This window comes from Schistocerca nitens, unplaced genomic scaffold, assembly GCF_023898315.1.
Source record: "Schistocerca nitens isolate TAMUIC-IGC-003100 unplaced genomic scaffold, iqSchNite1.1 HiC_scaffold_363, whole genome shotgun sequence".
Taxonomy (NCBI): domain Eukaryota; kingdom Metazoa; phylum Arthropoda; class Insecta; order Orthoptera; family Acrididae; genus Schistocerca; species Schistocerca nitens.
In genome coordinates this window covers 254,693-398,871 of record NW_026045897.1, presented here as the reverse complement: position 1 = coordinate 398,871, position 144,179 = coordinate 254,693, and the positions used below count along the sequence as shown (strand labels likewise).

At 44.3% G+C, this 144,179-nt stretch overlaps 1 protein-coding gene across 1 annotated transcript; it reads left to right on the top strand.

The window, feature by feature from the left end:
* The first annotated feature begins 29,463 nt into the window (after nucleotides 1-29,463).
* On the top strand, nucleotides 29,464-132,964 carry LOC126228329 (uncharacterized). The gene is made up of 4 exons (XM_049942283.1): nucleotides 29,464-29,481; nucleotides 101,610-101,729; nucleotides 119,067-119,186; nucleotides 132,813-132,964. Exons 2-4 carry the CDS (start codon nucleotides 101,671-101,673, stop codon nucleotides 132,940-132,942), a joined length of 309 nt encoding a protein of 102 aa, XP_049798240.1. The 5' UTR covers nucleotides 29,464-29,481; nucleotides 101,610-101,670; the 3' UTR covers nucleotides 132,943-132,964.
* Nucleotides 132,965-144,179: the final 11,215 nt, after the last annotated feature.

The following is a 144,179-nucleotide window of genomic DNA, read 5'->3' as shown; positions in this document are numbered from 1 at the left end:
AGTTCAGGTATACATGCCGACGTCGCAAGCTGAAGATGAACAGATAGAGAAAGTGTATGAGGATATTGAAAGGATAATGCAGTATGTAAAGGGGGACGAAAATCTAATAGTCATGGGCGACTGGAATGCAGTTGTAGGGGAAGGAGTAGAAGAAAAGGTTACAGGAGAATATGGGCTTGGGACAAGGAATGAAAGAGGAGAATAATTGAATTCTGTAACAAGTTTCAGCTAGTAATAGCGAATATCCTGTTCAAGAATCACAAGAGGAGGAGGTATACTTGGAAAAGGCCGGGAGATACGGGAAGATTTCAATTAGATTACATCATGGTCAGACAGAGATTCCGAAATCAGATACTGGATTGTAAGGCGTACCCAGGAGCAGATATAGACTCAGATCACAATACAGTAGTGATGAAGAGTAGGCTGAAGTTCAAGACATTAGTCAGGAAGAATCAATACGCAAAGATTTGGGATACGAAAGTACTAAGGAATGACGAGATACGTTTGAAGTTCTCTAACGCTATAGATACAGCAATAAGGAATAGCGCAGTAGGCAGTACAGTTGAAGAGGAATGGACATCTCTAAAAAGGGCCATCCAGAAGTTGGTAAGGAAAACATAGGTACAAAGAAGGTAGCTGCGAAGAAACCATGGGCAACAGAAGAAATACTTGAGTTGATTGATGAAAGGAGGAAGCACAAACATTTTCCGGGAAAATCAGGAATACAGAAATACAAGTCGCTGAGGAATGAAGTAAATAGGAAGTGCAGGGAAGCTAAGACGAAATGGCTGCAGGAAAAATGTGAAGACATCGAAAAAGATATGATTGTCGGAAGGACAGACTCAGCATACAGGAAAGTCAAAACAACCTTTGGTGACATTAAAAGCAACGGTGGTAACATTAAGAGTGCAACGGGAATTCCACTGCTAAATGCAGAGGAGAGAGCAGATAGATGGAAAGAATACATTGAAAGCCTCTATGAGGGTGAAGATTTGTCTGATGTGATAGAAGAAGAAACAGGAGTCGATTTAGAAGAGATAGGGGATCCAGTATTAGAATCGGAATTTAAAAGAGCTTTGGAGGACTTACGGTCAAATAAGGCAGAAGGGATAGATAACATTCCATCAGAATTTCTAAAATCATTGGGGGAAGTGGCAACAAAACGACTATTCACGTTGGTGTGTAGAATATATGAGTCTGGCGACATACCATCTGACTTTCGGAAAAGCATCATCCACACAATTCCGAAGACGGCAAGAGCTGACAAGTGCGAGAATTATCGCACAATCAGCTTAACAGCTCATGCCTCGAAGCTGCTTACAAGAATAATATACAGAAGAATGGAAAAGAAAATTGAGAATGTGCTAGGTGACGATCAGTTTAGCTTTTGGAAAAGTATAGGGACGAGAGAGGCAATTCTGACGTTACGGCTAATAATGGAAGCAAGGCTAAAGAAAAATCAAGACACTTTCATAGGATTTGTCGACCTGGAAAAAGCGTTTGACAATATAAAATGGTGCAAGCTGTTCGAGATTCTGAAAAAAGTAGGGGTAAGCTATAGGGAGAGCCGGGTCATATACAATATGTACAACAACCAAGAGGGAATAATATGAGTGGACGATCAAGAACGAAGTGCTCGTATTAAGAAGGGTGTAAGACAAGGCTGTAGCCTTTCGCCCCTACTCTTCAATCTGTACATCGAGGAAGCAATGATGGAAGTAAAAGAAATGTTCAGGAGTGGAATTAAAATACAAGGTGAAAGGATATCAATGATACGACCGTAGTGGTCACGCGGTTCCAGACCTAAGCACCTAGAACCGCTCGGCCACAAAGGGCGGCTACTACGGTGTTCCGCGCAGTTCTGTTAGTCGCAGTGCCAGTGTGGCGCAGCGGTTACCGCATTTGCCTAGTGACTAGAAGACCCGGGTTTGAACCCCAGGCTTGATACAAATTTTAATGCAGTGCTTCACTGTATATTCATTATCACCGTTCAACGATTCTGGCCCTACGACATGGACAGTGGGAAGATATTATTTTCTTGGAGAAAGACGTCAAGCAAGATTGGATTCAAGTGATCGGCAAAAATGTACATGTAATCCACAGCTGTCACGATGTCCTTCATTACTAATACAGGTACCATGGAGGCCCAAATGAATCTCTCTCATAGTATAATATTGCACTCGCCAGCTTGCATCTGTGGCACGATGCACGTTGAAATCAGTGATTCGTGTGCCTTACACGTATGTGGACACCATAATCGACGTGTGCAAAGCGGATTCATTCGACTTGGAGACAAGTCTGCAATGAGCCACGGTCAAATCTGGATGACACTTTGATCACTGTAATCGTTACTGACAGTGTCGTGGGAACACGCTGGGGCACATTTTCAACAATGTGTGTAGAACGGTGTGTTCACAGACACTTGCTCTGTAGTCCGCCGTGAGCTCTTCCACAGATTCCGCCTATCCTACTCTACACAGAGGGTAAGTCTGACGTCCACGTTCTGTGTTGAGGCCTGGACCTCCAAAACCCTGTCACTTCCTCATCGTGCCACCGCCCGGCAATTACTTTCCACACATGCTCACGACAGTACGAACAACCGATTAGTTTCAAAATTCAGCTTTAAGCGATGAAAGTACTAATTTTCCACAACCTTGTGCGTATCATCCCCGTAAGGATCGCGAGGACAAGGCAGGACTGATTAAAGCGGACAGCGACGTTTAAGTAATCGTTCTTCCTGCGCTCCACACTTGAATGCAACGGGAAGAAGCCTTAGTAGTTACCACTGGAGGTACCTCTCCGACACATTTCACGCAGCTCTGAGATCACGAAAGTAGGTGCTGATGTACACGTTATTTTTGTGTATACCTGCTGCGATGCTTCAGCAATAAATTAAAAAAAATCCGAACTTGAGAAGCAAGATGTCGTCTGCAGTCATATCACTCAACTAGTTTATCGAAAACTTTATCCATCGATAATTGAGAAAACTATTCGAGCACTAATAGTGATTTTTGAGTGAGCAGACAGGAAGTTGGCGTGTCGAGGATGAGTAGGGGAAGGCTTCAGCGGTCTACTAGAAGCTAGAGGGTTGTCAGTGCCGCAGTCAACTGTTAACCCTAGGAGCACAAAGTTATTTTCGGTCACACGGACGACTAACCAAGGGAAAAAGTTGCCCTTGTTACAATCATATAATACCCTATTTAAGTGATTGTGTTTCCAGTGTGAGATCTGTGTAGAAGCGCTCAAGAACATTATAACTAAAAGCGTAATGTTTGGAACATGTTGTGCATCCAAAAATGTATAAGCTAGTATACATTTTTCCCAGATGAAGGGTATAACAAGCAATAGTGGTCAGAGCTTGGACAGTGAAAATTTACATAAACTAGAAACAAAGTCCGCACCTGAATATTGAAGTTGTGCAAAATTTCTATTCCCTCTTTGATCTAAAAAATAATTCATTTTTGTCCTTGACGAAAAGTTTCGAAAACAGATGTAAATCACTTGCATAACTATATTTTACTGTGTACTGGAAACTTTCAAGAAACACGTTTCAGCCGGCCGTAGTGGCCGAGCGGTTCTAGGCGCTACAGTCTGGAACCGCGCGACCGCTACGGTCGCAGGGTCGAATCCTGCCTCGGGCAAGGATGTGTGTGATGTCCTTAGTTAGTTAGGTCTAATTAGTTCTAAGTTCTAGGGGACGGATGACCTCAGAAGACAAGTCCCATAGTGCTCAGAGACATTTTTTGAAACACGCTTCAGTTGGAAAGCACAGTGTCATTTACAGACGATATTTGCTCCCTGCACACAATGTGGTTGATTCTGAATGACTCTTACACAGATGGCGACAAACTACACGTCCGCAACAATTTGTGCATATGAGTAAGCAAATGGAGAGAGTACATAAAGGTAATACAGAAGAAACCCTCCCTTTACATTAAGAAACAGCAATTTTCTGAATTAATTAAGGTAGTTATTACATGTCAAGATTGCCAAGTGAAAATTAGACGCAGTTTCAGTTTTGGTCACATGTATTACCAACCCAGGGCAAAAAATGAACTTCAGCACAAAATTTGTATTTTTATTTCAAATTTTTAAAAGTTTTATCCATATGAATGTACACTATAGTACCTCATAAGGTGAAAGAGAAAAAGAGAAGGGCTCATAAACGTAGACAGACATTTGTTATGATATTTTAATAAAAGAAAATTGTAGGATATACTTTCGACCGTGCTTGGCGGTTCTGTGGCTAACTGTAGTGCAGGAGTAAGACTCTGTCCCGTGGTTGGATAAGGAGCGGAGTTTTCACACGCCACAGGCTGGTCGGAAACTGCCACGCCGCGTTTGGCGGACAAAGCACCCGCTTCCACGCACCGCCGAGACAATGCGTTTGTAGCGCGACCTCAGCACCGCCCTGCGCTCCGACGATCCGAGTGCAAAGCCGCGTCCTCGACTGTCCGAGTTGGAAGGACCGCGGCAGCACTACACCGGACACTGGCCAGACCAACTTCAGCCCGTACAGCAGCGAGAGTGCGCGTTCAGTGTCCCGAGCTAGCTCAGTACGTCCAGCACTCGAGGAAGGGGCAGACTTCTGCATTTAGTCAGCTGCAGTGTAATCCGTGACTATTAGACTTGGATCCGGTTTGGTGTATGGGGGTGAAACCAGGAAGCCTCATATTTTGTTTCTTTACCATTGCGCCACGAAGGCAGCCTGCAGCTTCAGTATCGCCACAAGGCTTGGCAGTGTCGGACACGTTGTTGGAAAAATTAATTTGTTACATTTTTGTGGTTGTGTATCTTAGTTGGTGATATTTTGTGTTCAATAACGAACTTATTCCGTCGTATTGTAAGATTGAACTAATGAAACAATGAGTAATGCTTTCAACAGGGTTTATCAAAATATGCCATGTTAAACGATTCTTCACCTTCCTTCTCGTGCAGAAGGCATTTTATACATAAGGTACATTTGGGGTAAAAACGAGAAAAAGCAATGGGGTAAAACCGGAACTACCTGTGAGAGGCACCCACATGCCTTGCTCATACTGTGGCATCAAGAAGTCAGGCCTGCAAGATGAGTGGTCTGCCAAGCGAGTGGATTCATTCTTATTTATCGAGTAACATGAACTCTCGTACTCACAATTAAGTTACAAATTATCCTCCTGTATGAATAATACGACACGGAAACGCACATCAGTGATTTACAGAACTCTGTTCACTACGCACTGGCAATACCACATTTTCTTTTTGTCTTTTATTTAACGGCTTTTATCAACACGTGGCCACCGCACTGAATATGAATGGCGCACACATTATAAATTCGGGACATCATGACAACATACAATTCGAAGGAAAAGTCCACCAATCTTTTTCTTTTCAGTATCTTATTTATTCCGATAAATTCTATAACCTAAACACACAAATTCTATAACCTACAACAATAACGCATGAGAAATTCCGCCCAGTGGGCATGGCTTTACATTGGTGATTCTCTACCTTATGGTCTCGTAATTATTTAACGCTACAGTGCACTTTCTGGATAGGATGGTGGATCTTTTATTATATCTCACACTTCGACTCTCACAATCATCATCACGAAACTTTCCTCCAGATCGAGCGGTACAGAAGGAACAAGCATAACCCACTAATCTTTTGAAACTACCTTGCTACTCTCCCATGCAAACCACACATACCCAAATTACATGACATACACCAAACCAAAACATGGAATACAATACAATAAATAGTCACAACACTATCACTTTCAGCTTTCCCACTTCAATTAGTATTTATCCCAGTTTCACACGACACTGCCCCACTACGTAATTCTACTTTCCTACTATGAACTCTGGAGATATATGCACGTCTTCCTGTGCAATGCAAGCCAAGTGGCGTTGCTGGATAGACGGCCGACTCACCTTGCTTCTCTCTCAGAGTTTGAATCTAGCGTCACACGGAATCATATCACGCAAAGTAATATTAAGAACATATTCATCACACACGCGAGTCCTCAACTGATACCATGGACGAGTACTTCTCTTTATCCTTTGTCTCATACACAGATTGAGACTCACACAGTACTCACCACGTGGAAGTACTCGTCTCTAATTTCAAGTCCTGCACACGCCATTTCTTAAATATTTCAACTTATGGTACACACACTATTTCTTAAATATTTCAGCTTATTGTACACACGCTAGTAATTCAACTTAACTTAAGCACACGGAAGTATTTCAACTTATTGCTACACGTGGTTTCATTGTCACCGTTGGCCACTTCCGAAGATTACTACGATCCCATTAATACACTCCTGGAAATTGAAATAAGAACACCGTGAATTCATTGTCCCAGGAAGGGGAAACTTTATTGACACATTCCTGGGGTCAGATACATCACATGATCACACTGACAGAACCACAGGTACATAGACACAGGCAACAGAGCATGCACAATGTCGGCACTAGTACAGTATATATCCACCTTTCGCAGCAATGCAGGCTGCTATTCTCCCATGGAGACGATCGCAGAGATGCTGGATGTAGTCCTGTGGAACGGCTTGCCATGCCATTTCCACCTGGCGCCTCAGTTGGACCAGCGTTCGTGCTGGACGTGCAGACCGCGTGAGACGACGCTTCATCCAGTCCCAAACATGCTCAATGGGGGACAGATCCGGAGATCTTGCTGGCCAGGGTAGTTGACTTACACCTTGTAGAGCACGTTGGGTGGCACGGGATACATGCGGACGTGCATTGTCCTGTTGGAACAGCAAGTTCCCTTGCCGGTCTAGGAATGGTAGAACGATGGGTTCGATGACGGTTTGGATGTACCGTGCACTATTCAGTGTCCCCTCGACGATCACCAGTGGTGTACGGCCAGTGTAGGAGATCGCTCCCCACACCATGATGCCGGGTGTTGGCCCTGTGTGCCTCGGTCGTATGCAGTCCTGATTGTGGCGCTCACCTGCACGGCGCCAAACACGCATACGACCATCATTGGCACCAAGGCAGAAGCGACTCTCATCGCTGAAGACGACACGTCTCCATTCGTCCCTCCATTCACGCCTGTCGCGACACCACTGGAGGCGGGCTGCACGATGTTGGGGCGTGAGCGGAAGACGGCCTAACGGTGTGCGGGACCGTAGCCCAGCTTCATGGAGACGGTTGCGAATGGTCCTCGCCGATACCCCAGGAGCAACAGTGTCCCTAATTTGCTGGGAAGTGGCGGTGCGGTCCCCTACGGCACTGCGTAGGATCCTACGGTCTTGGCGTGCATCCGTGCGTCGCTGCGGTCCGGTCCCAGGTCGACGGGCACGTGCACCTTCCGCCGACCACTGGCGACAACATCGATGTACTGTGGAGACCTCACGCCCCACGTGTTGAGCAATTCGGCGGTACGTCCACCCGGCCTCCCGCATGCCCACTATACGCCCTCGCTCAAAGTCCGTCAACTGCACATACGGTTCACGTCCACGCTGTCGCGGCATGCTACCAGTGTTAAAGACTGCGATGGAGCTCCGTATGCCACGGCAAACTGGCTGACACTGACGGCGGCGGTGCACAAATGCTGCGCAGCTAGCGCCATTTGACGGCCAACACCGCGGTTCCTGGTGTGTCCGCTGTGCCGTGCGTGTGATCATTGCTTGTACAGCCCTCTCGCAGTGTCCGGAGCAAGTATGGTGGGTCTGACACACCGGTGTCAATGTGTTCTTTTTTCCATTTCGAGGAGTTTATTACCTGCCTGACATTTAATTCTCCCCTCAAAAGTTCCTGAAATAGAGAACTTATTATTTCAAACTACTCTTAAATATTCCACATGCATACCATGTCTCCACTCTTTTGTCTTTACGGAGCACACCTATACAGGTCTTAACAACACGAGATAGCGGCAGAGTGCTGAAACATTGCCGTTCTTCAGGTCCTCTCGCCCCTCTGCTGAAGTGGGGGAGCACCTTGCTACCGTATTGGTCAGCCACATTTCAGGCACTCAAAGCTCAGGTAAATTTCATCTCTTTGGTCCCACCAAAGGTGGCCAAAGGATCCTCTCAAAGATGATCATATATTCACATTCACTATCTGCGGTTAGCAGACGACCATACATTGATTCATTTCACAGATCTCACCAAACTGGATGTAGGGATTTATTTTGTGGGAGTGCACATGAGTTCAATTAAATAAATAAATTGTCATTCTTTCCCACACTGGTATCCGGCTTCGCTGTATTAATTGAAATTGAGTTATTTTACAAAAAAAATGTGTTGTTCTGACAAAAATAATGAATGTTGTACCTATTTTCAATGTCGGGCGGTACTGTACCCTTTCACCTGATATTACCCCATCACCTCGCTGCACGTAACTTATATGTGTGAATTAAGAAGCTATCCTCTTAACGGCTGCTTGTGTGTAGAAGTTTCAGTAACTAACATTTGAAAACGTATATTTTAGTGTGGGATGGAACCATTAAGCTCATTACACAATCAGGGAATTAAGACTTGGCTTGGCAGCTATTCGGGAAGAGTGTCAACCTAGAAACAAGTACCTCAGTTGTTCCCACTTGCATATACTAGAACAGTAAGAATGCAAAATGACCTGTCTGCGTTTGAAAATACAGATATTTGCCCGCTTGATACAAAAGCATTATGCGAAGCGAAATTTGCACCATCAGATACAACAGCAAGAATAATGCCAGATTCCCAGAACACAACAGAGTCAGTTACTATCTCTTCTCCACGTCCTGGTCCATCGACTGATGTGTAAACACAGCCTCTATTCACTGTATCACCAGAAAGTGTGAAGCCAGTTCCTCATTACCGTCATAAACTAGGTGGAGAGGAGAATGCGCCGTGATCACGGAGCTCCGCTGCATAACTAAACTCAAGACAACAAAAGCATCTTCCCGGCGTATTAAAAAAAAATCTTGTACGACTCCGGGTCTAGACCACGAAAAAGAATGAGAAGGGTCTGAAGACGTGTGAGGCAAACAACCCTTGTGAAGAAGAGAATCAAACTTCTTTGCAAAGAGACGTACTCGTCTCATGAATAAAGTCAGGTGACTGGGTAAAGTATTTAAAGTGCGAGAAGTGGTCCCGTGAGATTTGTACACGTTTGACTCAAGATAACTTGCATGAGTATCGATGTGTCCCACGGTTCAGACGGAAAATGTAACACCGCCGTCTTGTGCCCCACGGGGTACCTGCTTTTACCCCAAGGAATGCGGATATAACCACGCATTGCACAGTGATGAATATACTAAATATAGAATAAAATTTTCATTCTGCAGCGGAGAGTGCGCTGATATGAAACTTTCCTGGCAGATTAAAACTGTGTGCCGGCTCGAGATTCGAAGTCAGGACCTTTGCCTTTCTTGGGCAAGAGGTCCACCGACTGTGCTATTCGAGCACGACTCACGACCCGCCCTCACAGCCTCTGTAAAGTCTGGACGCGGTACTGGTCGAGCTGAAGTAGTGTGAGCGGGTCGTGAGCCGTGCTTCTGTAGCTCGGTCTGTAGAGCACTTGCACGCCAGAGGCCAAGGTCCCGGGTTCGAATCTCGGTCCGGCACACAGTTTCATATTAAATGTAAAGTAAAGCATCAAACATAACTCCTCATAGTTCACCTAAGTTGTTCATCGCTTGTTTACATTTCACTGAAATGAATTTGAAATTCTAACAATAAAAATTGTCATTGTTTTCTAGCTTCCAACTTCCCCTATACAGATATTATAATGCCTACAACGACAGCAGTAATTATGTTTTCGTTAGTTTACCATACACTTCTCGTAATTAGCGTTGAACAAGATCTCCTTAGACAAAATTTCAGATGTTGTTAAATGATATTTACTAAGTATTTTCGTGTAAGGAACCTGTGGCCTCCGGTGCTCCGTTACAGTGTAGTACTGTAATTATGACTTGCTCGGATTTGTTACCAGAATTATCTTTGTGTAAGTGATATGCGCAGTCCTCAAAACGCAGGAACACGAAAGGAGGTGGTGATTCGCGGGCGCCTGTGTGGCAGATGTCAAAGTGCCGTGACGCGGGATCAGCCGTGCACGGCGCCGCCGCCGCCCCGCTCTCCCAGGGCCTGCAGTGGACCCACGCCCGAGGGGGGCATCAGTTCGTTCCGTCCCGCTCTTTATCATTGTTAACCCACAACTAAAACTGTCGGTAAAGAGCACCACTGAATGCAGGTTTGAGGGCAAATAGTAATGGAGGCATTACCGTCGTCAACAGCAGGTAGAGCGAGTGAATGGACAAGTTTGTTTGACTGTTGTGCAGATATGGTCAGTCTAGTAACTACTCTGCAAGAAGGCACCGGACCTCAGAGGTTCGTTATACCAAAACATTCGTAAAATATCTCTCAACAACCTTCGGTATTTCGTCTGTGGATTTCTGGCTCCTCCCCCTGTCCCCCTGTAGCCAGTATGTTCTATGCTTGAGTTATGCAAGTAGACTCGGGGGGCGGGGGGGGGGGGCGGGGCTGGAGTCTGTGGGCAAGGGAATAAACCCACATTTATAATAAAGCATTAACCGCCTACTTTTTTGATCAACTTGTAACACCAACACTTCATACCAGTCGTAATTTTCACTTCGTTGTAAATAACGTTTTACCTGATTTTTTCATGTTTACTTTATTACTATCTATGTTAATTTTGGTTCTGTATTGAACATAAACCTTTTTATACGTGTAGTGTAAATTGTAAAATATTACACAGGGTGTCCCAGAAAATCACCGACAACGCTTAGTATGTCGTGCGGGAAGGCACACTGATCGGTTTTCAAGAAGGAACCCACATGTGGAAACGCTCTGCTTGGGCGCTGGAAAGCGTCCGAGTTTCCACATTGCGCCCATAAACCCGGAATGAGTAGCTCATCGCGCTGTCTACACTGCAAACTGCGTGCCTCCTACGTCAGTACACAGCCTACATCAGCGGTTCTGAGCCTCACGCACATGAGCGGTTGTCTTTGATGTATTTCACCAGCTCCGTGTACTGGACCAATAATTTCCTCCTCTGACGTTACAGGAGTGCCTTACACTATACTCTTCATACGATGCCACAGAAAACAACTGAGAAGTGTATTGTCTGGCGACCGTGCCGGTCATGAATCTGGACCACAACTACCAATCCATCTGAGAAATGCGGCATTCAGGTTAGTCCGCACATCGATATCAAAGTCGTGTTGCAGCCACATGTCCAACCGAACATTTAGTGGCACTGCACCCAATACGGTAGACAAAACATCTCCAACAAATATGACGTAGATCGGTCCAATTAGTCTGTTTGGCAGTAGATATGGCCGAATGATATGGTCAGCAGTTATCCCGCCCCAGATGTTAATGCTGACCGTGTGTTGGTGGTTTTGAATCACCTGCGCTCGCGAATTTTCGTCCGCCTAAACGTGCATGTCGCCCAAGTGTGGTATGTCGTCTCTAGTAAACGTGTATTGATCCGCGAATAGTGCCAGGCTCGGAAATTGTGGCTGGAGTATGCCAGTGCGCAGGTTGTACCTGTCGTGGTAGTCCCCCCCCCCCCCCTCGTAATCCCATGACTTTCTGCAGACGGCATGGACGGAGTCGCTCTTCGTGGACACGCGGCACGACACTTTTACCCGCGTGCAGCGCCTCTGTCACTTCTACATCTACATCTACATTTATACTCCGCAAGCCACTCAAGGGTGTGTGGCGGAGGGCACTTTACGTACCACTGTCATTACCTCCCTTTCCTGTTCCAGGCACGTGTGGTTCGCGGGAAGAACGACTGCCGGAAAGCCTCCGTGCGCGCTCGAATCTCTCTAATTTTACATTCGTGATCTCCTCGGGAGGTATAAGTAGGGGGAAGCAATATATTCGATACCTCATCCAGAAACGCAACCTCTCGAAACCTGTACAGCAAGCTACACCGCGATGTAGAGCGCCTCTCTTGCAGAGTCTGCCACTTGAGTTTGCTAAACATCTCCGTAACGCTATCACGGTTACCAACGCGCCGCTCTTCTTTGGATCTTTTCTATCTCCTCTGTCAACCCGACCTGATACGGATCTCACACTGAAGAGCAATACTCAAGTATAGGTCGAACGAGTGTTTAGTAAGCCACCTCCTTCGTTGATGGACTACAGTTTCTAAGGACTCTCCCAATGAATCTCAACCTGGCACCCGCCTTACCAACAATTAATTTTATATGATCATTACACTTCAAAACGTTCCGTACGCATACTGCCAGATATTTTACAGAAGTAACTGCTACCAGTGTTTGTTCCGCTATCATATAATCATACAATAAAGGATCCTTCTTTCTATGTATTCGCAATTCATTACATTTGTCTATGTCAAGGGTCAGTTGCCACTCCCTGCACCAAGTGCCTATCAGCTGCAGATCTTCCTGCATTTCGCTAAAATTTTCTAATGCTGCAACTTCTCTGTGTACTACATCATCGTCCGCGAAAAGCCGCATGGAACTTCCGACACTATCTACTAGGTCATTTATATATATTGTGAAAAGCAATGGTGCCATAACACTCCCTATGGCACGCCAGAGGTTACTTCAACGTCTGTAGAAGTCTCTCCGTTAAGAACAAAATGCTGTGTTCTGTTTGCTAAAACCTCTTCAATCCAGCCACACAGCTGGTCTGATATTCCGTAGGCTCTTACTTTGTTTATCAGGCGATGTACCTGCGAGCCTGTATCTAACATTTTCTGGGTCTCATGAACAAATAAAGCAAGTTGGGTCTCACACAATCTCTGTTTCCGGAATCCGATTCCTACAGAGTAGATTCTGGGTTTCCAGAAATGACATGATACGCGAGCAAACAACATGTTCTAAAATTCTACAACAGATCGATGTCAGAGACACCGGCCTACAATTTTGCGCATCTGCTCGACGACCCTTCTTGAAAACTGGAACTACCTGTGCTCTTTTCCAATCATTTGGAACCTTCCGTTCCTCTAGAGACTCGTGGTACACGGCTGTTAGAAGGGGGGCAAGACCTTTCGCGTACTCTGTGTAGAATCGAATTGGTATCCCGTCATGTCCAGTGGTCTTTCCGCTGTTGAGTGATTTCAGTTGCTTTTCTATTCCTTGGACACTTATTTCGATGTCAGCCAGTTTTTCGTTTGTGCGAGGATTTAGAGAAGGAACTGCAGTGCGGTCTTCTTCTGTGAAACAGCTTTGGAAAAATGTGTTTAGTATTTCAGCTTTACGCGTGTCATCCTCTGTTTCAATGCCATTATCATCCCAGAGTGTCTGGATATGCTGTTTCGATCCACTTACTGATTTAACGTAAGACCAGAACTTCCTAGGATTTTCTGTCAAGTCGGTACATAGAATTATACTTTCGAATTCACTGAACGCTTCACGCATAGCCCCCCTTAACGCTAACTTTGACACCGTTTAGCTTCTGTTTGTCTGAGAGGTTTTGGCTGCGTTTAAATTTGCAATGAAGCTCTCTTTGCTTTCGCCGTAGTTTCCTAACATTCTTGTTGAACCACGGTGGGTTTTTCCCGTCCGTCAGTTTTACTCGGCACGTACTGTCTAAAACGCATTTTACTATTGGTTTCAACTTTACACATAAATACTCAACATTGTCAGCGTCGGAACAGAAATTTTCGTTTTGATCTGTTTGGTAGTCTGAAATCTGCCTCCTGCCTGCCACCTGCCGAGTGCTGGTGGCTGGCTCCCCTTCCCACGTCCTGCTCCAGCTGTACGAGCAGAGTACGGATGACCGCATCACGTTTCGGTAGCTGCCAGAGAACAAACGTTACACTAGTGATAGTATTCGCAAATACCAAACAGAAAATGCTGCTACTTTACTGCATTATGGACACATCTCTGGTAGAAAACATCTATGTGCAACTTTCCGGCTTCCCTGAGGCGTCTCTCGATCGCTGCGAATGTGGAGTGATGTTTCGAAAACGTTCCGCTTGAAGTGCGCTTTACTGTGTGCAAGCACCATCTCGGTCATTTCCACTGGTACATGTTGCACTGATGTCACAACGGTACTGTACCGGCAGACCACACAAGGTCCGCAGCAGTACACGCACAAGGGCTTTATGGAGGGCTGAGAGCATGCGCGGGAATTTTATTAGCTCCTGGTCGTTCACCCGTAGTACACAGATGCCTAAAGTGTTGCGTGCCTCCCCTATTCAGACACCAAAACGAATCGGAACACAAACCCTCACAACCGTTTGTTCCCGGATTTCGGCGCTCTCCAGCGCCCAAGTTGCGCGTTTCCGTATGGGTTTCCTTCTTGAAAACCGACCAGTTTGCCTTCCAGCACAACATACTAAGCGTTAGTTGTGTCGTTTTTTCTTTTGGACGGGTGACGATGGGGGGGGGGGGGGGGGGAGGGGGGGGCGGGGGGCACCCTGTGTAGTTTACTCGTTGATGTATAAGTGAATAGAATTGTAACGATAGAACAGGAGAAGCTGCAGGGAACTCGCTCTGTGTCAGTGAGGAAAAAGCGTGCCGATGGAAAACGTAGCGAATAAGGCAGCAGTGGGCGGTTACCCATCAAGCTATGATGCATTTTCCGGCCAGTGGATGCGAGGCTAAAATATCTACAGTTAATAGGAAATGGAGGCTCGGATGGACGTTGGTCATGCATGTGAGGATGTGAAATGATTCCTATGTTGCTGCATGGTTACTGGTAATTAGAAAAAGAGCCATGCGTGACCAACGTAAATACTGGGATTACAATTATGCAACACTCACCGACGCCATCTCGTATAGTATAGCCTTCAGGCAAAGTACCGTTTGCTTTAGTACTGTAAAAAACACTTGGGTCGGTATTTATAGTGTGTTCTTTTGTGAACATGGTGGAAAAATTTAATTTACGTGTGCATCCAGAATGTTATTGACCTAAGTAATGATACCTGTGATACGATCTCGGTTTGAATACTAAAATATATCTTGGCGTAATAATTGTAACGAAAAACTGTCACATTTTCTTAATAAACACTGTCAGAGGATAACATTTGCTTGAAAAACAATTTGCCGATTGAGTAAAGCTGAAAAAGTTACCAATTAAGATGTTGCGCTAAGTTGGAATAGAATATGAATTGGCCATTAGTTTGAAAAATATACGAGTAACTTGATTCTGGCAGTACGATTTGAACAAACATGTAACATAAAGATTTAAATTTTGTTTAGCATCTGACAGTCTTGAAAGTGAGGCAAGCATATATTCGTCTATGTGAATTTGTGCTAATGGAATATCTTTGTAATGAATGTAGGTGTGCAGGTTGATTTCCATGATAAGTCCTGATGTTGTTTTATTCGGATCCATGCAGGTTATTTTTGTAATCGTTAATGTGAGACCGTGATTTTCTTGTTAGTATCCAACTCTAAAGCGTAAAATCAATACCATAGTATAAAGTTGATTCCGTGAAATAGATTTCTCACGAAACACTCAGTGAAGAACTTTATTTACTTCATGAAGTTACGGGTTTAATTATTGCAATTTCCTTGCTTCCGATGTATACTGGCGACCGTAATATTACCTTGGTGCAGCTCGTAACAACCGTTTTGTCTGACCTAACAGAAATGCATTTTGTTGCATCCTCATTATGCTGTGCTTCGGACACGAATAAATCGGTGTTGAGTCCGACTGCGTAAACAAACTGTCCTAGACTCGATCACGGTCAAAATTTAGTAAAATTACAGGAGATGCGTCTTACTCAGTTCTGAGGTGGTATTACTGTTCGTATAAGGGAACAGATTTTGAAACTAGTCAATCCCTCCCTTCAACAAGTGATGGACATATTGGAGCGACAGGACACACTTGACTTTGCTCAGGAATCATTTGAAACTTTGCCACCCGTGTGTCAGGTTAACCGGCCCGCCGGGAGAGCTGCACGGAACAGTAAACAGTCCTCGCGCCCGGCCGCGCCAAAGCTGCCTGGCTGTCAGCCACGTGTCCCGCGCCAGCAAGCAAATGAAGTGAAATCACGCCCGCGGTGTGCTACTAGACATTCGCGTGAGAATTGCTCATCACGCCAAGCTATTTGCTTTTTCTGTAATAAAACAGGACATGTTCAAAGTGTTTGCCAGAAAAAGCTCCGATCGGAAGCTCAAAACCATTCCAGGCCCTTTGCTTCGCGCCGGAATCGGAATCGAACCAAGAATATTCAGGCTTGTGACACTTCGCCCATGGAAATTCATGTAGTTCATTCCACTCCGCTCAGTGCCACTCTCTCTAACAGTGCGTCCCACAAATAGTGTGCGTCGACATCGCTGGAAATCCCGTCAAGTCGCAAGTGATTCTGTACCAGTGTCAGTTCACGTTGCACGAGACAGTCGCTCTTGTCGTCAGCAGGACAATAAACTTTTTGTAGACTTGGACATTAATGGCAACGTGATCCCATTCCGGGTCGATAGCAGAGCTGCAGTTTCACTGATCAATCAAGAATCATACAAACAGCTGGGCACGCCTCCGTTGCGTGCCGCAAATGTTAAGCTAACTACATATTCAGGTCACGGGCTCCCTGTGTTAGGACAGTGCAGCCTTCTTGCAACATACAAGGGACAAACAAAACTTGTGTCATTTTACGTCCTTCGTTCTTCTTCTGCTGAGAACTTGTTTGGTTTCGATTTATTTCAGTTGTTTAACTTGTCTATAGTAAATCAGGTCCTCTCACTGAACCAGACTGTGCCTTCAGACAGTGTTTCTCGTCTCTGTGAAGAATTTGCAGACATTTTTGCACCGGGCCTCGGTTGCGCTAAGAACTATAAAGCACATTTGGAACTGAAAGTAAACGCGCAACCGAAATTTTTCAGAGCCCGCAATGTTCCCCACGCATTGCGTAATGAGGTCGCAAAAACATTACACGATTTGGAATCACAAGATGTGATTGAACGTGTGCAGGCTTCTCTCTGGGCATCACCATTAGTAATTTTGCCAAAACCTTCCGGAAAATTGAGACTTTGTGTGGACTTGAAGGCAACGGTGAATCCACAACTAGTGATTGCAACTTTTCCTTTACCCTGCCTGGAAGATCTTTTTGACAAACTGTGCCCGGGTAAATATTTTTCGAAGTTGGACCTCGCAGATGCGTACTTGCAAATACCGGTGGACGAAGAATCCCAGCGCGTTTTGGTGGTTAACACGCATCTTGGTTTGTATCGATTCAAAAGACTGCCATTCGGGTGTGCATCCGCCCCTGCATTAATTCAGCAATGTTTACAAACTGTTTGTGCGTCGGTCCCTACTGCAGCAAACTATCTGGACGATATTGTGATCTCCGGAAAGACGGAAGAAGAACATTTAGCCAATCTCAGAACATTATTTCAGGTCTTGCGACAAAATGGTCTTCGCTTGCGGAAGGACAAATGTGTGTTTTTTGCTCGTGACTTACCCTATCTGGGACATGTCCTCAATGCCCAAGGCATACATCCCAGTCCCGAGCACCTCCGTACCATACAAGACTTGCCTCCGCCGCAGAATTTGGGGCAGCTACAGAGTGTGCTGGGAAAAATCAATTATTATCATCGCCATGTGCGCCACGCCTCTTCCATTTCAGCTCCGTTTCATCGCTTACGCCGTAAAGGTGTTCCGTTCGTCTGGACGACGGAATGCGAACGTGCCTTTCGCCAGTTGAAATCGGCGTTGCTTTCCAATACTTGCCTTACGCCATTCGATCCCCAGAAACCCCTTTTGTTGATGGTAGATGCATCGGATTTCGGGATTGGTGCTGTGCTTGCGCACAAAGATGGTTCGCACGATCGCACTATTGCCTTTGCGTCCAAATTGCTGTCTGCGAAACGAAATTATTCACAGATCGAGAAAGAAGCTTTGGCTCTCGTATTTGGTGTTATTAAGTTTCATGATTTCTTGTATGGTCGTCACTTTACCATCATCACAGACCACAAACCTTTGACGTCGCTTTTTCATCCGAACAAGCCTGTACCTCCACGTACAGCGCAGAAATTCATCCGCTGGTCTACTTTCCTCTCGCAGTACCGCTACGATATCTTGTATCGGTCCACTGATAAGCACGGAAACGCCGATGCGTTGTCCCGTTTGCCTGTTGCTGAGGATAGAGCATTCGATTCCTCCGGACTTGCTTGCATGTTCATTGATTCGGAAACCGATGACGTTGTCGAATCGTTTCCGGTTGATTTTCGTCGTGTAGCTACAGCCACAGCTGCTGACCCTGTCCTTGCTACCGTTTTGCGTTTTGTTGCCACGCAATGGCCCTTGTAAAAGTCACGGATCGAGGATCCGTTGGTTCGCCGATTTTTTGCTCACAAGGAGAGACTTTTTGTACGACGTGGTGTTTTGCTGTTGCGTTCTGATAATGATCAGTCCAGAGTCGTGGTCCTACGTTCGTTACAGTCCTCTGTCTTACGGCTTCTCCACCAAGGACATTGGGGTATAGTGCGAACGAAACAACTTGCTCGACAGCACTGTACTTGGTTCGGAATCGATGCTGCGATTACGAATATGTGCTCTTCTTGCATGGCGTGTGCCGAACAACAATCCGCACCACCACGGAAATTCTTTGCATGGCCGAAAGCCACTTCCCCTTGGCAACGCTTACACATCGATTTTGCTGGTCCATTCTGGAATGCTCGATGGTTGGTTCTGGTAGATTCATTCAGTAATTTTCCTTTTGTTGTCCGGATGTCTTCCACGACGTCTTCTGCCACCATCCAAGCGTTATCTGCTATCTTTTGCATTGAAGGTCTTCCGCAGACTATTGTTTCCGACAATGGCCCACAATTCATGTCCGCAGAATTTCAGTCATTCTGCAAGGCAATGGTATTCAACATCTGACGTCCGCGCCGTTTTCGCCACAGTCAAACGGTGCCGCTGAACGATTGGTCAGGACTTTCAAGTCCCAGATGTTGAAGTTGAAAGAGTCGCATTCTCGGGAGGACGCGTTATTGCTCTTTTTGTCGTATCGCTCTCAGCCCCGAGATGGTCGCTCGCCGGCTGAGTTGCTCCACGGTCGTCCTCACCGAACCTTGCTGTCTTTGCTACATCCGCCGCATCAGGTTCCTGTGCAGCGGCAGACACCTGCTTTTGCTCCAGGCGACGTTGTCTACTATCGTCACTTTCACGGTTCACGGCGTTGGCTCGCAGGGCGCATTCTTCGCTGCCTCGGCCGCGCTATGTATCTTGGTTTGGGGGCCTCTGGTGAGTTGCGCCGGCATCTCAATCAGCTGCGCCTCTGTCGTCGCCTGGGTTCTGCCGCTCCCCGTCTGCTATCAGCGATGGTGCCGTCCGGTCAGCGCCCTGGGGACCCATCTACTGGCTCGCCTCAGCCCCAGGTGTTACCGACTCTGCCTTCCATTTTGCCCCATGGCGACGCGCCGCCGCCGCCGCCGCCTGTTCTCCCGCCGGCGACGCCCGAAGTGGACGCGTCGCTGCAACCGCCGGGCGCCTCCCTGGGTCACGCGCCGCCGATCGCTTCCCGTGACCAGTTGTCCTCCGCCATGGAACTCTTGCCCGCTCCGGACCACATGGCGTCTTCGCCCGTCAGGTGCCCCGACCCGATGGAGGTCGACCCTTCGGCCCCTCCTGTCTCTATACGGGCGCATACACCGCATGTTGGCGTGCACCCTGGAGTAGGTTTTCAGGCGTTTCCTAGCTCCCCTCGGACCGAATGGCAGGGTGCGGGTGGCACAGCCTCGCCTGTTGTTAGGCTCCCCACCTCGTCGCATACGTCAACATGGGGTCCTCCCCACGGCGTGCGGAAGCCTTATAACACAACCGTACGCCGATTTGCGGGGGAGGAATGTGGTGTCACCGCCAGACACCACACTTGCTAGGTGGTAGCCTTTAAATCGGCCGCGGTCCGGTAGTATACGTCGGACCCGCGTGCCGCCACTATCAGTGATTGCAGACCGAGCGCCGCCACACGGCAGGTCTAGAGAGACTTCCTAGCACTCGCCCCAGTTGTACAGCCGACTTTGCTAGCGATGGTTCACTGACAAATACGCTCTCATTTGCCGAGACGATAGTTAGCATAGCCTTCAGCTACGTCATTTGCTACGACCTAGCAAGGCGCCTTTATCATTTGCTATTTATCTTGTGATGCATGTACCGTCAAGAGCGATGTTCACCAATTATGGATTAAAGTTAAGTATTCCAGAAGCTACGTACCTTTTTTACTACTCTCATTTCCGTGTTCTGTTCCAGACCTCACGCCGGCCTGCGTGAGCTTAACGTGTGCCTTTCGGCTACCGGTCATTGTGGATTGGCTGTCTGGCCAGTCCACAACAATTATAAGCACTGTAACCTCACTGAGATCTATTTTGTTAAACGGCTCAGCTGCAAATCGACTTTCTAACGGTTTCGAGAGACAACAAAAATTTAATTTTGAGTATTTTATATAATTCCTGACGGGATTTGAAACGTTCTCAAAGTTTAACACACTAAGTTAAGTACTGAAGATTATTAGAAACTGTGTACATGTCTCGAAGCAGCATTAACTCCCGGAATTCATATTACCCAGACTATATTCATCCAATATTTGTGTGTGAGGCCTTTTAGCTATTGCGAACAAACTTCACATACAATTTCAAACATTTTATAAACATTTTCCTCTTGACCCCTTCCTCCACCCCCCCCCCCCACCCCCCCCCCCCATCCCCCGGAAATCAACGAAAGGAAAAACGGGAAGAACGTTTTCCCTTTTCCCGCCTACTGCGTTTGTGCTGTTCATGCAGTAAAGCCTCAGGATCAGGGGTGACGTTTTAATTTATTACTTTCATATTAGAAATGTTTGCGGTACATTTTGTAGGCAGTATCGATATATCCCACTAAACGTATCTGGAAAACTCTATTATTTTACAAGACGTAGTTGATGAGAGATGACGTCATAAAGTTTGGCTACTAGCTTTTCTTTAAATGGAACAAAAATTACCCACAATATGCTTACTGGTGTTTGATAATGAGAGCACACAGAGGCTTCTGACAATATTTAAAGAAGATTTGAAACTTTTTCTAAGCTTTTCATCGGTTATAGACCCACAAAGAAATGGAAAGGAAAGAGTTTATCGCCTAGTAAATGTTGGTTGTTAATACGGTAAAACTTAAGCAGCTGGCATGACGTTTCAATTTATTACTTCTGTGCAACTAAGTCTATTCGGAACAGAGTTTTTGGGCTGCATCCACGTGTACCGCTGGATTTACCTGCAAAGTTTTATCACTTCAGGACACGTAGTTGAGAAGATACGACATCGTCAACATTGACACACGTGAAGAACTTGCTTTTCTTAAAAAAGAGCGAAAACTGCACAAACTATACTTATCTTGCATCTATGGATGAATAATCCGTAACTAGTAAAAGCAACGTAGTTAGGATCGTGTGTCTTCAGATACAAAGGTTTAGTATGTGCAACGTCAAACATCTGCTACATTAACTCACTTGTAAGGTATTTAGGTAATCAGGTTATTAGACGTTTGAAACTGGTTTATAGATGGGACTTGGATTATGTAAATAATCTCTACTCTCTATCTGTAGATGTATTACGACAAGGAAAGATTGCTACTCAGCATGTAGAGGAGGCGCTGGGGCCTAGACAGACGCAATAAAAACATTGTCATTCATGTTGAGCTTTCGGCGAAAAGGCCTTTTTCTAAAGTAAACGACATAAATCCATTCACGCAAGTCAACCTCCCCCTCCCCCCGCCCGACACACACATCCATACACACACATACCCATTTTCCTGTCGGTGGCGCTTCGGCATTCTGGTAGTTGGCACTTTGGTTAGGGGGAATTGGAGGCAGGTTGTTGACGGACGGCGAGCCATTGAGACAGAGAAACGTGTGACGAACGGTGAGCGTGTGGTTACGGGGCCTGGTCGGCGGTCGCTCGTTCAAGTGCGCCGTCTTGGTGTGTAGAGCGGGGCTCTACACTGTTGCGCGCGATTGGCTATCTGGGTTTGGGGAGTGACCGTCTGCTGACGTGGGCGTCTTGATCACGTTGACTTTCCCCGTTAACCGCCCGTCATATCCTATGTTTGGTTAAGGTACTCCCGTTATTGGATTCTGGCGCATGTGCTCCGGTGTTGGACTAGCTCCCGTTACGTTGGTTTCCCCGTTATGAACCGTCACTCCGTACTCAAGCTACTGTATTCGCCCACCTCTCTGTGTAAACTCCTTTTATGGGCTGTATTTGAGCGTATTTACACTGTGTTTTCCTTTTTATTGTACTTTGTTCAGCATTTCGGTGATCTTTGTCGTTATTGATTTGTTTGTAATACGTTCTAGGGCATCACATATATTAGTGACCATTGAGGTCGAATATCGAGCCTGACCTTTGAGGTGGCAAGTTCGCGCTTGGCCGACTTGTGCACGAATTGCAAATCATTCGCGGTCGTGATAAGCAAATGCCAGCGGCCCGATAAATGCTGGCTCGTTATCTGTACTCATGTCAGCAGATCTCGGTGAGATCCAGCACTACTCTTAAAAGAAGAAATTTATTTTTCAGTGTTATATATTTTATTACCTCTATATTTTCGTGTTTAGGTATTAGCTCTCACGCATTGTTTGCTACACCTTAAGTTTACTTGAGTAAACTTGCTTTTTGGTGGTATTGTTAACAGTGGACTGCTTAATAAAACTGTTATGTTTGGTCGTTACTGTTAAACGATTAACCGGTTAATTACCTTTGTTTTATCTATGCAATCATTGTAGCACTTACATTTTGGTCGGGTTTGCATTTTGCGTTCCTCTAAGCGGTCTTGAGAAATTACTTATTTTTGATCTTCAGTCTTGCAAGAATTACGTGCCTTTCTGCTTGCTCTCGGCCTCCCCGAGTTGTTGGTAGCGTTGGAACCGATGGCCCCAGCACATCATCCACCACCCGCGCGGCTAGCATGTTTCGCCCCGAGTCACGCGGTAGCCACTGAGGTTCTCCTCACTTCCTACGGGTTTCGGACTTTACTTTAAATCAAAGTGTCCACTACCCTAAACCATCCTAGTCAAGCCTTGCCTCCGTCAGCACAGCCTTGTCTTGTTATTTCTGCCTTAAGATTTGCTTTGATTCGAAGATCTTTTAATTGTGGATTGCTGAACATGTAAATTTTCAAGTCCTTCGGTTTCTAATCTGCTAGCACCAGAAGCGCCTTCAAGCTTTTTAATCGTAATCCTGAACTCGTAATTTTTTTTCTAAATTTTATAAATAAGGACCACATCTCTTATTTGAAGTTTACTGTCTAGTGAGTGGTTCTCAAATTTTTATAGTAATGGTCTTTCTGTAATTCTAGAGAACTCACATTTGGCCGGTAGAGATTATACGAGTGACTAAAGGGCTCTACAGCTACTATTGATGTTTATTTTATTGATGCTTTAAGTACATCTTGTTAAATAAAGAACTACCAACTACCGTGAAGCAACAAACAGCTTTCAGCTTTCAGTAAACACAGCCCGCATCTTTCTCCTGCCCGTTTAGTTTTTGTCGTATCCTAGGGCCTCCACTGAGATCTCACGTATGTGTGTGTGTGTGTGTGTGTGTGTGTGTGTGTGTGTGTGTGTGTGTGTGTGTGTGTGTGTGTGTGTGTGTGTGCGCCGGCCGGAGTGGCCGAGTGGTTCTAGGCGCTACAGTCTAGAACCGTGCTACCGCTACGGTCGCAGGTTCGAATCCTGCCTCGGGCATGGATGTGTGTGATGTCCTTAGGTTTGTTAGGTTTAAGTAGTTTTAAGTTATAGGGGACTGATGACCTTAGAAGTTAAGTCCCATAGTGCTTAGAGCCATTTGAACCATTTTGTGTGTGTGTGTGTGTGTGTGTGTGTGTGTGTGTGTGTGTGCGCGCGCGCGCGCGCGTGTTCTGGACTGTGATAGCGCTCTACCAAAACTTCGGTTTGGTAGTTTTGATACGCTTCATAAAGTAACTTAGAAGTAGGATTACCGGTAGTATTAATGGCATTTGTAGGGAGAGGAATATAAATGAGTGTGGAAGACAGCTAATGCGCGCCCACGATTCCTCTTTGTTTCTTGTTTGTTTATCATTCAGTGTTAATCCTCTGTGTATTTTATATTCTTACTGTAAGTTTAAAAGTAATAAAATTGTTTATCACCTATCTTTATCGGTCTTATGTAACCAGAGCAATTACTTCTGATGCAAGTACATTTTACATGCACAAATGAAAAATATGTATATAATTATTTTTGTTATTTTTCAATCTATAGAACGTTTTTCATCATGATCAAACGCAAGAGTTTCCTGTTATTTTTAATAAATGCGAAAGTTGTTAATGAATAACAGAAACATATTTTGTATAAGTTCGACGAAATATCGAAGCGATATTACATACGTTTTTTGTTTCCAATTCGTTTTTTTCATATTACCTTTCTTGCTAAGGAAATTGCGTTTTCTAGAGCTATAAGATGAATCTGTACTGTTTTATTTATTTTCACAACAACATCTCTCTGTTTCACGTCACAGATCAACCATTTTCGAACAAAACCGGAATTAAACCACTGACAATTTCAATTTTGCTGCAGATTTTTATTTTTACGCAGCAGACAGGAGGTTAAGTAAGTAGCACAAAAGCGTTCAGTAGGTTAAGCCAAAACAGAACCGCCAATCCACCGAATGGCGTAATTATGGGTCGCCGCGAATTCGAAAGTGCGTCGCATCCCCAGTGCGGTGAAAGTTACGGTGCTTCTCGTGTACGACTGTGATGGTATTATCCAATAGCATTACGTTCCTCCTCTTGCGGTAGCGTTGTCGCTTCCCACGCCCGGGTTCCCGGGTTCGATTCCCGGCGGGGTCAGGGATTTTCTCTGCCTCGTGATGGCTGGGTGTTGTGTGTTGTCCTTAGGTTAGTTAGGTTTAAGTAGTTCTAAGTTCTAGGGGACTGATGACCATAGATGTTAAGTCCCATAGTGCTCAGAGCCATTTGAACCATTTTTGAACCATTACGTTCCTCCGGGGCAGACCGTCGATGCACAGTATTACTGTTCGTTTTTGGAGCATCACCTGCCACCACCTTTGCGAAAGAAGCGGGGACATTTCCTGCGCAAGCCACCCATCATTTTGCACGACAATGCACGGGGCATACAGCGCAAGCTGTGGCTGCTCTGTTCGGTCGATGGGACTGGGAAGTACTGTACCATCCACCACATTCTCCGGACTTAAGTCTTTGTGACTTTGATTTGATTCCGAAGATGAAGGAACTACTTCGTGGTATTCTCTTCAGAAGTGTTCCAGAGATTCGACAGGTAGTAGACCGCTCCATTCGCACCATCAACAGAACAGGCTCTGCTAACGGTATACTTCGCCTTCCACATCGCTAGCAACAGGTTCTACACATCGCTGGTGACTACTTTGAAGGACAGTAATAGGTGCAAACATCTAGCTCTTTTGTATTGGTTGTGAATAAATAGTTGCCACTATTCAAGTTCTAACCCTCGTATATCCACACTCAATTTCTAGACGGCTCACCGCTTCCGATTTTTAGGGGACTCTAATAAGACACTGGTCGCAGTCGTAAAAGAAATTATCGTTATGAGGAAACGTCCGATAGGTATGCAACACACCTAACGTACAGATAACGCAGGTACGACCTTAAGTGACCAAACCGATAGTGAGAGCTACCGTACTTTACGCTTACTTGTGGTATCCTACGGCAGTTTTACAAGTATAGCTTGCATGAATGTGTGTGTGCTGTCTACTTTAGAAAAAGGTCTTTTGGCAGAAACATGTACGGTGGTCCTATTGTTATTTCTCTCTCTGACTCAAGATCTCTTCTATATCGTAGCAGTCTTTGCATAATACAGTCGTTATTCCACACTAGCTTCTTCATTGAAAGGTGTCCACGCGAGTAGTGAATGCATCAAACTTGCTTGCCATAGTGTAATTTTCACTTATATAGCATTTCGATTGTATTTAAACGTTTCAAATAGTTGCTACTTTCGTCCTTAACTTCTTCCCGCTTTTATAGGTGGCACTAATCAGAATACGAAAGGAAATGAACGAACCTGAAATGCCTTTGGAGGTTTTTGACTGGGATTATTCAGATGCTTCTGGTGAGAATGCACAACCGGATGGGTATGTGAATAAATTCCCAATTCCGTTTTACAAAGAGTGCCCTACTGCATTGGCCCCTTGCTTATCTTACATTTATCGCGAGTATCTCGCCTAGCGCTATGTCCGAAGCAACTGGAAAAAGCGCAGGTAACCCTTGTATATACGAAGGGTAACAGAACGACCCGCAAAATTAGTGACCAGTATCCTTAACGTTGCTTTGCTGCGGAATCCTCGAACGTATTCTCAGTTCGAATATAACAAATTTCGTTCACAGAGAAAAGCTTCTGTCCAAATACACTCCTGGAAATGGAAAAAAGAACACATTGACACCGGTGTGTCAGACCCACCATACTTGCTCCGGACACTGCGAGAGGGCTGTACAAGCAATGATCACACGCACGGCACAGCGGACACACCAGGAACCGCGGTGTTGGCCGTCGAATGGCGCTAGCTGCGCAGCATTTGTGCACCGCCGCCGTCAGTGTCAGCCAGTTTGCCGTGGCATACGGAGCTCCATCGCAGTCTTTAACACTGGTAGCATGCCGCGACAGCGTGGACGTGAACCGTATGTGCAGTTGACGGACTTTGAGCGAGGGCGTATAGTGGGCATGCGGGAGGCCGGGTGGACGTACCGCCGAATTGCTCAACACGAGGGGCATGAGGTCTCCACAGTACATCGATGTTGTCGCAAGTGGTCGGCGGAAGGTGCACGTGCCCGTCGACCTGGGACCGGACCGCAGCGACGCACGGATGCACGCCAAGACCGTAGGATCCTACGCAGTGCCGTAGGGGACCGTACCGCCACTTCCCAGCAAATTAGGGACACTGTTGCTCCTGGGGTATCGGCGAGGACCATTCGCAACCGTCTCCATGAAGCTGGGCTTCGGTCCCGCACACCGTTAGGCCGTCTTCCGCTCACGCCCCATCATCGTGCAGCCCGCCTCCAGTGGTGTCGCGACAGGCGTGAATGGAGGGACGAATGGAGACGTGTCGTCTTCAGCGATGAGAGTCGCTTCTGCCTTGGTGCCAATGATGGTCGTATGCGTGTTTGGCGCCGTGCAGGTGAGCGCCACAATCAGGACTGCATACGACCGAGGCACACAGGGCCAACACCCGGCATCATGGTGTGGGGAGCGATCTCCTACACTGGCCGTACACCACTGGTGATCGTCGAGGGGACACTGAATAGTGCACGGTACATCCAAACCGTCATCGAACCCATCGTTCTACCATTCCTAGACCGGCAAGGGAACTTGCTGTTCCAACAGGACAATGCACGTCCGCATGTATCCCGTGCCACCCAACGTGCTCTAGAAGGTGTAAGTCAACTACCCTGGCCAGCAAGATCTCCGGATCTGTCCCCCATTGAGCATGTTTGGGACTGGATGAAGCGTCGTCTCACGCGGTCTGTACGTTCAGCACGAACGCTGGTCCAACTGAGGCGCCAGGTGGAAATGGCATGGCAAGCCGTTCCACAGGACTACATCCAGCATCTCTACGATCGTCTCCATGGGAGAATAGCAGCCTGCATTGCTGCGAAAGGTGGTTATACACTGTACTAGTGCCGACATTGTGCATGCTCTGTTGCCTGTGTCTATGTGCCTGTGGTTCTGTCAGTGTGATCATGTGATGTATCTGACCCCAGGAATGTGTCAATAAAGTTTCCCCTTCCTGGGACAATGAATTCACGGTGTTCTTATTTCAATTTCCAGGAGTGTATTAGCACGGTTTTAGAAAGCGTCACTGGTGCGTATCTCATCTTGCCCTTTCATTACATGATATCCTCCGAACTATGGATGAAGCGCAACAGGAAGATTTGATATACTTAGATTTCCGTATAGCATTTGACAAACTGCCACACTGCCGACTGTTAACGAAGCAACGAACTTGGCGAATATGTTCCCAGATATGTGAGTGGCTTGAAGTCTTGTTAAGTAGCAGAACCGAGTGTGTTGCGCTCGATGGAGAGTGTTCATCAGGCACAAGGGTATCGTGAGGAGTGCCTCAGAACAGTGTGACGGGACGGTTGTTATTTTCTGTATGCGTAAATGATGTGGCGGACAGGCTGGGCAGCGGCCTGCTGACGATGCTGTGGAGTACGGGCAGGTGCCGTCGCTGAGTTGCTGTACGGGGCGACAGTCTGGCTCAGACGAAATTTCTAGCTGTTGTAGTAAGTTGCATCTAACTCTAAATGTAGCAAAATGTGAGTTAATTCAGATGAACAGGAGAAGCAAACCCACAATGTTCGAATAGAGCGTTATTAGTGTCCTGGCTGGCACAGTCACGTCGTTTAGATATCTAGGCGTAACGTTGCAAAGTGATATGAAGTGGGATGAGCACTCGAGGACTGTCGCACGGAAGGCGAATGGTCGACTTCTGCGTATTGGGTGAATTTTAGGAAGGTGTGGTTCATTTGTAAAGGAGACGGTATAAAAGGCGCTACCTATTCTGGAGTACTGTTCTGGAGTACTGTTCCAGTGTTTGGAATCTGCACCAGTTTGCGTTAAAGGGAGACAACGATGCAATTGAGAGGCGGGCTGCTAGATTTGTTACCAATAGATTCGAACAACACGCAAGTGTAATGGAGATGTTTCGGAAATCCAATTGAGAGTCCCTGGATAAAAGATCAGGTACATTTCGAGGAGCACTACTGAGACGAAGAAGAAGCCTTTGAGGCTGACTGCAGGACGGTTCTACTGTCGCACCGTACATTTCGCGTAAGGACGACGCAGATGAGACTAGGGAGATTAGGGCTCGAACGAAGCCATATAGACAGGTGTTTTTTCCTCGATCTATTTGCGAGGTATTGACTACTAGCGGCAGAAGGTACTCTCCGCCACGCGCCACACCAAGTATGTATGTATGTAGATGTTTATGTAGATATAGAATATTTTCATACTTCTGAGAACGATTCCTCTGACAGTGACATCATAGATCCGTAAAGAGGTGTAATGTGGCACCGATTTCAAGTGATTGCGACAATAAGGATGAAAGTGATTCTGTTCCGGTGAATGATTCGTTTTATATCAATGTTAGTATCACTTAACATAGCCACGCGGCAACCCGTCACAGATGGCAGGTGTTGTAGTGTGAATTGCTCCTGCTCACAGCCGAATGAGCTGCGCTACAGAAGTCGGAATAAAGTGCCGGAGCTGTGTGTTAGTACGGAGCACCTGCGACATTAACCCACGTCGAGCCATTCGTAACCGCGCAACTGACAGCGAAAGAACGATCCCCAGACTAGGCGAGAGTGTACGCAGGCCCGCAGAGCTAATCACGTAGAGAGCTTCCGTCGCCTGCCCCTCGTCTGGCAAATTGTGGTGGCGGTGACAGGCGGGTGGGTGGCGTCAGCCGGCGCCCCGGCTGCCGGTATATAAGGGGAGCTGGCGGCGGCACAGTGCACAGTGGTTCGGCCCTGGTTCCGCCCTGCCAGCCATGACCGCCGCCGGCCGCGCCCTGCCAGTCGCCGCCCTGCTGCTGCTGCTGCTGCTGGTAGCCGCCAGCCGCGCCTCCGCCAGGTAGGAGGGAGGAGCGTCTCTGGTTCCTGAACACTGGACACTCCTGGCGGACGAATCCCTCTCGACAGTCCCAGACTTTTCAGCCAGGCGGACCCTTAGCGTCACAAGCCTCACAGAGCTACACAAGCCAGAATCACGACTCGTGGAATGGATTTATTCAGGCTTCCAATACACCATGTTATTCTCGACTCTTCTGGCTACAAAATCGTATTTCTCTACATATTCTCCGTTCAACGGTACGGGGTTACAAAGGCCTGTATTAGAACGGATGCTAAAGTATCGATATAAATATGTATCAATATGTCTCAGAGAATCGATATGTTTCCGACGCGTATAGCGATCTATCGATATCAGAAAGGCAACATTGAGTGCCAATATTTTTATTTTGTATTACATTTTTCCACGATTTACGCCACATATTTGAAGTTGTTCTTTTGAAATCGTAGTAGAACATAATTTTACTTTCACTGTGTGAAGGAGTCTTGCTAATTCTTAAGCTCTCATAACGTTCAGTCTTTTTCTTTGACTGTGTGAAGCAAGTATATGTGCCCAAAAGAACAAGTCCGATTGAACTGGGTGGGGGGAGGATAGGGGGGGGGGGGTGCAGGTGTGAATGGAATAACAAGATTTCCGATGTGGAGAAATAGCACACCAACCACAACTTTCAACTCAACTAGTGCGCTATCTCTTGCCGTCGGCATTCTTCAGGAACAGTTGCTGGAAGTTATGAACAAAACTCTAAATGGCCAGATTGGTCTTTGCGATGGGCGGAGACGTGTGAGGGGAATGCTGACGTAATCGGTGCCTCTTTCAGCAATTTTAGTCTTTCAAGTTTCGGAAGAAAGCTTCTGTGAAATTTGGAGAGTAGCAGATCAGGTATTGCCGGAATTAAAGCTGTGAGAACGGGTCGTCAGTCGTGCTTGGGTAGCTCAGTCGGTAGAGCACATGCCGGCGAAAAGCAAAGGTCCGGAATTGGAGCTTCGGTCCAACACACAGTCTGAACCTGCCTGAAAGTTTCTTACCTCTTCTACTGCAGTCTCTTTGGTTTCCATATTTTTGGAGAAGGTAGTACATACCAAAAGAAGACAAACTTGTCTTGTAAACATTGGCTCTAAAATGCGTACCTTACGAGCTACGAGCACTTGTGAAGAGTTGTCTTCACAGTAGCGAAGATGAACAATTGCTCGTAGGTCGTAAGGTATGTATATTAGAGCCCTAGATTATTGCACCTTTTTGCTTCTAGTATCATGTTCAATCAACTGCATACTTTTACGCCTTTAACTATGATACGACCTGTATATACAGGGCGTCGCTCCTAAGATTAGTCAGGAGCGTTTTCTCTGGTGTTTTGGCAAATATTTGCAACTTCATTTTCAAACTGTGTGGATGGAGACTGCTCAAACAAATACAGCTCTTGACACCTTTCACGTGACGTCCAGTGTCGGCGGAAAGCGCCTGTTTGTTTTCTCCGTTACAAATGAAATGATTTCTAAAGCTGAATTTTAACCGCCCATTCGATAGAGCGGTTCTCAATTAGTCTCAAGCAATATTCATTTTGTCGATATGTATTAAGAGCGACAGTATAACCGGAAGAGTAACTGGTACTCCAGCAGCGACTGAGCAGCGCGCCTGCATGGCGGTAGCAGGTAGCACGGGACAGGGCGAAGGTGTCGCTGTTGTACTGGTTTGTTTTTCGTGTGTTACTGTCCATGTTAATACATATCGATAAAATAAATGCCGTACTAGGATGTTCTGTGACCACTCTATCCAATGGGCCCACAAAAATACGCTTTAAAAATCATTTATTTGTAACGGAAAACCAACGGACGGGAGAGCGCTAAAACACAGTTTCCATGGCATTTTTTTCTGTCTCTCTTTTTCTTTGTTCCCAAATACCTTTCACATATTCACTGCATTTGTTCTTCCTCTCTTATGTCCACTTCTTTCCTGTTTTTTTTTCTCTTTGAAAGTTTACTGAAATTTCTGTTTTCTGATTTTTTTCTCTGTATTTTTTCCTGTTCTCGTATCTTCTGTGAAGATTTCAATTCCCTTCGGACAGTTGATTTCCGCGGTATTACTTGTCACTATGTTAAAAATCTTCTTGGTCAGTCTATTTTCGTTCATCCTATGTATGTGTCTGAAGAAATATGCCGTTCTTTTCCTGATGATAATACATAAATGACCTTGTGAATGACATCGGAAGTTCACTGAGGCTTTTTGCAGATGATGCTGTGGTGTATCGAGAAGTTGTAACAATGGAAAATTGTACTGAAATGCAGGAGGATCTGCAGCGAATTGACGCATGGTGCAGGGAATGGCAATTGAATCTCAATGTAGACAAGTGTAATGTGCTGCGAATACATAGAAAGATAGATCCCTTATCATTTAGCTACAAAATAGCAGGTCAACAACTGGAAGCAGTTAATTCCATAAATTATCTGGGAGTTCGCATTAGGAGTGATTTAAAATAGAATGATCATATAAAGTTGATCGTCGGTAAAGCAGATGCCAGACTGAGATTTGTTGGAAGAATCCTAAGGAAATGCAATCCGAAAACAAAGGAAGTAGGTTACAGTACGCTTGTTCGCCCACTGCTTGAATACTGCTCAGCAGTGTGGGATCCGTACCAGATAGGGTTGATAGAAGAGATAGAGAAGGTCCAACGGAGAGCAGCGCCCTTCGTTACAGGATCATTTAGTAATCGCGAAAGCGTTACGGAGATGATAGATAAACTCCAGTGGAAGACTCTGCAGGAGAGACGCTCAGTAGCTCCGTACGGGCTTTTGGTGGAGTTTCGAGAACATACCTTCACCGAGGAGTCAAGCAGTATATTCCTCCCTCCTACGTATATCTCGCGAAGAGACCATGAGGATAAAATCAGAGAGATTAGAGCCCACACAGAAGCATACTGACAATCCTTCTTTGCACGAACAATACGAGACTGGAATGGAAGGGAGAACCGATAGAGGTACTCGGGGTACCCTCCGCCACACACCGTCAGGTGGCTTGCGGAGTATGGATGTAGATGTAGATGTAGATGATTGTAATCGTCTCTGTCTGTTCGTAGAGTTCTTTCGACGGTTTCTTTATCCAGGTCACATCTTTCTGAACCCACCCGTGGACCTTTCTAGTATTTTCCTGTCTTGGTTTTCTATTTCCTTGAATTTCGTTCTTCACTTCCAAAACAGGTGGATCCAGCAACGCATACATTCCGAAATAAACACGTATTTATAGGAAGGCGTGCGTGACGCTTGGCTGCAAATATTAGCACAGTCGTTGCATGGGCGATCCGTAAAATGTGTCGGCAGGGTATTATGATGTCTTACTCACAGTACTCTACCAACCGTTATGTGATCTGCAGTCACTTGTGTGGTTCTGGTCGTTAGTTTTCGTCATGTTTGTGTGCATTATTCTACTGTACTGTCAAATCTGGGTGCATTATTATGGTGTTTTACCTTCTTTCAGACGCGGATTCACTTACGTGTTAACTGTTACTGCGCTGTTTGTAAGTACAAATGGTGTACTATATTTACATTTTCTATCTTCCGCCACTTGTTAGCAATGGAAGCCTACTATTCGACAAGTGCAATGGTGGATACGATATTCTGCTATGGTTTAGCAAATGGACTTAGCCTGCCATTCCATGTCCCATACACTGAAAAATATCCAGAGTGCCCTCTGATAAGCTGTTCGAGACTTTTCCAGCGTCTGAGGGCTACAGGTACCATTGCATCTCGGAATACCGGCAGTGGAAGGCCAAGCACAGTCCGCAAAAACCCTGGTACCAGTGTGCCACTATTAGTAACAGAAGAAGGTGAGTGGTTCTTCGTAAACAATTGCTGTAGCCATGTCATCTACAGCGCGTTCAGGCCCTTAGGCCACAGGATCATCATGGCAGTCGGCGCTTCTGCCAACGGCTGTTGCAGAAGTGTGCCGCAAAACCACTGTTCCCATAAAAGATTTTATTTACCCATGAGGCAGGTTTCACAAGAGATAATATTGCGAATTTCCATAACCAGCATGAATGGACAGATTGGCCAGGCGGTTCTAGGCGCTACAGTCTAGAACCACGCGATCGCTACGGTCGCAGGTTCGAATCCTGCCTCGGGCATCGATGTGTGTGATGTCCTTAGGTTAGGTTTAAGTAGTTCTAGGGGACTGATGACCTCAGAAGTTAAGTCCCATAGTGCTCAGAGCCAATGGACACATGTAAACCCCAAGCAGCTCTGTAAAGAGGCATCAACACCGATTCTCAATCAACGTAAGGACAGGCGTACTTGGTGATAGATTAATAGGGCGATACGTAGTGCCTCAAAGGTTAACTGGGGCGCATTATCTGGACTTTATCATTAATGTACTGCATATCGTGCTGGAGATTGTGCCATTGCAGCAACGAATACAAATGTGGTTCATGCACGATGGTGTCCCAGCACACTTATATGACAGTGTGCAAAAATATCTGACACACACATTTGAGGACCACAAGTTGGCTTGCTCGTTCCCCAGACCTAAATCCCCTACACTTTTGGTTATGGGGACACGTGAAGGAAATGATCTACGCCACGCCAATCAACGATATGCGGACACCACAGGGTGGCATCTTCAATGCGTGCCAACCGATGTAACAACAACCCGGTATACTTCAAAGGGTGCACCATTCCTTACGCCGGAGCGCAGAGGGGCGCACTGTCATGAATGGACTTTACACTGACCACCTCCCCTAAGCATGTATTTGTCTCAGAAAGTATGCATTTCAGGACTCATGTTTACTGGACTTAGTTTTCATGCTTCGATGATACTACCACCTCTTCAGCGGTCTTCGAAAAAGCAGTGTCTAAATTCGATTACAAAAGAGAGAGAATCCAAATTCTGGGAAAAAGATGAGTAACCTAAGGTTCTACTTGAAAGTAATATGGAATAACTTATAATGTTTGTTAGTGATCTTGGGTTAGTCTGCTCTGAAGTTGGCCTGAAACAAACCACGACAAAAGAAAGATCGTGATGAACCAATGGACACCGGAGGGAAGTACGTTTGCTGGAGATGTACAACTGCAAAGGGCCACAGGATACGTCTATGTCGGTCAACTGTCGAATATAAAAGGAGACTCAAAATAAGAAATATTTCAACGTATTATATTAGTTTGGAAAGCTTATGGAAGACACTCTTCAGTTTTGAAGTCTAAGTTGTTAGCCGAGCTCAAGAAAACAGCTTTTGACCAATGTATACTGCCAGTAATAACTTATGGCCGTGAGACATGAAGATTAAATGAATTTATAGTTAGTGAAGATTAGATGGGTAGATCATATAACTAATGAGGAGGTATTGAGTAGGATTGGGTAGAAGTTTGTGGCACAATTTGACTAGAAGAAGGGATCGGTTGGTAGGACATGTTCTGAGGCATCGAGGGATCACCAATTTAGTATTGGAGGGCAGCGTGGAGGGTAAAAATCTTAGAGAGAGACCAAGAGATGAATATACTAAGCAGATTCAGAAGGATGTAGGTTGTAGTAGGTACTGGGAGATGAAGACGCTTGCACAGGATAGAGTAGCATGGAGAGCTGCATCAAACCAGTCTCAGGACGGAAGACCACAACAACAACAACAGTTAGTAAACTTAGCCCAGGGATGAATGGGAAGATCAATACTGGGCTACACAAAGGAAGACAGAAAGAACGCAACTGATATCAGACAAAGTACAGAGGTCAGTGGCATGATGGAAAGAGTGAATACATTGAAATGGCGGTTGGCAGGTCACGTCGCTGGAAAGAAAGGCGGTCAAAACAAGTACTAGACTGGAGCACAATCTACCAAAAAAGACCAAGGCGAAGACTACCGGATAGATACGACAGAGAACTGAGAAAGACAGTCGGACTGAACTGGCAACGGGAAGCTCAAGATAGGCAGAAATGGAAGAACCTGCAGGGATCAAAGGCAATAAACTTAACCAAACGAAGAGTTGTTACGAAATGGAGTCAATGATTTTCAATTTACAATTTAATCACGCCGGTGGCATTGAATAACGCAACTCTTGCAAATGTTTTTCACTTCAACATTGTCAGCTTTTCAGTCCACAGAAAATAAAGTACAACAGCTATGTTAAATTAAATGGCGCTACCTATTTCTTTCTTGGCAAACTCATTCATTTCATTAATTTACATTGCACTTGTGAATCGCAACATAAGAATGTTGAAAGCAAATAGATCTCTGGCACCAGCTACCGGCTAGAAATCGCTCACTCTGCGCACTGAACAAAGCCCTGCCGCTTGTTGTTTCACCGACGCTGCGAAGAGGAAACTCTGGGCCGCGTCAACGTACACCACACAGCGTGCCCTGACATCTGGCGGCTGTAGCGGAGCGGAGCGAGTGACGAACAGACGGAGCGCGCAAATGTTTAAACGCTCTACTTTCCGTGGGTCATAACTGCGTACTACCTATCAGTCTACCGCACCAAGATGTTCCAAAAAGCCGAGCGCGTAAACACGATTTTTCAGGGAATTATACCTCGGGTTTATGGATCACACAGTTAAGGGATCATCTGTTTTGGATAGCTCTTGGTGTAGCTATTATTTTTACACTCGTCGAAAGAACGGGCATACTGTAGCTACCCTAAAGTTTAGGGTACAAATTTAAGGGGTCTGTTGGCTGTAGAGCAGCGTAGTAAGCTGCTGCCAGCCCGCCCCCTTCGGGGGCAATTGAAAATCAATAAAGAAAAAAAAAAAAACAAATTTAAATACTTCCTCCAGCCCTTGCAAAGAGAGCAAGCATTAGGTATGGTCTACGGCGGACCATAGGCGGCTTATAAAACCAACATTTGTTCGTGGGAGGTTCCTGGGGATGGACACGTCTGTAATTCCTATTCATGGCAGATCGTCTAAATTTTTATTCTTAAGATGATATTCTCGGGAAACTTCGAAAGATTTTTCGGTATTATTATCTGTTACCGACTTCTAGAGGATAATATCGGCGTTCTTATGCAGAAAACCATCCAGATCAAGTTTTAACCGTCGTTGGTATCGCCTGTCGGAACGGTCACTTCTATCATTTTTATTCGTTGAAAATATTCGAAATTTGTATCTTTTTAAGCTGATGTTCTCAGGGAACTTTGAAACTCTTTTCGATATCATAAGCTCTACCGAGATCCGCAGGTTCGAAGTTATAGTACTAATGCAAATAAAATAAGCGTGTAATATTCCGGTCTGAGGCGTAAATGTAGTTTCCTGACGTATTGAGGATATGACAAGCCTTGCAGGGCCATAGCTAGAGTTCTGAGGTCACCAAACTATTTTTTTAAGTCAGCGTTTTCTCACCAATAAAACTTTATGACGCGCTGTCTCTGTACAACGGGTGCTTCACCCTTATAGAAATATGCCCAAAGAACCGCTGCAGTAACAAAAAGTGGACTAAAATGTTCTTTACATGCCTGAAAAGAGATGAAAATGACTCCCAAAAATTATGTAAAACTGGAAAGACTACAAATTCAGTAAAACTTTTCTAGTAACATTTTTAGTCTTTTAAGATATAAATCACAAGTCGTGCGTATTATATGACCCAAAAATAAAAATAAATAAAAACCCGAAACAAAAAGAACATACGTAAGTCAAATAAGGGAAAATCACCCAACAGCTAAAAAAGTAGTGCATTTAAAACAGGAGAGAAATAAAAAAGCAAATAATAGACATATACTAATGAGAGAGTGAAACAAACGAATTTGTGTTAACCTTACATTTTTGTACGTCTTTGTTGTTTATACATACCAAAGTATACAAATAAACTGTCGAAACATTACTTCCTATAGAATTATAAGCAGCACACCAGGGTGCTGCAGGAATAAGAAGGGAACTAACGGAAAAATGTCCACGTCGGAGCATAAACAAGGCGAATATGTTCCCCTTTAAAAGACTCTGACAGAAAAGTGGGCAACCAACTGCCTCAGTTCCTATTTCCGGACCAAAAATTTTGGCTTACGGTCACACTCTTGCTTTTTGTGTTAAAAGAGAGTAGTAGAAAGACAGTGTCGTGGAAGAGAGACAAGATAATGCCAGAAGAAGAAAAAGATGGAGGAGAGGTCGATTATGGGAGAGAGAAAGTGGCAGTGAAAAAGAAAGAGAGACGAAGGCAATACTAGTGGAATCCAAAGAGAGATTTCGATGGTCAGTGACAGACAACAGCAGTAGGAGAGAAAGAGATAGAAGCAGTGGAAGTAAAGTAGAGAGAAGACGATGTAAATGAAAAACACATATGAGTGAAAACAGTAGATAGGTTTGGGGATCCGGATCGTCCAATACTGCCGAACTTTTAACACGTAGCAAGAGAGGAGTGTGCATTTAGAACCGGAATTCTAATCAAGTGGGTATAGGGGAAAAAATAGGTTGTATCCTCCAGAATTTGTGAGCTGCTGTGGTTTGGTGGAGACGGAGGCTGTGGGAAAGAAAGGCAAAGCGAGACAGTAAAGTGAGTGAGGACAAAAATGGCAGTGGGATACATTTTAAAACAATGAGAGAAAAAGGAGATAGATTTTTAGGTGGAATGAGGGTTGTGACTGCTCTTTCCGCACTATTCTGCCAGAGACTTTTAAAGAGGAACGTATTCGCCTTATTTGTGCTCCAACGGATGACTTTTTCCACTAGTTTTGTTCGGGTTGATAGCTTGCATTTTTTTTTTCTCCTTAAAATTTTACGTCCAGTTGGTGATGTTTCCTTGTTGGACCACTGTTCAGTCCCTCACATCGGTTTTCTGGGAAACTGCATTCCTGGAGCGCGAAACCAGCTAGCAGTTCGCATGCTATTAGACATGAATATGAAACAAATCTTGTTCGAAAAATTATTAATGAAAGGGATTTTCCCGCCTGCTTTCTGAGGAATAGACTATTCCTTGTGTTTTAATGTTCCTGCTGATACACATCGTTCAACCAAATAACGCACTAGAGTCACGGTGGCACAGTCTGTCGAATGTGGTCATAAATTTCCACTTACAACATTACAGTAAGATCTTTGCCTTCCAGTAGACTGTAACCCTAGGTACTCTGAAGGTCTCTAACATATTGTAACGTCCTGGCAGATTAAAACTGTGCTTGACGGGAGTCAAACATGGAACTTCTGCCGTTCTTAGAAAAGTGTTGTGAGGACTGAGCGATCAGCGTACGACTCACGGCCCGCCCCCACGGCTTTACTTCCGCCAGTAGCTCTTCTCTTACCTTCCAAACTTCACACATGGTCTCCCGATTATCTTGTGAGACTAGGCCAGGAAGAAAGGTTGCTGAAGAGAAATCGCTTAACTACAGCCTAGGCCAATGTTTCCGGAATTAGTCTGTCTCTCTGTGGCTCAATGGATATGTCACTTGGCAGACCAGTTCCCCACGAAAGGCGAAATCCGAGCTTCGAGTGCCACTCTGGCACGCAGTTTTACTCTGTCAGGAAGGTTCGAGTTAGCACAAACTCTGCTGCAGAGCGATCGAGCGAGGAAGCGTAGTGATTCGCATACTGGACTCGCATTCGGGAGGACGACGGTTCAAACACGCGTCCGGCCATCCTGATTTAGGTTTTCCGTGATTTCCCTAAATCTCTTAAGGTAAATGCCGGGATGGTTCCTTTGAAAGGGCAGGGCCGCTCTCCTTCTCTGTCCTTCCATAATCCGAGCTTGTGCCCCGTCTAATGACCTCGTTGTTGACGGGACGTTAAACACTAATCTCCTCCTCCTCAATCCTCCTCCTCCTGCGACAGCAGAGTGAGAATCTGTTCTCAAAGATATTAGTCATCCGTATCAGCTGTCTCCACCCGATGTGCTGAGGACTTAATCATTCCGAGTGTAACCACATCCATGCGTCATACATTATGGAGAATATTCGCCTGTGGGTAGAACAGAGATATTGTACTTTATGTTACAATAAAGAAGTCATAGAGTTCCAGAATTTGTGAAATCTGACTACTCTTTGTAATTTTGAAGTGAATTACTTCCGGTCTTGTAACAGTGATTTTGAATGGACTGGAAGCTTCCAGACCATGGACTTCCCACTGGTAGTACTCTTGACATGCAGCTACGATAGCAATACAGTAACGTAGTTGTTTTTAATGCGATTATTTTTTGTTCAGGTAGCTTCAAGGACTTCAAAAAAGGCATGAAAAAACCTGACAACTGGCACGAAACATTGCATTATAATTGCTGCATAGTTAGTTAACATAGTGATATATGTATACTATTACTGCATGCATATCATATGTAGTTAACTAGCAGTTGTAGTATAACTAATTAGATGACCAAATTTTAATCTTTCTTCTGGGTCTAATAACCGCCTATTGACATTGATGGCCACGTAAATGTGACTTTTTACTTTCATTTGCGCAACATTGTTAATATAACGTATCATGTAATGCGACTGCGAAAGGAAATGTTAGTGAAAGAGAGTGCAAATGCAATGTTTATACTTGAACACTGACCCCCATAGTCATTATGTTAAAAGTCTGTTGTGATGCATATGTCGATGCAAGAAAAAGATGCTTCCTGGAGTGTGACAGTAATATGCTTTCTTTTATCTTCAGTATTGCGGCGAGCTCTGATTGTGTTGTTCCTAGAACAGAACATTCTGTGGTAAAAGGTTAAATGAGACAAAAACCTACAGTCATTCCTTTTGACTTGTAAATTATCATCTTTCTCTTCGTTTGTTGGCACCAACTACTAATATTCACTGAGCAGACAAACGTCATGGGACAGCGATATGCAGATATACAGACAGATGGCGGTATTATCGTGTACACAATGTATAAAAGGGCAGTGCGTTGACGGAGTTGTCATTTGTATTCAGGTGAGTCTTGTGAGAAGGTGTCCGACGTGATTATGCCCGCACAATGGCAACTAAAATACTCTGAACGGGGAATGGTAGTTTGTGTGAAACGTATGGAACACTCCATTTCTGAAATCGTTAGGAAATTCAATATTCCGCGCTTTGCAGTATCAAGAGTGTGCCAGGAATACCAAATTTTAGGCATTAGCTCTCACCACAGACAAGGCAGTGGCCGGTGGTCCTCACTTAACGACTGAGAGCAGCGGCGTTTGCGTAGAATTGTCAGTGCTAACAAACAAGCAACAGTGCGTGAAATAACGGCAGAAACCGATGTGGGGCGTACGACTATCGTATCCGTTAGGAGAGTGGGGCGAGATCTGGCTCTAATGGGGTGTGGTAGCAGAGGATCGACGCGAGTGCCTTTGCTAACAGCACAACATCGTCTGCAGCGTCTCTCCTGGTTTCGTGATCACATCAGTTGTAGTCTAGACGACTGAAAAACCTTACCCTGGTCGGATGGGTCCCGATTTCAGTTGGTAAGAGGTGCTGGTAGGGTTGGAGTGTGGTGCAGGGCCCACGACGCTATGGATCTTAGTTGTCAACAAGGCACTGTGCGAGCCGGTGGTGGCTCCGTAATGGTGGGGACTGTGCTTATACGGAATAGACTGGGTATTCCGGTTCAACAGGACCGATCATTGACTGACAATGGCTACGTTCGGCTACTTGGGAACCACTTGCCGCCACTCACGGACTTTGTGTTTCCAATCAAGGATGGAATTTTTACGGATGAATATGAGCCGTGTCATCAGGCTACAACTGTTCATGATTGGTTTGATGAACATCCCGGACACTGCGAGCGAATGATCTGGCCACCCAGATCGCCTCGCATGAGTTTCATCGAACATTTATGGGACATAAACGAGAGGTCAGTTTGTGCACAGCACCCTGCACTGGCAACACTTTCGCAGTTATGGACTGCTATTGTTTCTGCAGAGGACTTCCACGGGCTTGTTGAGTCCGTGGCACGTCGAGCTGCTGCACTACGTTGGGCAAAAGGTTGGTTGGTTGGTTGTTTGGGGAAGGAGACCAGACAGCGAGGTCATCGGTCTCATCGGATTAGGGAAGGACGGGGAAGGAAGTCGGCCGTGCCCTTTGAAAGGAACCATCCCGGCATTTGCCTGGAGCGATTTAGGGAAATCACGGAAAACCTAAATCAGGATGGCCGGACGCGGGATTGAACCGTCGTCCTCCCGAATGCGAGTCCAGTGTCTAACCACTGCGCCACCTCGCTCGGTGAGCAAAAGGACGTCCGGCACGATATTATGAGGTAGCTCATGACTTTTGTCACCTCTGTGTATAAAACAAGTCCTGACTGCATCACTTTGGTTAATAATGCAAGACACTTTGTCAAATACAACTGTTTCTAGTTTGTCGATTCTTTGTGTCAGCATATGGCACGAATTTGGTGTGGCACTGTGGAAAGGTCAGAGTGAGAAACAAGACACTAACGATACGACGGCCCATGCACAGTGACTAGTTTTTATCTGAAGCACTGGGAGAGTTCATTCGTTTGTTTCGAAGATGAGGCCAATATTATCTGCCAACATTCGGCTGGTCGGTGACTAGCTGAGATGACACAATCGAGGCGCACGTCCTGTAACCTATTTCAAATGATTTTACAGAAACTATTTCGTAAAAAACTTATAACTTTGTATGTCAGCTTCATCATGACTTACTCGTCATTTCCTTAACGATCATAGTTATTGTGATATTTGCATTTACTTGAGAAACTGCGCAATATTCGAAACGTTTGTGCGATGAAAAATTGGAGTCGCTATCATTTTACTTTTGGTGTATTTTACATAATATGGTGCTGCTTCCTCCCTCCATGAACCATGGACCTTCCCGTTGGTAGGGAGGCTTGCGTGCCTCAACGAAACAGATAGCCGTACCGTAGGTGCAACCACAACGGAGGGGTATCTGTTGAGAGGCCAGACAAACGTGTGGTTCCTGAAGAGGGGCAGCAGCCTTTTCAGTAATTGCAGGGGCAACAGTCTGGATGATTGACTGATCTGGCCTTGTGACACTAACCAAAACGGCCTTGCTGTGCTGGTACTGCGAACGGCTGAAAGCAAGGGGAAACTACAGCCGTAATTTTTCCCGAGGGCATGCAGCTTTACTGTATGGTTAAATGATGATGGCGTCCTCTTGGGTAAAATATTCCGGAGGTAAAATAGTCCCCCATTCGGATCTCCGGGCGGGGACTACTCAAGAGGACGTCGTTATCAGGAGAAAGAAAACTGGCGTTTTACGGATCGGAGCGTGGAATGTCAGATCCCTTAATCGGGCAGGTAGGTTAGAAAATTTAAAAAGGGAAATGGATAGGTTAAAGTTAGATATAGTGGGAATTAGTGAAGTTCGGTGGCAGGAGGAACAAGACTTCTGGTCAGTTGAATACAGGGTTATGAATACAAAATCAAATAGGGGTAATGCAGGAGTAGGTTTAATAATGAATAAAAAAAATAGGAGTGCGGGTAAGCTACTACAAACAGCATAGTGAACGTATTATAGTGGCCAAGATAGACATGAAGCCCGTGCCTACTACAGTAGTACAAGTTTATATGCCAACTAGCTCTGTAGATGACGAAGAAATTGAAGAAATGTATGATGAGATAAAAGAAATTATTCAGGTAGTGAAGGGAGACGAAAATTTAATGGTCATGGGTGACTAGAATTCGACAGTAGGAAAAGGGAGAGAAGGAAACATAGTAGGTGAATATGGATTGGGGCTAAGAAATGAAAGAGGAAGCCGTCTGGTAGAATTTTGCACAGAGCATAACTTAATCATAGCTAACACTTGGTTCAAGAATCATAAAAGAAGGTTGTATACCTGGAAGAATCCTGGAGATACTAAAAGGTATCAGATAGATTATATAATGGTAAGACAAAGATTTAGGAACCAGGTTTTAAATTGTAGGACATTTCCAGGGGCAGATGTGGACTCTGACCACAATCTATTGGTTATGAACTGTAGATTAAAACTGAAGAAATTGCAAAAAGGTGGGAATTTAAGGAGATGGGACCTGGATAAACTGACTAAACCAGAGGTTGTACAGAGTTTCAGGGAGAGCATAAGGGAACTATTGACGGGAATGGGGGAAAGAAATACAGCAGAAGACGAATGGGCAGCTCTGACGGATGAAGTAGTGAAGGCAGCAGAGGATCAAGTAGGTAAAAAGACGAGGGCTAGTAGAGATCCTTGGGTAACAAAAGAAATATTGAATTTAATTGATGAAAGGAGAAAATGTAAAAATGCAGTAAATGAAGCAGGCAAAAAGGAATACAAACGTCTCAAAAATGCGATCGACAGGAAGTGCAAAATGGCTAAGCAGGCATGGCTAGAGGACAAATGTAAGGATGTAGAGGCTTATCTCACTAGGGGTAAGATAGATACAGCCTACAGGAAAATTAAAGAGACCTTTGGAGAAAAGAGAACCACTTGTATGAATATCAAGAGCTCAGATGGAAACCCAATTCTAAGCAAAGAGGGGAAAGCAGAAAGGTGGAAGGAGTATATAGAGGGTCTATACAAGGGCGATGTACTTGAGGACAATATCATGGAAATGTAAGAGGATGTAGATGAAAATGAAATGGGAGATACGATACTGCGTGAAGAGTTTGACAGAGCACTGAAAGACCTGAATCGAAACAAGGCCCCGGGAGTAGACAACATTCTATTAGAACTACTGACGGCCTTGGTAGAGCCAGTCCTGACAAAACTCTACAATCTGGTGAGCAAGATGTACGAGACAGGCGAAATACCCTCAGACATCAAGAAGAATATAGTAATTCCAATCCCAAAGAAAGCAGGTGTTGACAGATGTGAAAATTACCGAACTATCAGTTTAATAAGCCACAGCTGCAAAATACTAACGCGAATTATTTACAGACGAATGGAAAAACTGGTAGAAGCGGACCTCGGGGAGGATCAGTTTGGATTCCGTAGAAACACTGGAACACGTGAGGCAATACTGACCTTACGACTTATAAGAATAAAGATTAAGGAAAGGCAAACCTACGTTTCTAGCATTTGTAGACTTAGAGAAAGGTTATGACAATGTTGACTGGAATAATCTCTTTCAAATTCTAAAGGTGGCAGGGGTAAAATACATGGAGCGAAAGGCTATTTACAATTTGTACAGAAACCAGATGGCAGTTATAAGAGTCGAAGGGCATGAAAGGGAAGCAGTGGTTGGGAAAGGAGTGAGACAGGGTTGTAGGCTCTCCCCGATGTTATTCAATCTGTATATTGAGCAAGCAGTAAAGGAAACAAAAGAAAAAATTGGAGTAGGTATTAAAACCCAGGGAGAAGAAATAAAAACTTTGAGGTTCGCCGATGACATTGTAATTCTGTCAGAGACAAAAAAAAATGGTTCAAATGGCTTTGAGCACTATGGGACTCAACTGCTGTGGTCATAAGTCCCCTAGAACTTAGAACTACTTAAACCTAACTAACGTAAGGACAGCACACAACACCCAGCCATCACGAGGCAGAGAAAATCCCTGACCCCGCCGGGAATCGAACCCGGGAACCCGGGCGTGGGAAGCGAGAACGCTACCGCACGACCACGAGATGCGGGCTGTCAGAGACAGCAAAGGACTTGGAAGAGCAGTTGAACGGAATGGACAGTGTCTTGAAAGGATGATATAAGATGAACATCATCAAAAGCAAAACGAGGGTAATGGAATGTAGTCGAATTGAGTCGGGTGATTCTGAGGGAATTATATTAGGAAATGAGATACTTAAAGTAGCAAAGGAGTTTTGCTATTTGGGGATCAAAATAACTGATGATGGTCGAAGTAGAGAGGATATAAAATGTAGACTGGCAATGGCAAGGAAAGCGTTTCTGAAGAAGAGAAATTTGTTAACATCGAGTATAGATTTAAGTGTCAGGAAGTCGTTTCTGAAAGTATTTGTATGGAGTGTAGCCATGTATGGAAGTTAAACATGGACGATAAATTGTTTGGACAAGAAGAGAATAGAAGCTTTCGAAATGTGGTGCTACAGAAAAATGTTGAAGATTAGGTGGGTAGATCACGTAGCTAATGAGGAGGTATTGAATAGGATTGGGGAGAAGAGAAGTTTGTGGCACAACTTGACTAGAAGAAGGGATCGGTTGGTAGGATATGTCCTGAGGCATCAAGGGATCACAAATTTAGCATTGGAGGGCAGCGTGGAGGGTAAAAATCGTAGAGGGAGACCAAGAGATGAATACACTAAGCAGATTCAGAAGGATGTAGGTTGCAGAAGGTACTGGGAGGTGAAGGAGCTTGCACAGGATAGAGTAGCATGGAGAGCTGCATCAAACCAGTCTCAGGACTGAAGACCACAACAACAACGGTGCTTCTTATGAACTTCAGCTAACGTACTGAATTTTTCTTTAGATATGGAGGTATCTGTGACCAATCTCAGAAAAACTGATCTCTTACCACTTTCATTTGTGATTGCATCCACCAGCGAAAAAGCCAGAATGGAATATCCGTAACATTCCTCACATCTCATCAACGATTTGAGATACAGAAATCCGTTTTTGGCGAATACAAAGAGGAGAGTGTTTTGCCATATGGTTATTATGTGGAACTTCATTATCTGCTGTGTTATTACACTAACTACAGACTTCTTCGATGGAAGAATATAATTTTTAAGGACCATCTATAGCTGCTGGAAAAGTGCTGAAAGCTTTGGGACAACATAAGGAAAAATATTACACATTTATTTTTGTAGCAAGGGTGTGCTTTTTTATAAACTATTAACCGTCCTTGTCCTCAGTTCCTTACTTCATAAACTTAATGAACCACTGTTTCAGAATTATCTCACAACTACGTTTGCCCAACATATTAGTAAGGTGAGGCAAAAGAAGCAAATTTTAACATTGGAAGAAGAGAAATGTAGGTATTCTTCAAAATTCGCCACTCATGACGTTTTTCTAAAAGCAACAAATGGTTAGCAATTCAGGCGAAAATAAATCGCTGCTTTTCTCCCTTTCTCAGTGGTATTCTTTTTACATACTAAGAAAAACAGAGGTAAAAGTAGATCTTTTTGGATGGAAACCATGCAAGTGTGGGCGTGGAGGGGATCCACTTAATATTAAGAGATCCGAGTATAGGCTTTCGTTTAGAATGGCGCTGCCCCCCTCCCCAACGTTTGACATCTCCCCTACAGCGCCTGCCCGCAGCACCCACCACTAACACCCTCCCCACACTTGCTGTACTTACTGCGCACAGTCTAGTGGATGAATTTTAGCATTAAGCCTGGGAAACAACTGCTGATGGCCAGAGTACAGATGATACAAAATGCACACTGGCTACAACAACAAAAGCAACTCTGGATGAAACAAATTTGTTAATATCGAACATAAATTTAAATGTTCGAAATTCTTTTCCGAAGGTGTTTGTCCGGAATGTAGCCTTGTACTATAGTGAAACGTGGACAATGAACATTTCAGACGAGAAGATTCCGAAACGTGGAGTTACATAAAGATTAAATGAATAGGTTGGATAACTAAAAAGTACATCGAAATTTATGTCACAAACGTGACTAAGAGAAGTGATAGTTTCATATGACATCCTGAGGCATCAATGCTTGGTAAAAGAGGGATGTGTAGGGGGTATAGACTGTGGAGGGAGAGAAAGGGATGAATACAGCAAGGAGATTCAAAGGATGTAGATTGTAGTAGTTACGCAGAAATGAAGAGATTTGCACAGGGTTATCATTGTGAGCTCCATCAAATCAGTCTTAACAGTGAAAGCCACAATAAAAAACCATAATAACAACAAATTCTGACTAGATTATATATGAGAAAACTAAGGCAAGTCAACCAAAATACATGAAGAACGTGGTCCTGTTATCGTCACGTTAGAGTGGGCAACGTAGAAAATTTTCTGAAGCGGATAAGTTTTTTTTTTTTTGTTGTTTACAGCAGCCGAACTATGGAATCAATTTGTCTGGCATTCGAAAGAATTTTAGAAGAGGATTTCAATGACATAGCTCGGTTGGAACTTCATGAAATAGTAACAAGCGCCGCAAATCAGTGCGCTGCCGCCAGGAGAAAAGGGGACGCAGATGTGTGCGACTATCTGTAGAACACAGGCTGACTACTTTAGTGCAGTTAAAAGAGGAACATCACGTAAGTGTTACATACCAGTGTTCGGCTTCATCTTCAACAAGGGGGACGCTCACGTGGATGTCGTTACAGAACAGCGTCCCTATGACCCGGAGTAGGAAGTATTAATGACAGAATACACATTTTCATTATGGAATTTTGTAATATTGAAAGAGATGATTATACCTTTTTACAAATAAATGTGTTTGTTCCCAAAACCCGCCCAGTAAGGAAACTGGAACATGGAAAGAATAGGACATGGACTTTCAGATGCTGTAGTGCCGTATGGTGATATTACGTCGACGCGACTCCTCCGCCATTATTACTTCCTCTGCCATTTCTCTTCATGACCCCTAGGGGAACTGAGACGATCCGCGCGCTTCCAGTTTCAGGTACACTTTTGTCTCATCTTCCTGTTTCGTTTTTCTGCAAACAGTAATAGGTTCGAAGCACACAATGCTCCTGTAACGTTTAATATCAAACACAGCTCCGGCAAGGAAAATTTCAGTTGGAGGTGGATGGTTTCGTATGCGTGTATACTAAAAAAAAAAATTGCCCGCATCTCGTGGTCGTGCGGTAGCGTTCTCGCTTCCCACGCCCGGGTTCCCGGGTTCGATTCCCGGCGGGGTCAGGGATTTTCTCTGCCTCGTGGTGGCTGGGTGTTGTGTGCTGTCCTTAGGTTAGTTACGTTTAAGTAGTTCTAAGTTCTAGGGGACTGATGACCATAGATGTTAAGTCCCATACTGCTCAGAGCCATTTGAACTAAAAAATTCTGAACTTGTTGTTGTTGGTGAGGGGATGATGATGATGCAGCTCTTCATGCAACTCTACCCTTGTGCAAGATGCGTAACAACTGCAACCTACATCCCATTGGACCTTGTTTCTATAATCAAGCCCCGGTCTGCTAACAATTTTCAACCGCACACTTCTGTCCATTACCAAGCTGACGATTCTTCGATGCAATAGGATCAACAGACCACTGCTTTTAGTCAACATGTGCCACAAAATTATTTTCTCTTCCTTTCGACTTAGTACCACTTTATTTGTTATCCACTCAACTCATCTGATCCTCAGCGTTCTTCAGTAGCACGACATTTTGAAAGCTTCTGTTCTCTTCTTATCGGAACTGTTTCTTGTGCACGTTTCATTTCTGTACAAGGCTACACGCCATACGAATAACTTCTGAAAATTATTTCTAACAGTTAAGTTTATATCGATGTTAACAAAATTAACTCTTTCAGAAATTCTTTTCTTCTTGTTGCCAATCTCCGTTTTATATCTTCTCTGCTTCCGCCATTATCAGTCATTTTGCTGCCTGGGTAGCAAAACTCGTCGACTACATTCAGCGTCCCATTTTTTCATCTAGTTCATCCTTCAACCTCTTTCAAAGACCCTGTCCATTTCATTCAACTGCTCTTTCTAGTCCTTTGCCGTCTCTGACAGAATCGCAATCCCGCTGCCAAACAGCAAAGTTTTCATTTCTTCTCCATTTAGAAAATTCTCCTTGGTTTCCATCACAGCTTGCTCAGTGTACGAAGTAAATAACAGCGGCTATAGACTAGAACCCTGTCTGGCTCCTTTCTCAGCTAATGCGTCTCGTGCCCTTCTACTCTTTATGACTACAGGATGGTTTCTGTACAAGTTGAAGATAAATTTTCACTCCTTATTTATTGTTCCTGCTACCTTCGTAATTTCAAAGAGGTTATTCGAGTCAACATTGCACAAATCTTTCTCTTTCCAATTTAGGTAATTTGTAATTGTAGTCCCAAAGTATTTCGTTGAATTTACAGCCTTCATATTTGTGTGACTTCTCGCGTAATCGAAATTTAGCGGACTTCTTTTAGTACTCACGTGAATAACTTCACACTTTCCTTTATTCAAGGCCAATTGCCACTTTCCGCACCATACAGGTATCTTATCTAACTCATTTTGCAATTCGTTTTGGTCATCTGATGACTTTACAAGATGGTAAATAACAGCATCATCTGCATACAATCTAAGACGGCTGCTCAGATGGTCTCCTATATCGTTAATATAGACCAGGAACAATAGAGGGCCTATAACACTTCCTTGAGGAACACCGGATATTACACCTGTTTTACTCGATGACTTTCCGTCTATTACTACGAACTGTGACCTTTCTGACAGGAAATCGCGAATCCAGTCGCACAACTGAAGCCATATTCCATGGGCACACAGTTTGGTTTCAAGACGCTTGTGAGGAACTGTGTCGAAAGCCTTCTGGATATCTAAAATCGTTTTGTCGACAGCACCCATTACTTCATGAGTTGTGTTTCGCAAGAACAATATTTTCTGAATCCGTCCTGCTTATGTATCAATAAATCGTTTTCTTCGAGGTACTTCATAATGTTCGAATTTATTATATGTTCTAAAACCATACTGCAGATCGACTTTAGTGATATGGGCCTGTAATTCAGAGGATTACTCCTGCTTCCCTTTTTGGATATTTGTGTGGCCGGCCACGGTGGCCGAGCGGTTCTAGGCGCTACAGTCCCGAAACGCGCGACTGCTACGGTCGCAGGTTCAAATCCTGCCTCGGGCATGGATGTGTGTGATGTCTTTAGGTTAGTTAGGTTTAAGCAGTTCTAAGTTCTAGGGGACTGATGACCTCAGATATTAAGTCCCATAGTGCTCACAGCCATTTGAACCATTTGATATTGGTGTGACTTGAGCAGGTTTCCAGTCTTTAGGTACAGATCTTTCTGTGAGCGAGCGGTTGTATATAATTACTAAATATGGAGGTATTGTATCAGCATACTCTGAAAGGAACCTGACCAGTATAGAAATTGGACCGGAGGCCTTGGTTTTACTAAGTGATTTAAGCTGCTTTGTTACACCAAGGATATCTACTTCTGTGTTTCTCATCTTGGGAGTTGTTCTTGTTTGGGATTCGTTTTCTTTGGTGAAGGAGTTTCGGAAAACCGTGTTTAAAATCTTTGCTTTAGTGGCACTGTCATCCGTGACTTCACCGTTGTTATCGAGCAGTGAAGTGTGGCGTTCGCTGTGTTATTCAGTGGTTTGGTATTTAACTAATTTGTAAATGGAAATGATAATCTTATTTTATTACATTGAGTAATTACTAAATAATTTTCCTCCCGGCTAAAGATTTGATCAAGTTGCTAAAGAACTCCAAGTTAACGTCGTGTTAAAGTGTTGTCTGTAAGTTGTGTAAGTGTCACTAAATCACAGTTCATACAACAGATTCTATACAACTACTGATTAAGATGGAAGCAGTTATCTTCAGCAAAATGATCATTAAAACCACCGAGTATCAGCCGCGCACAACACTGACGTACGTTACCTGAAACAATATTCTTCGCAACTCGTGCGTAATTAATTTCGGCTCCATACATCAGCTAGAAAAGTTTGTTTTAACGATCGTGCTATGAGCACTGTTTTTAAAGAACCAATCTGATTCGAATTATTTTCATTAAAATGAGTTCGGGGCCACCGGTGCACATTTATTTTTACACATTTTTATTACGTTCAGCATTTATGTCTGCAGAGTTGCGTACTTTGAATTTGCCGCTGAGACAATTGTTAAGATGGCGGCAGACAATTGATAGACTTTTTATTGTTAGACCAAATAAGTATTTTAACTGCTTATTAAACTTTACAGAAGCTCTACTTTCGTATTGTGCACTATTTAGACGTCATCAAGCAAACATTTGATCTGTTTCTAAGGAAAACACAGACAAAAACGCGATACAAATCGCTATCATCAATGGCTGCGCTCCTTGCAGCGGAAAGAAATAATTAACACAGATAATGCTTACTGAGAGAGGAATTAAAGTTACAAATAATTATTCATTCATATTTATAATGATAATGAACTCTGTTTTCAAGTAATAATTAATAAATAATTACAATTTCTTAACAGACCTCAGTTTGATATGCGTCCGAAACCTACAAAAGCCAACCAACAAAAGGTAAAAACAAAGGAAGACAAACGCAGATCATAAAAGGAATTTACAATTATCATTTGTATAATACACATCGATATGTCCAATTACTTCATAGAATATTATGTAAATAATTAATATTTATAAGTTTTCACTGTTTTTTCATACGTCGAATAGATAATGTTTATAACTGTTGGAGGCATAGATTTCCTCTCGTCGCACTGTAGCCAAAAATTTATCTCGTGGATGTTACAGAAGGTACTGATTGCGTCTTGCCACAGGTGTTCTTTGTGTATGACCAGAAACTCTTTGGGTTTCCTGCCAGATTTCGAGACAGAATTTCGTCGTGGAAATTATTAAAAACCTGTCGCATTGAAGTACGCATTACATTTCTAACTTCTGCAAAACTTCAACAGTCCTGCGGATTTTGCGTTCTTTTAAATTTAGAATGTTTTTTTCGTTCATTCTGCAACAGCCATATGACCCGTTTTGTGTACTATGGTGTATCAATAACATCACTTACTAATTTGTGTGGTATATATCTCAATTGCTGTATATACTATCTCTTTGAAAGCATTCCACAACTTTTCTACGCTTACATGATCAGATCGGAAGGACAGAAGACTGTCTGTTAAAATGGCGTTAAGAGCATTTTTATCAGGATTTTTTAAATAAATATACTTTGCGTTTCTTTTTTATGGTTATAGGTGTTACGGTATTCAGCCTAGCAGCAACTGCCTTGTGCTCGCTTATTCTTGTATCCGCCACAATACTCACTGTTAGTCCAGTATTATTTGTTGTTAAGAAGTCAAGTATGCTTTCGCAACCATTTACGCTTCGAGTGGGCTCATGAACTAATTGTTCAAAATAATTTTCTGAGAAAGCATTGAGTACAATTACGGATGACTAGTCTCTCGTTTCTACGCTAGTCGTCCCACTGTAGCGCCGCCTAAGAAGTACCGTATGTGGCCTTTTGCAAGGTATGTGACATCAAATGTCCCTTCGTGATGTTCGTCTTGGAAAGTGTTTGATATGGATGTGGGTTCACTGAGAGTGGCACTTCCTGTCGGGTTTAAACCACCTGTCATTAGCAAGTCGTGCCAATAGACTCTGGTCACTGATGGTTCCGATCTTTTCACGACCATCTTCCTTACACCTTCCTACATGATTGTGAGCAATACTCCATTCCTTTAGACATGTTGGACAGTTGGCAATGATACACCTACAATTCGGGTACATTCATCCACGGTGTGGTCATGTCCACGTACCAACACTACGGCCGTATCAGTCTGCGACAGGTAGTGACGGCAGTGCTTTGGCTCACCAGTCAGTGATATTTTCCGAGGCATGGCTACAAAGTAACGAGACTGATGTTGTCACGGAGTAAGTGCGCATGCGCCAAAGATGAATGACGAACAGCTGTGAAGCGAGGATCCTTGTCAGTTGAATGCAGCGTCTGTAGACAAATCATCGTGGATGTGGCCTTCGTCTTTGTTTTGCCAGAAAAATCGTAAGCGTAATAATAGAGCAATGAACTGTCGTGACGTTTCACATGAAACTTGGAAAAACTGGTACTGAAACCTACATTTTTTTACTAAAAGAAGTGGCTTAAGTGTCTCCAAGATGGCCGAGAAGCCATAGAAGATGATTCACGCCCGGGACTCCCTTCAGCATCAAAAAACGAATGAAAATATAGAAAAAGTAAGTGATATAATTCGATCTGACCGCCTGTTGGGTACTCAATCGATTGCTGGAACTGTAGAAATTAACAAAGAATGCGTCAGGAAAATTTTACATATCCAGTTTAATGGGAAAAGTGTGTGCGAAACTGGTGCCGAAAATTCTCACACTTTGAACACCATTGAAACTGCTGTTATTTTCTTGGGAAGACTGATAAGATGCGACAAATCTTGGTTTATCACTTATGATCCTGAAATTAAGCGCCAATTTATGCATTGGAAGTGCCAAACATCACCGACAGCGAAAAACGTTCGAATGAGCAAAACAAGTTTCAAAGCGATGATGATTTTTTAATGCATAGAATAGTGCATCTTCAGTGGTTTCCTGAAAGTCAAACTGTTTTGGTTGGCAGGAGAGCCAACACCGTGTTACTAGAAGGAGGCCGAAAGGCACGCGTTTTAGCTCACTCAGGCTGGCGTGAGGTCTGGAACAGGACAAGGAAATTAGAATTTAGAAAAACCGACGTAGCTGGTGGAATACTTAACTTTAATCCGTTAATGAAGAACGTCGGTCTTGACGGCACATGAGTCAATATCAATGGTAACTGATAATGGCGCCTTGCTAGGTCGTAGCAAATGACGTAGCTGAAGGCTATGCTAAACTATCGTCTCGGCAAATGAGAGTGTATTTTGTCAGTGAACCATCGCTAGCAAAGTCGGTTGTACAACTGGGGCGAGTGCTAGGAAGTCTCTCTAGACCTGCCGTGTGGCGGCGCTCGGTCTGCAATCACTGATAGTGGCGACACGCGGGTCCGACGTATACTAACGGACCGCGGCCGATTTAAAGGCTACCACCTAGCAAGTGTGGTGTCTGGCGGTGACACCACACAAACTATTAGTCAACATACTTCCTTCAGATTCCTGCACACTCTGTGAGAAAATAAAAAAAAGACCCAATGCGTGGGAGAAGAAGTCATGTGTTCTGCAACAATACTCACACCGCATTTTTAGCGAAGTACAGAGTGCCAGTGTTACATTGCCCACCTTACTCGCTTGACTTAGTACCGTGAGACGTATCTTCTCCCCAAGGTCAAGATCGTATTAAAAGGAACAAGATCCCAGTCCGATGTAGCAGTGAAAGGAAAAGCGGCACAACTCATACAGGAGCTCACGGAGGAACACTTCCATCCCTGTTTGCATCAATGGAAAATTCGGGTGGAGCGTTGTAGGCGTAGTGGAGGGGAGTGTAACTGAGTGTGTATGTCTGTCTGGAAAGACGTTTTACAGCAACACTCCCGTTGTTTTATGGCTACACTTCATAAATACCTTTTGTTGAACTACGTTTGAAATTCAGCTGTAGTCGTAGGCGGTCACGGTACAGACCTTCTTCATTATTCCTTGGGCTGGAATCCTGTGCCTTTTTTCTAAAGCGTATTCTTACTGTCGTTCAATTATTGATTACTTATTAGAGATAAATAAATATAAAAATTTGATTCGTAATTTTTCAGTGTACATAATCTCAAGTATTTATGATCTGCCATAGTGCATAGTGCACTGAATGTAATTAAATGTTCACACGAAAGAGTTACTCATGAGTATATCTCTGTATCTTTTTTTATATATAGCTACTACAAAAACGATACTGGAAGTAATTAAAACCCAATAAAACAGTAAATCTAGTGCAGAGCAGTCGAATCTTTACATGCTGTGCGTTTAAACTCGATCGATGACCCACAATTACACTCCTGGAAATTGAAATAAGAACACCGTGAATTCATTGTCCCAGGAAGGGGAAACTTTATTGACACATTCCTGCGGTCAGATGCATCACATGATCACACTGACAGAACCACAGGCACATAGACACAGGCAACAGAGCATGCACAATGTCGGCACTAGTACAGTGTATATCCACCTTTCGCAGCAATGCAGGCTGCTATTCTCCCATGGAGACGATCGTAGAGATGCTGGATGTAGTCCTGTGGAACGGCTTGCCATGCCATTTCCACCTGGCGCCTCAGTTGGACCAGCGTTCGTGCTGGACGTGCAGACCGCGTGAGACGACGCTTCATCCAGTCCCAAACATGCTCAATGGGGGACAGATCCGGAGATCTTGCTGGCCAGGGTAGTTGACTTACACCTTCTAGAGCACGTTGGGTGGCACGGGATGCATGCGGACGTGCATTGTCCTGTTGGAACAGCAAGTTCCCTTGCCGGTCTAGGAATGGTAGAACGATGGGTTCGATGACGGTTTGGATGTACCGTGCACTATTCAGTGTCCCCTCGACGATCACCAGTGGTATACGGCCAGTGTAGGAGATCGCTCCCCACACCATGATGCCGGGTGTTGGCCCTGTGTGCCTCGGTCGTATGCAGTCCTGATTGTGGCGCTCACCAGCACGGCGCCAAACACGCATACGACCATCATTGGCACCAAGGCAGAAGCGACTCTCATCGCTGAAGACGACACGTCTCCATTCGTCCCTCCATTCACGCCTGTCGCGACACCACTGGAGGCGGGCTGCACGATGTTGGGGCGTGAGCGGAAGACGGCCTAACGGTGTGCGGGACCGTAGCCCAGCTTCATGGAGACGGTTGCGAATGGTCCTCGCCGATACCCCAGGAGCAACAGTGTCCCAAATTTGCTGGGAAGTGGCGGTGCTGTCTCCTACGGCACTGCGTAGGATCCTACGGTCTTGGCGTGCATCCGTGCGTCGCTGCGGTCCGGTCCCAGGTCGACGGGCACGTGCACCTTCCGCCGACCACTGGCGACAACATCGATGTACTGTGGAGACCTCACGCCCCACGTGTTGAGCAATTCGGCGGTACGTCCACCCGGCCTCCCGCATGCCCACCATACGCCCTCGCTCAAAGTCCGTCAACTGCACATACGGTTCACGTCCACGCTGTCGCGGCATGCTACCAGTGTTAAAGACTGCGATGGAGCTCCGTATGCCACGGCAAACTGGCTGACACTGACGGCGGCGGTGCACAAATGCTGCGCAGCTAGCGCCATTCGACGGCCAACACCGCGGTTCCTGGTGTGTCCGCTGTGCCGTGCGTGTGATCATTGCTTGTACAGCCCTCTCGCAGTGTCCGGAGCAAGTATGGTGGGTCTGACACACCGGTGTCAATGTGTTCTTTTTTCCATTTCCAGGAGTGTATATTTTGAAGACATGCGGACAACAGGTAACTGAAACCTGGTAGTAAAGGGAAGGCAGGATCCGGTTACGATTGCGGACAGGGCTGTAATCATTTACTATTGGGAGCCTTTTACAGTTACACAAATTTATTTTAAACTAGTAATTTCAGACTCAGCAACAAATAAAAATAACACACGTTATTAATGAAGGAATAAACAACTGTGTAAATAATAGTGCAGATACAGCAGATAATTTTTTAAAAGCAAGCCACTGTGGTCTGGGCAGAAGGCGTTACACGCCAGGAATGGCAATAAATTAAGAATTGTTTAAAACTCGCTGCAACTTACAAATTACAGATACTGAAATATTAAAGGTAAGTCACCACAAACACAGCAGAAGGCATCAGACGCCAGGAATGGTAGTAAATAATTAGCTTACTGCTAAAATACAAATACCAAATTAGAATCTTAAGGCAAATGATCAAAATCACAGCAGAAGCACTAACACGCCATTAACGGCAATAATATAAAAATTTAGAAACCTGCTCTAAAACAGCAAATAAACTAGTGAAGGTTAATTAAAAAACAAGCAACTGACCACCAAACGGGTGAAATAAGATGATGGTAAACTTTGCAACACAACACTCAACATCCACTGAACAGTACATCTACATCTACACTCCGCAAACCAACTGACGGTGATGGCGGAGGGTACCTTCAGTACCTCTATCGGCTCTCCCTACTATTCCAGTCTCGTATTGTTCGTGGAAAGAAGGATTGTCGGTATGCTTCTGTGTGGGCTCTAATCTCTCTGATTTTATCCTCATGGTCTCTTCGCGAGATATACGTAGGAGGGAGCAATATACTGCTTGACTCCTCGGTGAAGGTATGTTCTCGGAACTTCAACAAAAGCCCGTACCGAGCTACTGAGCGTCTCTCTTGCAAAGACTTCCACTGGAGTTTATCTGTCATCTCCATAACGCTTTCGCGATTATTAAATTATCCTGTAACGAAGTGCGCTGCTCTCCGTTGGATCTTCTCTATCTCTTCTATCAACCCTATCTGGTAAGGATCCCACACCGGTGAGCAGTATTCAAGCAGTGGGCGAACAAGTGTACTGTAACCTACTTCCTTTCTTTTCGGACTGCATTTCCTTAGGATTCTCAGTCTGGCATCTGCTTTACCGACGATTAATTTTATATGGTCATTCCATTTTAAATCACTCCTAATGCCTACTCCCAGATAATTTATGGAATTAACTGCTTCCACTTGCTGACCTGCTATATTGTAGCTAAATGATAAGGGATCTATCTTTCTATGTATTCGCAGTACATTACACTTGTCTACATTGAGATTCAATTGCCATTCCCTACACCATGCGTCAATTCGTTGCAGGTCCTCCTGCATTTCAGTACAATTTTCCATTGTTACAACCTCTCGATATACTACATCATCATCCACAAAAAGCTTCAGTGAACTTCCGATGTTATCCACAAGGTCATTTATATATACTGTGAATAGCAATTGACTGCTGGATTTATTCCAGAAGGCGACCAGAACTATTAACTAGACACATATAACCTTTAATGTAGGCATTACAAGGTATTGTAATATATAATACAATAATAAAACACAAGGACCAGTACATAAGTTCCTTAAAGGATACTGAGGCAGATTATACTCGTAGAAGGTGTGGACTGAAGGAGCGCTACACTGAACTACTGGCCATCAGATCTCCTTCTAGAACACACAAAAACCAGGGACGTTGCTCCAGGAATGGACCTCTAAGAAGGTCTTGCAACAAACAGTTTCGCGAGCGATGAGATAGGCAGCCAAGAGTTGCATTAACTTGACAAGATGGTAACTCAGACTAGTGGCAGTCTAACGAATGACTGACGATAATCTTGCTGAAGCTCCCTGACGTCCGATAAACTAAATGCAACGATGGAACAATACGCCAAAGCTGGAACCGGCAGTCTGCACTACGTCTCCAGAACACTGTGCTTAGAGCGCCCGGAACGAGAAAGGAGTCACTACCACCACTGGTTGAACTTAACATATTGTAACAAATTGAACGCAGTAAATAGTAATAAGATGTCGAGAAAATCTATTCAGATTCGCGTTCCCCAAGCACTCCACTCGCTGCTCTTCGCCTCGGCGACACTACGAGCAGCAACACGAATCCAAGTCACTGGAGAATCGCGAGATATCACTTTGGTGGAGGTTTCTCTACTTGGATTGAAATGCGCCATCGTAAAGCTTGTTGGGTCCGGTTTACGACGAGGTGGTGCACCCTCGTGACCACAGCCCTTCCATCCGGCTGTCCGTGCGTGCCGCCAGCGGTCTCAGCGTGTTCTGGCACTGCGCTGACCTGGCTCCTCCTGAGTCCCCAACCGAAGTCGCACACTCACACGACCCTGAAAAACAACGACGACGCCTCAAAGACAGGGCAACAGTTACTACATATCGATAACCACCGCTGCTGCCATTAGCGGACAGGCAACACTTGCGAAACCGAGTGGCGCCAGTTAACACGAGAAGGAAACACATGACCGCAACCATGCCAACCGAACGATACCGCCTGGTCTCCAAGAGAGGGCGGAAACCTGCAAACAGCAGCACGGCTCAGTAACGTCTAATGAAAAATACTCAGTTCCGAAGATCCAAATAACGGCAGCAAAAAAGATGTCAATAGCTACTGATCCATATAGGCCTGTCTTCTGCCAGATGCTTATAGCATATTCTCAAAAATTTTGCTCGGCTGAGTGAACATGTGACACTGTTTAGCGTTCATACCGATGTAGGAAAGAATCGAAACATATTCAGTTTAAAATCCATAATTCATAACAGGTTACAACAAGAACAGAGTTATTACCTATTGACACTGTTGACAGGGATGCTATAGATAAAATAACGCGAGGAATTGAAGCTAAATTAGCAAACCTAATACGTGAGTCTCTCACAGATACAACCTCGAAAATAAAATGTATGGGTGCAACAGAGAAATTAAAAACAAATACAGCAGTGAAACAAGTCGATTGTTTCCCTCCAACTCTTTTCAAATGTGTTGTGAAGAAAATCATAAGAAAGTGGAATGAAGAATTCCCTAGGCATAAAATTTCGCCAATAACGCTGGAGGTAGAGAACATAGGCCCTCAACTGAATTGTCTGACATTAGATGATGATTTTGCTATACTTTCAGACAGTTTAACAAATGCTGTGATAAAAACGAATCTCTCGGAGGACATAGCCAACAAAAGAAACATAAGAATCGCTGAACAAAAAAAGTCACAAAAATAAAAAGTATTCCGAACTTTTTAATAACAGATATCTGTGAAACACGACAAAGTAAAATATTTACGATAAATAATCCAAGAAAATTGTTAAGAAAAATTTGCTGCCGAGGTAAGGAGCCACAAGATGGCAGGAGCTTATCGTAACATGGATTACAATAAAAATTCTTATCTAAGAACCTTAAAAGGGAACACCACAGCACAGCAGCGAAAATTGAACCTCTAACATTAAATTGTAAGTTGGAGGAAGTAGAAACACAGCAGAGCTGAATTACAAGGAATAGATTTGGTCCACCAAAAGTCACCACCTGCTAGAAATTAAAAAGTATTGTTAAAATATACAGAAAGTAGAAAATATAACGCAAACAATAAAAAAGACATGACTGATTTCTTTAGTCATGTGTACAAGATGGATAAGAAAAGTTTAACTAAGGAGATCATCCAATACCTTTGCAAAAAAAAACTTACAAAAGCTCAACAAACATTTCAAAATCAGAAAAGAAGAAAGATAGGGGCGCTTTTAGAATAAAAGCGTTGCGGGTGGAAGTGTTCCAAGCCAGCAAAAACACACAAAATGGACTGAAGAGAGGAAAAAGCACACAGCGGAACAATGAAGGAATATCGGAGGGAAAGAAAGAGAAATCAACATGGTGTGAAGAACTGTAATCGCACGTGGCTCTCTGAATGCCTAGACGTGAGCAAACAGAATAATACACATTTTCCTCTAAGTCTGTGTCTATTATTATACGTATACTTTTAGTTTATTGCACTTCTCTTGTATTCCCTTGGCATGCAGAATTCCAGCGTTTATTCATTGTTATGGGTACTAAAGAGATATTACGTATTTCCTAAACAGCAATTCCAATACTTAGATCACTTTCGGTCATTTATCATTACGTTGTTAAATGTTAAGGTTTAGTTATGTATTTATGTTGTCATGTTTTTACCAACTGCGTTTCATTAATTACGTAACAACCGTTCAGTACTATTGGATTTTTAAATTATTAATTACGCTGACTTCTCTGTACTACAATTATTATATCTGCAGATTTTGTTACCAGCAGAGAAATATTTCTTATTTATGTGTGTCTTTATTAATACATTTATTAGACTACATTTATTAGCACATGAAGTCTTTTTACTTTACTTAAATGACTGTAAGCATTCCGAATTGATCAATTTTTTCTTATCCTTTATTGAGATTGTCACTTTAATTGACCTGTTCCCTAGCGTGCCTCTAACATGTCGTATTAACCTGTTATCTACCTGTTTGCAAAGGCTGTCATGCTAGTATGTTGAGAAATTTAAGACCTTTTTTCAGCTTAATGTAATATTATCAATAACAAAAATGAAACAAAGAAATCAGGAAGTAATGTGAAAAAATTAAATAATAAAATGAAATAAATTCCATAGTGTATATTTGTATTCATTTTACTTTTTCTTCCTTACTATTGCCCGTCGTTAACCTTTTACATCGATGGCTAAATTAAGTTCATAACCCACATTTAAGTTGTAATAGGCCTACTCATGCTTATACAACATCAACCACCTGCAAATTTTATAAGATATTGTAGTTTCTGTTTAGTAAAGTACTGCATGCCCTTAGTTACTTAACTACTGATTCCAAAATATTCTGTCTATCAGCGTCCTCCTAGGCGCAAGGCACGGTGCATTTTGCAGATTACAAAATTTTATTTTCATCTTCCTCTCCCCCACCCCACAAAATAAATTGTCAAAAGTTCACTTATTCTCTCCTGTAAGTTTGCTTTTAAATTATGAATTTTCTGTCTATCCGTCATATAAGTAAAGGAAGACTTTAAACTGTGCGTTGGTTCTTTCTATGTACGCGTAACATGGTTTATTTTATTCAGTTTTGCTGTCAATGTTTTTTTATGCATAAGATATGCAGTGAAGTCTCTCTTACGTGAGAAAGTACGTAGATTCTACTTCCATGGTAGATTACCGTTGGTTGTGCAATCTCTGCGTTCATAAATTTGCTAACATGGTTTGGCGCCTTTCTTGATTTCCAGGTAACTGTCTGGAGATAAAAGTCCTGATATGAAAAATGAAACGTAAACGAAAACGCAAACTCGTATTTATTTTATATTTTAGGCCCGTCCAAGTACATAGGGTATATTTCTATTACAGGAAGACTATTGTATTTCTTTCTCTTTCCCTTAAAAGGAGTATGTGATACACCTTTTCCGTGCGCAGAAGTATTTGTTACCAAAAGTTTCCATGGCATTCCCAGTTCTCTTTTGCCATTCGGTCTAAATAATAAAACGTATTTTTTAAAGCCATCTTTATTCATTTTGTTGATTTTATCTTCTACTTTATAAAAATCCATTGCACGTAATCATTTGTTAACGTATTTCATGCAGTGTTGCACGGTTCGTTTCTGGTAGCCGTATCTTACCAGGATGTTTAGCATTCATCACGTAAGACTCCGAGATGGCCAACAATACTTTCGCAGCTATTACTTTGGAACATTTCAATTTCGTCCGATTTCTCGTTTTCCCAGATAATGTTCTTCGGGTCGCTTCACATGTAGTCTGGTATGTATTCAGACGGGGTGTAATAGCAGTATCAGTGCAGTAAGTTACGTGACACGCAATGTATTGGAAAGGAAATACCTGCTCAGTCGATCTATTATCTAGGGTTACTTTTGTTCGGACTGTATATTTGCCTGTGAAAGTGTTGGTCTTTAATACAGAGATTTTCATGTTACATCTCGCGCAGATATGTTGAAGGTAAACCGCAGATCTCTGAACGTAATAGTTGGTTGAATAATTTTGTAATTCATGAACTATATGTAAAATAACGATTAAAAATTCAATTCCTGTGAGAGACACGCTCACCTTTACACAAGGCGTGGCAATGATCAGAGAGCGGAAAAAAGGTAATGCATATTAATGTTGCGCTGTGTGACAAAGGGGATTACAGAACTAACAGCATTAAAAGCCAATGAACATATTTTCTTGATTTTAAAATATGTCTATTAATTTGAAATTGGTGTAGAGAGTATCGTAGTTTTCTTATAAAATATCGCCCACGTGCTCCATGCGCCTTACTACCCTTTTTCTGTCACTTGTGTCGTCAGTGAATATGATCTAGGAATAGCAACTACCTTCTTGCAGCGGTGTACCGTAGGTCTCTAGAAGAGCGTAGCGTTCCAAAGGATTGGAAAAGGGCACAGATCATCCCCCTTTTCAAGAAGGGACGTCGAACAGATGTGCAGAACTATAGACCTATATCTCTAACGTCGATCAGTTGTAGAATTTTGGAACACGTATTACGTTCGAGTATAATGACTTTTCTTGAGACTAAAAATCTACTCTGTAGGAATCAGCATGGGTTTCGAAAAAGACGGTCGTGTGAAACCCAGCTCGCGCTATTCGTCCACGAGACACAGAGGGCCATAGACACGGGTTCCCAGGTAGATGCCGTGTTTCTTGACTTCCGCAAGGCGTTCGATACAGTTCCCCACAGTCGTTTAATGAACAAAGTAAGAGCATATGGACTATCAGACCAATTGTGTTATTGGATTGAAGAGTTCCTGGCTAACAGAACGCAGCATGTCATCCTCAATGGAGAGAAGTCCAACGAAGTAAGAGTGATTTCAGGTGTGCCGCAGGGGAGTGTCATAGGACCGTTGCTATTCACAATATACATAAATGACCTTGTGGATGACATCGGAAGTTCACTGAGGCTTTTTGCAGATGATGCTGTGGTGTATCGAGAGGTTGTAACAATGGAAAATTGTACTGAAATGCAGGAGGATCTGCAGCTAATTGACGCATGGTGCAGGGAATGGCAATTGAATCTCAATGTAGACAAGTGTAATGTGCTGCGAATACATAGAAAGATAGATCCCTTATCATCTGGCTACAAAATAGCAGGCTAGCAACTGGAAGCAGTTGATTCCATAAATTATCTGGGAGTACGCACTAGGAGTGATTTAAAATGGAATGATCATATAAAGTTGATCGTTGCTAAAGCAGATGCCAGACTGAGATTCATTGGAAGAATCCTAAAGAAATGCAATCCGAAAACAAAGGAAGTAGGTTACAGTACGCTTGTTCGCCCACTGCTTGAATACTGCTCAGCAGTGTGGGATCCGTACCAGATAGGATTGATAGAAGACATAGAGAAGATCCAACGGAGAGCAGCGCGTTTCGTTACAGGATCATTTAGTAATCGCGAAAGCGTTACGGAGATGATAGATAAACTCCAGTGGAAGACTTTGCAGGAGAGACGCTCAGCAGCTCGGTATGGACTTTTGTTATAGTTCCGAGAACATACCTTCACCGAAGAGTCAAGCGGTATATTCCTCCCTCCTACGTATATCTCGCGAAGAGACCATGAGGATAAAATCAGAGAGATTAGAGCCCACACAGAAGCATACCGACAATCCTTCTTTCCACGAACAATACGAGACTGGAATAGAAGGGAGAACCGATAGAGGTACTCAGGGTACCCTCCGCCACACACCGTCAGGTGGTTTGCGGAGTATGGATGTAGATGTAGATGTAGATGAATTATATTTGAGCAATTCGCTCGTTTTGATTAGTAGCGGAACAGTGAACTCGACAAAGAAGTGTTTGAAGAAAAGATCCATGTTGCTCTGGAATAGAATAGGCGTGTTAAGTTACAAGCGAAGGAGGAATATTAGGTTTAACGTCATATAGCCGTCTGTATTGTCGCAGTATCGTGCCGCGTTAGCGTGCTGTGTCTGCGATTTATGTCCACCTCGGGATGGTGGCACGTGTGTTAAGACATCAGGGAGTAATTTACACGGTACTGGAGAGATGTAGAGCGCCAGAACAGGAGCGGAAGACGGAGATTTCAATGCACCCAACAAATAATTGAGGACGTCGAATGTAGATGCTGCTCTGAGGTGGTTGGCGCAGCAGAGAAACTCTTGGCAGGCCACATCAAACTGTGTGAAGATTCAGAAAGGGAAACATACAGCTTAGACAAATGTTATTGTCAGAGCGGCAACCGCTTGAATGCAGTTCGTTCTAGAGGCACTAGCTGCGCTAAAATTGAAAACACCTGAGAAGGCCCGGAAGTAACTGGAATTCTTATAATTTTTTTTTCTTGGTTGGGGTTCACAGTCTTACAAAACATCAACCACGTGTAGGTGTCGTCATCACATGGTACATCCGATGCGTCGCGACGTTACGCCTTCAAGGTCGGCCGCACATCGTACGTCCCAACGTGGGGGTTGCCCGACGTCTGAGAATGTAAAGTGTTTGACGTCCACCTACTGGACACGTTCACTGTTTGGTACAGCTAAAGTTGTTGACGAGAGGAACACATTCGAAAAGCGATCTTTGTTGCTATGGCAACAACTTCATTTGCTATCGAACAGCAGGTTGATGCTACTCACACAAAAGCTGCCATAACATACTCATCCAACGAACGTGGATCATGTGATGACGGCTCGTATACAAGTCTCATATTTTCAAATTTTGACATGTAGTAAAGTACGAAATTTTCATTCTTCCAGTTGCAGGCCAAAATTGAATAGTGAATTTTATAAACAAACAATTTCATCTATCGAAGACGGCAATTCTGTCTTTTATGAAGTCTTTTAAAAGTCATTGCCGTTGCTGTCTTGGAGCGGTGGGTCGTTAGTTATGCCTCCTTCTGTTAGATGGCTCTTGAACGCATGATTGAGTAAATTGAACAACAGTTATCCGTGCCGAATAATGTTAGTTTTCGTAAAGCTTCGCTTGTTGTATGGTTTCTGTTTCGTCTCTTTTTATCGTCCTAAAACGCATCCCTATTAGTCTCCATTAATTCTAAGCAAAACGAAATACAGAGTTAGGGAGCTAGAAACGATGAACTGGCTGTGTGAACCCTCTACCACACAGTACCTTCCACAAATAGGAATCGTGCCTTCACCTCGAAGTCCGCCAGACCACTTGTTGCAGCATCCAGTAAATCTTCAAGACAAATCGGTTCAGAACAAAAACAATAACTATAGGACGCCCCAGCGGCAATAGCTGTCTTCACGACTCTTCTTACCATTTATTGCTGTCCTACACTGAGAGGCACCCACATGCCTTGCTCATACTGTGGCATCAAGCAGTCAGGCCTGCAAGATGAGTGGTCTGCCAAGCGAGTGGATTCATTCTTCTTTATCGAGTAACATGAACTCTAGTACTCACAATTAAGTTACAAGTTATCCTCCTATATGAATAATACGCAACGGAAACACGCATCTGACTACCAGAAATTTACAGAACTCTGACTGTTCACTACGCACTGGCAATCCCACATTTTCTTTTTTTTTATTTAACGGCTTTATCAACACGTGGCCATCGCACTGAATATGAGTGGCGCACACATTATAATTTCTGGATATCTTGACAACATACAATTCGAAGGAAAAAGCCACCAATCTTTTTCTTTTCACTATCTTATTTATTCCGACAAATTCTATAACCTAAACACACAAATTCTATAACCTACAACAATAACACATGAGAAATTCCGCCCAGTGGGCATGGCTTTACATTGGTGAATCTCTATATTATGGTCTCGTAATTGTTTAACGCTACAGTGCACTTTCTGGATAGGATGGTGGATCTTTTATTATTTCTCACACTTCGACTCTCACAATCAGCATCACGAAACTTTCCTCCAGACCGAGCAGTACAAAAGGAACACGCATAGCCCTTTACCTCTGAAACTACCTTGCTACTCTCCCATGCAAACCACACATACTTAAATTACATGACATACATCACACTACAACATGAAATACAACACAGGGATTAGTCACAACATTATCACTTTCAGCTTTCCCACTTCAATTAATATTTATCCCAATTTCACACGACACTGCCCCACTACGTAATTCTACTTTCCTACTATGAACTCTGGAGATATATGCACGTCTTCCTGTGCAATGCAAGCCAAGTGGCGTTGCTGGATAGACGGCTGACTCACCTTGCTTCTCTCTCAGAGTATTGTTGTTTGAATCAAGCGTCACACGGAAACATATCACGCAAAGTAATATTAAGAACATATTCATCACACACACGAGTCCTCAACTGATACCATGGACGAGTACTTCTCTTTATCCTTTGTCTCATACACAGATTGAGACTCACACAGTACTCACCACGTGGAAGTACTCGCCTCTAATTTCAAGTCCTGCACACGCCATTTCTTAAATATTTCAACTTATGGTACACACGCTAGTAATTCGGCTTAACTTAAGCACACGGAAGTATTTCAACTTATTGCTACACGTGGTTTCATTGTGACCATTGGTCACTTCCGAAGATTACTACGATCCCATTAATATTACCTGCCTGACATTTAATTCTCCCCACAAAAGTTCCTGAAATAGAGAAATTATTATTTCACTCTTAAATATTCCACATGCATACCATGTCTCTACTCTTTTGTCATTACGGAGCACACCTAAGACAGGTCTTAACAGCACAAGATCCAGCGGCAGAGTGCTGAAACATGGCCGTTCTTCAGGTCCTCTCGCACCTCTGCCGAAGTGGGGGAGCACCTTGCTACCGTATTGGTCAGCCACATTTCAGGCGCTCAGAGCTCAGGTAAATTTCATCTCTTTGGTCCCACCAAAGGTGGCCAAAGGATCGTCTCAAAGATGATCATCTATTCACATTCACTATCTGCGGTTAGCAGACGACCATACATTGATTCATTTCACAGATCTCACCAAACTGGATGTAGGGATTTATTTTGTGGGAGTGCACATGTGATCAATTAAATAAATAAATTGTCATTCTTTCCCACACTCGTATCCGGCTTCGCTGTATTAATTGAAATTGAGTTATTATTAGAAAAAATATGTTGTTCTGACAAGAATAACGAAGAATGTTGTACCTATTTTCAATGTCGGGCGGTACTGTACCCTTTCAACACAATTTGGTAAAACTCTAAAATACCTCGGACTAACCCTCAAATGCAAACTAACAGTGTAAGCCTAAATACCAAACATCCAATAGAAATCGCAAAATGCTAACCTTCCAAACAAAGGAGTAGCCCCAATATTATTGGAGATCACTATCAGAGTTGGATTTCAAAAATCCTATTGGTCTCATTATAGTTGTTGTCCTGGTCGTGGAAGGCATCCCACCTTTGGAAGCGAAGCATCACATTCTAGGGAGAAGTCGAAAAAGAGCTTTCTTCATAATGTTGAAGCCATTACATCGTCACCTTCCGCTCCCCGGATAGAACTGTGGCGAGACAAAGCGACTGGAAGTAAGAACTAAAATTTAAAAGAAGAGCCCTTCGCTGGTTTCGAACTACCCTATCAGATGAGAACCTGGGCCCAGAAAATGTTCTAGCCATCAAGACTGCCGAACTTTGAGCTTCAAGATCAGTTTGGTATGCACAAAGTCTTACTTCAATACTGTAGATATATTTTGAAATTGTAAGTAAGTGTAATGTACTATCTAACATACGATAATAATAATAATCATAATAATGTAGCAGGCTTCCAGAGTTCTTCAGACCTACAAATCCTTGATCCGTTGCATCCTCTGGTATGACAATCTAGCCTGGACATCCGTTTCGCTACTTTCTCCAAATCCGTGAAAAACACGCACTCCATTTGCGCAATTCTACACGAATAATTTCCGAGCTCATTACTTTCTGCTCTCATAAACTCGACTCCATCTAGCCAACTTTTTCGAATCGTAGAATGATACTGGAATTTTACCACCATAGCCCACTAATCAAACACGTTCACACTTTCCACATCCTCCCTCTATTCAGTTTTATCACACTCCTGTTCCCAGACAATGGACTCACCCATCATGTATCCCTTGTAGGAGATCTGATTCGCTCACTGTCCTCCCACACATCCCCACCCAAACCGCTACTGCTCTTCGCTCTTCATATCCACGGCCTGATCTTCATCCTCGTTACAACCATCCTGAAACTTACGTTTCATTATCACCCACTGTCCCACATTACGCAGATTCCCAATTACTGACCCACCTGCTCGTCACATCATGAGAGTCACTCGACTTCTGGCAAATTATCTCCTCCCACGTTAGGGCCTTTTAGTATAACTGCTGCAGTAGTTTTTCAGTATTTCTTATAAAACTCCATCAAAACGAGTTCGTACTTTCAATAATTCTAAAACTTATGGATAGTTCTCCTTTTTAAGGCGATTTGTATCGGTGTAGGTGCTCGACCTCGAAGGGTGCCCTGCTGTACTGTTGGCAGCTCAACCTCGCTAGCGACGGCGAGGAAATAAAAAAAAAAAAAACGACAACGGCTGGTTCTTGACGCAAAACTGCCGAAACTGCCTATGACGCTACATAATGAAATCAGGAGAGCTGTCGTGGTGGCACAGACGGTCTACTGATAGACGTAACAGGCAGTGTACAGCTTCTACTCTACCCTTCGAAAAAAACAACATGCTGCGACTCTCATACCACCACGTTTCATCGTCTACAATTAGACGCAAACGGGTGTTTCATTGGTCTGTGATGTTCGAAACCGCAAATCGCCGTATAAGCGGGTTCGTTGGTTGGTTTAAGAGAGGGGGGGGGGGGGGGGGGAAGACCAAACTGCATGGTCATCGGTCCCTTGTTCCTATATCACAAGGGGTAGAATAAAACAAGCACACATACCGAAAGAAATGAAAAACCAAAAAGAACTAAGAAAAGGAAACAAACACGAAAAGGAACAAAAGAGGACAGGGAAACAACAGAGAGACCCAAGAAACAGAAAAGAGTAAAACAAGAAAGCAGATTACAGTGGCTGGCCGACCACGAGAATAAAAAGGAGAAGCCAGCCACATTAAAACCTCCACCCAAAAAGCACTAGGGTGGAGGATACACAGGGACAAAGGACATGCGCTAAAACCTACATAGAAGTATAAAACCCACTCTCACGTATAAAACGTAAAACTGAAGCTGCCGCTGATGCATCGTCACCCAACACCGAAGGTAGGATGCTGGGGAAGTTAAAAATCCTCCGAAGAGTGGCTAAAAGAGGACAGTCCAGCAAGAGGTGGACGACTGTCATTTGGGAGCCACAGCGACACAGAGGCGGGTCCTCGCGACGGAGCAGGTAACCATGCGGTAGCCACGTATGGCCAACGCGAGTCGGCAGAGGACAACTGATTCCCTGCGAGAGGACCGCGTGGAAGACTTCCACACATTCCTAGTCTCCTTAATGACACGCAGTTTTTGTGTATACTGTTATGCTATTCCGTCTCCCAAATCCGTAAAACGCTGTGGCGTTAAGTCAGAACGCAGGTCAGCTTCGGAGGTGCCCAACTCCAGAAGCGGTTCCCACGTCAGCTGTCGGCAAGTTCGTTGCCTGGGATTCCGACGTGTCCTATGGTCCACACAAACACCACTCAACGACGGGACCGTTCCAGGGCATAGATGGACTCCTGGATGGACACTACCAGAGGATGGCGAGTGTAGCACTGGTCGATAGCTTGTAATGTTTCGCCAGGGAATGAGCGGATGTGCTCAAGGACACGAGATATGGCCGCCAGCTCTGCAGCGAAAACACTGCAGTCATCTGGCAAGGAGTGTTGTTCAATATGCCCTCCATGTGTGTGTGTGATGTCCTTAGTGTAAGTTAGTTTAAATTAGATTAAGTAGTGTGTAAGCCGATGGACCGATGAGCTCTGCAGTTTGGTTCCGTAGGAACTTTCCACAAATTTCCAAATTTACATACGCAAAGCCCACGTCACCATCAGCCATCGAGACGTCGGTGTAAATCACATTAGAGCCCCAGAACACGTCAAGAATCGAGAGGAAGTGACAGCGGAGAGTGGCGCGGTTGACGGAGTCCTTAGGGCCATGCAAAAGGTCCAGACGAAGCTACGGCCGAGGCGTACATCATGGACATACGTGAACGGACCACAAGTAGAGGTGGTAAAGGGAAGGACTCCAGTTCGGAGAGAAGGGACCATATGGTAACCGCAATCGTTACCCACGACGTGGACCGCTGATGGAGGAGATGGACTGCAGCGGGCGGGAAAAGGAGACGGTAATTTCGGATGCTGAGGAGAACTACGAATGTGTGCAGCGTAATTGGTGAGCAGTTGTGCACGTCTGATCTGTAGTGGAGGGACACCAAACGTTTCAGCAGCTTACAAAGAACGTCGGTGAGGCTAATGGGCTGACAGCTATCCACGTCAAGTGGTTTCTTGCCGGATTTGAGCACCGGAATGACGGTGCTCTCACGCCATTGCGACGGAAAGACGCCATCGCACCAAATCCGGTTGAAGATGACGAGGAGATGCCGTTTGTAGTCAGGTGAGAGATGTTTAATCATCTGACTGTGGATCCGATCCGGCCCAGGAGATGTGTCGGGACAACATGCAAGGGCGCAGAGGAACTCCCAGTCTGTAAATGGGGCCTTATAGGGTTCACTGTGGCGTGTAGTGAACGAGAGAACCCTCCATTCCATTCGCCGTTTGAGGATGCGAAAGGCTGGGGAATAATTCTCTGACGCTGAGGCGCGAGTATAGCGCTCAGAAAAGCGTTCGGCAATTGGGTTTCCGTCGGTAGACAACAAGCCATTGATGTAAACACTAGGGACACCCGGTGGGGTCTGGTACCCGAAAAGGCATCTTGGTCCAGACTTGAATGTGACGTATGGCACCCAATGGTCGAGACATACCTATCGCAACAGTCCTGTTTCCGTCTTTTTATAAGCTGACGAACGTGGGGACAGAGCCGTTTAAAGGCTGTGAGGTGCTCTAGGGAAGTGAGCCGCTTATGTCGCTGTAGAGCTCGCCGACGGTCTTTAATGGCGTCAGCGACTTCCGGCGACCACCACGGAACTGTCTTTCTCTGGGGGCACCCTAGAGAACGAGGAATTGCTTTCTGCGGCAGAAACGACCGTTGTGGCCACCTGGTCAACCACAACATCGATGGCACCATGTGGGGAAGATTCAACGGTGACAGTGGAGGTGAAGGCTTCCCACTTCCCAGTCTGCCTTGTCTAAAGCCCTCCCAGAAGGACTAAAGGCTTAGGGGCGTTCAAGGGGACCACACCATCTGGAGGAAGATATAAGTTAGTTATTTCCTGCGTAGTCGTTATCCTGACAGCCGCAGCTTCAAGAGGAGTTTGAAGGGGTACAGGTTCACTATACACCAAGTTCAGGACATAGACGCAAACGCCATCTGACACTATTATATTCGATACGGTTCGTGTAATATCCCCTATAGCGGCAGAGGACAGGAGTTCGCATTGCTGTGAACAAGGTTTCCTGGAGGGCAATGCAGAAAGCAGGTGTAAACCTTAACAATTGCCATAGCTCAGCCAGGTGGTGGAAAAAACCGCCGCAATTCCACTGGAGGATGACGTCATTGTTATACTGGGAAGGCATGAAGCGCTCAAGGAGCCAGATTACGCCTCAGGGTCACCTGCTGCCACCGACTGAGCACCTGTGCGATCGACATCCATTGTGTCTGAGGGTCTGGCGAGATCTAGGTCCTTAGCGGACGCCAGAATCTCCACATCCTCAGACACAGAGCTTGTGGGAAGCAGTGGTATGGGTGTCACCCCAAGGTCTGGATTCTTGGGTGCCTTGTTTTTTGGTTTCTCTCGCTGTTCCTTCGGTGTTTCTGGCTGGGAGGAGGGGGAGTGGACTTCACTGGGGCAGCCTCATACACTGAGGAGGACCGGGAAGCCGTACAACCAGCCACCTGTGATTGCTTCGGCCACTGGCAGGTGTCCGCTTTTCCACTGATCGGAACCTGGGAAGGGAGTGACCCAAGGGACCCCTTCCTGGCGAGAGAAGCTGAAGAAGACATACGCTTCTCCGGCATAGAAGTGGGGTGCTGCTCCCAAAGTAGGTGGTGCAGGAGCAACAGGAAGGGAAGTGCCCCCCACGCTGCGAAACGGGAAAAGGTAGAACCATTGTCATAGCGGCGGCAGAGGTTGATGTCATATGCACGGGATGGAGCCTCTCATATTTTCGCTTAGCCTCAGTGTAGGTCAGGCGGTCCAGGGTCTTATATTCCATATTCTGTAGAATCCTACATTCCGGCGAGCAAAGGGAATGGTGCTCTCTGCAGCTGACACAGATTAGAGGCGGTGCACATGGAGTATTGGGATGGGAAGGACGTCCACAATCTCGACAGGAGGCGCTGTAAGTACAGCGGGAAGACATATGTCCGAATTTCCAGCACTTAAAGCACCGCATTGGGGGAGGGATGTATGGCTTGATATCACAGTGGTAGACCATCACCTTGGCCTTCTTGGGTAATGCGTCATCCTCAAAGGCCAAGATGAAGGCACCGGCGGCAAACTATCCCTCGGACTCCGATGGACAGGTAGGACGAAGTGAGCACCTCGCCACTCTAAACTGGCGTGCAGCGCGTCATCAGACTGTAAAAGAAGGTCCCTGTGGAATAACCTGGACCAATTTTAAGCTCTTATGGGACGTGATGGAAACAGAAACATCCCCCAGCTTGTCACAGGCGAGTATTGCTCGTGACTGGGCAGAGGATGCTGTTTTTATTAAGACTAACCCAGAGTGCATTTGGACAAGCCCTCCACCTGCCCAAACTTGTCCTCTAAATGCTCCACAAAAAAATGAGGCTTCGTTGACATGAATGATTTCCCATCAACTCTCGTACAGACGAGATACTGGGGTGAATAAGCTTCACTGCCATCCTTAGCCATGCGTTCCTCCCATGGTGTGGCCAGGGAGGGAGTTGGGGTCATACTTCTGCGCATTCAAGTGAACCTTGTGACTCTTAGAGACTGCTGGTGGGATGACGTACCACGCTTCACTGCGTGTCATCTGCCCCGATGCCACCCACTCCAACGAAGGGCCCTCCCCACGGCCGCCACCCAGCCTCAGCAAGGGCCACCTGGCAGGACGCCCATTGCTGGGGGTCCTGATGCCCCAGGGAGACGGGCATCTACCCTTGTATACGTGGGGAGTTAACGGCGCAGGCATCAGCAGAGCGATCCCTGTGTTGTCAGGGGGCTACAACCAACGGGGAACATGGCGGCCCCACCACAACGGATTGGCTACCATGCTGGATATCAGGGGCAAAGAAGTCCATGGTCATCGTCGGCGCAGAAAGCGGCACAGCATAGTGCATGGTGGAAAACGCACCCAGGAAAGTGTCCTCGCCCAAAAGACGGAGAATGAGAGGGACTGCAATGCAACGACGAGAAAATGGGCTAAAGATCTCAATGCATGGTGGACACGATGCACCATGTAAGGTGGCCTTCCCCAGTTGGCTCACTCTTCGGAAAAATTTTGAAGAATGGGGGTCAAACCCTATAGAGGACCAACACATAAAGGCCAAAACGTGTGAGACTCCTTTTAGTCGCCTCTTACGACAGGCTGGAATACCTCGGGCCTATTCTTACCCCCCACCACCCCGACCCGGAAGGGGGGGGGGTTATACAAGTAAAGCTCGTCTGACTTAACGGTTCCTTCTGCATGAGCAGCAGTTCGTTAAATGATTAGAGATCATTTGCCCCAACCAAATAATATCATCATGTGCTAGGTAAAAGGTCGCTGCAAATTTCTGGAAGTGAAACAGCAGACGACTTCACCAAAGCAATCATTTGTGTTGAAAACAAGAAACATACTTGGGTACCAGCTGAAGATGTTTTAAAACTAGTGATCAGAGAGAGGTAGAAAGCTATTAGTAGGCATTGATGTGGGGTGTGCCCACCTTACGCCTGACATGACAAAAGTCGTGGGATAATTCCTAATATCGTGTCGGACCTCCTTTTGATGGGCGTAATACAGCATCTCGACGTGGCATGGACTTTGGAAGTCACCTGCAGGAACACTGAGTGGTGCTGTCTATATAGCTATCTGTCCTTGACTGCAGAAGTGTTGCCGGTGCAGGATTTTGTGTACAAGCTAACCTGTTGATTATGTTCCGTAAATGTTCGGTGGGATTCATGTCGGACGATCTGTGTGGCCAAATTACTCGCTCGAATTGACCAGACCAATCGTGAAACAAACCAATCGCCATCAATAGTGGGCCGATGACATGGTGCATTGTCATTCATGAAAATTCCATTGTCTGCTAACATGAAGTCCCTGAACGGCTGCTAATGGTCACCAAGTTGGTCCAACTGGACCAGAGGAGCCAGGCCACTCCATGCAAACATAGCCCACACCATTACGGAGCCACCATCAGCACGCACAGCACCTTGTGGACAGTTTGTGTCCATGGCTTCATGTTATCTGTGCCACACTAGAACGCTATCATCAGCTCTTCTTCTTACCCTCTACAGCTTCTTCTAGTACCATGGAAGTTATTCCGTGATGTCTTAACAGATGTCCTACTATCTTGTCGCTTCTTCCTGCCAGTATTTTCCGTATATTCCTTTCCACGTCGATACTGCGGAGAACCTCCTCGTTCCTTATCAGTCTACATAATTTTCAACATTCTTCTGTAACACCACATCTCAAATCCTTCGATTCTCTTCTGTTCCGGTTTCTGAACAGTCCATGTTTCTCTGCCACACAATTAAGTGCTGCGAACGTACATTCTCAGAATCTTTTTTCTAAAATTAAGGCCTATGTTTGATACTAGTGGACTTCTCTCGGCCAGGAATGCCCTTTTAGGCAGTGCTAGTCTGCTTTTTGTCTTGTTCTTGCTCTGTCCGTCATGGGTTATTTTGCTGCCTAAGCAGCAGAATTCCTTAACGTCATCTGCTTCTTGATCACGAATTATGATATTAAGTTTGTTGCTGTTTTCATTTATGCTACTTCTCATCACCTTCGTCTTTCTTCTGTTTATTCTCAATCCATATTCTGCACTTATTAGGCTGTTCATTCCATTCATCACATCCTGCAAATCTTCTTCACTTTAACTGATGATACCAATGCCATCAGCGAATCTTATCATTAACACCCTTTCTCCCGGAATTTTAATTCCATTCTTGAATCTTTCTTTTGTTTCCGCCATTGCTTGTTCGATATATAGACTGAACAGTAGGGGCGATAGACTACATCCCTGTCTTACACCCTTTTTAATCCTAGCACTTCTTTCTTGGTCTTCCACTCTTACTGTTCATTTGTCGTAGTTCTTACGCTTATTGTATATTACCCTTCTTTTCCTGTAGCTTACCCTATATTTCTCAGAATTTCGAACACCTAGCACCATTTGACATTGCCGAACGCTTTTTCCAGGTCGACAAATTCCATGAACATGTCTCGATTTTTCTTTAGTCTTGCTTCATTTTCAGCCGCAATGTGAGAACTGCCTCTCTGCTGTCTATTTTTTCTAAAGCCAAATTGATCGTCATCTCACACACGATCAATTTTTTCCCCATTCTTCTGTATATTGTTCTTGTCAGCAACTTGGATGCATTCTGTGAAATTGTATCGCTGATGTTGTACCGAAAGTCAAATGGTATGTCGCCAGACTCGTACATTCTACACACCAACGTGACTAGTCGTTCTGTTGCCACCTCCCCAAGGAGTTTAGGAATTCTGAAGGAAGGCTGTCTGTCCTCCATCTTAAGTCCCCCAAAGCTCTTTTAAATTCTAATACTCGATACCCTATCTTTTCAGTTTCCTCTCCTCTTTCCACCTATCCGTTCTCTCCTCTGCATTTAACAGGGGAATTCCCATTGCAATCTTAATGTTACCACACTTGCTTTTAATTTCACCGAAAGTTGCTTTCTCTTTCCTGTATGGTGAGTCAGTCCTTACGACAATCATTTCTTTTTCGATTTCTTCATATTCTTCGTGCAGGCATTTCGCCCTAGCTTCCCTGCACTTCGTATTTATTTCATTACTAAGTGACTTGTACCTGTGTATTCTTGAATTTCCCTGAACAGTTTTGCACTTGCTTCTTTCATCGATCACCTGAAGTATTTCTTCCGTTAACCCTGTCTTCTTTGCCGTTACCTTCTTTGTATCTATGTTTTTCCTCCTAGTGTCTGTGAGTGTCCTTTTCGGAGACGTCCGCCACTCTCTGACTATTGAGCTATTCCTTATTGCAGTATCTATAGCCTTAGAGAACTTCAAGAGTATTCCTTCATTCCTTACTACCCATTTCTTTCGACGTTGATTCCTCCTGACGAGTCTCTTGAATTACATCACTACTAAATTGTGATTTGAGTCTATTTCTGCTCCTTGATACGCCTTACAATACAGTATTTGTGTTAGGGATCTCTGACTGACCATGAAGTAACCTAACTCAATTCTTCCCGTATGTCCCGGCCTCTTCCAAGTATACCTCCCCCTCTTGTGATTCTAGAACAGTGTATTCGTTATTACTAGCTGAAATTTATTACAGAATTCCATTAGTCTTTCTCCTTCTTCATGTTTACTACAAAGCTCATATTCTTCCGTAACCCTTTCGTCTACTCCCTCTCCTACAACCGTATTGCAATACCCCATAACTTTTAGATTTTCATCTCCCTTTACGTACCGAATTACCCGTTCAGTATCCATATACTTTCTCTCTCTCTCTTCATCCCCGGGTTACGACGTTGGATGAATACCCGAAGTGTGGTTGTCGGCGTTGGTGTGCTGTAAATTCTGATGCGAACAGCCCCATCACTGAACTGTATACATTAAATAACTCCCTTCCCTACCTATCCATGACGAATCCTACTCTGTTATACCATTTTCTGCTGCTGTTGATATTACCCGGTACTCATCTGACCATAAATTTCTTCTTTTCATTTCAGTTCACTGACCGCCACTATATCTAAGACTGAGCCTTGGCACTTCCCTTTTCAGATTTTCTAGGTTCCCTACCACGTTCAAACTCGTAGAACATTATCCTTTCGTTGGTTAGCCAATCTTTTTGTCATGGTCGCGTCCCCATTGGAAGCGTCCTCCCGGACATCCGAACGGGGGACTATTCTGGAATCTTTTGCGAATGGTGAGATCACTATGGCACTTTTTCAATTACAGGCCACATATCTGTGGATACACATTATGTGTCTTTAATGCAGTGGTTTCAATTGCGTTCTGCATGCTCACGCCGTTGATCATAGCTGATTCTTCCACCTTTAGGAACAGTTTCCCTCCCCTAGGGCAAGAGAGTGCCCGAAACTCTGTCCACCCTTCCGCTCTCTTTGACAACGTCGATGGCTGAATGAGAGTGACTTCTTACGCTAGAAGTCTTGGGCCGTCATTGCCGATGATTTTTATTCGAAATTTAAGCGGTGGCGGCGTTCGAATCCGGGAATGAGAACGTTTTGATTATAAATCAAAGACGCTGCTCCTAGACCACGGGAGCATGTCAGCTCTGATCCACTGAAATGGGACCCATACGACCAAGGCACGGCTTTCTAGTCGTCAAGGGTGCAATCGACGTGACCACGAACCCAGGAAAGGCGATGCCGTCGATGTTGTTTTGTTAGCAAAGGCACTCGCGTCGGTCGTCTGCTGCCATAGTCCATTAACGCCGAATTTCGTCGCACGTCCTAACGGACACGCTGAGTCATATGTCTTACATCGATTTCTACGGTTTTCCCACGCAGCGGTGCTTGCCTGGTAGCACTGACAACTGTACGCTTACTCCGCTGCTCTCCGTCGTTGCCGTGGTGAGCGCTACTGCCTGGAATTTGGTATTCTCGGCACACTCTTGCCACTGTGGCTCGGTTAATAATGAATGCCCTAAGGATTTTCGAAATGGAATGTGCCATGGGCCTAGCTGCCGCTACCATTCCGCGTTCAAAGTCTGTTAACTCCCATTGTGCGGCCATAATCACATCGTAAACCTTTCCACATGGCTCACCTGCGTACAAATGACAGCTGCTCTAATGCGTTTCCCCTTCATACCTGGTGTACGCGGAACTACCGCCGTCCGCACATAGCGAGCCAGGCGGCGCACTGGATTCGCATTAGGGAGGACGACGGTTGAAAACAGCCGATTTAGGTTCCCCGTGATTGTGACAGCTGTTTGGGTGGTTTCACTGAGACAGCCTTTACGTTTTATCAGTTTAAAAGGAAAATGGGTTATGTTTTTAATTGATCTGTTTTACGTTATACGCACTGATGATGGTCTATGAACGAAACTGGTAGATGATATATAGTTTAAATGAAACAGCTGATGGTTAAAATCGTTTTCCTTAACTACTTAACGGCTGTTGGTTCTGACCTGATGAAAACATTAAATCTGAATTGACTGACGGAGATCTTAACCGTTGTCCTGCCAAATGCAGCGTTTGTGACCTGTCTGTTATGCTCTTGTTGGCTTCTAATTTCTTTGTTATGCTGGGTGTTCGGAAATACTCGTTACAGACTTTTAGAACTTGTACAGGAGAATGAGCACAAAATATTTTGAATAGTAACTCATGCCCAGAAACGTTTTTTTTTTTTTTTTTTTACGACTGTTTCAATTCAGATGTGTAACGCGTTCACGTCTGCTGAGAAAAAGAGGAAAGTCTCAGAGATGCTTGTCCTGGTGTGCAATAGGGAAGGTTCGGTGACGTGTAACTCTTCTTGTAGAGTCGTATGCAAAGTTTAATTTACGAAACTGCGGGCACGAGTGCTAGCCGCTGCGCTAGAAATTGAAGAGACAACAGGTGGAATGGAGAGTTTGTATCAGAGCATGCTTCTTGGGTACAATGTCTGTTACAACATAGGTGATCGCCACGTCGATGCGCTGTTCTAATCCATCAGTACTGCCCTGTACGTACAGTATGCTCAATTCTATTTTGTTTTGGGGCAATGCAAACACGTAATGTTTAAGTGTTAATGCAGATAAACGTGCTTAAGTGATACGTGGATGTTTCCTTTCAAATTGTTACTTAATAATTGCACCGTGTCACGCCTAATTCAGTTCCTCAGGCAGAAGGAGATGAGTTGAAGATACGAACTGAAAGGAAACGGCATGTTTCTGAACACGGGGTTCAAAATATTTTGCTCTCACTCCCCTCTATAAGTTCTAGAAATTTGTAGTGGGAATTTCCGTTTTCTCCCGGTGAACGGAAGGTGTCCACATTCTCCACCACCTCACCTTCAACCTTTCAGTTGGTGTCTGCATCAGGATCTCGGTGTATTGTATGCTGCCTTGAGGTCGACTTTTGTCCGAGTTACAGGAAGCATCATTTTTACATCGTTCTCAAGTAGCAACGCCATGTCATCGTCAATGGTTAAGAAGTCTGTTGTCGTAAGGAGATATAAAATTCACACATTTTTATTTTTGCTAATCACAGAGGGTATGAATCAACTTTTACTGGACTCGCATTCGGGAGGACGACGGTTCAATCCCGTCTCCGGCCATCCTGATTTAGATTTTCCGTGATTTCCCTAAATCGTTTCAGGCAAATGCCGGGATGGTTCCTTTGAAAGGGCACGGCCGATTTCCTTCCCAATCCTTCCCTAACCCGAGCTTGCGCTCCGTCTCTAATGACCTCGTTGTCGACGGGACGTTAAACACTAACCACCACCACCACCAATTTTTACTCAGACAGGTGCAGTAGAGCATAAAGCGTGAATCGAAATTATGGAGGAAAACAAAGTAAGAGTTAAATTTTGAACGTTCTTTTGTTTTCAAATCACAATTATTTATATTAGTTGCTCGGAATTCCTGCCTCCAAATACAGTGGAACGCAACAATCACATATTAGTCCAGCAGGAGCTTTTAGTCAGACAAAACAGCACTGCCTGACACGCTCAAATTCGTTCGATTACGGTGCAATGATCCACGCTGAATGGCTACCGTTTCGTGGCCACACACTGCTGAACAGAAGCGTAACGACCTCTGCAAACCGCGAGCCTCAGTAGGGCCTGGTGGCGTTGCGGAGGCGGTACGCGGTGACGGGACAACGGTAATAAGAGCAACGGAGGCGAATGGGGAACGGTGGTACTTGATAAAGCCACTTAGCAGCAGAAGGCGTAAAAGAAACTTTATCAGCAAGAAGACAAACCAAAAGTGAACAGTAATAACGTAAAACGCAAGAAGACTGGGAGGAATGACCGCAGGGTATAAAGTCCACAAAATGGCAGGGAAGAAGATATCTCGACGAATAATCTGTTTTCGGAAATTCTCATTAAAAACTACTAGGAATTTTGTAGGGGAGTGAGTACGTAGTATTTTGTATACGAACCCATGCCTGGAAACGATGCTATAGAGTGTCAAAGTTATAAGCTTCGGTACCATGTAAATGTACGAATGTACAGGATTATTCCGTCATGATGTTACAGACTTTCTAAGATGATTAAGAAGGATAAAGGTATCATTCTGAGGTAAGGGATCCTGTACCGGAAACGAACGAGTCGAAATTTGTTGTTGTTGTTGTGGTCTTCAGTCCTGAGACTGGTTTGATGCTGCACGGCTGTAGTTTCCCCTTGCTTTCAGCCGTTCGCAGTACCAGCACAGCAAGGCCGTTTTGGTTAGTGTTACAAGGCCAGATCAGTCAATCATCCAGACTGTTGCCCCTGAAACTACTGAAAAGGCTGCTGCCCCTCTTCAGGAACCACATGTTTGTCTGGCCTCTCAACAGATACCCCTCCGTTGTGGTTGCACCTACGGTACGGCCATCTGTATCGCTGAGGCACGCAAGCCTCCCCACCAACGGCAAGGTCCATGGTTCATGGGGGGAGTCGAAATTTATAAACGAAAATCGTTCTGATACCACCGACAGTGGAATGTACGTACTGGCACTCCTGCAGCTGAGATCGTTGGATAGGCAACTTTCAGCAAGACAAGTCCAGTAAACATGGGCTCCAAAATGCATACCTTAGGAGCCATGATGGCTTCTTCAACAGAGGAGTAGTGGCGAAGGTGAGCAAGTGCTCATAGCCTGTCAATTATGCGTTTTAGAACCAATGTTAACTGGAAATTTTTCCTTTTTTGGTACATTATACCATCTCTGAAAGTTGGCTAACCCTACCCAACAAGCTTAAAAACAGTAACAGAACAAATATTTCACTGTGAGAGGAATCAGAGTGGTTTTCGCTTATAACTTTCGACCCGTTCGTTTACGGTACAGGCAAAACTTACCTCAAAATGATACATTTATTCAGCTCCATCATCCTACAAGATTGTAATATCATCACATATATTTCCAGGCACCGGCCTCTACAGTAGTATCGCTGGGTGACGTCTCCAGGCATGGGTTCCTATTCAAAATATTATCTATTCAGTCCTATTTACGAGCCCGACGAGTCTTGAACGGGAATTTCCAGACACCCTTTATATCCTTCCAAGGCGATATATTTTGTGGCATTTGTCATAAGTTTACCGATTAACTTCATCGCAGATTATGTATTTTGTTATTGCAGCTACCACTTGTTTAACCATGTCCGGTATTAGAGTAATCTTTGCAGGCTGACAATACGATCCGATACTGTGATCGTCGTTGCTTCGTATGTGTGCTTCGCGTGGCACAGAAAAGAAACAGGAAAGATGGCTGGTGGAGTCTATACTTGGACAGCCACACTCACTAATGTGTTTTCGGGTTATTTATCAGCGCCGCGTTCTGACAGTCTGATTGCGAAGCGATCAATGTTGTATTGTAGCATAAGGGATGTTGCTACGAAGGGCGTTCAATAAGTAAAGCAACACTTTTTTTCTCGACCAGTTTCGGTTGAAAAACGCTGAATTTGTTGTGGCACATCGTGAAATATTCCCGCTTCTGCCCCTATGGTTTGTTGAAGTTCATGTAACGAAGGTCCGCTCCAAACAAGAAGCTGTCATTGAATTCGCCCAGCGAAAAGCACAGCATCGTAGATATTCGTAGGAGGTTGCGGAATGTATAAGGTGACCCGGCACTGAACAAAAGCATGATGAGTCGTTGGGAGAGGTGTCTGCCATCATTGCAGCGAGGTCGACAGATCACAGTCAAACACACCGCTGCCCAAGTGCTAGTGCTGACACACTCAAGGGTGTGACGTGTGCAGTCTAACAGAAGACCGTAAAGAGCAACGGACGACCATCTGTGCGGAACTGCTAAAACGTTACGACGTTGATCGTGACAATTTTTTTTTTCGAACACCATCACAGTCGATGAAATATGGGTTCATCTCTTCGAACTGGTAACGAAACGGCAATCCATGTAGTGGCGCCATAAAACTCTCCTTAGCAGAAAAAGTTCAAAGCCTCACGCTCAGACGGTGAAGTCACTGCGAGGGTCGTCTGGGACTCTGATGAGGTTATTCTGTTCGGTGTCTGTCCTCGCGGGTGCAACTCTTCTACTGTGATACCCTGGGGAAACGACTTCAGCGCGTTTGTCGCCACAAAATCGCAAACGATCTTCACCTTCTCCGTGACAACGCACGGCGTCACACAAGTGTGGGCACCAGAGACGAGCTCACGAACCTTCACGGAACCTCAGCCACCTATAACCCGGACCTCGCACCTTCCGACTTCCATCTGCACGAGACAACGAAGGATGCACTCCGTGGGACATAATACGTGGCTGATGGGAAGGACATTGATGCAGCAAGACGTCGACCAGTAGATTGGTGCCATGTGGGCTTACAGGCCCCGCCACGAGTAAGGCCATCGCATTGAACGGAGGTTACGTTGAAAAATAGTTTTCAGCCAAAAGAGTCGGGGACAATATGTTGTACTGAAATCCCGAATAAAAGCAACCAGCTTTCAGAAAGAATGTGTTACATTACTTACTGAACGTACGTCGTAAAAACTGACTGCTGTTTCAAATCAATAATTACTTCAGTAGTAAACCGCACAGTTTACGATTCACTAATAACTAACTATACTCAGTGGCACCCTCCATTGCGCGCTTCCTAGAAAGTACCAGATAAAGAAAATACATTGCTAGTTTATTTGTGCTCAGAGATGTGCGGCTGCATTGCTTAACGTAATCTATCATTCCACGAGACGTCATTTTATAGCCCGTCCTTGTGGGGTGTCATTCTAGCGACGACAAGATTCGCATGTGGAGATATCCACTTTCAATTGGTGTATTGTTTGTAGTTTATCCACGTACACTTTTAAGTTCACAAAACACCACAAGAAAGTCGCAAGGCGTAAGATCGCATGATCCGGCAGAGCATTCCTGGTTGCCACGCAAAGACAGAATTTTTCGCGGAAACTTTTGATTCAGCATAGCAATCGCTTCGTGGGATGTGTAATATGTCGCACCATCTTGTTGAAACGAAAAATCGACACTTCCATCAAGAAGAGGGAAAAACCAGTCAGGAAGCATTTTTCGGTAACGGTCGCCGTTCAAGTGACGGCAGCTCCGTCATCATTTTCAAAACAGTACGGGCCTATCACTCCTCCAGCCCAGAACCCACACCACACAGTCGTGCGTTCTGGATGCATCTCACCTTCCACAGTCACTCGCGGATTTTCGTTACCCCTAAATTCTGCAGTTCTGCTTGTCGACGTCCTCAGTGAGGTGGAAGTGCGTCTCATCTGAGAAAATTATTCTTTTTGTGACGTACTCGTTCTCCGCTTGTCGAACCATCAACCTTTGAGCAAATCGAGGTCTCTTTCCATCATCTGCAGGCTTCAAATCTTGTGTAAGTTGAATCTTGTACGTAGGCATTTTGAGATCTTTTGGAAGGACTTCACGCAGTGAACTACGTGATAAACTCAGTTGTCGACCTCGTCGGCGAACCGATTTCTGGAGCTTACGGTCACACTGTCACGCGCGACAAAAATGTTTTCTTGTGTTCGAACGGAACGTGGTCGTCCTGTTTCCTTAACGTTTGAAACAGAGTTGGTGGTCTCAAACTTCCAGATCAACTTCCGGACTGATGATTCAGTTCGAGCGACATTTCGTCCGAGTGTCAACGGGAGTTTGACTGTTTTGTAATAACTTTATAACTTGGATATGTCGCTCAGTTGTAATCTGCTCAATGAGGAAAAATAGACATAAAAAAACAATGCTCACCGCACAGAAGCTATCAGGCTAATAAAAATGGGAACGATCGCACATAAAAAAACACAAAAGAGTCCACGGCTACCAACCATTATATAACAAAATGGCTCAAAATTCAAGTTCTTACTTTACCAATACCCGGTACAAAGTTCAGCACTGGATTCTGCAGGATGTTGACCGAACAACACCGTCGTTTAATATTGCAATGGGCGTGGGATCATCACGAGTGGGCCGTGAATTAGTCGAAACGTGGCTTCCGATTAGATGTATTATGTTTCTTGTTTTACCAGCTCGCTGGTCGTGTCAGGACTGAATGACACATGCACTCCACCACAGACGAAAGCCAGTGGGGGCAGTATTTCGCTATGGGTAGCATCCATCTGAGCTTCGGTGGAATCTGTAGAAATAATCGAAGGCGCCATGGCAGCTGCATCCCTCCATGTTTGATGCCTTCTCTGACAGTCACGATATATTCCAGCAGGAAAACTGCCCGTGTCACAAGACCAGAATCGTGCTGTGGTGGTTTCTGGAGCATGATAGTCAACTCAGGTACATGTCTTGGCCAACAAATTCGCCTGATCTGAGCCCAGTGGAACACGTCTCGGACACTGTTTGGCCCCCTTAATTTACCGGAACTGTGTGACCAGTTTGTTGAATTCTGGAGCAAAACACCTCGAGAAACCTACCGAGGATGTGCGTACCGAGGCAAACGGTGTACAGAAGGCTTCGGTGGAGTGACCTTTACTATCGGAGACCTGTTGTATGTCTACCTCTGACGCGTCTTCACAGACGGGAATGTGTACTGTGGAGGCATCAACATGTCGCTTGGACAGTCGAACAGAGAGCCAATGTTCTTTTCACAGATTAGTCCCGATTCGCTCTGGAGAGTGATTCTCGACGGATTCGCATCCGGAGTGAACATGGAATACGATTTCGGGACTCAAACACTGTGGAAAGAGACCGATATTGAGGAGGCTACCTACAGTGTGGGCAGGCAACCACACGAACACATCTACACGAAATTGTACAGGTGGGCCGGCAATGTTTGACTGCTGTGATGTATCGTGTGGATATCATGGGACCTTATGTGCGGCTGTTGCGAGGTGCTGCGGGTCCAGACTTCGTGTTGATGGGTGATAACGGTCGACCTCATAGAGCGTAACCAGTTGCCAGTACGTGTGTGCCAATCCGGTAAGTTGGAGAGCACGAAGAACGTTTTCGTCTATCGTTATGCATGCTGCCATTGATTACGTTTCTGTATTCTCTACATTGTTTCTACTTTACTATCACCTGTATATACCGTTTTGTGGCAAAATAAAAGCAATCTTTACGATTGTTGCTTTAATTTTGGACACCAGTGTATATCAATGAAACTGGGATTTTAAACCGTATCTGTATTTGGCCATCTCTCCTCCTAGCGTAGGTAAGATGACATACCATCTGTAGGAGAGCTGCCCATGACTGTACTTTGGAACTGGTTCGTTTAAATATATAAGAGCAAGTCCAGCCTACTGGTTTACAGTTGGCTTAAGAAGTTCTTATTACAATTACAAACCAATGGAAACGATAAAGGTGTCAGAGTAACTCTTAAATTTTATAAATACTTACGATAACTGACGTAAACATACAAACTGAATGAAACTCTACGTAGACAGGTATCTAAACAAACAAATAAATTACAAGATACGAGTTATTATTCTACTTTTGGAGTAACTGTAATATTTGCTGTTTTTTGTTTTCGTTCCTTCCACAAACGTCACACATGTTGCAAATCAAGTCTACATGCAACCAGCGTTCGCACACACACATCGTGGCCAGATCGAGTTTCAGAGTACGGTTCCAGATATCCCACGCACTCATCTTCACTGAATTCCTCTGACACATTGTCGGAGAGAAGAACCTTCTCCTCGTCATTGTTATCATCTGATGATAACTCTAATTCCAGTATTTTCCGTCCGTTCTTGAAAACTCTTGCATGCTTCTTCGACAACCTAGATTCATTTCTCCGTGTCTTACGAGTGACATTTTCAGCAGGCTTCTTGTTATTTGTTTTTTTCCTATTTTATTCTTTGATTTTTTTTGTCTGACAATGTAAGCTGGATTCGTTATGTTAAATGCATTTAGTTTCATTTTTTGAACAAGACGATTTTAACTATGAGGGAATAGGGCAGGAAGTTGCCAGACCCTTGGATGTTGTTAATTGAAGATTCTGGTGCATATTAAATGCAGAGATTGGAAACAAGCATCCATTTCAGAACTTGATGAGCTTGCACCTTCTGGGGAGAAATGGGATCTGGAAAATGAGATGAGGAATCCACATTAGAAGATGCTACCTTACTTTGCGGGAAGTAAAAACAGAAAAACTAAATGAAAAAGTCTTGGGGAAGAGTGATAGGAATGGTTTTGGTCGCAGTATAAGACATAAGCGTAATCTGGAACAGCGTCCATATTAGCTCTATATGCTGAAACACCTTTCTGAACACTAGCAAATTGAATCCACACTGTATTCAATAATTCGCAAAATGAGATCAGGAAATATTCTTGATGCCGTTGTTCAGTCTCATGAACTTCTGGCAAACGTGTGATCCGAAAGCAACACAGACCAGTAGTGGAAGATAATATGTGGTATGACTCGGTGGACCTATGTCATTGTCTGTGCTACTTCTAACAAATTCGCATTGTCCATATGCAAAGCATGACAATCAAAGACAAAAAGATTTTTCCTAGAGGCTTTCGGGGAATAAAATAGTTTAGCAACTAATCCATGAACAAGCCTCCGTTAACATAGGCTGACTCAGGCCTCGTACTGATAACTGTCCCTGAACGTGCCACCCCGTTTGAAAGCCTGGTTTTCTGTACACGCCCTACATTAAGCAATAAGTGGGGAGAGGGGATAAAAGTAGCCTATTGCACTGCAGCAAGCCAAAACAGTAACTGACTCGTCTTTGTCTGACAGTTTCATAACTTTAAGTCTTGGCTACCCTTACGAGCAATCGCTTGTCCAGCGATACTGTTTATGGAGTCCAGTTTCATCAGCTTACCATATGAATCCAGGTTTGTAAGGAAGAGAATTTTTTCTCAGCACTTAGGTGAAGAGTTCAAAGTAATCAGATGTTTCTTTTCTGTTCATCCCTTCAATTCTTGTACGAGAACAACGTTCACTTTTTCTTATACAGTGTTCAGAATTACTTCTTAAAATGGAACTTAGCCATACTTTTCCCGCCATTTTCTCATCTTTATTATATGCAGTTTTTAAATCTACCAGATTCGTCATATTGTAGGCAATCTTCCTAACATATCTTCTTGATGGAACAAATCCTGCAGTCTGGAGCTCAAGAATATTTTTTACTAATTTTCTTTCAGCATCAAGTCTCGATTATGATTGAGGTCGGTGGCTTCCTTTAGTCATATTATTATTTTTTAGTCTAGTCCTCCGTGTTTTCTCGGGTTTACAGAACTGCGTGCTCGCTACCTACAAAGAAAGAATTTTATTCATTACAGCATTGGTCGCATTTCTCAAATCATCTTCACTTCCAGGTGCTAGACTCGTTATCCGATTACAGAAACATTATGTGATCAAAAGTATCCGGACACCCCCCAAAACATACATTTATCATATTAGGTGCATTGTGCTGCCATATCAGGTACCTCAGTAGTCATTAGACATAATGAAAGAGCAGAATGGGGGCTCGGCGGAACTCACGGACTTCGAACGTGGTCAGGTGGTCGGGTGTCACATGTGTCATCCGTCTGTACGCGACATTTCCATACTCCTAAACATCCCTAGGTCCACTGTTTCCGATGTGGAAACGTAAAGGGACACGTACAGCACAAAAGCGAACAGGCCGACCTCGTCTATTGACTGACAGAGATCGCCGACAGATGATGAGGGTCGTAGTGTGTAATACGCAGACATCTATCCAGACCATCACACAGGAATTCCAAACTGCATCAGGATCCACTGCAAGTACTGTGACAGTTAGGCGGGAGGTGAGAAAACTTGGATTTCACGGTCGAGCGGCTGCTCGTAAGCCACTCATCACGCCGGTAAATGCCAAACGATGCCTCGCTTGGTATAAGGAGCGTAAAGATTGGATGATTGGAAAAACTTTGTGTGGAGTGACGATCATAATACACAATGTGGCGATACGATGCCAGGGTGTGGATATGGCGAATTACCGAGTGAACATCATCTGCCAGCGTGTGTAGTGCGAACATTAAAATTCGGAGGTGGTCGTGTTACGGTGTGTTCGTGTTTCTCATGGAGGGGGCTTGCACCCCTTGTTGTTTTGCGTGGCACTGTCACAGCACAGGCCTACATTTATGTTTTAAGCACCTTCTTGCTTCCTACTGTTGAAGAGCAATTCGGGGATGACGATTGCATCTATCAACACGATCGAGCACCTGTTCATAGCTCACGGCCTGTGACGGTTACAGGACAATAACATCCCTTTAATGGACTCTTCTGCACAGAGTCCTGACCTGAATCCTACAGAACACTTTTGGGATGTTTTGGAACGCTGACTTCGTGCCAGGCCTCACCGACCGACATCAATACTCCATCAAGAATGGGCTGCCATTCCCCAAGAAACCTTCCAGCACCTGTTTGGACGTATGCCTGCGAGAGTGGAAGCTGTCAACAAGGCGAAGCATGGCCCATCACGATATTCCAGCGTTACCGATGGAGGGCGCCACGAACTTGTAAGTCATTTTCAGCCAGGTGCCCGGATACTTTTCGTCACACAGCGCATTTGGCATGATGTACAGAATTTAACCGGCAAGCACAACACAGGTGATTTGTACAAATTGTACTACACTGTGAGCGCGGAACTGCAGAACAATAAATGTACACCAGTTTGAGGTTCTCTTTTTTTCATGCGTCAAGTGTCCTCAAATGGTACTGAAGGAAACGTAAAAATGTCTGAAAAATTAAATACTCCACTCGCCATTACCACTAACGTATCTGCCGCTTACACATTTGCTTTTTCTTATTTCCTTTCCATGCCCATTACACACTTAGGTGACAAAATTCATGGGATAGCAATATCCACATACACAGATGGCGGTGGTATCGAGTGCACGAGGTGCGAAACGGCAGTGCATTGGCGGAGCTATCGTATACACTCAGGTGAGTCACGTGAACAGATTATCTGCGTGATGACTGTCACACGACGGCAATTAACAGACTTTGAACGCGAGATAGCAGCTGGAGCTAGATGCATCAGCCATTCTATTTCTGAAATCGTTAAGGAATTCAAGATTCCGAGAGCGACAGTGTCAAGAGTGTGCCGAGGATACCTAATGTCAGACATTATCTATCACTAAGGGACCGACAAGCTTCATTTAGAGACCTAGAGCAACGGTGTATGAGTAGAGTTGTCAGTGTTAACAGACAAGCAACAGTCCGTGAAGTAATCGCAGAAACCAATATGGAACGTACGACGAACGTATCCGTTAGGACAGGCTGGCGAAATATTTCGTTTTTGGGCTGTGGCATCAGACGACCGAGGCGAGTTCGTTTGCTAACAGCACTATGTCGCCTGCAGCGCCTCTCTTTGGCTCGTGGCCATCGCTGTTGGACCCTAGACGACTAGAAAACCGTCACATGAGTCCCAACTTCAGTTGGTAAGAGCTGATGGTAGTATTCGAGTGTGGCGCTGGCTCTACGAAGTAAAGTGAACGAGGCCCTTTGGAAGCTGCTGGTGGCTTCGTAATGGTGTGAGCTCTGTTTACATGTAATGGACTGGATCCTGAGGTCCAACTGAACCGCTCATTGACTGGAAGTGGTTATGTTCGGATACTTCGTTTGGAGCCATTCATGAAGTTCATTTCCCCAGGGCATGTCAGCAGGACCGTCTTTTCGTGATTGGTTTGAAGGACATTCTGGACAATTCGATGGAATGATTTGGCCACCCAGATCGCCAGAAATGAATCCCGTCGAACATTTATGGGGCATAATCGAGAGGTCAGTTCTCGTAGAAATTCCAGCACCGGCAATATTGCTAAATTAATACACGGCTGTAGAGGCAGCATGGCTCATTATTTCTGCAGGAGACTCCCCACTGTGTGTTGAGTCCATGCGACGCCTAGTTGCTGCAGGACGCCAGGCAAAAAGGAGGTCCGGCACGACATTAGGGGATACCGCATGACTTTTGTCACCTGAGTGTACGACGATACTGCGCAATGTTCCTGATGGTTTCAGTCACTTAGCTCGGCCAGTCGGTGATAATATTCAATCCTAAAAGTTGCAAATATGCTGACAATTTCTACAGAATTTGCATCACCCCCGTCATCTACAGCTAATAACTTCCTTGCCACATATGGCAAGTATGAAAGCGGAAAGTGCGTCATCTCTACTACTCACAACAACTAGACTATCTTTACCCAATTTTGATAAATACCGTACGTTTGAACAAAGTAAAAACGCAATGAAATTAGGTGTAAAAATGATCTGGATACGAGACAGTTACTAAGGCGCCATTCCACAGAGCCAACATGTGGCTTTAGTCTACGAGGGATGCTACAAGGAGCAACAGATCAGGACGGGACATGGCAACACGTTGATGCGGCTTTGTAGCACGTCGGGCTGGGCAAGTAGTTGCCAGCCACTCACGCCGCCTGTCGACAAGGAACCGTGTGAGTTCTATGACACCAAAAGTAAAGTACCAAATCTAGGGCACTTTTTGCAACAGCCTACTACTGTCAGTCTCAGTAATCCACAGAAAAAGATTTTTTTTAATTCGTGGATTACATTTATACAAATGTAGTTCAGTTCAGAGTTTCCATTTCCTTGCATTCTAAGAATACGTATTTCATCTTGCTGTGCACACCTCAGTAGTGATCTTGGCAAGGCACGCGTCCTTCATTTAATCTACAACACACAAAGTCATAAGCTCATCCCACACTTTTTTGCTCTTAAACTTGCAAATTCTCCGTGCCAATAGCATTCTGAATTTCGGACGAGCATGATTCATGAACAACGTTTCCATTGCTTGTGTCTGTGTCAAATGTTCCTTGAGGCGAGTACAGTTGTTCTGAAGTGGAGCTTTTCTCAAGGAGTCCTCAAGTTAAACATTTATTGCAGCAATAGTTTCTGCATTTTCCACAGATATAAATAGTGGTTTTCTAAATATACGAAACACTGATGCAGATAACCCAAAGCTGTTCTTCACTACTCTATGAGCATGTGAGTATCTGCAGTCGTGTTGTGTTCTACAAAAACCTCTTTCAACGTGGCCTGACATTGTTTTCTTAATGTGTTCCTGTAGTTGAGAGGCACCATCAGTCAGAAATACATATGGTGACGCGTTACCTCTCACCAAATATGTTTCATTACCACTGTATCATCATCAATGACTTTGTTACTTTTATGGTTCGTTTTATAATCTGCGTTTTTCCATCACACTGTGTGTTATATTTCGGCCTACAGCATGTCATCCTTGCTGTTGTGGTTTGTAGTTCACAAAATTATAATTCGTGTCTGATTTTAATACCATGTTCCCCACTTTTTGTTTAGCTAGAGGCTTCTTGGTCAGCTCTAGCTGCAAAATTCATATCCTACGAATTTACCTATATGTTTTCTATGTTTATTAATTGTGATTACTTGATGAATATAGCGCTTTAAGTAGTCAACTAAGAGGCACTGGATGGAACAACAGATGATGAACAGCAAAGGAGAAAGAAGTTCAAACATTTAGTTTTAAACATACTACCAAGCATTAAAGATATAAATTAGTTATAACAGTCGCCAAAAGTAGTGATTACAAAGACACTAAATTGAGAAACGATAAGCTGCAGCAGCCCGCTAAAAAATGTGATTGTAGTGTTTTGGAAGCAAACAAGAAAATGAAGAATTTATGAACAACAGTATTCTACCATAAATGTAAAAAAAACTACAACAGTTAAAGAAAAGTGGTGCATTACCTGAACAAGGAGGAAAATAGTTTCCATTGTGATCTACTAGTTTTTTATAAGACATTGATGAAGCAAGAAACAACTGTAAACCACCAGCTCTGGAGGACTCTTGAGCAAGGTTCGTGTTAGGGAACTATAAGGTAATTCAATCATATTCAGTGTGTTTGTAGTTGTAGTATAGTTGTAGTGATACATAACCTGAAGAAGGAGGGAATTGGTTTGTAATATGATCTACTGGCTTCTTATAAGACGTTGGTGAAGACATGGTGCTTTGTTCTCATGTTGCTTCAGAGGAACTGACTGAGCCGCGTGCTAGAAACACACGCAACTTGCATCATGCGATAGCGGGCACCACATTTTCGGGGCATCAGCAACTTTGTAGAACAGTTTCATGTAGAATACTTAAAGTTGGCAACTGTAGGCGACATGTAGCACGTAACGTCCCAACTAGTGTGCCTCAGTGGAGATCCGCTTTTACGGGACCGGGAGACAATGCTCGCTCAATCAAGGAAAACCACGTGCATAAGTAACATCTGGACACAAAATGAAGACATAAAACACGTAACTAAGCGAGAGAGATATTATCTGTTGCGTACTGCTTCATACACCGTCATAAAGAGAGGTGCGCTACAGAGTGGTGCAGCAGCTGTTGTCGTAGGGAAGCTGGACAGGAGAAGAACTTGCAGCTTTCTCCAAGCATTGCAAAGGAACTTAACAAAAGAACAAGCAGCAGTAAAGTCCAACTATTACAAAAAGTAAAAGAGCGTCAAGTAATGTGAGGCTGCCTCTACTAATGTACGAGCAAAGTGACGAAGGCTGAGTAAGACTGCGACTGAGACTGGGCCACGTAGCTGCCGCCGGCCATCCTATATGGGCCAGCAGAGGGCCCTCGTAGTCGGAGCCCCTGGAGGCATGTCCCACCGGGTCCGTATGCGACCGCTACTGGCGCCTGCCGATAGGATGAGCTTGCGTTGCCAACTGTGAGACGCCGGTGAGGATGGTATCGACGTAGGTAGCCCACTGTCTAGCAGTGGTGGCACATTGCAGAAGAACGTGGCAGATTACCTTAGTAGAGGCACGGAGGCGTTCGTTGTGTCGCGACTAGCGAGCAACAAGATAAGTAATTGTTTCTCCGACTAACCGTCTGTCTCTTATCGGCCGTTTTGCTTCCTGCAGCAATCAGTTAAACTTTCTCAATGTGGCTCCTGGAAGTTATGGCCATGCGGTGCTGGACACCGGCTACGCTGGCTACAGAAAGACAGAAGTATCTACTCGCAGAGAGGCAGAGTTCTCCCTCCTGAGATAATTTAAAACATCGCCATTCGAAGAACTCGGCCGACTGCACAGAGGGCACTACTTTTCACAGCCAACCTAACTGCACCCATTTGCACGGCTTTGGAAAAATTGTTTAGTTGTATTATGTTGACTGATACTGACTTCTAATAACTGCCAGAACCGATTCTGTGGTGCCTCACCGGCGTTTTGATATTCAAAGGACCGATCACAGTACAAACCACTCCCTTGCAAGTGAAAACGCCATCTTAACGAAAATTACTAGCTTCTGAATAAATTCCAGTTACGATTGGGAAATATATGTACAGTATGTCCACACCAGGCAACCGTAATGGTCTATTTGGTAACTGTCGTTCAAAACAACCATAAATAAAATTATAGTAAATATTTATTAATGTAGTAACTGGTCTGGAAGACTTGTTAATCTCTAATTAACTTAATCTGATGTGCGACAATAGTATTCGACTAGTAGGTCGACAACACTACATATCCGACCATTATTATGTGGAAAGAGTTTTTCACATCAACAAGCACTATATTGCTTCGATATTGTACTGGATACCTCGTAATATGTATCGGGCCTCCTTTTACCCAGTCTAGTGCAGCAGCTCGACGTGGCATCGACTTAACAAGGTGTTGGAAGTCCCCTGCAGAAATACTGAGCCATGCCTTCCTCTGCAGCCGTCCACTATTACAGAAGTGTTGTCGGTGCAGAATTTTGTGCACTAACTGACTTATTTGTCAGGAAGTGTTTGTATGGAGTGTAGCCATGTATGGAAGTGAAACATGGACGATAAATAGTTTGGACAAGAAGAGAGTAGAAGCTTTCGAAATGTGGTGCTACAGAAGAATGCTGAAGATAAGGTGGGTAGACCACGTAACTAATGAGGAGGTATTGAATAGGATTGGGGAGAAGAGAAGTTTGTGGCACAACTTGACTAGAAGAAGGGATCGGTTGGTAGGACATGTCCTGAGGCATCAAGGGATCACAAATTTAGCATTGGAGGGCAGCGTGGAGGGTAAAAATCGTAGAGGGAGACCAAGAGATCAATACACTAAGCAGATTCAGAAGGATGTAGGTTGCAGTAGGTACTGGGAGATGAAGAAGCTTGCACAGGATAGAGTAGCATGGAGAGCTGCATCAAACCAGTCTCAGGACTGAAGACCACAACAACAACAACAACTGACTTCTCGATTATGTCTGATAAATGTACGATGGGATTCATGTCGGGCTATCGGGTTGACCAAGATATTCGCTCGAACTGTCCAAAATGTTCTTCCAACCAATCATGAACAATTGTGGCCCGATGACGTGGCGCATGGTGATCCATTAAAATTTCGTTGTTCTTTTTGAACGTGAAGTCCTTCAATGTTTGCAAATGGTCTCCTGTTAGACGAACATAGTCATTTCTAGTCAATGATCGGTTCAGTTGGACCAGAAGACCCAGTCCATTCAATGTAAATACAACACACCATTATGGAACCACCACCAGCTTCAATAGTGCCTTTCTTACAACTTGGGTCCACGGCTTCGTGAGCTGTACGTCACACTGGAACCTTACTGTCAGCTCTTACCAACTGAAGCCGGGGCTCATCTGACCAGCCCAACGTTTTCCATTCGTCCAGGGGCCAACCGGTATGGTCACGAGGCCAGGGAAGGCTGCTGAAGGCGATGTCACAGTGTCAGAAAAGGCACTCGCTTCCGTCGTCTGCTGCCTACCCAGTTAACGCCAGATTTTGCAACACTGTACTAACGCATACGTTCGTCGTACCAAATTGATTTCTGCGGTTATTTCACACAGTGTTGCCTCCTTAGCGATGACTACTCTACGCAGACGCCGCTGCTCTCGGTCATTAAGTCAAGGCCGTCGGCCATTGTGTTGCCCTTGGTGAGAAGTAACTCCTGACATATGATATGCTCAGCACAATATTGACACTGTGGATCGCGTATTGCTGAGTTCGCTAACGATTTTCGAAATGAAGTGCCGCGTCCGTCTTGCTCCGACTACCAGTCCCCATTCAAAGTCTGTTAATTCGTCGTGCGGCCGTAACACGTCGGAAACCTTTTCACACGACTCATCTGAGTAAAAATGAAGGATCCAACAATGTACTACTCTTTTATATCTTGTGACCGCGATGCTACCGCCATCTGTATATGTGAATATCGCTATCTCAAGACTTTGTTCACTTAAGTGTAATCGGGTTGTTTCTCTCAACACTGTACACGAGCAGACGTAATTTGAAACTCGGGAACTGGTAATGAAGGAGTCAGGTTCTACCTCTCCCTCTCGCACTCCCTCTCTTTCTCTCTCTCTCTCTCTCTCTCTCTCTCTCTCTCTCTCTCTCTCCCTCAACCTCTCTACCTCTTTCTGAATTTTACATATAGTGCTTTATGCAAGGTGTGGCAAAAAAAAAACGGGCCGATATAAGCATAGCGAAACACGCCGAGGATTATTTTCGCTCTCAAAAAGAAAAAATTGTGTATTGCCATTTGACGCACTCTTCATGTTTTAAAAAATAATGTCTTGTACATTGCCACGTTGACACCCAGACAATCTGTAAATCGTTCATGCCACATTCAAGCATCTGTGTGATAACATTTCTGAATTTTGAACGACTGGTGTCTTTCAGTTCCGCAATTGTGTTTAGACGTCTAGCATACACGGTGTGTTTCGGGAACCAGGAAAGGAAGTAATCACAGACCGATCACTCGGCAGATGTGGGAGGCAACCAAATGTCCCCATTGCTTGAAATGCTGTGGTTAACAAACGTTCTGCAAGTTGCTGCCACTGAAGTTCGAGCACAATCAGACGTACCATCATCTAGCTACCGAGCGACGGGGCGCAGTGCATAGCACACTGGACTCGCATTCGAGAGGACGGCGGTTGAAACACGCATCCGGCGATCTAGAGTTAGGTTTTCCGTGATTTCCCTAAATTTCTTCAGACAAATGCCGGGATGGTTACTTTGAAAGGGCACGGCCGATTTCCTTCCCCATCCTTCCTTAATCCCAGCTTGTGCCCCATCTCTAAAGACCTCGTTGTCGACGGGACGTTAAACGCTAAGCTGCTCCCCCTCCACCATCTAGCTGTAACCAGTACTCGTCTGCAGGAAATTGTTCGACTCAGACGCGAAGAACATGTCAGCCATGGCAGCATAGCGGTGAGACGTGTCAGCGTTCGCATACCACACTGTATCAGGAACGTCGATTTCTGAGGATTATCCACGCACCAGCAACGACAGTTTAGTTTCTTCACATAACCACTCAGATGAAAATGTGCTCATCACTCGTCCCTAATTCTAGCCAACATTTCAACACACAAAGTTATTCGCTTTTCATAATCAATTCTATTTGACTCTTCTACAATCTGTATCTTGTACGACTGCAACTTTAAATCATTCCGTAAAATTATGTGCATACTAGGACTAGACACTCCCACCATTGCCGCAATTTGTCTTACATAAGGCTTTGGACTCTTGATTACAGTTTGCACCTCCTCTATTCTTCCATCTTACTAACAATTTCTGGATTTTCCTGGAGATTTCAGGGTAACTGGACTTCCTGTTTCTTCAAAGTTTTCTACTCATAACCTGATTGTGTGTGTCAACTATACAGAATCACTCTGTCGAAGGTTGAAATGTCAACGGTATTCCTGTGTAGCAGCAGCAAGACAGTCACCGTCTTGGCAAACAGCCTTCGCAGCCACTGCGCGTTCAGGCATTCCTCCTAAGGAATATCGTGCAAATTCTGTACAGTTCGAGCGTTCAAAATCTCTATCTGGTTGGAGGACCCTGTCCATAAGGCTCCAAACGTTCTCAATTGGGCAGAGATCTGGCGAAGTTTCTGTCCGAGGTATGGTTTAGCAAGAACGAAAACAAGCAGCAGGAACTCTCGGCCTGTGCGGGATGGCGTTATCTTGCTGAAAGTGAGCCCAGATGGCTTGTCACGAAGGGCAACAAGACGGAACGCACAATATCGTCGACGTACCGTCGAGCTGTTAGCTCGCCGTGGATGACAACCAGAGGGTTCCTGATATGAAATGAAATGGCACCCTAGACCGTCACTCTTGGTTGCCAGGAAGTTTGGCGGATGGCGGTCAGGTTGGCATCCCACCACTGTTGAGGGCGTCTGCAGACACGTCTTCGCTGGTCGTCAGGGCTCAGTTAGCAGCGAGACCCTTCAGTGAAGACAATTCTACTCAATGAGATTCGGGGCCTCAACGACCAGCGAAGGTGTGTCAGTAGAGGCCCCACACAGCTGTAGTATACCAACCTGACTGACACCCGGTTTGTTTCCTTCCCTTCATGGCAAGCCATTCTGGGCTTACACTTCAGCAAGATACCGTCCACCCAAACGCGGCGAGAGTTTCTGTAGCTTGTTTTCGTGCTTTCCCAACCCTTCCTTCGCAAGCAAGGTCGCCGGATCTGTTCCCAGTTGAGAACGTTTGAAGGATTATGGGCAGGGCCTGCAGCCAACACAGAATATTGACGATCTAGGCTCCAGGCACACAGCAGTCAGTCGCAATCCCATTGGTTTTTATTACTCTTGCATATCTAGATTTCCGCTATAAATAGCCATCTTAAGTGCTAAAATAGAAGGAAAATTACAGAATCAGAATTAATTTCCTTTACATAGAACAATAAGTAAAACATCATGTTATCCAATACTAGCTATCCATTCTGGCCAACATACCATTTGGGTTACAAAAAATGGTTCAAATGGCTCTGAGCACTATGGGACTAAACATCTGAGGTCATCAGTCCCCTACAACTAAGAACTACTTAAACCTAACTAACCTAAGGACATCACACACATCCATGCCCGAGGCAGGATTCGAACCTGCGACCGTTGCGGTCACGCGGTTCCGGACTGAAGCATTTGGGTTACATCTAACAAACTGGTGGCAGTACAAGTCGTCATATGCTCTCAGTGGTGTATAGGCAGAAAGGAACTGAGACGATTGTTTACAGCATGTACTACAGCCTTATTTTACATCACATACACCAAGTAACGCCCTCTGTGTTACGAAATAAGTAGCAGAGTTTCATTTCAATACAGTAATGTAAAAAACAATCTAAAACTGTCTAAAATCAACAAGCATATTAGCAATTCACTTTGAAGTATTCAAGAAATGCCAGCTTATAACGTGCTTGCTCGCATTTTAGTGGTGAAGCGATCGATCAAAACCAACGCCAGGGATCATTAATACGTCCATACAACTATCTTATACAAAATTCTTACATCACTGTAGAAATAAAAATTAATAAATTAAAAATTTTTGTTGAAGATCGTCTTTATAAAATATAGTACGAACCAATTTGAAATTCGTCAAAAGCTAAAACCTCGTATCATAGTGGTTAAGTGATCCACTACGTATTTAATATAAAAGTCCTTACAAGCAGTTTTTATGAAGGTCTGCTAACATAATAGCGAAATAATGAAGATTAACACGACAAGGCTGATTTAACCTGGTACATTTAAAAGAACATACAAAAGCTCTCTACTGATGTAAAATTTCATACATAAAGGTATGGTATAGCTCCAACTGTGTTATGCTGATTGCAGAAAGAGTCAAATGGTCTGTCGACCAGAATGGATAACTTCTATTGGATAACCTGGAGTTTTACTTATTGTTCTATGTAAAGTAAATTCTGTTTCTGTAATTTTCCTTGTATTTCACTACGGAAGATGGCAACTTATAGCTGAAATCTAAACATGCAAGACTAATAAATAGTACTGGGATTGCAAGTAATTGCTGTGTGCCTCTTCTTACTTATAGTCTGCAGTCGCTGTGCACAATAGTTCCTTATGGAATCAAAGTTGGCTATTCCACTAATCCCATAAAACTTCAATTTATCTTGAAGAATACTGTGATTCACACAGTCGAATACCATAGATATGTAGCAGAAAATACCAATCGCCATTATTTTATTACTTGACGCTTATAAAATTTGGTGATATGTTTCTTCAATGGTGGCTTCGGCTCTTCAATTCACTGATCAAGTAGAATAGCTAGCGATTCCCGCAACCTTTCCATGCGCCATGAGAGTTTCGCTTCGTCGTTTCATTCTTCCGGCATCAATTTAATGGGATTGCATATAATCAAAAAATGGCTCTGAGCATTATGGGACTTAACGTCTGAGGTAATCAGTCCCCTAGAACTTAAAACTACTTAAACCTAACCTAAGGACATCACACACATCAATGCCCGAGGCAGGATTCGAACCTGCGACCGTAGCGGTCTCGCGGTTCCAGACTGTAGCGCCTAGAACCGCTCGGCCACCCCGGCCGGCATATATAATCACACGTGCCTAATTATGAACATCTTTTGCTACATCTAAAATGCGCAAAGTTCGCTGTGCTACCCAACGCAGTATAGAGACAGCAACTTGAAAGCTCAAAGTGTTCAGGTTGGCAGGGCGCTCCTTCGGAACAGAGGGGTGGAATCGCTCAGTGCTCACGAGTGCGTTTCTGCACAAGGTGTGGCAATAAGTAGATTTCAGCACTGAGGTGGTGTCATCTCAGATCTGAGATGCAGTCGGAATTGTTATGCGAAATTTTGTTTCCCAAATTAAAGAGGGGCGTATGCGAAATTGGAATACCTTGAAAAAACCTTATAAAGTCCAAAGTTTTGAAGGCAATGAACTAAATTCGGTACAGTTGTTGTGAAATGTTATGTGGATATACACATAGGTTTGCATGCTTATTGTCGTTATATGTTTTAAGTTACAAATAACGGAATTTTTTTCAATAAGGTAGTAAAAATGTTCCAGTTTTGAAAAATCTATCAGACCGAAATTAATGCATTTCTCTATAAAATTTGAGCATTATTACAAATATCTGTGGAACAAAATTTTGATACCTTCTTTTGCTGGATTTTTACAGCTCTCCAAATATCTGTGGACCGATGACATCGCCGTTTGGTCTCCTCCGCAAAATCAGCCAACCAACCAAATGTCTGTAAAAAAAATTCAGCAAAGTTTAGGGCTTTTGTCTTACATAAAAGCCGTACTGTTGTTTTAAATGAAAGTTCCTTCTATAAAATATTTCACTGCTGCATTGACTACCTGCATGCCAAATTTAAGTACCCTAACATCAGTTATTTGTGAGAAGAAATTACATAAATTTGTTAAAATGTGAGATACGGGAAATCTGAATCAAAGATTGGCAGTGTTTGTATAAGGCCTTACCTTCTTTGGGTGAACAAGTGGAAACGTTATGCATACCCCTCTTCATCCTGAAGCAGTCTTTTCTTTGTTTGTCTTCCGTGTTTGATCCGATTTTCAAACTGAGCAGTAATAATGTCAGCGGCAGCAGTTCTCCTGTTTTCAAGTTCTTTCGATATATACAGTGTGAAAGTTCTTGGATCAAATTTAGCCTCTGTAGAGGTCTTGTCTGCCAAAATTATTAATGCTTAATAATTACACTTTACTGGAACGAGGCATACTTCAGGTTGTAATAATAGATCTGCACACAACTTTCCTGAACATTAACCTTTAGCAACCACTTGTAAACAAACACCATAAATCAAAGAATACAAAATGAATGGCTGTGATGCATTTCACAGCCTTCCTGATGTACTACACTAGCCTTCCCTGCATGATAATTGCATAAAACTGGAAGAAAAAGCCACAGAAATAAATAATATGAGGAAATACAGAAAAAGAAAGAGGTATGGCCCCGTGCAAGCTTTTGCCAACTACTATTTTTATCACACTTGGGAGTGGAATTGGAACGTAATATTTAGGAATTGAAATTTTAGTATCATATAGTAAATGAAGGGCCAATAAAAAAATTTCACAATTTTCGTTGGTTTCAGTGTGTCCTCCCTTATATGTCAGTTACGTTTTTGTTTCAATTAAATCTGGTATTGACAGTCATGGTAATGCGCTTGTGGTAACTGAATACTTTTCTACAAAATAATTGTGCTTGAGAAACCAGCGTACCATTTTGTGGCATCTTACTAGTGCATGTGGTCACTTACATTCACCAAATCCGCTAGTTGCTAGGTTTAGTGTTACAATCTCTGCCAGAATTTCGTAAAAACAGAAACAGTGAGCGGCTACTTTCGTGTGTTTTGAAAGGACGTGGCGATGATGAAATAGACTGCTTTCCCTCAGTTTTCACGGATAACTTGAGCCTGTCCATCTCGCTTCCAGGAGGCGCACATCGTCCGACCATCGGCTGGCGGAGCTGCTGACGAGGCTGGCCACGGAAGCCATGGGAGGAAAGGTCAAGGACGTCCCAGTCGGCCACGGAGTCGTGGACGTGCAGAAAGTGTGAGTACGGCCACACAGCTGACCCTTGCAGCAAGTGACCATCGTCTGTGTCTGACCTGCCTATAAGCTTGCAAGGTTTCTACAAAACATATGCTGCCTTACTGACATTGCCTTCTTGTGTTTACCGAGAGCCTACACTCCGCTTACCACAAGAGTACGAGCTCCACTGAAACATGGGTGTGAGGCATTGCTGTTCGATATCTTCGAATCAGTCTGTACATCGATATCACTATTCCAGATTGATAGCCAAGCTTGATGTTAATTTTGTGGAATTTTTCGCTTTTTATGTTTCCGTTTGCCTGTTTTCTAGATTACGTGTATTTTTTGACTGCGATGTACTCCATTTATTTGTTCACAAAAAGCTCATTTTTGTTACACACTATCATCATTAGTAGGCCTGTACTCCGAACGCACTTCTTTGAAATGAGATTCCATTGCCTGTTTTCGTCACATGACAGAGAAGATACCGTTACAGTGTCGTACTAACTTCTATGTACACTCTAAGACAAAAAAAAGACGCAACTCGAAGGAATTCCCGGAATGGTGCTGAAACTGGTAGTAGCGATGTGGATGTACACACAAACAAATGATTGCAATTTCACAAAATATTGATGATTTATTCAAAAGAAAGAGCTTCACAGATTTAGCAAAGTAATAACGCATTGGCCCTTATACAAGCAATTATTCGGCTTGGCATTGATTCATAGCGTTGTCGAATGTTCCTTCGAGGGATATCCTACAAACGTACTCGTTTGGGGGAGGTCTGGCGACCTTCCTGACTAAGGTACGGCTTGGCAAGCAGGAGGCATGCAGTAGAAACTCTTCCTGTGTGAGTGCGGACACTACCTTGCTGAATGTAAGCCCAGGATAGCTTGCCATGAGGGGCAACAAAACGGGACGTACAACACCGTCGACGTACCGCTGTGCCATGAGGGTGCCGCGGATGACTACCAAAGGCGTCCTGCTGTGGAAAGACTTGGCACACAAGCCTATCACACCTGATTGTGGGGCCGCCAGGCGGGCGACATTCGGTGTGATTACCCACCACTGTCAGGCGCCTCTCCAGACATGTCTTCGATGGTCGTCTGGACTCCACTCGAAGCGGGACTCATCATCTAAGGCAATTCTACTCCAGTCAATGAGATTCCAGCCAATTGGACATATTGCTGCACGATATACTGTAGGAGGACATGCAACAGCTCTATGAATCAATGTCAAGCTGAATAACTGCTTGCAGAAGGGTCACAGGTGGACGTAAGCGTAACTGACTGGCTCAGTTTGTGAAGCTCTTTTCCTTGAATAAATCATCCAATTTTTCCGAAATTGTAATAATTTGTATTTTGTGATACAACGTCTGCACGATAATTTCGTTGAGAGCTGTAGAACAGTCTTTCAATTAAGACTAAATATGTCCTCCTCGTCCCCAAATTGGTGATCTATGTATTACCTGGATAATCAACTGTGGTCTCCGAGTAAAGAAGTCTTCAGCGCCCGCGTATCCTTATCGTCCGCCGTGTTGCACGTAGATGAGAAGTAAAGACCGGATTTACTTACGTATTTCTAATTGTAAATCTTATACCATTAACTGTAAAATTATATCAATCAGGGAACTATGGAATCTACATCTACATCTACATTTATACTCCGCAAGCCACCCAACGGTGTGTGGCCGAGGGCACTTTACGCGCCACTGTCATTACCTCCCTTTCCTGTTCCAGTCGCGTATGGTTCGCGGGAAGAACGACTGTCTGAAAGCCTCCGTGCGCGCTCTAATCTTTCTAATTTTACATTCGTGATCTCCTCGGGAGGTATAAGTAGGGGGAAGCAATATATTCGATACCTCATCCAGAAACGCACCCTCTCGAAACCTGGCGAGCAAGCTACACCGCGATGCAGAGCGCCTCTCTTGCAGAGTCTGCCACTTGAGTTTGTTAAACATCTCCGTAACGCTATCACGCTTACCAAATAATCCTGTGACGAAACGCGCCGCTCTTCTTTGGATCTTCTCTATCTCCTCCGTCAACCCGATCTGGTACGGATCCCACACTGATGAGCAATACTCAAGTATAGGTCGATAGAGTGTTTTGTAAGCCACCTCCTTTGTTGATGGACTACATTTTCTAAGGACTCTCCCAATGAATCTCAACCTGGTACCCGCCTTACCAACAATTAATTTTATATGATCATTCCACTTCAAATCTTTCCGCACGCATACTCCCAGATATTTTACAGAAGTAACTGCTACCAGTGTTTGTTCCGCTATCATACAATCATACAATAAAGGATCCTTCTTTCTATGTATTCGCAATACATTACATTTGTCTATGTTAAGGGTCAGTTGCCACTCACTGCACCAAGTGCCTATCCGCTGCAGATCTTCCTGCATTTCGCTACAATTTTCTAATGCTGCAACTTCTCTGTATACTACAGCATCATCCGCGAAAAGCCGCATGGGACTTCCGACACTATCTACTAGGTCATTTATATATATTGTGAAAAGCAATGGTCCCATAACACTCCCCTGTGGCACGCCAGAGGTTACTTTAACGGCTGTAGACGTCTCTCCATTGATAACAACATGCTGTGTTCTGTTTGCTAAAAACTCTTCAATCCAGCCACACAGCTGGTCTGATATTCCGTAGGCTCTTACTTTGTTTATCAGGCGACAGTGCGGAACTGTATCGAACGCCTTCCGGAAGTCAAGAAAAATAGCATCTACCTGGGAGCCTGTATCTAATATTTTCTGGGTCTCATGAACAAATAAAGCGAGTTGGGTGTCACACGATCGCTGTTTCCGGAATCCATGTTGATTCCTACATAGTAGATTCTGGGTTTCCAAAAACGACATGATACTCGAGCAAAAAACATGTTCTAAAATTCTACAACAGATCGACGTCAGAGATATAGGTCTATAGTTTTGCGCATCTGCTCGACGACCCTTCTTGAAGACTGGGACTACCTGTGCTCTTTTCCAATCATTTGGAACCCTCCGTTCCTCTAGAGACTTGCGGTACACGGCTGTTAGAAGGGGGGCAAGTTCTTTCGCGTACTCTGTGTAGAATCGAATTGGTATCCCGTCAGGTCCAGTGGACTTTCCTCTGTTGAGTGATTCCAGTTGCTTTTCTATTCCTTGGACACTTATTTCGATGTCAGCCATTTTTTCGTTTGTGCGAGGATTTAGAGAAGGTACTGCAGTACGGTCTTCCTCTGTGAAACAGCTTTGGAAAAAGGTGTTTAGTATTTCAGCTTTACGCGTGTCATCCTCTGTTTCAATGCCATCATCATCCCGGAGTGTCTGGATATGCTGTTTCGAGCCACTTACTGATTTAACGTAAGACCATAACTTCCTAGGATTTTCTGTCAAGTCGGTACATAGAATTTTACTTTCGAATTCACTTAACGCTTCACGCATAGCCCTCCTCACGCTAACTTTGACATCGTTTAGCTTCTGTTTGCCTGAGAGGTTTTGGCTGCGTTTAAACTTGGAGTGAAGCTCTCTTTGCTTTCGCAGTAGTTTCCTAACTTTGTTGTTGTACCACGGTGGGTTTTTCCCGTCCCTCACAGTTTTACTCGGCACGTACCTGTCTAAAACGCATTTTACGATTGCCTTGAACACTCAACATTGTCAGTGTCGGATAGAAATTTTCGTTTTGATCTGTTAGGTAGTCTGAAATCTGCCTTCTGTTACTCTTGCTAAACAGATAAACCTTCCTCCCTTTTTGTATATTCCTACTAACTTCCATATTCAGGGATGCTGCAACGGCCTTATGATCACTGATTCCCTGTTCTGTACATACAGAGTCGAAAAGTTCGGGTCTGTTTGTTATCAGTAGGTCCAAGATGTTATCTCCACGAGTCGGTTCTCTGTTTAATTGCTCGAGGTAATTTTCGGATAGTGCACTCAGTATAATGTCACTCGATGCTCTGTCCCTACCACGCGTCCTAAACATCTGAGTGTCCCAGTTTATATCTGGTAAATTGAAATCTCCACCTAAGACTATAACATGCTGAGAAAATTTATGTGAAATGTATTCCAAATTTTCTCTCAGTTGTTCTGCCACTAATGCTGCTGAGTCGGGAGGTCGGTAAAAGGAGCCAATTATTAACCTAGCTCGGTTGTTGAGTGTAACCTCCACCCATAATAATTCACAGGAACTATCCACTTCTATTTCACTACAGGATAAACTACTACTAACAGCGACGAACACTCCACCACCGGTTGCATGCAATCTATCCTTTCTAAACACCGTCTGTACCTTTGTAAAAATTTCGGCAGAATTTATCTCTGGCTTCAACCAGCTTTCTGTACCTATAACGATTTCGGCTTCGATGCTATCTATCAGCGCTTGAAGTTCCGGTACTTTACCAACGCAGCTTCGACAGTTTACAATTACAATACCGATTGCTGCTTGGTCCCCGCATGTCCTGACTTTGCCCTGCACCCGTTGAGGCTGTTGCCCTTTCTGTACTTGCCCAAGGCCATCTAACCCGACAATAGTACAATATTTCGTTATGTGACACCCACACAACTAGATTAACTTCTTCCTTGATATACTGTTGTCATAGTTATTGATGTTGTTGTTGTTGTTGCTGAAGTTGTTGTGAACTTCAGAACGAAGTCTGGATCCATCCATGTCTCCCAGCTGGTCCATCCTTTGCAGTCATCATCTTCTCTGCGTACCTGTTGCTGCCTACGCCCGCGTGGCTCGACTTGCTGTAGTCAAACATTAGTCTCGCTCTGCGATTTTTACCCCACATCCTCCCCTCCATTACTAAACTAAAGATCCCTTGACATCCCAAGACGTGACCTATCAACCAACCGCTTGCTTGTTTTCTTAATTAGTAAATTTCTGCCGTACACCTCCAGTCCAAAAAGTTCAAAGACTGGTTTTATTCCTGACATACAAGCGGCCGCAGCACAGTGGCTGTGGTGGCAGCTGACAACTGTAAACAACGAAAGACCTGCATGCGATCATTCAGCTGTGACCACGCAGTGTTAAATAGTGGGCTTACGTTCAGGACATTCCCCAGAATGTTTTTAAGAAGAGAAAAGTGTGGGCAATGTTCATGCCGCACACCTCGGCTTCCGAAGAAAAACAATAACGCGAGGGCGCCTGCAGCGCCGTGATTGAAATGCATAATGGGGGAATTAATTTCTGGAGAAAGTCACCACCGGCGACGAGACGATGTTACGAATACGAAAGTACCACGAAACCCAATGTGCAGGAACTCACATGATGGTGCAACATAACCGACATACGAGCAGTGTGACACACGAGTTGTACAAAATCGCAAAGAAGTGCTTTTCTGATAGTTTCACGTGATTCTAAGAACGTTCACTCAAGTGGCGGGGAGACTATGTGGAACACCTGAAACATTAAAATCATCGTCTTAACTTTTTTAATGTTTTTAAATAATCCAGTCTGGACACCTTTCCGTTCAGTATTTCCCCATTAGTTATGCGACTGCCCCTACAATCTTCGTTCTTCTATACCGCCGCATTTCAAAAGCTTCAATTCTCTTTTTATCTGAACTCCTTGAAGTCCACGTTTCACATCCAGACAAATATACCCTGAAAATAAATCTTAATATTTAAATTTACATTCGCTGTTAAAACATTTCCCTTATTTCAGATATCTTTTCTTCCTGTTTCAGTCTGCGTTTGATATCTTCCTTTATTCGGCCATCGTTGGTTATTTTGCTGCCCAATTTATTACTTGTAGTTTCTCATTTCCTGATGTAATACCTTCAGCACCGTCTGATTTACTTCGACTAATGGCACTGGTTAATCTGCATCTTACGTTCGCCTTTCGAGATACTGTTCATTCCGTTCAGCTGTACTTTCAAGTCTTTCGCTGCCTCTGACAGAATTACGTCATCGGTAAAACTCAAAGTCTTTATTTCTTCTCACTGAATTTTAATTCCTTCTACAAATTCAGCTTTGGCTTCCTTTACTGCTTGCTAGATGTACAGATTGAATAATCTGGAGAACAGACTCTCAACCACTGCTTACCGTTCTATCGACATTTATAAAATTGTCTTTATGTTCGGTTCCCTTGTACAGTATATATATATATATATATATATATATATATATATATATATATATATATGTGTGTGTGTGTGTGTGTGTGTGTGTGTGTGTGTGTGTACAGTATTAGATTTTCCTTCTTTGCTTGGTACTAACTTGCGATCTGAGTTCTTGAAGTTTGTACGGGCACTTATCTTTAATATATTCTTGTACCCGTATCTGTGTGGTGGTTGTTTCTATAGCTTGGCGTTTCTTATTTAGGCGTTCCCGCTTTTTCATTTTGCACTTTCTATCAATCTTATTTTTTAGACGACTGTATTCACCTTTGCCTCCTTCATCTACCGTCATTTTATATTTTGTTCGTAATCAGTTAAATACCTCTTTTATTATCTAACAATTTCTTCAGTCTTGACATGATGTACTGATTTTAAAATATCTCTTGTGGTGATTTTCATGCTAATAATAAAATAAAATCTAGGCAGTTAATATGTTTTCTTTGGATTCCATCGCTGCTAAGAGTTTGTTTAAGGACTAAAACTATTTTTTCCATTAGCTCTGTGGCCATATACTGAGAGAATTAATTATTTCTCACTACGCATCTGCTTTGGCTGTTGCGACATTGTCAGGTTACGCAGGTTGAGGGAGATAACACATGCCTCCCCATATGTCCAGAATGAGTAAATATAACGAGGTGCGGTCATAGGCGACAATGTAGCAAATTTCCTGACGTTCACAGCTAATGTTTACGATTTATAGTCGCCGAATTGCAACACTGCGATTTAATGCTAAGAGGACGCAGTGGACAGCTCGTCAAAACCCAACAGAGATCAGCATGAAAACAGGGAGAAGGTGTGCTGAATCGTGAAAGAAAAAGCGAGATAGACACGGTGAACGGTCCAAACACAAGAAGAGCAATATAGATCAGTTTGATACAACAATGGCGCCGTGGTTCAGTGATCCCTGCGGTGGGCTTCCAAGCAGGGGAGCTGTGTTCGAACCTCCGTGGTATCAATTTTTTTCTTGCGCTGTTCACCGTATTCAAATTTGTGTCCGTTTGCAACAGCGAGGTGTAAGAAAGAGGCCTATAATGGCAGTTGATTCTGCACAAGTACTCTATTAGCAGCCGAAAGGAAGTGGATTTCGAATGGGAACCGCAAACAATGGCGACAAGGCGACACGTCAACAAAATCCTCCACCAAGAAACACGTCTGGCATGTCATACACGGCATTAGTGACACTACAAGTGTCATATGATACGAATCTCTTACCGACGCACCTAATTTGTAAGCCTGGTAAGTGAGTGAGATATGCCTCCTTGCCCGATTTAGGTGTTCGCATGAATATGGTGAATGTGATCACTGCCAAGGAAATGATGAAAACATAATAGTTTGTCACATAAGCTGCAACAAATGAACACAACAGTTGCACAATCACACAGTCTCTCTGTGCTCTGTCAAAACGTATGTTTCTAACTTTTTTGAAGTTGCGTTCCATTTTCGGAGTTTTGAATCTGGAATTCCTTTGTTGTAACACAGTTCACACCTGTTTATTTGTTGTTTTCATTTCTGTGAGACGTCTATGTGGTATCTCTCCTGCTCGCACTATTCATCACATTTATTTGCGACGGTAATGTATTCTTACCACATGACTTCTATTCTATAATCAATCTATTGTATAAGTTGCCAAGACTACAGAAAGAGGAAAAACATTTCAATGACCGGATGGACAGTTCATGTTGTTGCGAAAAAAATAAAAGCAAATGACATATACGAGGGCGGTTCAGAAAGTAACCTCCGATTGGTCACAGTGCGGGTTGTGGGGGGAGTAGCGACGCCATCTGTGCGTTCACGCACTCAACAGGTCAGTCGGCATCAAGCCGTGGTCGAGTGAACGTTGTACCTGCGCTAGTTTAGTTTTTGTGGCAGTTTGAAATGTGTGCTGCAATAGAAAACCCCGCCAAATGTGAAGTGCGTGCTGTCATAAGGTTTTTTACAGCCAAAGGATATTCTGCAGCAGCTATTCATCGTGAGCTTTGTGCCGTGTACGGACCGAGAGTTATGAGTGAAGGAGTTGTCCGTGAATGGGTACGTTTATTTAAAAGTGGACGAGAAAACGTTCATGATGAAGAGAGGAGTGGTAGACCATCATTGGTGACTGACGAACTCGTTCAGACAGTTGATGCAAAAGTTCGTGAAAATCGACGTTTCTCAATGTCGGAGTTGTCTACTGGTTTTCCACAGATTTCTAAGACTCTCTTGTACGAGATAGTGACAGCAAGATTGGGTTACCGTAAGTTCTGTGCACGATGGGTGCCCAAAATTCTTACCGACCACCACAAAACTCAAAGAATGGCCTCTGCATTAGACTTTGTGTCACGTTATGAGGACGAAGGAGAACCATTGTTAAACACAATCGTGACTGGTGACGAAACCTGGATTAAGTACGTGAACCCTGAGACAAAAGAACAATCAAAGATGTGGGCACATTCAAATTCGCCTACCAAACCAAGAAAAGCCTCGCAAGATTTTTCTGCCAGAAAACTGATGGCAACGGTGTTTTGGGATGCCAAAGGGGTGTTGTTGGTTGAATTCATGGAACGTGGTACGACCATTAATCAAGACGTGTACTGTGAAACAATAAAAAAGTTACGACGGGCTATACAGAACAAACGCCGTGGTATGCTGACTTCCGGTATCGTTTTGTTGCACGATAACGCCCGTCCTCACTCTGCTCGCAGAACAACGGCTCTTCTTGAGTCCTTCAAGTGGGACGTTATCAACCATCCACCTTACAGCCCAGACCTGGCGCCAAGTGATTATCACCTCTTCATGCATTTGAAGAAATGGCTCGGGTCACAGCGGTTTGATGACGACGAAGAGCTCAAAGATGCGGTCACAGGCTGGCTCCAGGCACAAGCGGGTGATTTTTATGCAGAAGGAATTTCAAAGCTTGTGAAGAGATACGATAAGTGCCTCAATCGCTATGGAGACTATGTAGAAAAATAGTGCAAAGATGTAGTTGTAAGATGTATATATTAAAATATTTTTATTTAACTTGGTATATTTTTTTAAATCAACCGGAGGTTACTTTCTGAACGGCCCTCGTAGTTTTGAAACGGCGCACCCGCTTAACAGTCAGACACCGTGATCTTTTCTTTCTTTCCCATTATGGTTCGTTGTATTTGACCGTAGCAGACGTCACGTGACATTCACTGAAGTCCGACTCTGACCCCCTCACTCAGTTTTCCACTGCAGAGACCAGCCAGCTGAGCTGCCGTGCCGGCCAGCTAAGCACTAAGCCCCTGAGCTCTCCAGCTGCTCTGTATTGCACTTCCTGTCCTGGGACCGTTCACTGATATTTTTTTTTATTTTGCTGTTCAGCACACCTCCTTCCTGTCTTCACGCTTGATCTGTGTTCAGTTTTTTACGGGCTACCTACTGGACCATTTTACCACTAAATCTGAGCGGGGTGCAACGGCGAGTTTCCCTCGTGAGCTACGTGCCTGCTTACATTTGGTACAACAGAAAGGAGCCTTTTCTTCCGACGGCGGGACAGTGGTTCGCGGCGCTCTTATCTTCATATTATTCGATCGATACATGTTATGTAGTGAAGCTTCTCTTAGAAGGTCTTTCAAATATCACAGAAAAAGGTATACAGTTCCATCAGTAATGAACTAAGTCGGTGTTGTAATTCGGCGATTATAAACGGTAAAAATTAGTTCTGAACGTCCAGAAATTGTCCTTGTTGTCCTCTATACTGGACGACAACCCCACTGTCATTCTGGGTATGTTAGCGCTGACCCGTCTTAGCTACTCACACTGTGTATTTAGATGGCTGTCAAAAGCACTTTAGTGCAGTGCAAGTATTCATTCTGGCTAGTATAACGGTACTTTGCGGGCAGACGTGTCAATTGGCATCATATTAATTAAAATGGGGGATAAATAGACTTTATTTTGGAAGAATTAAAAAGGGGAAAGTAATACGAAACTTTAATAACCGCACAGTATTACTAAGAAGCAATATAATGAAAAGTAATAAAAAGGAAAGTAGCAAAGACCAAGCGGGACAGAAAGATATAGGGGCACGTTTGTTTTTTAATACATATAAAAGAACATGTAACACATTATTGAGCTCTCTACCTTCAGTTATCGCGATCGGGCTAGTCGATGAAAAAGTGGTACGCGCCTGCGAAATTCGTTAAAGAGATTATTTAAAGAGTCTTCAAGCACGTTTAAAATACATTACGTGTGACGAAGTGATCAGAGGCGGTTATTGTCGGGTGAAGTGAAAATGATTCCGACAACATAATTCGAACTTTGTGTTAGCTGGGAAAATACTCTTGGGAAACTATTATGGTTGTGGAACCCACGAAAGTTGTACGCAACGGAAAGCTTTAGTTTACGTAATTCTGCATTTTATGAAATTTTGAAACGAGCGTGCGCGGAACATTAAGAGAATCTAATCCTTGGACGGTTGCGGGGGAACTGATACAAACAACGCGCCAGCATAAAAATAGTTCGCTCATTAACTACCAGATATGAAGGATAGGATCATCACCTCCAATCCCGATTCATATTTCATATTTAGTTAGTGAAAAGAAAAGTGTTAATAAACAAACTACATTTCAATTTTACCCACGATTTCGGATTCATTATGTAGCCTTGACTACATGATAAACAATATTTGTGGAAGTTGTATAAAACTTATCGTCATAAAATTTTCCAACCAATATTGGGGACACCAAAAACGTAAATCCATGAAATTGTTCTTACAGCGGATGTATAATGTGTGAGTGCGACGAACCATATTGAGAAACTGAACATCCATTACGTACTTGCATGTTTATCTGCGAAAATGGTCCTTGTCGGTACATCAGCATAGAGTTCGAATAGACTCGCTGGAACATTGCAAACCATTCAGATTAATCGAACATCTAAATACGCATAATGCTGGTACCACCAGGATGTGTTCTTTCTCCTCACCCCCGTGGCAGTAATTGAATTAAGAGTCAGCCGGGAATAACATTTAAATCAATTGACGACCATTGAGCTAGCGTCATGAATTTTCAAACGTCCACTGCCATGTTAGAAGGCGAGTGACACCACGAGTGCTAACGTCGATCGAGGGGTGTCGTCGTGATCGTGTTGAATGACATTGAGCGGTCACACCGGGCACGTGTCTAGCACGTGAGCTTAGCCGTCAGCGCAGCAAGATTATGTCTAAATCTATGGCATTGTTAAGAGTTCCCTTACGTTACGTCCCAAGTGTCATGTACGTACTTGGCAATCCCAGCGTCGTCAGTAGAGATACAAGAACCGAAGAGCCTGAACGTGGCTCTCTGATGTTTATAAACATAACGTGACGTCAGTTCAGGCGACCATAACGCGAACTCTTATTCAAAGGTCCAAGTCCGGTCCGTTAATGGCAATCAGTCCCGTTGTCTCTCTACAAGTGACAATCGTCGGAATTCACATTAATCTTCGCGTCAGTTGTGTAAGACTATATCTAATGGATTCCTAACGAGGCAAAAAATGCTAAAAAATATCTGAAATGTGGGGTCCAGTAATAAAGACACTAATAAAAACAGCCAGTACATGTTGCGTAATACGATATCTAACGGATTCTTATCGAGGGAGAAAAAAATACGAGAAAATATCTGAATTGTGGTCTTCAGTCATATACTTTTGTGACGCACAAGGGACTTTTGCCCGATGCTCGTACTAAAACAAGTGAAGGAGATAAGAAAGCGGTGCTGAAGCGTTGAACCGCTCGTGCTAAACAGTCTCAACGCAACGAATACCGACCTGTCGTAAATACGAGTAAAATCGCTAAATTTTAGTTACCTATTAAATCTCCCTTGTCTCTAAGCCATCTACAAAGATTACATGAAGTTTCTTGCCGTATAAACCAATTTTCCATCTATCACAAAGACCGAGACTGTTGCGTTTGGTTCCGAGTGAGTAAATTTTCAGTTGATCACGATGAGATTGATCCTTTTTTTCCAACATGACATTATCTGATTTGGTTATGCACTTTCATAGACGTGCATTCGATATAGCATCGTCATGCATATTCCTGATTGTCAATCATCCTTTTAACTGAGACTGAATGCTGTAGCGTCTTGGAGAATTATTCCGGGATACTTCTTGAATACCCCTCCCTGACTTTTATTTCAATAGCATGCCGCCTGGCCTTACGTAATTAGCAGGGATGTCAGTTATGGTTTGTAGGTAATAAATTTCAACTACTTTCATACTGAATATATTATTGTGTGATAAAATATTGCAACTCGTATCGTAATTGCTTCGTCTATTAGATCCATATGTGTATTTCAGCTTCATTTATACAGCCACCTTTTACAGTTAATTCTTAGAACTATCCAAACCTTTATTCATTTGTTTTTTTATAATTTATTTCACACTGTTGTAACAAGGCGTTTTCGGTGGTGATCTCATAATCGTGCTTCTGGATTTGGAAAAATTATATGACAGTGTGGCAAGGTGTAAGATCTGGAGTGTTCAGAAAAATTGATGATTCAAAGTTCTCTAATAAAGATTGTGTATGTGCTCTATGAAGACTGGCAGACCTAACTGCTTCAGGACACACACACACACAGAGAGAGAGAGAGAGAGAGGGAGGGAGAGAGAGAGAGGGAGGAAGAGAGAGAGAGGACTGAGGCAGATTAGTGCACTTTCCCTGTTACTTTTTATTGCATTTATAGGAGTGGTTATAAAGGAAATCAAAGCGATAGTAAATGGTAATCTCAATGTGTTAGTCCCTGGTGATGGCGTCGCTACCTGGGGAGAAACAGAACTGGTTTAAAGAGTACCACTTGACAGTGAGCACCATCAGAATTGTAGCGGCGATTTTGAGCAGGACGTCTGTCCAGGGAAACCTGAAGCTAGATGGAGAGAAAACAATGTGTGGATGCTTTCAATTACCTGGAAACTACAATATTAAGGAAAGAACTGCAAGAATAGAAGTACAGAACAGAGTAAGAAAGAAATCCGAATTTTTCCATCAAGTGTGGGTAAAGGGAGATCCTATGAGAGCCAAACGGACCATATTTGAAACGTATCTCGGGTCGATTATGACATACAGCTAGGAGTTCTGTGTAATCAACAAGGCAGGTTTGAGCAAGCTACCAGCATGCGATCAACCTTGCAGAAGACTACATGAAGTTAGGAATGAAAACATTAGAGCAGATATGAAAGTGGGTCTGTCAATGACTGGCTAAGTTCTTCCAGTTGTGGTTTGGACGTGTGAAGAGGATGAAAAATAACCGCTTGCCAAAACAATGGATGGGTAGAAACGTACAGGAGAAAGCATCGATAGGACGACTCAGAAAAAGATGATTGGATCAGATTAAGGAAGATCTGAAGACTAAAGGAGGAAATCGGTAGACTATACCAAGGCAAGAAGTATATTAAGATAGAGAAAACTCCTAGCAAATTGTTTTACACACCCTACTCGGCTCTTTGAAAGAATGCTAATATGATGACGAGTTGTATAGTTTGTATATAGTTTAATTACACGGTAACGATTATTGAACTGTATGAAATAAAATCGTGATAACTTCTGAACCGTTTGTGTTAGGACGTTCAAACTGCACGGTTGGCCGCAGGGTATGATGGGAATTAGTACGCGCTGTACGGTTTGGTTTAGCGGTGAATCACGCTTTCATTTGGATTGGTCCGTCAATAAGGAAAATTGGCCCATTTGGGGGACCGAGAATCCGCACTTCACGATCGAGAAGTATCTTCACCCTCAACGGGTGACTACGTGGTGTGCAATGTCCAGTCACGGAATAATCGGTGCGATATTTTTTGATGGCATGATGACTGCCGAACGGTGCGTGAATGTTTTGGAAGTTAATTTCATCCCCATTATCCAAACTGACCCTCATTTCGACAAGATGCGGTTCATGCAAGGTGGATCTTGACCTCATCGAAGCAGGTGAATGTTTGATGTCTTGGAAGAGCACTTTGGGGACCGCATTCTGGCTCTGGGGTACCCAGAGGCCACTGGCATTGGCTTCAATTGGCCGCCATATCCTCTGGATGTTCGACATGTGCGACTGCTTTCTGTGGGGTTATATTAAAGACAAGGTGTACAGCAATAACCCCAAAACCATCGCTGAGCTGAAAACAGCTATTCATGACGTCATCGACAGCATCGAAGTTCCGACGCTTCAGCGGATCATGCAGAATTTCGCTATTCGTCTGCGTCACATCATCGCTAATGATGGCAAGCGTATCGAACATATCACAACGTAAATCTGAATACCTGTAGTGGCGTTTACATCTTCAATAAAGTGTATGCACCCCGCAGTTTGCAACTAATTTACGTTTTATTCGTATAGTTCAATAATTATCATTCTGTACATCAGGATAAACGTATGTAATGATATATGAAAGGCAGGAGATGAGTTCTGTGACAATGGCCAGAGCACAGAAGACGTTAAATGCATTGCTGAAAAACAGAAATTTGTTAATATCGAATATTAAATTTAAATATTAGGAAGTCTTTTCTCAAAGTATTTGTTTCGAATTTAGCTTTCTATGGAAATAAAAAGTAGTCAATAAATAGTTCAGACAAGAATAAAAGACAAGCTTTTGAACTCTGCTGGCACTGAAGAATGCAGAAAGATTAGGTGGGTGGATCGACTAACTAACGAGGAACTGACTCGAGTTGCCGAGAAATGAAATTTATGGCACAATATGACTAAAAGGAGAGACCGGTTGATAGAACATACACTGAGGCACGAAGGATTCGTCAATTGCGTAATGGTACGAAGTGCTTGGTGTAAAAATTATAGACATAGACAAAGGTTTAGCTATAGTAAGCAGGCTCAGATGAATTTAAAATGCAATACTTACGTGAGATGAAGAGACTAGCACGGGATAGGCTATCGTGAAGATCATCAAACACGTCTTCAGGCTGAATACTACAATAAAAACGATAACAGTGAATTATTGCAACCATTATCTTCCGTTATCGGAAGAATTGTGTTACCTAAACGATAGCGAAAGTTTTATTCGTACCCTTCCACACACGACGTTGCTTACTGGAGTAAAGAAAGCTGCAATGAGAGCACGACTCATGCATCCATATAACATATATCATACAAGCATCATGTTTTATAACACGCTACTGGAGGGCTCTTCCGAACGCGTTTAATGCGTGAATTATCAGATGTCAGACGCACATACTATATGCCCAACTCCCCAAAGATGATACTGCAATATTATAGGCAACAGAGAAAATTTAGGATCTGTTAGATGAAGACCAGCTTTCTTTCAAAAAGGTAAGGGAACAAGAGAGACTGTTCTAATGTTGGGATCTAAACATCGAAGTGGCAATGACGGGAATATAAGAAAGGTTCAAGGGTGGGATTAAATTTCAGAATGAATAAATATAAATGATAATATTCACTGATGACATTGCTATCCTAGTAGGAAGTGAAGAGGGATTATAGGGTCTGTTGAAGGAACAAAGAGTCTAATGAGTACGGACTACAGAACAAGACCAAAGAAATGACAAACAGTAGAAATGAGTGTAGCGAGATACTTAACATGGAAATTGGTGATCGCGAACAAGAGAAGTTAATCGGACGAAGCTAGGAGGGCATAAAAAGGAGATGAGCGGAGCACAATCAAAGAGGCTATGCCTGGCCTAGGGGAGTCTGAGAATGTACGTCTGGAGCGCGGCATTGTATAGTATTGAACTGTGGACTGTGGGAAAGTCCCGAAAAGAAAAGGCTCGGCGTTTGCAGATGGGCATCATTTTGCTGTAATGTAAGCACAGGATGGATGCCATAAAGGGCAACAAAACATTACCAGTTTATCACTGAGTGGAGTAGTCTTCAACGATGTGTCCCACTTCGAAATGAGCCTCTATGACCAGACATGTCTGGAGACGCCCCGGACACCGGTGGTTTACCAACCTTACTGTCGTCTGCCATATCGCCGGCAACAAGGAGTGATTTTTGGACAACGTGGTTGTGGAGAGAAGCAGCGATTAGTATGATTAATCAGTAATTCAAGAACAGTCTTAATCGCATTTATTATTGTTATAATACCGCATACTGGTTCCAACCCGACGTAGGGGTCATCTTCTGGGCGTTTACACCATTGGTCGACTGCAAGTGGTGTCACTCCTGTCTACATAACGGTAGGAAATATGCGAGTAAGACTGTTCTTGAATTATTGATTAACAAAGAGTGATGATCTGGGGTACCACTACATTTCACTGCAGGACGCCTTTGGTTTTGATCCGCGGCAGCCTTACAACACAGCCACACGTCGAAGATATTCTACGACCCGTTTCGTTGCCCTTCGCGGCAATTCTCCCTCGGCTTACGTTTCAGCAAAATAGTGCCCACCCACACACGGCGAAAGTTTCTGCTCCTTGTCTTCGTGTTCGCCAAATCCTACGTTGGCCAGCAACATCGCCGAATATCTTCAACTGAGAACGTTTAGAGCATTATTGACAGGGCCTTCCAATGATATGGGGATTCTCATGATCTGAGGAATCAATTGGACAGAATTTGGCACGATATCAGTGAAGAGGACATCCAGAAATTGAGTCAATCAGTGCCCAGCCGACCAACTGCTTCCGTAAGCGGCAGAGGTGGACCAACGCGTAATTGCCTTGCTCAATTTGTGAACCTCTTTCTCTCGAATAAAATATCACATTTTTCTGAATTTGTAATAATTCGTTTTTCTGTACATGTGTATTACATCCACCGATTTCCGCCCTATTCAGGTAATTCCTTCTCGGAGCTTCGTTTTTTGCTTCAAAAAGCATTTTGTTTCTTTAATGCCAAAATTTAGGCGAGCACTGTTCCAGCGACGGGTTTTCAGGCTTAGTTGATGGAAGATAAAGCCCACCAAACGTGTTACGGCACTGCGAATAACAGGTGGTTTTGACTTCCAGTATATGTTAATAACAGAGTGAAACCAAATACCAAAACCTGATCGACTCGAAAAAACTGACAAAGTAAACACAATTAAATAGATCGATGTGGAAACGGTCTGATAATTTCTCGCAATTATACATAGTGACCGAGAGTGTTGTTACGTTACATCGGAACCAACTTTTGTTACGTATAATTACAGGTTCACGAAGGAGTTTTCATCTGAAGCAGTCTAATCGAAATAGATCGTGTCGCGCAATTGATCTCTGATTTATGAAAAGAGCGGCGAGTTAAACAGATTAAACAATACCTACTTCCAATATTTCTTTGTCTGTCACAACGTGAGTGCAGCAGCTGCTAATGAATCGTGCGTGTGGCACGCTTCCAGGGGGAAGAGGCAGTCGGACCAGCGGCTGGCGCAGCTGCAGACGATGGCGGCGCTGGAGGCGATGGGCGGCAGCGTGAGGCACGTGCCCGTGGGCTACGGCGCCGTCGACGCACGCAAAGTGTGAGTACGGCCGCCTCGCAGCACCGACCACTGCATTCATCGTACAGGATTATAAGCCAAGTGACATTCATAACTAAACACCTGAGTTACAAATACAGTTAACTGAACTGTAAAGCCCCAGTGTCTGTAACATATGGCGTGTGCACGTCTGGTTGCCTAATGTTTCCTCCACAATACAATTTTATGCCTACAAATGATTAAGATGACCCTGCCATTGACTGCATACTCTTAGAGACTTCCATAAAATAAGGTACCGTGTTGTGGTTTTATTTCACTTCAGTGTAGCACCATCATTCCTATTGGGGTGCTACTAAAATGATTCACAACTTAGATACCGTAAATTATTTATTCTCAAAAAAACATGTAGAATGCAAAAAATGATATAAATATGAAGCATGCAGTATCGGGTTCTACCCCGACATGTGATTTCGAGATTTGCAGAAGATATGTTTCACTTCCTTTAGACGGCGCCCCCTGTTGCTATACACGCACAATGTTAGCTGATGCTGTTTAACTGTGAGAAATAAAAGACCTTCACTCTGACTGACGCTTTCAGAAAATGCTCAATAGGCAAGCAAATGAAACTCACCACATTTACTGTGAGTGTCTCCCTATACGCATGTCACCTCCTGAAGTACGACCAGCAGTTGCACTGGACCGATGGTCAGCTCGCTGGCACGTTGGCCGCAGTGCAGACTATGTGCGAGGCACACCTGCACTTCTCTGCCTACACACTCTGCGCTCTCTCTCTCTCTCTCTCTCTCTCTCTCAGGGCAGTAAATCTTCACCCCTGCAGAAAACGTAAGTCTCTTCTCAGCGCCTCTTTGGCCGGAAGCTGCTTCTGAGGAACATGTGGCCCACTTCACCTTTACTTTCAGTGCTCAGCCCAAATTACCTCTCAGTACAGAAATGGTTAGTACGTGGTATTAGCCACTGTCATCCAATGAAACGATCTATAATCCGAATTTGCATTGAAAACAGTGATCTAATTTAAATAAACATCTACAAGAATATTAAATGTTTTGTGGCAAAATCTTACCACCTTGCAGCAAAGTCAGTTGCATTCGGGAAATCTTCAGAGTGTCCCGTGTATGCTGGATTGTCTGCCTTTCTGCTCCACAGTCGCTCTTTGTACGCGTATTTGGTTTCCTTTTATACAACGACACCGCACATTTGCAAAGGTTCATCTTCATTTGGTTAAGAATTATACAGGATTTTTTTTCGATGGACAAAGCCAGGAGGTTTTTCAGCAATACTTCGAAATTTCTGTAGGCCTGCATTTATAGTATTTTTCCAGGCTACCTCCCTGTATTGCACAATAAAAAAGTCGCCATTTTCTAAAAATATAGCTTCCGAAAATGATGGTCCTCTTGAGCTGCGTCGTTTAATATTCTTGTCATCAGTGAAAGAATGGATAGGAAGTTGTTAATTGTTTTGCATTTTTCCAAACTCTCTAAGAAGTGCTGGTTGACTTTGCAGTTTTGGTGGAGGTGTATGACTTAGGACAGCTGGATACAAGGTGGGAGTACTCTTAATCGTGACCAAAGCCACCCGCATTGTGTGATTTAGTACCATGTCTGTTTTCTTGGTGTGTGGGCAGTTCAGCTAAATCAGAGCTAAAACCGTTGTTCATAATGTAGGTGCCGGAGGGCCCCACGTCCCGCCACATTTCTGTCTCCTTTCATTCCTTGCGTTTCTCACGTCAGCCTTACACCTTAACTTTCGGTCTAAAGTAACTCCTGGATACTTATGAGATTTATTGTGAATTCAGGTGACACTGTTGAAACGAATTCCAAGTTATATATCTGCAAATTTATTGTTCAGGTCAAAGCACAAAATCTCCGTCTTTGTTGAACTGGGCTGGACCCTCCATTTGCAGAAATAGTTTCCCTGAGCAGCCAAATCATTTGTTTCAACATTCTCTGTTTTCTTGATTTCCTTGTGTTGTGCAGCTAGTGCCCACTCATTAGAGTATCAAAATTTTCGAGATGTTGTTGCAGGTGTATCTGCAATACAAATGCTAAAGAGGCGAGGAGCTAAGATGGACCCTTGAGGAAGGCCATTATTCCACTTTATTTGCTTGCTCCACTTACTTCCAATAATCAGTGATGATGTTGTGGTGTCGAAATTGCATGACTGTAGGAAGATAGAAGATGACTCAGACAAAATTTCTTCTTGGTGTGATGAATAGCTGCTAGCTTCAAATGTACAAAATGTAAATTACTGCAAATCAGTAGGAAAAACAAACCCAGAATATCCGAAGGCAGCATCTATAGTGTGCTGCTTGACACAGTACATTCGATTAAATGTCTAGCGATATGAAATGGTCGAATTCGGCTTATTGGGAGGATTTTAGGAAAGTACTGCTGAAAACCCTTCTGGCTTTGTCCATCGAAGAAAATCCTGTATAACTCTTAACCAAATGAAGATGAACCATTGCAAGTGTGCGGAGTCATTGTATAAAAGGAAACCAAATACGCCTACAAAGAGCGACTGTGGAGCAGAAAGGCAGACAATCCAGCATACACGGGACACTCTGAAGATTACCCAAATGCAACTGACATTGCTGCAAGGTGGTAATATTTTTCCGCAAAGGATACCACATAACATAAAATACTAGTACGACACACTCTTGAGTACTGACAATGTTTGGGATGCAGACCAGGTAGGATTAAAGGACGACATTCAATGGCGGGCTGCTACATTTATTACCAGTAGGTTCGAACAACACGCAGTTATTATGGAGATACTTCGCTAACTCCTCTGAGAATCACTGGAAGGAAAGCGACGTTCTTTTCGAGGAAAACTATTGATAACATTGAAATAATGAGCATTTGAAACTGACTGCAGAACGATCCTATTGCCGTCAAAGCACATGTAGTGTAAGGTCCACGAAGACAAGAGAAATTAGGTCTTGCATAGAGGTATATAGACAATTGTTTTCTCCTTGTTCTATTTCCAAGTGATACAGGAAAGGAAATGTCTAGTAGCGGTTTGCAGAGTTCGGATGTAGGCGTAGGTTAATTAATTAATTAACAAGGGTGACTCTAAAAAACATGGGTGCTGTAACTCACAGACTGCATACATAACAAAGGACAGTTACTTTTATGAAGTATTAACACGGGTTACAATATAATTAAAGCACCAGCACCTTGATAAACGTCGAATAATGCACAATGCACCTGGAGTGAGCAAATTAAAATCAGCGAAACATTTGGGGATGCAACTAAGTTCGCAGAAGATTGCTGGTTGTTAATCAAGAAGGAAGGAAAGAAAGAAGCACATAAAGAATCGCACATGCATCTATTGCCTTGACTGAGCGCATGTTGAGCCTGCAATAACGAGGGGCGTTCAATAAGTAATGTAACAGCTTTTTTCTGAAAGCAGGTTGGTTTTATTCAGGATTCCAATACGCCATCTTATTCCCCACTCTTATAGCTACAACAGCCCATTTTTCCATACAATCTCCGTTCAATGCGACGGCCTCATGCCACCTTACAGGGGGCTGTATGCCCGCCTGGCGCCACTCCGCTGGTCGACAACGGAGCGAACGTCTTGCTGCATCAGTAGTCTCCCCGCTATCCATGTATATCCCGCACTGGGCCAAACAATTCCCCGCAGATGGTCATCCTTCGCTCTTTATGGTCTCCTGTTAGGCTACGAGGAACTCAGCGGGCACACGCCTTTGATTTCGCCAACGGGTGGACGAGTGTGTCAGCGCTACCAACAGAGACGTCCAGCCGAGCAGCGAGGTGTTGATTTTGCTCCGTTGATTACGTCGAATGAGAGTGTCTGCACGTTCCAAAATTGCAGGAGTCACAGCTACGTGCGGCCGGCCGGCACGTGGGAAATCGAACAGATCTGCGGGATCTTCTTTCGATAGTGACACATGTCTAACTCAACTACTCACCGTACTTTTGTTCACTTCCAGGTCTGCGTACACATTCTAGAAGTACCGGTGAATGTCTGCGATGCTCTGGTTTCCTGCCAAAATAAATTCAGTGACAGTTCCATTGTTGGAACTCATCTCGTTACAGACGCCATTTTCAAGGCAACGTACGTATAGCTGTACCACCTATTGGAACTTCATGGTGCTATAGAAGCTGAAGCGGGAATACTCCACGATGTGCCACAGCGTATTGTGCATTTTCTCGACGGAAATTGGCCGCAAAAAGTTTTTCATTACTTACTGAATGCCCTTCACATTAACATATGTTACTATTTAATTGAAGCCTCAACAACTTGGGAAAGATTGTATAATGAATCTCTAGTGAGAAGATTAGAACCAGCACAACATTTGGGGTGCAACTAGGCTCTTAGAAGCCGCGCAGTGATTGCTAATCTTTAATCAAGAAAGATCCAAATGACAACAGAAACAAATTGCCCATGTACCTACTTGACTGAACTAATGTTGAGCCTGCAATTAATAATAAACGTACTTGGAATAAAAATGTGAAGGTCCTGCCATTATTGAGAACGCTCGCCTCCTACAATCCGGCTTGTGAACACAGCTGCTGTTTACCGTACAGGGAGTTCCCGGTAGCGGCCAGTGGCTGCTGTGGTGGCTGCGGAACCCACCCGCCTAGCATCGAAGCCTGGTCTCCCCCAGAGCCCGAGGTCGAAGTCCGTCTGTCTGACGAAAATTCCCCTGTCGTGTTTCGTATGGAACTGTTCTACAGAGCGCTCCGGCAAGAAGGGAATTTTCACTCTCACTTTGTGAATGTGAGCTTCGATTTTGATCGCCAATGACAGTTGTTCTTCTGAGAGCCGCCCAATGAGATACGTTCTAATAAGCCAGCAGTCTCCATCGCGTACTCGATTTTAATATGTTTAACCAGCAGTGGGGAATTTCAGTGCTGCAGCTCGGAAACAGGCAGTGTCTGGGTACCACTATCTGTCCAGCGAGAAAGGCCTCCCCATGCATGCACTGGTCAAGCGCGTTCTCTCACTCCAGAATTTATTTATATTAACCAATGGTACGTGCCCTTACAGTTTCTTACCAAAAAATTATCAACCTAAGTCAGCCACGCCCGCAAGCATAAAGTTGCGGGATGGCTTCTTCTCATTCCATCTCTTAGAACTGACCTCTAAACTGTCCCCGGCCCAGCGTTTCCCAGAATGGAGGACAACTGCAGGGTGCACTTCTTCACAGTCCTGCACACTCCGTAGCTTTTAAGCAGTGGGAAAGAGTCGCTGTGCATTCCTGGCGCTGGCGGAAATGTCACACTGAAAACAATCCTTTACTTCTCAATATGCTGCAAACACTGTTGCTATCCGACGAGGCGCAGGCTGCCCCTGATAGGCAGACCTCTGGTTACACACAGCGCCTCTGCACCTGGCACCTCGCCGCCTCCTCGGCAGTGGCGGCTTGTACACCTTTTGTAGGACTCGTAGTCTTGCGGGACTAATGGCTCGACACTGACCCTCCCATATCTGCTCTGTGAGACTTCGCTCAACGTGCGTTCAATGAGACTCTCAACTACTCATTTAAGAAATCATCCATTAGAAGAAAATCATAAAGATTTTTAGTAGTTAGATATGGCAGTCACTGCCATTGACTTTATCAATTCTCTTACTGTTATTTCTCAACGGAAAAAAATTTTAATTTGGTGGATTTATACATTTAATGGAGTCTGATTATGACGTGTGGCAGTTTGGTTGAGTATCAATTATCTCCTATTGCAGTCGATTATCAAAAAAACTGTCACCAGTTTATCGTTTTCGGTCCATAGAGACCAACCTGAAATCTGTTTAAATCGTACGATGCCCTTTATTTATTTTGTATGTACGAGTCTGTTCAGGTGCCGTCAAAACTATTGCTCAAGAGAGTAGAAGAACAGGTAGAAACGACAGTAGGCGACTACCAAGCGGGATTCAGGAAGGGAAGAGGCTGTATAGAACAGATTATCCTGAAGCAGCTGATAGAACATAGGGCCTTAAAAAACAAAAAGACAGTAATAACCTTCGTGGACTTCACAAAGCCATATGACTCCATCGACAGACAGACTCTTGTTAGGATCCTGAAGAACAGAGGACTTGATGGAACTACACAAGAACTATTAAAAGAAATTGTGACAGACACAAAAGCAAGGCTGAAATTCAGAGGAGCACTGTCAGAAGAATTTGAGATCAAGACTGGTGTTAAACAGGGAGATGGATTGTCACCATTGTTGTTCAGTATAGCACTGGACGAAGTGATCAGGCAGTGGAGAGCAATAAAAGAGGAAATGGGAATACCAAAGACCCATGTGGGGGACAAAAAGCACAACAGGGCTCAAGTGGACTACCAATCCTTTGCAGACGACATAGCAATAGTAAGTGAGACGGAAGAAGACGCAAAGACACAACTTAAGTAAGGTAGCCAGAAAGGTGGGGCTGAGGATCGCCTACAACAAGACAAAGATATTGAATACCACTGCAGACTGGCAAACACCGGAAGGCACTGTGCAAATGGTGGACAAATTTAAATATCTGGGAGAATTTATAACAGGAAGGAACAGGAGCAAGAAGAGAATAACAGAGAGGATAAAGAAGATGAGGTCAGCCTTCTGCATGACGAGAGACATATATAACAAAAAGAATATATCCACAGAGGCAAAGTTACGCCACTACAAGGCAACGGTGAGGAATGCAGTATTATATGCTGCTGAGACGATGACACTAGGAGGAAATGGGGCAGAACAACTAGAGAAAGAAGAGAGAAAAATACTGAAAAAAATACTATGTCCCAAAAGAGGTGGAGAGAGGTAGATGCAAAGACCTGGGGAAGAATTGTACCGGAACATGAACAATATCCGGGGAAATTAGACACAAAAGGGCAAGATTTGCTGGACATGTAGTTAGGATGAGTATGAACAGAATGACGAAGAGAGTGTGGGAAACAACAGGGAGGACAAGGGAAAAAGACAGGAACCAAGTGGGTTATTGAACTTCGGAAGGAATGGTTGGAATTGGGGATCAAGGTCGAAGGAAAGGAAAATTGGAGGAACAAATATACACCGACCAATATGCCGGAGATCAATGACAGAGAAGAATACAGGAAAAAGATTAGAGTGTCACCAGTGGAGCCGACAGGAGAAACGGAAACTGAAGATCTCGGAAGAAGAGCGGGAGAGAAGAAGAGAAAGAATGAAGAGGTCCTGGGAGAAGAAGAGGAAAATGCAGTCCACGAAGGGGCTACCCGTGGTCCTACAGAGGCCGTAACGTAAGAAGAAGAAGAAGGAGAAGAGTCTGTTCAGAAAATTCCGGAACTTTGTCCACAAAACTTTTCTACGTTTACCTTTTACTTATTGTGCCTGGTCTCTTTCGAAATATTCTCCTCCACAGTTGACACACCGCTCCAATGCCGTCCCCAACTATGCAAGCAATCTTGGTACGCTTCTTGCTGTATCGCGTGAAGCGCCGTGTGCTAGTTTTCTTTCATCTCGTCTGTCGTTGTAAATCTTCGTTCGTTCAACGGGGTTTTCAACTTTGGAAATAAAAGACAGACCACAGGTGTCAGGTACGAGAGTTTGTGCAACAGCCACGCACAACAGGGACGAATATGCGGATGCGTTGTGATTATGCGAGATCCATGAATTCTCTCGCCACATTTCAGGCCGTTTTCTTTTCTCTCAAGAGTCGCAACACGTCCCGAAAGTATCATCGATCAACACTTTGTTCCTGTGGCACGAATTCATGATTAACTAATCCTTCAGAGCCAAAGAAAATTATGAGCATGACTTTGACGTTTGATTTGACCTGACTAGCTTTTTTTGGTTTTAGAAAACCTTGCCAGATCGATTGTGAAGCTGAACCTTGGTCTCAACATCATAACCGACGTCTCGTCACCAGTTATGATTCTCTTAAGGAGCATTTCGATCACATTTACGCCATCTGGAAACTCTTGATAGATTGCGAGGCGAAGGTTTTTCTAGTCCTGATTAATGAGCCGGCCGCGCGGAGTAGCCGGGCAGTCTAGGGCGTCATGTCACGGTCCGTGCGGCTTCTCCTGTCGTAGGTTCGAGTCCTCCCTCCGGCATGGGTGTGCGCGTTGTCCATACAGTAAGCTATTTTCAGTTAGATTAAGTAGTGTGTAGGCTTAGGGACCGATGACCTCAACAGTTTGGTCTCATAAGACCTTACTACAAATTTCCAAAACTTAATGAGCCGTGGAACGAACTTGGTGCCAACATGAGACTTTTCAAGGTGTTGTGTCAGGATATCACATGATGCGACTGAAATGTTACATTCTTCTGCAGTCTCCCGGACAGTCAGTATTCGAAGGAATGCACAGAATCGTTGACTCACCTGCACGAGCGTCGTCGGTTGGCGCCGGATGGCGTCCTGAACAAGGGTTATCTTTAACTTCCGTCCACCCATTTTTAAACCGTGTGAACCGTTCGAAACACCGAGTATGGCCGAGTATGGCTTAAGGACCCATCACCATAGGCTTCCTGCATCATTTGGCGTGTCTCTCTAGTTTCACGCGCAGTTCAATGCAGAAGCGTGGCTGTTCTAACTCTGCCACCTCGATATTCGCAAACGGTGCGACACAACGTTCCACTCAGTACAGAATACAGAATAACCAACATTCAACACTGAAACTTCCGGAACTTAAACACAAAACACAGAGGTGAGCAGGGATGCCAACCGCATTTCTCTCCAACTCACCACGGCCACGAAATTACGAATGTTCCGGAATTTTTTGAACGGACCTCATACATAAATCATCTGACGGACAGGGTGAGAAGCAATTTGCGGCTGTTTGCTAATGGCATCGTGGTGTACGGGAACGTGTCGTCGTTGAGTAAGTGTAGGAATATACAAAATGAGTTGGACAAAATTTGTACTTGTATCATAAATGGCAGCTTGCTCTCCGTGTACAAAAACGTAGCTTACTACGGCTGAGCAAGAAACAGTCTTGCAACGGCCTAATAAAGCATTAGTTGGGTGCAGCTTGACACAGTCGTTTCGATTAAACATTTAGGCCTAAAGCTGCAGAGCGATATGAAATGGTGTGAACAGGATCAACACGTCAGGTTGGCGTTAGGGAAGGCGAATGCTGGATTTCGTTTTATTGGAAGAACGGGAAAGTTTAGCTCATCTTACTTAATAGTGGATATTTTTGTTCACTAGACGTAAGCAACAAGAAATAAAGGAAGGGCGATCAGCCCTTATTGGCAAGGCATGAGGAAGGAAACCGGTAGGATCCTTTTAAAACGATCTATCCTGGTATTTTTGTTACGCAGTTTAATGAAACCACGAAAATGTAAATCACGATGGAAGGACGGAATTTGAACGCCTCTCGACTGCAGGTCCAGCCAGCTTGTTCGTTGGGGTGAAAAAGATGTGTGTCATCTCGAAGCTCTTTCTGGTGAGAAAACTGATGATCTGAAATGATGATGATACTAACGAAAATGACGATAATGAATTGTTGGGGCCTTAGGTTCTTCGTCCACTTCACAAAACACTTTGCCGTATAAAACTAGTCATTTATTGCTATATGATAGCATACGGAAGGATAAATGCACAGATCAACCATCTCCTTAAAAAACCTGTTGGTTTGCGGGTGCGGACATGGAGCCCGATGGCATCCTCGCTGTGTTACATTTGGTTCGCATCCGGCAAATTTGGTGACCAAGGAATCAGTGTGAGTCCACGATCGTGCTACTCAAATCACTGTAGCCCATTGCGAGCGTTTGACAGGGAAATTTGTCGTGCTGTAAGATGCCACCACCGTTGGTGATGACGGCGGCTGTGAAGGAACGCAGGTGGTGTGAACATTCTGCACGACGTCCGCAGCTGCCATGTTGCCTTCCATTGCTGCCACAGTTCCACCTGACGCTCAGGCGAGTGTCCCTGACAAAGTAATGCTGCCGCCACAGGTCTGAGTCTCTGGCGCGGTGAATTTTTCCGAGTAGCCGTTCACCCAAATGACGGCCGCGACCGGAAACCGCCACCCAACTTGCTGACAAGAAAGGTGGTTCATCCGACCGGACGACACGTTCACACTGAGCAGCGGTACGTTCTCGATGGTCCAGTGTACAGTGTAATCGTAACTGACGATGTCGTCGAGTCAACGTGTGTGGAAATAGAGAACGTTTACTGCGGCGCCCCATGTGCGCTGGACGGTGTACTCTGAATCGCTTGCGTCTGCTCCAGCACTGCAGTCTGTCGTCAGATCTGGCAGAGATCGCCGTTTATCCTGCTTCACACAGCAGCAAGCCCCCGACCTCCATATTGTTTGATGAGGCGCTCTTTAAACAACCACACCGCATGCAATGAGACGTCAGCTGAAGAGGCCACCAGAGGCGCTCACAGTGTGAATACGTCTGCACTCTGACTGTGGAACTGTAAGTTAAAGTTTACAAGGTAACATAACAAAGTTGCTGGCACTTAAATCGCAAATACATTGAACAGCAAAAATATTATGATCACTAACCCACCGTTACACTGGATGCACCCCGGTGGCATTGCGGCTACGTGACACGGTAGCAAAAGTATGTAAACCGGGGCATACACTGACGGCGGATCAACCTAGCAAAGATATGGAATGAAAATGGGGCAATCTCGTAAGATAAGCGACTTTAACAAAGGGCGGATAATTATTACGCAGAGTCTATGAAAGGGTACATCGAAAACGGCGAAGCTAGTCGAATGTTCACGTGCTACTGTCGCAAGCCTCTGCGGAAAGAGGTAGAAGGGCAGTAAAATACCACTAGGCGCTAAATGCTTGGACGTCCACGACTCTTCACGGAACGTGGGATTCCGAGGCTTGGCTGCTCTATAAAGTAGGATAGATACTGATCTGTGGCATATCTGCCGAAGGAGCAAAATATTGGTTCAGGTACAAGTGTTTCGGAGCACACTGTTCATCGTACATTGTACATTGTTGAACGTGGAGCTCCGCATCAGAAAACGCTACGTGTTCACATGTTGACCCAACGATCACAGTGGGCACAGGCCTATCGGGGAATGGAAAAGTGTCGGCTCTTCGGGTGAATCACAGTTTGCTACACTGGGTCGATGGTCGTCTCCACAGACACTGTCATCGAGGCAACGTGCAGCGCGCCATGGACGCAGACTGGTGAGAGCTGTATTTTGCTATGGGAATCATTCTCCAGCGCTTGCGCGGGACCTGTGGTAGTAATCGAAGATACGCTGACAGTTGCGAACCACCTACGTCCCTTCATTCTTGTTGTCTTGCCCGACGACGATGCCACATTTCAGCAGTATAATTGTCCGTGCCTCGGAGTCATAACCGCGCTACAGTTGTTTGACGAGCATTATAGTGACCTCACGTTGATGTCTCCGCAGGCAAATTCGCCTGATATAAATCCTATGGAACCCATCTGGGTCGCTATCGGGTACCATCCCCGCGTACGCAAATCGGCGGCCCGTTAAGCGAATTAACGGCCTGTGCGTAGACATATAAAGGCACAATTCTCCACAAACCTAAGAACAGAATGTAATACGCATAATCAGCGATGTATTTCGTTGCAAAGACGGACAGAAAAGCTATTAAGCAAGTGACCAAAATGTTTTGGCTAATCAGTGTATAAGATTACCAGTATTCGCAACATAATAATCTCAAAGTGAAAACTATTAATAAATTATGTAACTACTGGTGTAGATACCCTAGACGTACAATAGAAGTGGGACGGATGACGCCCGCCTGCAGAATCGATCGGCAAGTAGAAAACTACACAGTTGTGCTCCCTTGCTGCCCACGAGGTTGGGAAGCAGTTGTAGTGCCAGTGCGTTACATTCCCCCACCCCCACCCGCACGGTTGACTACTGCGGGTTTGCCATTGGTGCACGTGAGCTCGTCCCGTACGTGCCCAGCAGGATTTATGTCAGTGGGGGATGTTCATGCCAGTCCCGTCGTTCCAGTAGCTTCTCCATCTGCGCTGTTCGGTGCGGTCGCTCACTGTCATCCATAGAAATGAAGTCAGGGCCGAAGGTTCACTTGAAAAAAAAGCACATGGGCAAGAAGTACAGAGTCACAATAACTTTAACCGGTGAGTGTACCGTGTTCAAAGACTTGGAGTTCATTACATCCACACAACATTTTGCCACCCCAACACCGTAACACCTGGCCCACCAAAACGATCCTCATCTACAGTGATGGCCGTACCCTCACAAGGCGAGATGTGGAAACACGTATTGCACCCGGAAGCATGGTCGAACATGATCGTTTTGGAGGTTTAGGTGCTATGCTGCCTGGACGCATAACGTGCCATGTGCGTACTGACCTCCAATCCTTTGAACGTCCTCAACATTATTGTCATACTGCACGTCTTCAGTACTTGCTCATTAGTTAGTTAATTGACACATCTAATCTTCAGCATTGTTCTGTAGCCACTAATAGTGATAACAGTAATAATAATAATAATAATAATAATAATGTTGATAATTTATAGATGTACAAAATCGATGTTTTCTGATATAGCGTCCTCTGGAGAAAATAAATTTGAGGAGACTGTATCAGCTAAGAATGGTGGGAAATTAGGAATATCTAGTTGGGAGAAGGAGAGTAACGAGTGCGTACAGAGACAATGGTAATGCTTATTGTTGCTTTAGTAGTATGTCATTAACTATCTTATGAAGCTGGGGATGTTATAGAGTTCTCTGGAGGTTAGTATACGGTCGGGTTACTGATACTGACAAAGATACTGAGGGAGTGGCTGATCGGTGGAGAAAAACAGAGTTTCGTCTGGCGGGATCGGTTGTTTCTGCTGTGTTGTTAAGATAAGAGCGTTAAAGTCGGGGAAAGGTATCACGGACAGTGTTCGTTGATAAGACAGAAGAGAGGGCAGAGGGTATGGAAATATCCCTGAGCCTCTCTGCACGAAGGTAGTATAGCTGCGCACATGATGCTGAAATCTGATCAAAAAGTCGAGCATCACAGATTTAACGACCACAGGCATTCATAACCAGGTCCAGGAGCCGTGAGCTTTACTGAGAGAGGCCTTGCAGAATATTATCGCTGTGATCAGTGATTGGAGGTATAATTTTGTAGAAGCTACTTTTTCAGTCTATAGGGAATAGTAGCTACAGGTGAATGACTGTCGAAACATTCACCGATCCACCGATGCAGGTTGGTGGGGGCAGATTTACGGTATGGGGCACGTTCAGGTGGGCTTCGATTCCATGTGTGTGTTAACCATCTTCACTCCTTCGTGGGTGATGTTTCCCAGACAGCGATGGCATCTTCCAGCTAGATAATTGTCCGTGTCACAGTACCAGAACCTTACGACAGTAGTTTAAGGAATCTCACAGTTAACTCACGTCGACGTCTCACCTTCCAAATTCACCTGATGTGAACGCGATGGAACACTTCGGTGGCCAGCTCCTTAGCCACAAACCGTCGACCTATAGTTTACGGAAACTGCGTGACCTGAGCGTGGACGTCTGGGGCCACGTGTCTTCAGAAAACTACCAAGCGCTTATCTGTTCGATGGTACGCAGAACCGCTGTTGCACTGCGTTCCAAAAATGGACCGACAGTGTTATCATGTCTTCGCTCCTCAGTTTACACAATTAAAATACTTCAGCGTGATTTTTTCCTGCAGTCTGCTGAGCTACAGTGGACAGATCACTATTGATTAGTACTTAACGTATTGGTTTGACTCATGTGTTGCAGAGGTCGCAAGCGCGCCCCGTGGTCGTGGTGGGTAGCAGACTCTGGTGACTGGGACCAGAGCGTGGGCTCGGACCAGGGCGACACAGACGTCGACTCCGCGGAGTGGTGGGGCGCGGCACGCAGCAGTTGACCAGTTCACTGCTCTTCTGGTACCGAGCTGACTTAGCCCTCCACATATTTCTACGATCACTCAGTTACTGTAAATAAAACCAACTGAAGAAAATAAAAACATTTTGTTTCATTACACAAAATTGGACACGTCGTTACCATTATTTACCGAAAATGATGTCCAGCGAATCACCACCTGCCAACCCAATGCATTCCATTGAGATATCCAATATTTCCTTTCCTTATTCAAACCGTTCGTGAACCTGTACTTTCCACAATGGTAGTGAAGCCTGCTTATCCACGAGGCCATTTTCTACGCTTGCTTCTGAGAAGCACTTCTTTTTATTCTATTGAGACTCTAATAAATGTTAGCGTACCACAACTGTCTGTATAGCCCCAATCTGAAATCGTAGTATCTGTGTGTGCGCCTCGCAGTCTGAATTACAATACCGTAATCTTTCCAACAAAAGTTCTGTTGCATGCATATTTATTTTATTTCCATAGAAGGTTGAAGCCAGCTTATTCAATCTTGCATCATTTGATACTGGAAATGCCAGGCAGACGTCATCGGGATAGAACCGGATATGATCCCAGTTTCGGTAAAAAACTGAACAATAGTCATATGCTGCAAACAAATGCCTTTATTTAGGACGAAAACTTCTTTTACCAAACGTCGTATACGCTACATTCTTACACATAAATAATATGTACTTAATCTCGCTTTGTTTTTTAGAATTATTCTTAGGATCTATGTCAGGTACAAGGATACGTATGTGAAACGGATTTGGCCCATAAAACAACTATCTTCGGCTTTACATTGGCTCACGATCGTTGACCAGTCTGTAACTTTACTTTTTTCAGCAGATTGCTCTGGTTTGCTATACAGCGTGTTTCACAGTTCATGTTACACGTTTCTAGAGGATGTGGAGGGGACTTAGGAGAACAACTTTTACACAGTAATCGATATCCGGAAACGTCATCCAAAGACACTACAGAGCATCAGAGTTAGAGGAGCCGGCTGTGTGTTGTACAGCAGTGAAGATGAAGAAGTGCTCCTAAGGTATGCGTTTTAGAGCCCACGTTTGCTATACATTTTTTCCTTGTTTTGGTCTATATTGCCACCTCTGAAAGTTCCCTACATTACAATCTTAGCAACAACAATACCTGTAGGTGTATTCCACTGTCAGAGGTGTCAGAACGGTTTTCGCTTATCAGTCGGCTTGTTTGTCTCCAATACAGGGAGCCTTACCTGAAATTGTTTCATTTGTCCTTCTCCATCATCCTAGAGAGTTTGTAACATCATCACTGAATCAGCCTGTATATACGTACACTTACAGGTGCCGGGGCCAACAATATTGACACTATAGCGTCGTTAGATGAGGTTTCGAGACATGGATTCCTATGTAAAACATGATCTACTAAGTCCCCTCCATAACCTATAGAAGTGTGTAATATGAATTGTGAAACACTTTCTATGTTACGTGCACTATACGGACACCACATAACTCCAGCGGAATCGTACCCTTGAACAGCAAATTTGCCTTAGTTTATTACTACAAGCAATACCAACTTTCTCAAGAGCGCGACGCTCTTCAAAGTATATTTTGGGTGCCGAAGCATCATTAATAATTAATAATGAATTGTATGCACATATGTTACAACTTTATTAATTACTACATGCTCATAATGGGACAAACGAAGAAAAGTCTTAGCATATATACCAATCATTTCCCCATTCCAGTAAATGTAATGTGCCTATCGCAACTATCTACTTCTTCTCCTGGAGATGCCTTCTTGATGTTCTTTCATCTTGCTTCTCCTATGCACCCTACGGTTTCGAATACTACAAGACAAAGTTTTGCCATTGAAGTAGCGTGATAAGAAGTAATCGTGAGTGGACGCATCGAAAAGAGGATGAGGAGCCTCGATACACATAATGTTTGCTCACTCCGCCGAAGCTGAATCAGCTGCTGTGCCTCTTTTTCTTTTCCTTTGTTTTATTGGCTTCCGAGTAGACACACAGGGCGTAAACGATAACTGTTTATAACGACCGCAGTGACGTAGGGAAAGTCGGGACGAGCAATTTTATATAAGGCGCATGTGGTCTACCATCAAAGCACAGCGCATGCGCACCGCACAGGATTTTTAATATCCTCTCTCCCTCTTCCAAAAGCGGCTTTCGTTGACATTGGTACTTAAACGTTTCCTGACAGGGTACACATAGGAAAAGACTTTTAAACTATCTATGCAAATACTAATTAAGTTTCCTATTCGATGTAAATTCAACCCATGAGACAGAACTGGCTGTTCTGCCCCGTTACTTTGCCTCAAAATACCCTATATTCTTTATCATTAGTGACTCCTGTAGCGGAGTCATGGGTACGACTGTGTTTGTTTATTTATTTCATGCCGTACATCTTTTCCAATACTTACTTTGTTGCACTCAGTTATGGTGTGAGTGTTTCGATAGCGTTTTCGTGATTACAGCAACTGTATGTATTACATAGCAACTCAATTTGTGTGTTCCATCGTCAATACGAGGGCGCGAGGGTTACAATTAAATGTCAGTTTTACGTTGGAAACTAAGAACTTGACCCCCAGGAGAACGTCCATCCGGCGACCGAGGATGCGATAGACCCTTGGAGAGAAGACGACTGGAGACTGATGTATTGATTCGCGACCCAATTTGTGTGTTCCAAACTCATTACGACGGTGCGAGGGCTACAATTAACTGTCAGTTTTAAGCCGAAAACAAGAAACATGACTCCCAGGAGAACGTCGATCCGGTGACCGTGCCTGCTTTAGTCGCTTATAGAGAAGACAGCTGAAGACTGACGTATTGAATCACATTCCAATTTGTGTCTTTCATCGTTAATACGAGGGTACGAGGGCTACAATTAACTGTCAGTCCTGCATCGATAATACCAAACTTGACTCCCAGGCGAACGTCCATCCAGAGATTGTGACTACGCTGGTCGATTGGAGAGAAGTCGACTGGAGACTTATGTACTGATTCGCGACCCAATTCGTGTGATCCATCCTCATTAAGAGGTTGCGAGGGTTTCAATCATCTGTCATTTTTTGCGACGGAAACACAAAACTTCACTCCTAGGAGAACGTCGATCCGGTGACACTGCCTGCTTTAGTCGCTTGGAGAGAAGTGGTCTGGAGACTGATGTTTAAATCGCGACGCAATTTGTGCGTTCCATCGTCAATACTAGGGTGCGATTGCCACAATTAACAGATCTCCATAGGAAACAAAAAGCATGACTCCCAGGAGAACGTCCATCCGGTGACTATGGCTGAGCCGTGTGTACTTCCATCTTTCCACGGCTCGTTTCCTGAGCGTCGTGTGGAGCCAATATTTTTGGTAATCGACAGTGTTTGGGCGCGATCGGGCTCTAGCATCTCGTTGCTTCCTTTTATTGCTTTGCTTCGTTTTTCCGCGGTTGTTCAGCGTTGGCCTTTTACGAAGCGCTTTCGTTTTAACTCCCGCCCGTAGTGTAACCACTATCGATTGCGAGTTCTGTCTTTGGTGTACTTAGAAACCGTAGGTTGGTAACACGACCGACTCACGTGTTTACTGCAGCAGACTCTTTGGCCTGTACTATTTATAGGCGAGCGCGGTCACGTTGGGGGAGGTTCTCGCGCAGTGGCCTTCGTGTCTGCTCTGGTGACGTCGACAACCTGCCTTCCGCGTACGGTTGTTGTTATCGAACCCGCACTTCTACCCGTGGAGGAACGCCGGCCTGGTTGGGCCCCTCTGTCCGCTCTTCACTGGTTGTCCGCGGGAGGCGGATGGCAGTCTATGCATCGCCTGCGTCGACGAAGGCAAACAAACACTAACCATCATGGGGCGGTGGAGCCGCCGTTCGGCGAGGGTTTGAGTCCGGGAGCAGTTCGGCTGGGTCGGTGTTTGCCGGGACGACTGGCGACGGCTCAGAATTGTGCACAGCAGTCCTAGACAAACGACGAAGTGCGCCGGGGGAAAGGAGAAAAGAAGTGTGAATGTTTCAAGTTGATCGTCCTTCGGGATTGAGTTCATCCAGTCGTCTTTCCCGCCTTGTGGCCACCGCTGTGGCAATCCTCTGTTCTGTTCACTGGTACAATTCTGATAGTGCAGATTCCTCCACGCATCGTTGCTAACCGGTGTAGTGGTGTATTTTGGTAGTTATTTGTGTACGTTTTCACTTCTATGTTTTGGTAGTTCATCCTCCCGCCCTGTGGTTGTAGAAATTCGGGTGGGGAGTTAGTTCCTTGTCTCCCAAGATCTAGTGCTGTATTATTAAGGTTAATTCTAGTTCAGTCCAGTGTTCTGTTAATCCCTGGATATATGTGTCCGCCATACTATTTGCGCTGTATTTATTCTAAGTGAGTTGCACTGACAGTAGTTGGGGGTTCGAGTCCTGTCACGGAGCTGATAAAGGGTCATATTGGTTTCGGCTTGTCAGTTGGAGGGTGTTGCCTTAGAGGTTTGTTAACATTGGCATGTCAGCGTTGTCTAGCGCTACCGGAACCTAACGAAGAACATCGTGCTGATTAGGGAATGTTGTTACACGTTCTTGTTTTCATTTCGGTATCTGTATTTGTGAAGGCAACCGCATGAAGTAAGATCTGTTCTGAAGCTATGCTGGATCTTGCGCTCTTGGGATTTTTGGTTTTTTTTTAACCAGACTATTTGGGTGTCAGGAATATGGAACTGTGTTGTTAATGTTTGGCTTGAACAGTGGATACGCGGCTAGTTTAGTACGTGTGTAGTGGCATGGCGTCCTCGTGAAGGCGTGCCCGCTAGATTGCTATTGCAAGTGTAATTTCCACCTTACTAAAAACCCCTTGTTAAAAGGGAGGAAGGAAAAAAACTTTAGAAATAAATTCTATTTGCATTAACTATCTTACTTGTCGCTTAACTAAATATCTGCTCAGTGATTAAGCTAATGGGAGCACCTATCCTAAAAGCAACTAGCGCACTTCTGTTATGGTGGCCCTCGTGCCTATTTTGATCCGAAAGATAGTATAAACAGGCTTACATGCTCCGTATCGAACTTCTGATGTTGTTTTTTGAGTGATTGTGGATTATTAAAATTGATTATAGTGCAAACGTTTGTATTTTGCCAACCGTGTTTATAAGTTATTAATGTGATTGGCTGGAATGTAATACGAAAGTTTTAGGACCATAGGTTGTCCAGGTAGAAATTTGAAGCCATGCTGTGTTGTGAATACATGTACTTATGTTTTATATTGCAATGATAATTTAAATGTGGTAAACCCACGCTTATGATTAACAATTAAAGATTTAAGAGTGCGTTCACTTAACGCTTACTTATGTGTTTCGATATTATTATTTTTAAAAATTACAATAGGCGTTTTACTTTCTCAAATTAAAGCCTTTCCAATTCGAAAGTGGTGGCCCTCTCTCAACTCCAAGGAGGACGTCGACCAGGTGACCGTGCCTGCTTTGGTCACTTTTAGAGAAGTCGGCTCAGACTGATACATTGGATCGCGACGATATTAGCGTGTCCCATCGTCATTACGAGTGTGCGAAGGTTACAATGAAGTGTCAGTTTTGTGTCGGAAACATGAAACTTGACTCCCAGGATCATGTCTATCCGGACACCATGGAGGCCTTATTCTCTTGGAGAGAAGTCGGCTGGAGACTGATGTATTGAATCACATCCCAATTTGTGTCTTCCATCGTCAATACGTGGGTGCGAGGGCTACAATGTACTGTAGGCCCTTCGTCGATAATAGCAAAGTTGAGTCCCAGGCGAACGCCTATCTGGTGATAGTGGCTGCGTTAGTCGCTTGGAGAGAAGTCTCCTGGAGACTGATGTATTGAATCGCGACGCAATTTATGTGTTCCATGGTCATTAAGAGGGTACCAGCTTTACAATTTACTTTTAGATTTGCATCGGAAACCATCAACTTGACTCCCAGGAGAACGTCCATCCGGTGACCATCGTTGAGTTGGTCGCTTGGAGAGAAGTCGACTGGAGACTGATGTATAGAATCACATTCCAATTTGTGTCTTCCATCGTCAATACGCCTTACGTAGGAAACACGTCCAATAAGATCGGTCGTATTTTACGGAAATACGATGTGAAATGTGTTTTCCGACCTCCATCTAAAATTAGAGCACTTTTGAGTTCCGTTAAGGATGATCTTGGATTACGTAAGGCGGGTATATATCGTATTCCCTGTAGCTGCGGTATGGCATATATTGGTCAAACTATCAGGACCGTGGAGGACAGATGTACTGAGCATAAACGGCACACACGATTACAGCAGCCAAATAGATCTGCTGTTGCCGAACATTGCTTGGATACTGGTCACCCCATGTTATATAATAACACCGAGATATTGGCATGCACGTCCAGCTATTGGGACAGTGTCATTAGGGAGGCAGTTGAGATTAAACTAGCGAGCAACCTCGTTAACAGGGATGGAGGTTTCTGTTTAAACTCTGTTTGGAATCCGGCTCTCTCCCTTGTCAAAAAACAGAGGAACAGAGTCAATGCTGCCTCACCTGTGAATTCGTAGTCTCACTATCGATAGCTCTGACTTTGGTCATCTTTGGTGGCACTAGTGTTCAGTGTGTGTGTTATCTTTCCTGCTTCTGTCGCAGAACCGAGGTATTAAATTTGCATGTACGCCGCCTGTCCGTTGCAGTTTGCCTTGAAAATGGCGGGGTGTTCTCCCGCCGAAATATCGGCGGTCGCTGAAAGTGTTACCTGGCTGAATTCCCGGAAGTTATTTGAAAGTTGTATACGCCAGGAGAAACTCAGGTCTCATCGTCAATACGAGTTTGCGGGGACTACAATTAACTGTCAGTTCTGCATCGGAAGCAAGAAACTTGACTCCCAGGAGAACGTCTATCCGGTGATCGTGGCTGCTTTATTCGTTTGGAAACAAGTTGGCTGGAGGCTGATGTATTGAATCGCGACGCAATTTATATGCTTCATCGTCATAACGAGGGTGCGACAGTTAAAATGAAGTGTCAGTTTTGTGTCGGAAGCATGAAACTTGACTCGCAGGATAATGTCCATCCGGTGACTGTGGCTCAGTTACTCGCTAGGAGGGAAGTCGACTGGAGACTGATGTAGTGAATCACATGCCAATTTGTGTCTTCCATCGTCAATACGAGGGTGCGAGGGCTACAATGTACTGTAGGCGCTTCGTCGATAATACCAAACTTTACTCCCAGGCGAACGCCTATCTGGTGATAGTGGCTGCGTTAGTCGCTTGGAGAGAAGTCTCCTGGAGACTCATGTATTGAATCGCGACGCAATTTATGTGTTCCATCGTCATAACGAGGGTGCGACGGTTACAATGGAGTGTCAGTTTTGTGTCTGAGACATGTGTCTCGCAGGATAATTTCCATCCGGTGTCCATGGCTCCGTTACTCGCTAGGAGGGAAGTCGACTGGAGACTGATGTATTGATTCACATCCCAATTTGTGTCTTCCATCGTCAATACGAGGGTGCGAGGGCTATATTCAACTGTAAGCCCTTCGTCGATAATATCATATTGGACTCCCAGGTGAACGTCTATCCGGTGATTGTGTCTGAGTTAGTCGCTTGGAGAGAAATCGGTTGGAGACTGATGTAACGATTCGTGACCTAATTTGTGTATTGAATCGTCAATAATAGGGTGCGTTTGCTACAGTTAACTGTCAGCTTTGCATCGGAAACAAGAAACTTAACTCCCAGGGAATGACGATCCAGTTACCGCGCCGGTTTTAGTCGCTTATAGAAAAGTCAGCTGCAGACTTATATATTGAATCGTGACGCAATTTGTGTGTTCCATCCTCATAACAAGGGTGCGACGGTTACAATTAAGTGTCAGTTTTCCGTCGGAAACAAGAAACTTCACTTCCCAGGATAAGGTCCATCCGGTGTCTGTGACTGCGTTAGTCACTTGGAGAGAAGTCGGCTGGAGACTGATGTATTGAATCGCGACGGAATTTGTGTGATCCATGGGCATTACGAGGGTACGAGATTTTCAATTAACTTTTAGTTTTGCATCGAAAACAAGAAACTTTACTCCCAGGTAAACGTCCATCCGGTGACCAAGGCTGCGTTAGTCCCTTGTAGGGAAGCCGACCGGCTAGTGCTGGCGGAGGATCGAGTCACCCTCCGGCATGGCTTTGTGTGTTTGTCCTTAGGATATTTTAAGTTAAGTAGTGTGTAAGCTTAGGGACTTATGACTTTAGCAGTTAAGTCCAATAAGATTTCACACACATTTGAACATTTTTGAGATGCCGGCTAGAAACTGTTGCATTGTATCGCGACGCAATTTGTGTCTCCCATCGTCAATACGAGTGTGGAAGGGCTACAATTAACCATCGGTTTTGCGTTGGAAACAAGAAATTTGATTCCCTGGAGAATGGCCATCTGGTGACCATGGCTGCGATAGGCCCTTGGAGAGAAATCGGCTGGAGACAGATGCATGAATCCCCACGCTATTTGTGTGTTCCATCTCCAATACCATTGCGCAAGGGCTACAATTATCTGTCAGTCTTGCATTCGAAACAAGAGGCTCTCAGAAGAACGTCCATCTGGTAGCCGTGTGTGCGATAGACCCTTGGAGATAAGTCGGCTGGGGACAGATGTACTGAATAGCGACGCAATTTTTGTGTTCCATTGTTAACACGAGGGTGCGAGGGCTACAATTAACTGTCAGCCCTGCGTCGATTATACCAAACTTGACTCCCAGGCGAGCCTCTATCCGGTGTTTGTGGCTGCGTTAGTCGCTTCGAGAGAAGTCTCCTGGAGACTTATGTATTGAATCGCGACCCAATTTGTGTATTGAATCGTCTTTACTAGGGTACATTGGCTACAATTAACTGTCAGTTTTGCATCAGAAACAAGAAACTTAACTCCGAGGAGAACGTCGATCAGGTGACCGTGCCTGCTTTAGTCGCCTATAGAGAAGTCAACTGGAGGCGTATCGAATCGCGACGCAATTTGTGTCTTCCACGGTCATTATGAGGAAACGAGCATTGCAATTAACTTTTAGTTTTGCCTCGGAAACAAGAAACTTGACTCCCAGGAGAATGTCCCTTCGGTGACCGGGGCTGCGATACACCTTCGGAGAGAATTAAGCTGGACACTGATGTACTGGATCGCGACGGAATTTGTGTGTTCCATCGCCATTACGGCGGTGCGAGGGCAACAATTAATTGTCAGTTTTGCATCGGAAACAGGAAACTTGACTTCCCGGAGAACGTCGATCTGGTGACCATACCTGCTTTAGTCGTTCATATAGAAGTCAGCTGGAGACTGATCGATTCAATCGCGCAACAAGTTGTGTGTTCTAATGTCATTACGAGGGAGCCGGGGCTGCCAGAAGCTTGACTCCCAGGAGAATGTCCATCCAGTGACCAAGGCTCCGATAGTCGCTTTGAGAGAAGCCGGCTGCAGACTGATGAATGCATTCGGACACAATTTGTGTGTTTCATTGACAATTCAGGTCTGCGAGGCCTTCAATTAACTGTCATTTTTGCAACGGAATCAAGAAATTCGACTCGTAGGAGAACGTCGATCCGGTGACCGTGGCTGCGTTAGTCGCTTGGAGAGAAGTCGGCTGGAGGGTGATGTATTGAATCGCCACGCAATTTGTGTGTTCCATCTTCAATACCGTTGTGCGAGGGCTACAGTTATGTGTCAGTCTTGCATTCGAAACAAGAGACTCCCAGAAGAACGTCCGTCTGGTAACCGGGTGTGCGATAGACCCTTGGACATAAGTCGGTTGGGGACTGATGTAATGAATTGCGACCCAATTTGTGTGTTCCATTGTTAACTGACAGCCCCACGTCGATTATACCGAACTTGACTCCCAGGCGAACGTCTATCCGGTGACTGAGGCTGCGTTAGTCGCTTGAAGAGGAGTCTCCTGGAGATTGATGTATTGAATCGCGACCCAGTTTGTTTATTGAATCGTCCTTACTAGGGTACATTGGCCTGTATTGAATCGCGAAGCAATTTGTGTGTTCCATCGTCATTACGAGGGTTCGAGGGGTACAATTGTCAGTTTTGCGCCGGAAACAAGAAACTTGACACCCAGCAGAACGTCAATCAGGTGACCGCGCCTGCTTTAGTCGCTTAAAGAGAAGTCAGATGGAGACCGATGCATTCAATCGCAATATAGGTGTTCCATCGTAATTCCGAGTGTGCGAGTGCTACAATTAACTGTCAGATTTGCGTCTGGACTCCTAGGAGATCGTCGATCCGGTGAATGTTGCTGCGTTAGTTACGAGGGTGCGAGGATTACAATTGTCTCTCAGTTTCGCGTTGGAAATACGAAACGTGACTTCCAGGAGAACGTCCATCCGGAGACCCTGATTGCGATAGACCCTTGGAGAAAGTGCTGCTGGAGAATGATTTATTTAATGGCGACGCACTTTGCGTGTTTCATCGTCAATACGAGGGTGAGCGGTTACAATTAAATGTCAGTTTTGCGTCGTAAACAGCAAACTTGACTCCCTGGCGAACATCTATCCGGTGACGGTGGCTGCATTAGTCGCTTGGAGGGAAGTCGGCTGGAGGTTGATGTATTCAATCGCGACGCACTTCGTCTATTCCATCGTCATTACGAGGTTACGGGATTATAATTAACTGTCAGTGTTGCGTCGGAAATAAGAAACTTGACTCGCATGGGAAGGCCAGTCCGGTGAACGTGGCTGCGATAGACCCTTGGAGAGAAGACGGCTGGAGAATGATGAATTGAATTGCAACGCAGTTTGTGTGTTCCATCGTCATTACAAGGGTGCGAGGGCTACAATTAACTGTCAGCGTTTCGTCCATAACACCAAACTTGACTCACAGACAAACGTTTATCCGGTGACTGTGGCTGCGTTAGTCGCTTGGAGAGAAGTCGGCTGGAGACTGATGTATTCAATCGCGACCCAATTTGTGTATTGAATCGTCAATGCTACGGTGCGTTGCCTATAATTAACTGTCAGTTTTGCATCGGCAACAAGACACTTGACTTCCAGGAGAACGTCCATCCAGTGACGAAGGCTCCTTTAGTGGCTTCGAGAGAAGTTGGCTGGAGTCTGATGTATTGAATCGCAACTCAATTTTTGTGCTCCATCATGAATACGACGGAGGGAGGCTTACAATTATCTGTGAGTTTTGCGTCGAAAATAAGAAACTTGACTCCCAGGGGAATGTCCATTCGGTGACCGTTGGTGCGTTAGTCGTTTGCAGAGAAGGCGGCTGGTGACTAATGTATTGATTTGCGACCCAATTTGGCGGTTCC

Excerpts from the sequence above, each read along its gene's own strand:
- LOC126228329 (XM_049942283.1), top strand. The coding sequence starts at position 101,671 with ATGGGAGGAAAGGTCAAGGACGTCCCAGTCGGCCACGGAGTCGTGGAC. Across the intron at positions 101,730-119,066 it reads GTCGTGGACGTGCAGAAAGT|GGGGAAGAGGCAGTCGGACC; the intron begins GTGAGTACGGCC and ends GCACGCTTCCAG. Across the intron at positions 119,187-132,812 it reads GCCGTCGACGCACGCAAAGT|AGGTCGCAAGCGCGCCCCGT; the intron begins GTGAGTACGGCC and ends CATGTGTTGCAG.